General features: G+C 41.4%; 1 protein-coding gene, 1 non-coding gene and 1 pseudogene across 2 annotated transcripts; 1 reads left to right on the forward strand and 2 right to left on the reverse strand.

Moving 5' to 3' along the window:
* Nucleotides 1-63,442: 63,442 nt before the first annotated feature.
* On the reverse strand, nucleotides 63,443-119,138 carry HSD17B3 (hydroxysteroid 17-beta dehydrogenase 3). The gene is made up of 11 exons (XM_055580304.1): nucleotides 118,985-119,138; nucleotides 114,321-114,367; nucleotides 91,585-91,660; nucleotides 89,722-89,829; nucleotides 88,628-88,695; nucleotides 87,014-87,049; nucleotides 83,906-83,940; nucleotides 82,441-82,522; nucleotides 81,856-81,921; nucleotides 78,539-78,688; nucleotides 63,443-64,171 (listed from the first exon to the last, which is right to left on the reverse strand). The coding sequence occupies exons 1-11, from the start codon at nucleotides 119,136-119,138 to the stop codon at nucleotides 64,061-64,063; spliced, it is 933 nt and encodes a 310-aa protein (XP_055436279.1). The 3' UTR covers nucleotides 63,443-64,060.
* Nucleotides 93,449-93,554, reverse strand: LOC129651881 (U6 spliceosomal RNA). Its single transcript, XR_008714384.1, has one exon. It is a non-coding gene; the product is annotated as a U6 spliceosomal RNA (small nuclear RNA).
* Nucleotides 93,841-95,706, forward strand: LOC129648510 (CDK5 and ABL1 enzyme substrate 2-like; annotated as a pseudogene).
* Nucleotides 119,139-121,896: the final 2,758 nt, after the last annotated feature.

Consider the following 121,896-nt stretch of genomic DNA (forward strand, 5'->3'; position numbering starts at 1 on the left):
GCCTGGACTCAGGCATTAGGCACTGAGCAATTTGGTAATGCCTTTCTTGGTCCCACAGAAACAAGAAGCAAATGCAGTTCCAGGAAAAGTCTGAGCTTCCAATAGCACTGCAAGGTGAATATGCAGCATAAGCTAATAGAGAACCTGGCCCTCACAGAGAACCAGGCACCAAATTTGTCAGTAGGACCCTGTCGCCAAGAGGACCGGTTAAACTGCTCAACAGTAACAAGAGGCCGTAAAGCAGAGGTGACCTCAGTTCATACCTGCTCCTCAATCTTACTCCAACCAGTTACCAGTTTTTCAGTTTTCTCAGCTGTACATTAGTGTTGACAATAACAATATAATATGAGAATCAAAACACCTGTAAAAGTCTTTAGACCATTGCATCACACCTGGGGAGTGATCATTAAGTATTAACTGATTGTCAACCTGATTTTTAAAGCCTTTCACATCCCAGCCCCTATCATACACTGATAAAAATCTTCTCTCCTTCATTCAGTTTAGCTGATCCTCTGTCCAAGCTAGACTGGTCTTCTCACTGCCTGACAAAGCCCCATATGGGTTCCAACATCTATGCTTTAATCCCCTGCTGGGAATATGCCTCATGCATATCTAGGCTGACTTCTCTGCCCGGTCCATGTTTCCGAATCCCACCTTGTTTTTCTCCCTGAATCAGTTCAAACTCCAGCCCCTCAGAAATGGAAAAAGTTCTGTCCTTCCTGCAAAGCAAGTTATGTACAAGTCATTGATTGATTAATCATGTGGCACCCGTTGGTTTCAAATTATTTGAATCTTTTATCATCATTCCAATTTTCATATATTGAGGTCCTGTCTTCTTGGAGAGACTAAGTCTCCTCGAGAACATTGCTGCTGGGCCTTTTCACAGTGAACCCTTAGATCATCATCCTGAAATTGCTGTGACTATTACCTGGGATCAGCCCAGTAGGTTTTAGACACAACTGGACAAATAGCCTTAGTAAAATTTAAGGTGCATTAAAACTTTCAAGTCCAATCAGAAAAGACTGTCTTTAAATAACAGCTCTTTGTTGAGCTGTTATTTAAGCTCAACAAGGAGCTTAAATAGACCCTCAACATCTATCTTTAAATAGCCAGCCTCCCAGAACTGGTCTTCAGGGTACAGAAGTGGGAATGTATTATATTTACAATCAATTTCTTAACTTGAGGACTTGCACTCATCTGATTTAAAAATTAAATCTAAAAGGGTTCATCTGATTTGGTGAAGCAAAATGTTTATACCACCCAACAATCTGAGCCTTTAAAAAGAAATACTAATGATATCCAAGTGGAAGTTTCAACAACTGGACAGCCAGCTGCCAACTAAGAAAGAAGTGTCAATTGAGGAATCCCTGGAGGATCACAGTCCTGCAGAGTCTGCTCTGTTAGAGAGTATCCCTCTCTTGAGGACACAGAAGCTTAATAGGTATCAGGAGTATGGTTAGAATATTCTGAGGCAAAATATGACTGGTGGAATTGGACAGTTGCCTTAGCATATAATTGGTTTTGTTTGGGTTTTTTTTAAGTGTTTTTAAAATGTTAGAACTGCTGCTAAACTTAGCGCCCTCTCCCTTTGAGCATCACTTTCCCAGCAGCACAGCAACTTACTCCAAGACAGAAAACTTTTTGTAGGTTGTTTCTGTCTGTGCTCATTAGTATTTTTGGATTGGAGAAAAATGTGCAGGGTGTCTATACAACAGAGCCCCCAGCTTGTGATCCACACAGTTGGATTCTGACCATGGATTAATTTTGACAGGAGCAAGAACTGGAAGGTTCTTGGAGGTTTCCTTTTAGTCTTTTACAGAACTTTCAGACAACAATGGCTGTCCTCTATCCAACACCACAGAAAATACTGAGGCCCCATAAATCTCTGCTGGAAAAGGGTGAATAGCCTAGACTTTCATCCCCACCAACAAGATGCCCGAGATGCCCAACATTGTCACCAGGATGGTGTCAGAGAAGGCCAAGAGGCGAGCTCAAACTTTCAACCTACTGAGAGATTGAAAACCCTCCCCCTACATGCTCACACCATCTACCATGTCAGTGGGAAACCACGTAGGGAGCCTGGACTTCCACCTCTGGAACCCGCAGTAACCCTCCTCACTAGGGCAGTGTTTTGAGGCCCAATGGAGAGTCAGGGCCTTCACCACCACTCAGCAGTTAAAAGATCACAGTCCCCGGGGTCAGTGCAGGCAACAAGGGGAACAGTATCAAGGCAACACTCCCCATCCCAGCTAGGATGGTATCAGTGGAAGCCTAGCAGGGGGCCTACATTTTGAAATTCAAATATAGACTCCATGGCCTCTCCATGAGCAGATAGGCCTGATGATGGGAAAGGGTAGATGGTATCCTTACCACTAGGCTACTAGAACTATTTTCTCAGTATGAGCCTGTCCCGTTGTCTTACAAGATTTCATTCCTGTGGCCAGAACAGCCTTAAACTATACCCACAACTTCAAAAATAATTCCAGTTGTAACCCGGGTTTTACGACCTGTCTGCTTTGGGAAGATGATTATCAGGGTCTTGGCCCCCTCACTTCTCCTGCTAAGTTATCAGTTTACCAAATCCAAAATCAATGCCAATCAATGCCCGTGGAGTTGGGATTTTATTTTGTGTGATGGAACTGGAAAGTTTTAAGTGGAGGCTGATAAATATGATTATGATTTTTAAACTTTTCCTTTTTGAGAGCACTGTGGATAATGGATTTGGCGGAGTGGGGAGAGATAAGCAAGAGCAGTAATCAGGTGATAATTGAAGGAGGCTTGAACAAGGCTGACAGAAACAGTGGGAAAGGACTAGATGTGAGGCATGTTTTTATGATAGAAGCAGAAGGACTTGCTGTTAGATTGAATGAAGGGTGTGAGTGAGAGTAAGGAACCAAATGTTTCTCATCAAAGCAGCTGGGTGGATGGTGAAAAATTAACTAAGCTAGGAAAGGCTAAGGCAGGAAAGGCATTGGAGATGAGGAAAGAGTTGTATTTATTAGGGCTGAAATGTCTATTAAACATGCATCCTTTCACAGAAGTTAAACAACATGAGTCAGGAGTACCCTTGCCTTCCCACCATGTAATCTAGAATCTAGAAGCACCTGTGCACATCTCTCTGTTACTTCCCATGACCACGGAGAGAGCTCCAGATGTCAAAGACAAGTCCCTCCATTTCCTCTTTCCCTTACCTCTTTTCACCTACTTGGGACTTGCCTTGCAAAAGTCCTCCGCTCTCTCTCTTTGAAACACTACCCTCTCCTGGTTTTACTCAACCCCCATAGCCATCTTTCTCAATCCATTCTGTTGACCTCTACTGTATTTCTAAACCTTTGAGATCTTGATTTCCTTCTCTTCTCCATCCAAACCCTATTCAAACTGTGATATTATCTAGTTTTGTAATTTTAAATGTCACTTATACTTTGATGACTCTCAAATTTTTACCTCTATCCCCAGCCTTTCCCTGAAACTTCAGACTCACATATCCAGCTGCCCGTTTGACATCTCTTCTCTGATGATTTGAGGAAGGAGAAAGTGGAAGAGATTTGAGGCAAAAGGGAAGGTTTGAAACTGATGACTCTGGGAGTGACAAGCTCACTGAAGCTTGGGAGAATGGTCAGATATGGTGTCCCCTGGATGTTTAAAGTGAAACCAGTCATCCCTACTTTGTCATTTTCTCCAGTAGCTCAGGGATAGGAACACAGAAACCATATGATTGGGTTCAACCAAGCGTGGGATTTTAAGTAGAGTATTCCTATTTTGATTACTGGGTGAAAAATTGTCCAAAGTCCTAGTGGCTTAAAAGAACTGTGATTTTTTTTTTTTTTTTTTTTTATGTTTCACAGTCAGAAATTCAGGCAGGGCTCAGATGAATGATTCTTCCACTCCTGAGGACATGCCAAACATTACTCAGTGGTACCCAGTTGGCAAATAGACTAGTCTGAAGTATCCAAGACCACTTCACTTGCATGTCTGGCACCTTGGAGGCTGGGTTCACAAGGACTAATGATTCAAGACCCTATACATGGTCTTTTTAGCATGGAAGTTTCTGGGTGATTGGACTCCTTACTTGGTTGGCTGACTTCCTTAGAGTGATTATCCAAAAAGAACTAGGGGGCAGCTGGATGGCCATTTCTAAGCTACTTTTGGAATTTACTCATTGTTTCTACTGCAACCTTTTAATTACAATCAGATCATGAGCCAGTCTAGATTCAAGGGCAAGGAGTCTGACTTCATCTCTCAATTGACAGTGATAAGGTCACATTGCAGGAGAGCATGTGGAAGGGCTACATGGTTTGGAAAATACAATCTGCCTTTCAGAGCATTCAAAAAGAATGCTCTCACAAACAAGGGAATGACTACACATATAAACATGGAATCTAAGCAGGTAGTGAGTTAAATGCCTATGAGCAGATGTTAGGTAGAAAGTATAGGGTGTGACAGATTGCTGCTGCTGCTGCTAAGTCACTTCAGTCGTGTCCGACTTAGCGACCCCATGGACTGCAGCCTACCAGGCTCCTCCGTCCATGGGATTTTCCAGGCAAGAGTACTGGAGTGGGTGCCATCGCCTTCTCTGGTGACAGATTAGAACTCCCATAAAGAAGGCATTTTAGCAGTGAGAACACTAAAACAATAGGGAGTGCTTGTCAACAAGAGAATTGCATGTTTGAAAACGAGATTTGGATAAAACAACTTTTGCAAAAGATAAGATCCAGGGTGTGACCTTGGGAGCAGATGGTTACAGTGGAAGTAAAGAAAGGCTACTTAGTAAAGTGTCAAGGACAAGTAGCCAAGGGTTTTGATGTGCCATCTATGTGGATATTGAAGTCCCTGAGAAAGAGCATGAGCTAGGCTTGGGAGGAAGATTATAGGCCCCCAACTGTACCCAGGAGGAACCAGAAGACCAGCACCAGGAATCTCAGCATAACTGTAAGAAGGACTTAGAGGGGGCACAGATCCATGTCTTGATCTTCAAAGAATCAGGGAAACTGGCAGGAGGAGGAACAGATACATTGAGAGGCAGACAGACACGGGGAATAAGGAAGCCACAGACTCCACCTCTGTCCCTGAAGGCCCAGAGTATAGGAGAAAACCTGTAGCACAGCAAGCAGGACACCCTGCTCTCTATGGCAAGCCCCCTCACCCCCACCCCTGCAAAGGCCAGGTACCAGGACGACACTCAGAGGGGACTCGGGGTGCAGGGGCCCAGGTCATCTCAGACCAAGAGCCCCCGCAGAGTATGGGGAGAGAAGTCTTGGAGTCGTGAAAGTTGATGATGACTGAGGAGGTCGTGCTGCCCGAGGTAAACAGAATATGAGGCCTGTCCCGGGTCCCAGAGGAGGATGAGAAAATCAAACTTGTGACCCAGAATGTTTTCCTCTGAGGAAGTCTGCTTTGGGGAAGACTTTTACCCAAGGCCACAATGGAGCGGTGGGTGCAGTGGGTGTGATGGGGCTGGGGTCATCCCCTTAGGCTTCACTCCTTTCAGGAAGGCAGAACTCCTGAGCTGTTCACATTCTCTGCTCATTCTGTCTTCTTCCCTGAGAGCAGTCATCCCTCCCTTCAGGGGAGGAAGTCCCAGGCCTTGAAGCCTCTCAGAGATGGCTCTAGGTAGGGGAGCAAGCCCAGGGGAACAACCAGCAGCTTCCACTCAGCTGCAACTGGCTTGCTCTCAGAACATCCAAAAGCAAGCTTGTCATGCTTCACCAAGAATTGATGTCATTCCTAAGGTGCTCGTTTCTAATCTGTACTAAGAGATTCATGCTCCTTCAGTTAATATGATGTTGGCCATATTTCTTACAGAACCATAAGCCTGGCATAATTTTGCTAAGGAAACAACCATGCTCTCCCTGTCCTGGTTATATCACAAAGTGTCCTCATATTAACTGTCTGTTCATTCATTCAATGGGCTTCCTAGGTGTGTAAGTGGTAAAGAATCTGTTTGTCAATGTAGGAGATGCAGGAGATGCTGTTTTGATCCCTGGGTTGGGAAGATGCCTTGAAGAGGGAAATGGCAACACACTCCAATATTCTTGCCCATAAAATTCATTGAACAAAGGAACCTGGCAAGCCCCAGTCCATGGGGTCACAAAGAGTCAGACATGCCTACAAATAGTCGGACATGGGACATGCCTGAGCAACTGAACACACAAATACGCATTCATTCAACAAATGCTTAATGAGTGCCTGCTATGTGAGGCCATGTTCTGAGAACTGGGAATGCTGCAGTGAATAAAATGAGAATTAAAAAGAAAAGAAAAAAAAACAGACTAAAACAGTAACAACTTTGCCCTGTAGTTTATATTCTAATGAAGGAAGATGGGAAGTCCTATAAAATAAAACAGCAAGGAAAATATCATGTTAGCTACCTTCTTAGCTCTTTCTCCAAATGCTAAGGAGAAAAACAATGCTGAGTGGTCAGGAATATCGGTGTGGGAAGCAGAGTGGTTGGGGATGGCTTTAATGAGGGGACCTCGAGCAAAGCCTGAAGGAGGTGTCCAAACCACTTTTGTGGAACCCCTTTCTCTCCTGGCTACACCCAAGGGGAGAGCATCCACCCAGCACCTCTTGCCTTCTAGAGGGTCCTGGGCAGAGCAGCACAGGGAGTCCACTGACCTGCCTCGTCTGCTGGTCCACATCACTCTCTATCCCTGGGCCCATGACACAGCACTTGTAACTGATGTTTGAACGCAGGGTCGATACAAGGACAGAGAGGGGAAATCCTGCCTCCTCAAGACCTAAAGGTGTGGTGCGCTGAGTCATCTCCATTTGCAGTGACCTCCTCCGGCTTGCTGGACTTTCCGGCAGAGCTTCCTTCTACTACTAGCAGCCACTTTCTCATGGTTTTTCAGTGTCTCTCGTCTTCCCTTCTTTTTGTTCCTCTGCCTATTTGGTTTTCCCTTCTCCCTGTCTCTCACAGACAACTGCTTGTCGGCATAAGGGGGACAGAATGGTGACAAATACTGATCTCACTTAATCACTAACTTCCCTTCTGACATTCTGGGTAAGTCATTTCGACCTCCTTCCCTTCCACACAGCTGGAAAGCTGAAAGGATGAGCAATACTTCCCTACAGACCAGAAATAACATCAGTTCCAAGCAGAACCCTCTTGGACTAATACATTTTACCAAAAAGAAAGACCTCCAGTTGCCAAAAGAGAGCATCTTGTGTCAATCACTGACATGAAGGGACTGCCTCATGCAAAGCTGGACTAAATCTTTAGGAAGAAGGAAAATCACCAGAAAGAAATGAGAACATGTCAGAGGGAGCAAGAACAGCTCTTAGGGGAACAAGCTGAAATAAAGAGAGAATGTGCAAGAGACAAAAGAGGGAAAAGCAAAATAGCCATGAAAGCAAAAAGAAGGAAAAATGAGAGACATTAAACAACACAAGGAAATGGAAGGTAATAACAGAAGGAAGCTGAAGAAGAAAAGCTAAAAGAAAACTGGAAAATAGGTACATAACAGTTCTTTGCCTTCAGCAGCTGAAATATGTAAAAAGCAGAACAATCCACCCCCAACAGGCAGAGCAATCCACCCCCATTACTTGCTACTAGTAACATAGTTCACAGAAGAGAGTTTCCTAGTTGGGCTCATTTATTTACGGGTTTAATTTCAATCCCAAAGAATCCTGTTCAGGTAAACAATGAATGGTGCAGAACAGTGGTTATAACATGCCATCGGCTACATTCTTGAGCACATGTCTGAACATATGTATTCACATTCACACACATATGTCTCTACGTGGGGGTCGTCTCTGGAAAGAGATAAAAGTAACTGAGCAAAGGTTGGTTAGGGGACAGGGTTAGGAGGTGATTTACTGCTCATTGTATATACTTTTAAATAGTGCATATTTTTTATATATACATATTATCTATTAAATCACTTATAATTCAATTGAAAAAACAGACTTAAAAGAAAATGTGGGAAAAACAGTTTAAGCCCCTGAAAAACCTCATGGATATTTTCTGAGCTTCATACAAAGATTAAAATGTGTGTGTGTTGTGGGGGGCGGGTAGGGGGGAGCGCGGTGGTGGTGAAATCTACAAAGTCAGTCTCATTCAAAACCCTACATCCCCCTAGTTATCTCCAAATCTTAAAAGAATGAGCCACAAGATGAGAGAGTATGATACCACAAATGGATCAACCCCAGCCTCCTTCCTTTGATCTTCTTGAGGGCAAATCTTGGCTTGTATTATATAAAATAAAGTGATCTGCTCAATTGTGAATTTACTCAGGGTTTGGGCCCCGTCCTCTGGAATAATAAATCATTCACTGTCTACAAAAAAAAGGTATCTGTAGGAAGTACCATCGTGCCTATTTTTTTCAAAGTATCTAATTGTGGTTTTTTTCATGTCTTAAGCATCATAAAAGTTAAAATGCCCTAAACCCTCCATTTCTATAACCATTTAAGCACATTATGATCCCGACAGAGGCCAGAGACTCCTTATTCACCCCTATACTTCTGTTTTTTGTTAGAGGCTTCAGGTCTATCCCTCAAAACTAGCATTATCTTTTAATTCCACACTAAACATGGCTTTGCACATTTAAGAGTGAATGAAGAATTATAAATTAGTGAAACTAATTAGTAGATTGATTCAAGCTAAGGGAAAAAATAGGTAAGACTTCTGCCTCTGCACAAACCTGGAATAGCTTGTTACTCATCCAGATGCTAAACAAACCACGGCAAACCACGGACACGAAGGGCAGCTGATGCACTGAGTTGAGACAAGCCTTTACAATGAAGAAAATCACTAAAAGAAAAATTCGGTGTCAGTCAACAATGTGGAAACAGACTTTAAATACATGGTGTGCAAAAGCACATGAAGGAGAGCTGGTTCTTGCTTTAGGCTTTATTCCCACCATTACTATTTTTGGTAAGTAATGTTTCATATTATTTCCTGGAGATTTTTAGTTGGCTTGGTGTAAGACTACTGGTCCCAGGATGTTTCGCCAGGTTGCCCCTGGAGAATAGTCTCCCTGAATTGCCCCGGTGGGTGCCCCCCAAAAGATTCATGGGACTCTTACAGCTCTTCCTCTGGAGGAAGTTGGCAACTTTCCGCCCTTGAAGATTTATTCAAGTACACATGGCAAGACACTCGAGTTGCTTTAACCTAAGCAATGGTGGTGGTTGTTTAGTCGCTAAATCATGTCTGACTCTTGCAATCCCATGGACTGTAGGCGCCTCTGTCTGTGGGATTCCCAGGCAAGAATACTGGAGTAGGTAGCCATTTCCTTTTCAAGAGACTCTTCCCAACTCAGAGTTCGAATTTGTGTCTCCTGCATTGCAGACAGACTCCTGCGTTACAGGCAGATTCTTTACAGCTGAGCCACCAGGGAAGCAATGTAATTTACCCCAAATCCTAGGCAAGACAGGCTGGGCAGCCAACCAAAATCATAGATGCAAAATGATCCCATAGAATCATATAAATTGGAAATACCAGCCACTCCCCCCACCCTTCTTTGGTTGGGCCGGGGGCGATGGGAAGAAGGGGTAGGACTGAGTGAGGGATTCAGAAAATAAAAAAGCAACTAGTGCAAGAGTTTTCCTCTACTTCAGACACAGGTTCTCAGATAATTTTGTGTCAGCAATCACAGATGGACCAACACCCACAACCTATTCCCTAATAGTCCCCTGTCACCTCCCCAGTCAGGCCCTTTTAAAACTCTTACCTGGATTATTGCATCACCTTCTAACTGGTCCATTGGCCTGGACTATATCTGCATCCAACCATGCCCCGGCAGTACCTTATAGGGCTGATTTAGACTGCCACCCACAATATGCAACCTTCCTATAAATTCTTGCCTGACACTTAGCCTCCCATCACCCTTTCCAGAATCACCTCCATATTTCCTTCAAGCTGCAAACTTTTTTAAAAAGTAGCTTCTGTCTTCTTTGACCTCTGACCATTTATTGTATGTGCCATTGATCTGGTATCTATGGGCTTCCCAGTTGGCTCAGTGGGTAAAGAATCCACCTGCAATGCAGGAGATACAGATTCAATCCTGGGTTGGGAAGATCCCCCGGAGAAGGAAATGGCAACCCACTCCAGTATTCTTGCCTGGAGAATTCCATGGACAGAAGAGCCTGGTGGGCTACAGTCCATAGGATCACAAAGAATCAGACGTGACTAAAGTGACTGAGTATGCACTCAATCTAGTATTACCTTGTGCCAGCTTTTATATTTTTTATTAGCTATTTTTTAATTGAAGCATAGTTAATTTACAATGTGTTGGTTTTAGGTGTTTAACAAAGTGATTCAGTTATACACATGTATGTTTATATTCTTTTTCAAATTATTTTCTATTATAGGTTATGACAAGATACTGAATTTAGTTTCCTGCGCTATATCCTTGTTGGTTATCTGTTTTGTATATAGTAGTGTGTGTATGCTAATCCCAAATTCTTAACTTCTTATCCTCCCACGCCCAACTATAAATAACCATACAGTTTTTTTGGTAACTGTAAGTTTGTTTTCTATGTCTCAGAGTCTATTTCTGTTTTGTAAATAACTTCATTTCTTTCTTTTTTTTAGATTCCACATATAAATGGTATCATATGGTATTTGTTTTTCTCTGTTGTTGCAAATGGCAATATTCCATTCTTTTTATGGATTACTATTACTCTGCTGTAGATGTGTATACCATATCTTCTCTATCCATTTGTCTGTCAGTCGACACATAGGTTGCTTCCAGGTCTTGGTTACTGTAAATAACACTGCTATAAACATGGGGGTGCATGCATCTTTTTGAATTAGAGTTCTCTCCAGATATATGCCCCCAGGTTCTTTTTAAAGAACCCCCATACTGTTCTCCATGGTGGTTGTACCAATGTACACTCCCACAAACAGTGCTGGAGGGTTCCCTTTTCTCTACACCCTCTCCAAAGTCTTCTTTTTATAGACGTTTTACTGATGGCCATTCTGAAGGTGTTTGGTTTGCATTTCTCTAACAGTTAGCAATATTGATTATCTTTTCATGAGCCTGTGGGCCATTTGTATATCTTATTTGGAGAAATGTCTATTTAGGTCTTCTGCCCATTTTTTTATTGGGTCCCTTGTTTTGTTTTGTTTTAGTATTAAGCTGAAGAGTATATTTTGGAAATTAACCCCTTGTTGGTAGCATTATTTGCAAATATTTTTCCCCAGCCTGTACGTTATCTTTTTGTTTTATGGTTTTCTTTGCTGAAAAACAAAGTTTTTCAGTATAATTAGGCCCCATTTCTCTATTTAATTTATCTATTTTATATTAAATATTTATCTATTTTATTTCCATTAATCTAGGAGATGAATCCAAAAAAAGTATTGCTATATGTCAAAAAGTCTACTGCCTATGTTTTCCTCTAGGACTTTTATAGCATCCAGTCTTGCACTAAAGTCTTTAATCCATTTTGAGTTTATTTTTGTATATGCTGTTAGAGAATTTCTAATTTTATTCCTTTACATGTAGCTATCTACTTTTCCCAGCACCACTTATCGAAGAGACTTTTTTCCATTGTATATTCTTGCCTCCTTCATCATAGATGAATTGACCATAATTGCATGGATTTATTTCTTGGCTTTCTATCCTATTATATTGATCTATGTATCTGTTTTTGTGCCTGTACCATACTGCTTTAATTACTGTAGCTTGTAATAAAGTCTGAAGTTAGAGAGCATGATTTCTGTAGCTCCATTCTTCTTTCTCAAGACTGTTTTGGCTATTTGGGGTCTTTTGTATTTCCATACAAAATTTTAAATGTTTTGTCTAGTTCTGTGAAAAATGCCATTTTCATTGAATCTGTAGGTTGTCTTGCATAATATGGTCATTTAAAAGATATTCATTCTTCTGGAATCAATATTGTGAAAATGACTGTATTACCAGACACAATCTACAAATTCAATGCAATTCCTATCAAATTATCAATGGCATTTTTCACAGAACTAGAACAAAAAATTTCACAATCCATATGGAAACACAAAAGACCCCAAATAATCAAAGTGATCTTGAGAAAGAAGAATGGAGCTGGAGGAATCAACTTACCTGATTTCAGACTATACTATAAAGCTACAGTCATTAACACAGTATGGTACTGGCATAAAAACAGAAGTATAGACCAATGGAACAAGATAGAAAACCCAGAGATAAACCCTCACACCTGTGGGTACCTTATCTTTGACAAAGAAGGCAAGAATATACAATGGGAAAAGATAGTCTCTTCAATAAGTGGTGCTGGAAGAACTGGGCAATTACATGCAAAAGGATGAAATTAGAACACTTCCTGACACCATACAAAAAGATAAACTCAAAATGGATTAAAGAGCTAAACATAAGACCAGAAAATATAAAACTCTTAGAAGAAAATATAGTCAGAATGCTGTATGATGTAAATCATAGCAAGACCCTTTATGACCCACATCCTAAAATAATGGAAATAAAAACAAAAATAAATAAATGGGACCTAATTAAACTTTAAAACTTCTACACAGTTAAGGAAACTATAAACAAGGTGAAAAGACAACCCTCAGTATGGGAGAAAATAATAGCAAAGAAAACAATTGACAAAGATTAATTTCCAAAATACACAAGCAGCTCGTACAACTCAATACCAGAAAAACAAACAACCCAATCAAAAAGTGGGGCAAAGACTTAAACAGACATTTCTCCAAAGAAGATGTATGGATGGGTAATAAATACATGAAGAGATGCTCATCATCACTCATTATTAGAGAAATGCATATATATATCACCTCACACCAGTCGAATGGCCATAATTGAAATATCCACAAACAACAAGTGCTGGAAAGGGTGTGGAGGGAAGGGAACCCTCTTGCACTGCTGGCGGGAACATAAACTGATACAGCTACTATGGAAGACAGTATGGAGATTCCTTAAAAAACTAGGAATAAAACAACCATATGACCCACAATACCACTTCTAGGCATATACCCTGAAGAAGTCAAAACTGAAAAAGACACATATGCCATCAATGTTCATTGCAGCACTATTTACAATAGCTAGGAAAGGAAGCAACCTGGATGTCCATCAACAGATGAATGGATAAAGAAGCTGTGGTACATACATACAAGAGAATACTACTCAGCCACAAAAAGGAACACATTTGAGTCAGTTCTGAGGAGGTGGATGAGCCTAGAGCCTGTTATACAGAATGAAATAAGTCAGAAAGAGAAAAACAAGTATTGTATATTAACACATATATATGGAATCTAGAAAGATGGTACTGAGGAACCTATTCTCAGAGCAACAATGAAGATGCAGACATAGAGAACAGACTTATGGACAAGGGTTGGAGAAAAGAGAAAGAGGGTGAGATGAATGGAGAGGGTAGAATGGAATCATACACTAATATATATAAATAGATAACCAATGGAAATTTGCTGTAAGACTCAGGGAACTCAAACTGCGGCTCTGTAATAACCTAGAGGTGGGGGAAAGGGCAGGAGGTGGGAGAGAGATTCAAGAGGGAGGGGACATATGTACATCTATGGTTAATTCATGTTGATGTATGACAGAAATCAACCAATATTGTAAAGTAATCATCAATCAATTCAAAATAAATAAATATATTAAAAAATGGTAAGGGACTTCAGTCAATTAATGGAATGAAGAACGTGATGCCAGAAACACATTTTTCAGTACTGAGAATAAAGTAGAAATAGAGAAACTTCTTGGAGAAGGCAATGGCACCTCATTCCAGTACTCTTGCCTGGAAAATCCCATGGATGGAGGAGCCTGGTGGCCTGCAGTCCATAGGGTCGCCAAGAGTCGGACACGACTGAGCGACTTCACTTTCACTTTTCACTTTCCTGCATTGGAGAAGGAAATGGCAACCCACTCCAGTGTTCTTGCCTGGAGAATCCCAGGGACGGCGGAGCCTGGTGGGCTGCCGTCTATGGGGTCGCACAGAGTCGAACAAGACTGAAGTGACTTAGCAGCAGCAGTTTAGCAGAGAAACTTTTTAACACTGCTAGACCTACACTTCCGCTATTTATTCAACTTGAGAAAATTTAGTCATCTGTGACGTCACCTTGAATCCAATTGTAACAGTTAATTTATTAAAGTAAAAGTTTAGAAATCTAAAAATATTGATTCTTCTAATCCAAGAACACATGTATCTTTCCATCTGTTCTTGTCATCTTCAATTTCTTTCATCAACGTCTTATAGTTTTCAAAGGGTAGTACTTCTGCCTCCTGAGGTAGGTTTATTTCAAGATATTTTATTCCTTTTGATGCAATGATAATTGGGATTGTTTCCTTAATTTCTCTTTATAATATTGTGTTACTAGTGTATAGAAATGCAAGAGATTTCTGTGTGTTAATTTTGTAACCAGAAACTTTACTGAATTCATTGCTGAGACTTAGTAATTTTCTAGTAGTGTCTTTAGGATTTTCCGTGTATGGCATCATGTCATCTGCAAACTGACAGTTTTTTCTTTTTCAGTTTGGATTTGTTTTATTTCTTTTTTTCTCTGATTGCTGTGGCTAGGATTTTCAAGGTTATGTTGAATAAAAGTGGTGAGAGTAGGCATTCTTGTCTTATTCCTGATCTTAGAGAAAATGCTTTCATCGTTTCTCCATTCAAGTGTTGTTATATATGGGTTTGTCATATAAGGCCTTTATTATGTTATGTTCCCTCTATGCTCACTTTCTGAAGATTTTTTAAATCATAAATGAATGTTGAATTTTATCAAAAACATTTTCTTCATCTATTGAGATTATGATCATATAGTTTTTATTCTTCAATTTGTTAATGTGGTATATCCCATTGATGAATTTGCTGATATTTTTGTGACATCTTTGTCTGGTTTTGGTATCAGGATGATGGTGGGCCCATAGAATGAGTTACTCTGCAACTTTTTGGAATAGTTACAAAAGAATAGGCATTAACTCTTTTCTAAATGTTGGTAGAATTCACCTGTGAAGCCATCTGGTCCTAGATGTTTTAAAATCACTGATTCAACTTCAGTACTGGTAATTGATCTGTTTATATTTTCTATTTCTTCCTGCTTCAGTCTTGGGAGAGTATACCTTTCTAAGAAGTTGTCCATTTCTTCTAGGTTGCTCATTTTATTGGCATATAGCTGCTCATAGTAGTCCCTTATGATCCTTTTTATTTCTTTAATGTTGGTTATAACTTCTTTTCATTGTCAAAGATTATTGATTTGGGCCCTGTCTCTTTTTTCTTGATGAGTCTGGTTAAAGGTTTAAGAATTTCATCTTTTCAAAGAACAAGCTTTCAGGTTCATTGATCTTTTTGATTGCTTTCTTCATTTCTATTTCATTTAGTTCTGCTCCGATCTTTATTATTTCTTTCCTTCTACTAACTTTGAGTTTTATTAGATTTTCTTTTTGATTTCCTCTTTGATTTCTTTGTGATCCATTGATTGTTTAGTAGAATGTTGTTTAGTCTCCACACGTCTGTGGTTTTTGCAGTTTTTTTTCCCTTGTAGTTGATTTCTAGTCTCATAGCATTGTGGTCAATAAAGATGCTTGATATGGTTTCAGTTTCCTTAAATTTCCTGAGGGTTGGTTTGTAGCCCAGCATGTGATCTATACTGGAGAATGTTCCATGTGCACTTGAAAAGAATGTGTATTCTACTACTTTCAGATGGAATTCTCTATAAATATCAATTAAGTCCATCTGGTCTAATGTGCCATTCAAAGCCTATTTCCGTATTGATTTTCTGTCTGGGTGATCTGTCCATTAATGTAAACGGGGTGTTAAATTCTCCCAGTATTATTGTGTTACTGTCCATTTCCCCTTTATGTCTATTAACAAACATTTACTTGTATACTGAGGTGTACCTATGTTGGGCACATATACATTTACAATTTTTATATCTTCTTCTTGGATTGATCTTTTGATCATTATGTAGTGTCTTTATCTCTGTAACAGTCTTTATTTTAAAGTCTATTTTGTCTTCTGTAAGTATTGCTACTCTAGCTTTCTTTTGATTCCCATTTGCATGGGATACCTTTTTCCATCCCTTCATTTTCAGTCTGTATGTATCTCTAGATCTAAAGTGAGTCTCTTGCAGGCAGTATATATACAGATCCTCTTTTTGCAGCCATTCAGCGAGTCCATGTCTTTTGGTTGGAGCATTAATCTATTTACATTTAAGGTAATTTTCAAAATATGTGTTTCTATTGCCATTTTATTAATTGTTTTGTAGATCTTTTTTCCCCCTTTCTTCTTTTGTTCCCTTCTCTTCAGTGTTATGTTTGGATTCCTTTTTTTCTTTTATGTATATATCTATTATAGATTTTTGGTTTACAGTTACCATGAAGTTTTTGTATAACAGTCTCTCTCTCTCTCTTTGTATATATATGCTGATCTCTTAATTTCAAATGCATTTTAGATACCTTGTATTTGTACTCTCCTCCCCTCATGATTACTGTTTCTCATGTTATACTTTACATGTAATTGTAAAATTTTACATCTAACTGTTTTATATATCCTTTAACTGCTTATTGTGAATACAAATTATTTTACTACTTTTGTCTTTTAACCACCCTAGCTTAATGTGTGGTTGATTTCCTACCTTTATTATATATTTGCCTTTACCAGTGAGCTTTTCCATTTTGTAATTTCTTGTTTCTAGTAGTGACATTTTCTTTTCCACCTATAGAAATTCTTTTAGCATTTGTAGTAAAGCTGGTTTGGTGATGCTGAATTCTTTTAGCTTTTTTTTTTTTCTTGTCTGTAAAGCTTTTGATATCTCCTTAAAATCTGAATAAGAGCTGCACTGGGTAGAGAATTCTTGGTTGTATGTTTTTCTCTTTCATCACTTTAAATATATCTTTCCATTCCCTTCTGGCCTGCAGAGTTTCTATTGAAAAATTAGGTGATGACCTTACGGGAGTTCTGTTGTATGCTATTTGTTACTTTTCTCTTGCTGTTTTTAATATTCTCTATTTATCTCTAATTTTTTCATTTTGATTGCAATGTGTCTTGCTGTATTCCCTTTTGGGTTAAGCTAATATGTGACTCTCTGCACTTCCTGGACTTAGGTGACTATTTCCCTTGCCAGATTAGGGAAATTTTAAGCTATGATCTCTTCAAATATTTTCTCAGGCCATTTCTTCTCTCTCTTCTCCTTCTGGTCCCCCTACAAGATGAATATTAGTGTGTTTAATGTTGTCCCACAGGTCTCTTACACTGTCCTCATCTCTTCTCATTTTTTCTTTTTTCTGTTCAACAGCCATGATTTCCACTACTCTGTTTTCCAGCTCACTGGTTTATTTTTCTGCCTCATTGAGGGTACTATTGATTTTGCAGTATAGTTTTTATTTCAGTTATTATATTCTTCAATTCTGTTTATTCTTTATATTTTTTAATTCATTGTTAAAATTTTCTATTTTTCTCTGTCTGAGAATTCATTCTCCTGCTGAGTTCTTTGACCATCTTTATGATCATTACTCTGAATTCTTTCTCAGGTAGATTGCCTATCTCCACATCTCTTAGTTCTTCTTCTAGGGTTTTCTCTTTTTCCTTCATCTGAAACCTATTCCTCTGTTGCCTCATTTTGTCTCAATTACTATTTGCATTTTTATGTATCTGATAGTTTAGTTACATTTCTCGACCTTGGAGAAGTGACCTTTTGTAGGAGACATCCTATGTGTTCCAGCAGTGCAGTCCCCTCTCATTAGCCAAGAACCCAGGGCCAGTTGGTTCCAGGGTACTGTCTGGCCTGAGTTTGCAGACTCAGTCTTAAGACTGCAAGGCTTAAGTTCTTTTTCTTCTGGTGTCTGCCTCCTGGAGAGACTGGTCTAGAGGCTTGTGCAGGGCTCCTGGCAGCAGGGGGCCAGTGCCCGCCCCTCAGTGGGTGAAGCAGAGTCTTCTCCCTCTGGTGGGCAAGACCACGTCTAGGGGCATGTCTAGAGGTGGCTGTAGACTCAGGAAATCTTTAGGCAGCCTGTTGGCTGATGGGTAAGTCTATTTCCCTGCCCAATTTGTTGTTTGGCATCCCAGGACTGAAGCCTACAGGCTGTTGGATGGAGCAGGTCTTGATGTCAAGATGTCAGCCTCCAGGAGGGTTCACACAGATGAATACTTTCTGATATATAAATCACCAGTGGCTACATCTCTAGGGTGAGCCATAGCAACCTCCTACCTCTTCAGGAAACCCTCCAAAACCAGTAGGTACATCTGGCCCAGGCTTCTATAAATTATTGCTTTTGCCCTTGGTCCTGGTACATGTGAGATTTTGGTATACATCCTTTAAAAGTGGAGTCTTTATTTTCCCCAGTCCTATGGAGCTCCTGCAATCAACTCCACTGGCCCTCAAAGCCAAATGTTATGGAGGCTTAGACTCCTGACGTGGGTCTCAGAACTCTCACTCCTGTGGGTGAACCTCTAATATATTTATCCTCCAGTTTGTGGGTCACCCACTTGACTCACAAAGTATAAGATTTCATTATATTGTGAGTCTGCCTCTCCTACCAGTCTTGTTGTGGTTCTTTCTTTACGTCTTTAGGTGTAAAAGATCTTTCCTGGCACAATCTTTTTTAACAATGATCGTTCTGCAGATTGTCCTGAGTTTGGCATGCTCTTGAGAGGTGATGAGTTGAGGGTCCTTTTACTCTGCCATCTTGGCTGTCTCTCCCAAGCTACAAACTTTTAAGCTAAGATGTAAATGATCAAAAATGTTGATCAAGTGAAGAGCTGGCAAGAACATTCCAGGCACTAGAGAACGTATGTGAAAAGTACCTGAAGCTAGATAGAGTTTGGGTAAGAGCAACAAACTCCAAGAAGCCAGTATTGTTGGAAAGTTGTAAAAATAAAAAGGGGAGTGGCAGCACCTCAACATGCAGTGAAGATGAGAGCCAAGGACCAGCCTGTGTGTGCCACAGAGAAGGGTTGCCTCTTCAGTCATTCTAAGAGCTCCTAGCCCAATGCTGAAATGACCTGGTTCATGTTGGAAGATCCCAATGACTGCTGCATGGAAAACAGACCTAGACAGGGTGTGGGTGGGACAGGAGCAGAAGTAAGGGCTATTGTAATGGTCTGAGCTAAAGGAATGGAGGCTCACGTGACTGGCAACCATGAAGACAAAAAGAAGTGGACAGACTTAAGGTATATCTTGGAGGCAAACTGGAAAGGATTTGCTAGTGAAACAGGTGTGTGTAGGGCAAGGTAGGTTGAGGAGAGAGAACGAGGAAATCAAGATTGACTCCCAGGTTTCTGCCTTGAGCAGAGGAAGAGGGTGGCAAGTTCTACTGAGATGATGAAAACAGGTGGAGAAATGAGTTTCAAAATAAAAAATCGTGACTTTGGTTTTCAGTGTGGGAAGTTTGAGATGCTCATAAGACATCCACGTGGAGACACCCTGAAGGCAGTTGTCCATGCAGGAGTGGAGCTGGAGTTCTATGGAAGCATCTGATGTGGAGATATATACTTAGAAATTGTTGGTGCAGATGGGACTGAGTGGGAACAGCTTAGGGGTTCAGACACTAGTCTGATGCCCTGCCCACAACTGAGCTTGGCTCCTCTGCTGCCCTGCCAAACAGGCTCACAGAAATCCCCCTCTCCCACCCAGTCACTGAGAAATTTTATAAGCTGTCTTTTCCAACAGGCTCTAAGCTTCTTAAAGGGATGTGAAAAAAGATTGATTTTGAAATCCGAAGTACAAGAAAAGCCTAGTGATAATGGGAAGGGTTCGATCTTACAACCCCAAAATGGTTCCCAGTTGCTGGCATGATTTCCAGGCCCGTCTGCCCACACAGGAGCTGCTACAGTGGCCAACCAGCAGAGGACAAGCCAGATCCGGTCAGGGGAAAATCTGATTATCTATCTAACAGCATTTGATAGCAGCATCCAAACATCCTACCCCTCCTCCGAAAAATCTCTTCACACCCCCAAGCCCTCAGAAGAGACTCTACATTACTATTGCAAGCTAGCTAGAAAGAAGCTTTGGCTGAAAGGATGTGCTGAAAGCCAGCAGAGAGAGATTGATGTGTAGAGCTGGGCTGCCTGAGGCATGTGTTCGCCATCTGTCAGGCGGAGGGAGCCCTGCCAGCCCTACATGGTAATTCAGTATTAAAAGAGTATCTTTGAATTTGACTGACACCCTGGGCAGCCTCAGCCAAGACGGTTGGGCTCTGGGGTCCAGATGGGATGGAGGGGCTCTGCTGTCCTGAGGGAGATGCCTCCGGAGGGCTGGGCCACCCAGGGTATGCAGGCAGGCTCTCCAGGGCTGGGAGGAGAGTGTGGCTTGGCCCAGGCTGGGCAGGCCTAGGCTTGAGCTGGGAATTTTATGTGTGGCTCAGCTTCAAAGACAAGGGTGGAACTGAGAGAAAATGTTCTTCACACATTACCCCTGCTCCAAATGATCCTTGAGGGAACGGTAATGTCAGAGTTTCAGGGTGCCTCCTGCAATGGAATAATCAACTTTAGACTTTTCCTGAAAATGTATGTACATAGTTAAGTTTAGTCCAGTAATTTCAGGCCTGAGACCAAGAATGAACAGAAAGCCCCTTTTTAGTGCCAGCTCCTGATGGCTCCATGGAGTATTCTGGTCCCTTTCCCCCGCCCAACACAGAGTTCAGTTCAGTTCAGTCACTCAGTCATGTCTGACTCTTTGTGACCCCATGAACCAACTCTTTGCAACCCCGTGAACTGACTCTTTGCGACCCTATGAACCGCAGCACAGAGACTCTCCTCCAAAAAGAGTTAGATGTTCTCTTGGGTTCCCCTTATAGCTCAGTTGGTAAAGAATCTACCTGCAATGCAGGAGACCTGGGTTTGATCCCTGGGTTTGGAAGATTCCCTGGAGAAGGGAACAGCTGCCCACACCAGTATTCTGGCCTGGAAAATACCATGGACTGTATAGTCCATGGGGTAGCAAAGAGTCAGACACGACTAAGTGACTTTCACTCACTCACTCCCATAGAACACAGGAATGGTCGAGTGATCTGCCTTGGTCAATGAAATGCAAGCAGAAATGAAATGTGCCAGCTCCAGGCAGAAGCATTCAAAGCCAAATGTGGTCGACTGGATCTTTTCTCCCTCTGTCACACCAGTAAGCTCAAGACAGAAGAGTTCCTGAAGCCTGAATCCCAGAACACAGCCAACATGGAGCCGAGTGGCAGCCAACCCATAATAATATTATGATGTGGGTGAGAAATAAGTCTTTCTTTAACCACTGAGAATTGGGGTCTGATTGTGCAGCAAAACCCAGTCTATCCTGACTGATACACTCTCCAGCCTACCCCACCACCATGCCCTCACATACCTGAGAGGTATCATAAGCTTCACTTGGCAAGAGGCAAAACTCCTTTGCAGCAACAAAATTTAGAGGGAAAATTGAAGGAGGAGATTTAAAGAAAGCCTATCTCATATTGTTGTCCTAAGTCACGTCCAACTCTGTGACCCAACGGACTGCAGCATGCCAGGCTCCCTTGTCCTTCACCATCTCCCAGAGTTTGCTCAAACTCCTGTCCATTGAGTTGGTGATGCCATCCAATCATTGTCCCCTTCTCCTCCTGCCTTCAATCTTTCCCAGCATCAAGGGCTTTTCCAGTGAGTTGGCTCTTTGTACCAGGTGGCCAAAGTATTGGAGCTTCAGCTTTAGCATCAGTCCTTCCAATGGGCGTTCAGAGTTAATTTCCTTTAGGATGGACTGGTTTGATCTCCTCGCAGTCCAAGAGACTCTCAAGAGTCTTCTCCAGCACCACAGCTCAAAAGCATCAATTCATCAGCACTCAGCCTTCTTTATGGTTCAACTCTCGCATTCACACATGACTCCTGGAAAAACCATAGCTTTGACTATATGGATCTTTGTCAGCAAAGTGCTGTCTCTGCTTTTTAATATGCTGTCTAGATTTGTCATAGCTTTTTTTCAACACAACTTAGGAAAGCACCAGGCCTGAAACCACAAGAGGTTGTTTTAAAAGCATTACATTTGTGACAGAAATAACTAAAAGTAGGAGACCCAGACAGAAAGGTCTCAAGTCTCCTCACCAATGATACTGTGGTGTGAAGGGTACAAGATGGCAATTCAGGCAAAAAGACACAGATGGACAAAATGTACCTGTGGATTATTTATGCATCTTGCTTTATACATGCAGGGGCTCTTTTTTTTTTCAATCTGACTATAATACTTTCATCTTGGTGTGTGATCTAACCTTTCTCGTCTAGTAAAAATCAAACTTCAACAGTAGTGCCTATTTTGGTTAATGAAGAGAAAGAATTCTGCTCCTTTGAATCAATTCCAAGTTTATTAGTGAGTCTTTCTGGTGTGAGGATTACCTGCACACCTCAGAGCCCCGGCTGAGAATATTGACTCGCTGGCAGACAGGATGCTTCCCATTTGGTTACCAGGACATTTCCAGTTCAGCTGCTAAAAACCCAAACATCTTTCTTGTGAGCTGTTCCCCTGAGATGCCTGAGCTGGCTCTCAGAACTGAACTTCACATTTTCCATTGTGCTGTCAGTTACCAAAAGGGTGGGCTTACCCCCATCTAAAAGAGGCTCTGAAAAACCTGCATCTGATTTAGTGTTCAGCTCACAACTCTGCACTTCCAACAGGTTGCAGTCATATGAATTGGGGGCACTCGTGCTGTTTACATGAACACATATGGTTATATGTGTCAAATGGCAACACTCCCTCTGCTACAAGGACAGGGCTCTTCCAATGGGTTTCAGATGCAAGCCAGTGTGTTTCAGGATACCTGGGATGTCTCCACCCCCAATGAGCATTCAGCGGCAGAGGCAAGGATGGCCCCCATGAGTGGCAAGTGACTCTGGAACAGGGAGAGGTTTGCCTTGCCACAAAACTATCATCTGGCTGCACAATTTTTTTAATTTTGCCTTTCTGGTTTTTTTCTTTTCTCTCCTTCCCAGTACTGGCGTCTGAGACCATTGTGTGCCTTCCCACTCCCATCCTCACCCCAAACACAACCTCACACCCGCTCCAGCCTCCTCAACTTGGAACTGCCCTGTGGTCTTGTTATTTTACCCACGAATAAGCTTCAGTTTTATAGCAGAAAAAATTATGCACGTTATCAAAATCTAATGCTGTCTTTGAAACGAGTTAACAGGCATTTAAAAAGAAATATATTGTAGAGAGGAAGTGTGCGCTTTCACCACACTATGAAACACCTTAGACTGAAACACGGATAAATGAAGGAATTGAGAAGGAAAGAACTCCTGAAATACTCAGGGCAAGTACCAGAATAGAGGTAGATAGGTTTTAAAAAGTTGAAGCCTCCCACAAGTTTTGCTGTATCCCATGTTAAGATGCCACCGCTGGGACCTCCTTTGTCTCAGGCCTTAATTCTTTCCTCTGCACTCTTGGTGGTGAAAGCAGTGAAGCTTTGGGAGTTTAAAGCAAGAGTTACCATTTCTGCCCCTCCCTTGGGATCCCTACCCTCCCTCAGGACCCTCCATTGCAGGGACAGAACCATGAATGGGGGCCAGCAGAAGGCACCCCCAAGATGGGATCTGGTTTGAGGCGTCACTTGGATTACATGCAACATGTAGCTTGTCTTGAGGTGATGCTAGGGAAACCTTTCCTTAAATCATCTAGACTTGTAAGTCTGACATTTAACCATGAAAAAGGATCATTCTTTTGAGGCTTCTGCTTTTTTATTATGCTCTTAGCACCCTCACCATGAAAACCTGTGATGAGTTGAAGGTTAAATTAAAGACCACCCCCTACCCACCTCCACCCTAAGACATAGCGTAAAGGCAGCAGTAGAGTCCAATAGTTAGGGCAGAAGATCCTAAAAACAGAAGGCCTAGCTGTGTGACCTTGGGCAAGTCACTTAATTTTTCCCTCTCTTTTAAGGAAAATGAGCACAGAAGAACCAACCTCTTGGGCTTAGAATGACAGAAAAACAACCCAAGGTGTGCCACATGCTCATCAGCAGTGCCTGGCCTGTAGAGAGGGTTGGGTGAGCTCTGAGTTTTATCCTTAGATGAGCAGATGTAACTAACTAAGCCGGGGAAGGGAGCTTTCAACTTCCTTCCCCACGGCTGGTGTGGTCAGATGGGTTTACCAGCAACCAGGAGGGGCCTTCACCCTCAGAGGGCCTCATATATTATCTCTATCCCTGGAGCTAGAGGGAATTTCACAATAGAATATCACAGAGTAAGTGTTTTTTTCGTTCATTGTGCTGGGTGCCTAGGGGATGCTTTCAGTCTAGAGCAACTAATTTAATTAATTTCAATTAATTTAAATTTACTTAGCATTGGTGGTTAACAGCTACCATGTTGGACAATGTGGCTCTAGAGATTCATCCATAAATTCTAACAAAATGTCTTTTTATTTTCTATTTCCTCTTTTGCAACTTCCATCTTTTCCTTCTTCATTGTTAACACCCTTGATCAATCCTCTTAAGTTTCTTACATTTAATGTTCTTTTTTTCTACCTCTTATTTTTTTGTGCTTCCTTTTGGGACATTTATTTCCTAGTTTAACTTTTCTGATAATACCTTTGCTTTTCTGGTTAAGTTTCAGAAGTTATTATTTCTTAAGTTCTCATCTGATTGGCTTTTATAGTATTTCTTTTAAAAAGAATCCTATACTTGTTTATGATACATTGTATTACTTTTTTCTTAGATTCTTTTTGTGGTTTTTTTTTTCCTTAAGTTTTCTTGTGTTCTGTGCATTTTCTCCCTTTTTCCTATGTTCTTTTATTCTGCCTCTGTTATGTCAACAATATTCCTTAAATGTCTGAAGATCCAGGACTATTTCCTTATATTTAAACTGTCCTGTTCTCTGTCCTGGCTGGCACAGCAGCCATAACAGCAGACACACTATATTCTCTCCTCTCATGGCTGACCCAATGGACACAGCCATGATGCAGCAGTAAAGCATGGAGCCCCCACAGGCATACCACACAAAGTAACCCACGACCAAGTAAGTACCTTGTGACCAAGTGAGTACCTCATGACACACATGTGCAGTGTTATAAATGATCTCAGCTGTTATACAAACATTATTTGCAAAATGTGGGGCAAAAGAGCCTGAACACACCATCTTGGCTAATTTTCTCTCTCCCTACACAATTATTCTAACACTATTTATTTCTTTATTTGGGCAGTTATTCTTTAACTTGTTTCTAAAAAGTTTTCAGGTCATTTATTAAGGGGAATAAAATATAATTAACTATTATTATATAACTAGGGCTTCCCCGGTGGCTCAGATGGTAAAGAATCTGCCTGCAATGTGGGAGACGCAGGTTCAATTCCTAGATCGGGAAGATCCCCTGGAGAAGGGAATGGCTACCCACTCCAGTATTCTTGCCTGAAGAATCCCATGGACAGAGGAGTCTGCCGAGCTACACTCCATGGGGTCACAAAGAGTTGGACACGACTGAGTGACTAATACTCATACACAAATATTATAACTAACACACATTACACAAGTATAGGAAAGAAAAGGGAAAGACCAGAGTAGAGATATAAAGAGGAACCAATATAAAAGCATGTACTATTATATATTATGTTCTACACTCTTGATGGGCAGACCTTAAATTGGCTTGAGGTTTCTAGCAGGCGATACAAACAGGGAAACTATACCACTTACTCAAATATGCGCACCCATCATGACAGAATCCAGCTTGAGAAAGTTAGATTACCAGCCTCGGCCCACCACCAGCAGAATAATGACCCGTTGTGTATTCAGTTTTCATGAAGGAGACCCTGTGTCATGTAATGAACAGCACCTTCAACCATACCAACTAAGAAGACCCGAAGACAGACTCTGTGAGACTATGATGAAAGAGTCATTAAGCTTTCATGGCTAACACAGCAGAAGAAAACGATCACCTTCTTTCATGAAAGAATATTTGATACTCTTGTTGGAAACAACACTGGACCACCAGGAGAACATGTTCACTGAAGCACCAACAGTCTCCCCTGGGCAGTGCTTGCTCTCCCCTGGTTTCCTCTGAATTTCAGTTTCCTTCCTTGTTAAATGGAGATATACATCCTTGCCCATCACACAGGATTAATATGAAAATCAACTCAGTTAATATCCAATACCAATAACATTTTAAAATATCAAACAAATACAATATACTATTATCTTCTTGTTGTCCATGATTTCTCCGGATGTTTAAATTTACCATTGCAAGAAGCTGTACTATCAAAGCCTCAGGTAGTTTAAAGATGCTGTACTCATGACACAATATAAGGTCCTTACAGCACATTGGGCTGACCTGTGTTCTAAAATACAAAACCACCTCTCACTTAGCTCTGAATTCCCTGAAGCTAGAACAGAGAACCTAACACAGAAGATGCTCGGTACAGGCAGATAGTCAAAATGGCAACAGCATAGGGCAGAGAGTGTTAGAGTCCTTCCTCATACTCCATCTCGTTATGTCTACGACAACCCAGAGAGGTGTGCATTATTCCTCTGAATTTACAGAAAAATTAAATGAATCATTCAAAACTCAGTAAGTAGTAGGGCACTTCTGAGTTCTAAATTTTCTTGAGATCTACCACAATCTAAAATGTTTGTCCAGCCAGGGAGTATGGTGAGAAACAGGACGGACAGGGGAATTCTAAATCTTCCATTATCTATAACAGACCCATTTGTGCACACACACAGACACGCAAAACATAAAGGACCCATCATCACTCAATGGTTCCAGGAATAATTGTGACAGGCACAAAACAGTAATAACAAAATAAAACTCTCTTTCTGGAATGAGCTGAATAAGTTCTTGAAATCTGGCTTAAAGCAAGATGGAGGGAAAGATGCTTTATGGAATCTATGTTTAAAACCTTATAGTATAAATTCCTTTGTTTAGAATCTGTCTCATGCCCCAGGAAAAGAACATTTTCTTTCTTGACCTTCGTCTGAAATCCCCAGAGTGGAAGCCCCTTGGCTCTCAAACAAACCACTTACAACATCTCAGGATTGGAGGTGGAAGGAAAAGAAAGATGTCTCCCACAACTACCAGCCCTGACACATTGGTTGCCCCAAAGTACTAAGCTCTTAGGAATCACTCCATTCATAGGTCACCATGAAAGGCAGCAAGACTTGAGGATATATAGCAAAATCCGTTTGGGCAACATGATTTTGCTTCATAGCCACTTCCTGCACTGCTGATAAGAGTGCAAGACCCAGGGGTAAAAGGTGAATAGTGATAAGATCTCCAGGTGGAGTTGCTATGATTTCTGGTACTAAGCTGGCTAGTAGTTAAACCATCCCTTCCCCCACTCCAGTATTCTTGCCTGGAAAATCCCATGGACGGAGGAGCCTGGTGGGCTACAGTCCACAGGGTCACAAGGAGTAGGACACGACTGAGTGACTTCACTTTCACTTCCCCACAAGCACACTGAGAGCATCCAAAAATGCTGACGATTGTTCTATCTTTTGAAAGCATCAAAGAATTGATCATTATCAGGCCAAATCTAAATGAAACCAGAAACACAAAGAGAGCTGTGATTTGAAGCTCTTGGCCTCCGGGGCATTTGCTGAACCTGGCACATTTGAGCTCCAACTTTTACAGCTTCAGGAAGCGCTGGGGAAGATGACACCTAGAGACCACCCAACATGGGAAGTCTAGAGTAAAAGTGTGACCTGTGAGGTTGCCCCATTCCTCCCCCAGAGAACAACAAAGAAACGTTGCCTTGTGCTGAGCGGAGTCGAGGGGTAGGGTGGGTGGGGAGCAGTACAATTGTGGAGAAGTTGTACCAACAAGCCCACCCTCTGCAGCATTTGCAGCCAAATAGACAAAACATCAAGCTGTGAATTTAGTGGCTTCAGGTGGCAGAGAAAAGTACAGATCCTCTCTGAAGAAACTCCCTCATTCCAAACCTCAAAGAATTCTCACAAATAGCTTTCTTAGGGCAAGAAGTAACACAGTAAAAAAAAAAAATAATTAAAAAAGCAAGCACACCAGGACAAAGTGAAAAGTAGCAAAAACAAAGTTAGGTTCCAGGCATTCATTTAGAACCTCCAAGGCCTATTACAGAAGAACCTGATAGACCACATCTCACCATACCAAGACATTTTGCCTCAAAAAAGAACAGACCGTTAAAACAGGGAATTGTTTTCAACAACCAGATTCACATTGGTTGACCGGTAGCTTGGTTCCCTGAAATTTAAAATTGCTGGAAAATTAAAGGTGTGCTTTGGGTGGTTCTTCTGACCCATCCTTTGTTCCCCTGCTGTTTTTCACTCCTACCTAAACCATGAGCAAAACTGCCGCATATCTTATATTTCCAACTGCCAGGGTCCTCTGCTGCTCCTCAAACGATCAACCCACCTCCTAACTTTCAGGAACCTGCCAGAGAGCCTGCTCTTAGTGCCCCAAGACCTGAAGGACTGCCCACACTCAGGATACCCTCAACGTTAACCTGGCTGAAGTTCATCCCATGGAAACTAATGAGTTTTCTGGTAATCTGAACCAGTTTGGCTAATGGTGATCTAAAACCATTTTTATCTACCTCACGATCTCGACACTTTTTTCTGAATAACCATTCCTCTTCAGTAACACTGTCCAGGACCCCATGTGATCTGGTTTATAGTCCCTTCCTCTATTTTCTTGGCCCCGACAACTTTCACAAGCACTCGAGTCAACCACCCACAGCACTGCCATTCCTCTACCTCTCAGAACCAAGCATGGCTCCCTGGTGTCTTCCAGCCATCCACCTCAGCTCAGCGCCCTCTACCTCGCTGCAGCTGAAGCGACTGTGAACTCCATTATCCTGCCCCTTCATATCTCTTCATCTTTCTTCATATCCCTACCCAGCCTGAGCTCCTGACCTGGCACTGCAGCAATTCTCTGCTGGGGGAATCTGTGCTGGGTGTGTTAACCTCTCAGCTGAGACTGGAATACTAAAATCTAAGGCAGGAGGACTCGTGGCAGAACAGTAGGCAGGTACAAAGGCCCTGAGGTAGGGATAAGCTTAGCAGGTCCAAGAAACATCAAGAAGGCCAGTGCCCTGGATAGAAGTGAGTGAAGGAGGTGTGGCAGGAGAACAAGATGTAATACTAAATAGATGTAAACATGTGAATACACAGCTCGGGGATGGGCACCAGCATATGTTCAGCAAGCTTGTATTTCCTTTCTTTCTGTGTTCAGTGGTATCACGCACTTCCATGTTTCTAGTGTGGAAAGCACATTCAAATGTGGCCAGATCATGCAGGGACAAAAGACTGAGACAAAGCTTTGGACTTCACCCCAATCTCATGGAAAGCTGGTAGAGGGTTCTGAGCAAGGAAATAGCTAGTCTGAACCATATTTTTAAAAAATCATTTTGGGAGAATCCCCTGGTGGTTAGGATTCCCAGCTTTCACTGCCGGGAGCCTGTGTTTCATCTCTGGTCAGAAAACGAAGATCCTGCAAGCTGCATGGGATGGCCAAAAACCATTTTGGCTACTGTGTAAAGAAAGATCCATGGGAGTGAGACACGTTAAGATGCTACTGCAGGGACAGAGCCTCAGTCTAGAACAGTGGCCCCGGTGGCAGTTGAAATAGAGAAGAATGAGTGAATAGGGATATACTTTGGACACAGAGCTCACGGGACTTGCTGATAAACAATGTACATCTCGCTGTCCCAGTCACATTCCTAGGGTCTCCAGCTTCCCACTGACAGTGTCTGCATCTCTGGCCTGAGCCTTTACCCCAGAACCTCAGAAGTCTCTCTGCCAGGTACCCACAGCAGGCAGGAAAGCCGAGGGAGCTAATATACCCCTGCCACTCCCACTAAGACCCTAAGTCAAATACTCTTTTTTTTTTTTTTTTTCATTTTTATTTATTTATTTATTTTTGGCTGCACTTGGTCTTCATTGCTTCACGCAGGCTTTCTCTAGTTATGGAGAGCAGGGTCACTCTCTAGTTGCAGTGGCTTCTTACTGCGGTGGCTTCTCTTGTTGCAGAGCATGGGCCCTAGGGTGCACAGGCTTAAGTAGTTGCAGCATGTGGACTTAGCTGCCGCGGCATGTGGAATCCTCCCGGACCAGAGATTGAACCCATGTCTCCTGCATTGCTGGTGAATTCTTAACCACTGGATCACCAGAGAAGCCCATAAGTCAGTTATTCTTAAGTTTGACATGTCACTCCCCCAGCTTTCTTGTGCCTTGAGCTGGCTGATTCCAAGATGTGTTTCCTACATTTCCCCATGAGACTGTGCCCCGGTCTTCCACTGTGCTAGCTGGCCTTGTGCTCACCTACTATTAGTCATCTTTCCCTGGCATAAGGTAAACCCCACGCCCTTCTGCAGTCCTCAAGTGATGACAACCCAGGTTGTCTGAATGGCTGACTTCATTCTCCTCTCTTCTATCTGGACAGATATGCCTGTCCTGGAGGAATCAAAATGCTTCACCTACTTAAAACATCTCCACCTTCCAACACCAGATCTGAAACAACCACATCTCTATTTCAGGCAGTCTCCAAATGTCCCCAGAGGAATGAGACCAGGGTGCAGGGCCAGGGGATATGAACTCATCAGCCACAGGAATCCACCACTTCCGGCTGGATTAGAGGACTGGAGGCAGAGACACAATGAAAGCAAGAAGAGTAATTACTCAACATGAAAACAGTATTGATCTTTGGAGGGCTGTGAGGGACTTTTTCCCCCCTTCTCCTTGACTATACTTTTCAAATTATCTAAAACATACAATGTATATTAAAAATAGGGTATTCCTAAGATACTTGTGAATTATGAAGGGGAAAACTATAACTTTACAACGGAGAAAACGTGCAGACTTCTTCCATGGTAATGGCGCAAGCAGACCTTTCTGCCTCCTTGGGTAGAGAGCCCTGTGAGACCATGAGAGGATGTCAGGCAACCCAAATTCAGGGGCTTCCTACCAAATAACTGGTTTATATTCTTCCAAAATGTCTAGGTCATAAAAGACAAAGCAGATTGAAGAACTACTCCAGATTAGAGGAAACTAGAGGACCAATAGCTAACCCAAGATGTGATCCAGAAAAAGACATCTCTGGGGCAATGGGGGAAATATGAATAAGGTCTATAGATGAACTATTGCTGTGCCAGTGTTAACTGCTGGATTTGATCTTTAGACTGGTCATAATTTTAGGTAATACAGACTGAAGGCTTGAGAGGTAAAGGGGCATTGTATCTGCAACTCAGTCTCAAATGCTGTTACCGAGGCAATCTGGGTGAAGAGTATATGGGAATTCATTGTATAATTTTTCCACATTTTTATAAGCTCAAATTTATTTCAAAATAATAAATTAAAAAATAAAAATGTATTGAATGTTTTAAAAAAATTTAAAGAACTTTTCAGAAAGAAAATATCTCCACATTCAGAGCCTGTGCTGTGAACCCATGGGATACATTTTTGCTGTCAGCAAAGTTCCCAACAGCCGGGGAAGAACGAGGAACAAAGGCCCCGCCCTGCCCTCCCCAGCTGTCAGAGCGCCAGACACACACACAGCTGCCTCTGAGGGGCTTTACTGAGAGATAAGTGCTGATAAGCCCTGCAGGTCATCTTCGTCAGCCACTGGCCCCCCAGCTAGCTGAGAGGAGGCCAGCCCTTCCAGAGCTCCTTCCGACATAAGCCAGAGCACAGCGAATTTCTTTCAAGTCCAAAGCTGCAGCTGGCCTCCCCCCGGGTATGAGCAGCCCCGCAGTGGGGTGCCTGCCAGAGTAGGGGTACTGCCGGCGCCCCTTCCCAGAGAGGCCAGGAGGTCACAGTCGGAGTCTCCTTCTAATTTACAGGAATGCCGTTCTGTTTGGATCTGTTTGGGAAACTGAACAAAATCCCCACATCACGCTTAGTAAAAAGATAAGCTACAAAAACTACCTAAACGTGTATCACTCTCATCAAGTCCAGTGCAGAATGGACCTGGGAGAACATTTCCTTTGCCCTCCTTTGGGCAACGCCTGCCAGGCCTGGGTGGATGCGGCAGCTCGCTCAGCGGCTGCTGACCTCCGACGCTGCTTGTTATAGGACAAAGGACCGATCGCCTGGGGACCAAATCCTCCACAACAACCATGAATGGTTTTCCAGGCCAGCCTGACCACACTGCGCTTGTCTCAAGGAAATGTTACACCAAAGCACAGTCAAATCTGTGCTTTGTAGCCCAGTAAGCAGAGGCTGGAACTGGACGTCTGGGTAGGACCCTGGACAGATAGACCCCAACTAGGTCAGTAAGAGCAAACAGAGGCTGTGCTCACAACAGATGCAAAACGCTGCTCTCCCCCACTTTAATGGGGGGAGGGGAGCTCATTATCCAGTCCACAGGTTTGGGTTTGTTTTCTTTTTAACTTCTGGAAGATGTACCAATGAATCAAACCCAGTCCACCACCTTGCAGTCATCCTGAGAAAGGAGAATGGAAAGAATCCTGAGGCTGAAGAAGTCTCTAGTGCCAGAGAACTGCTTCTGAGAGGAAGCCACTGGAACGCTATCATGGAGGAACAGTGCCCTCGTGCGGCAACTCTGGGCACGACCTGCGGGGCCAGCATTCGCTCCCTTGCCCCTCACTCCTCGCCTCAGCCTTGTAAAGGTGTGGAAGATAAACTGTAACCGTAGCTTGCATGTATCACAATTAAGAATGGTGTATGGGCGATTGGTTAACCTGAAGCTGGGAAGAACAGTCCAAATCAGGAGTTAAAGCTGTAGGCTTAAGGTCTGGCTCTAGAACGGTGGGCAAAGTGCTGAAATTCTCTGTTCCCTGCAAAGGGAGGAAAATAGTTTAAAGCTGTGTTGTTTGCATCACAGGTTTGTTATAAATATTACATAAGATAATGTGTGTGATACAGGCTTTACCATTCCCTACAAACACATACAATTCACACACACAGCAAATAGTAACTGAATGGTTTCAAAGGGATTCTCAACAAAACTCTGTCCTTTGAACATCCTCCAACACAGTCCAGTCCAGCTCTCAGGCTCACCCAGAATCTCTTGGTTGTAAGGAATAGAGATCTCTCTCTGCCCACCTCAGTGAGGCCAAGGACAGAGTGGCACTGCAGCAGGGGCTGGTGGAATCCAAGGACAGAACCGGTCCTTCAGCTGTAGTGCAGGTCTAGCCTCTATGGGGTGTCTGCTGTACTGGGGTCTGTGCCACATCATGGTCTCTGCCAAGTGGCTACCACCTACAAACTGGCACTCTCCATCTACCTCTCCAAAGATTAAATTAAGAGCCTCTGCACTTTTTGAAAAGAGTTCAGGGTGGCACTCTGCTCTGGAAAAAACTGGCAGAACAGGTCTTCAAATAGATATTTTCAGGAGACAATTTTATGAGCCCAATTTTTGCATCTCCTCATATTTAGAAAGGTGCTAAAATCTGACATGATGACATCTGCTCCCGACAGTAAACTTCACAAGACTAGCAGAAACCTTCTGCAAAAAAAAAAAAAAAATATATATATATATATATATATGTGTGTGTGTGTGTGTGTGTGTGTGTGCGCGCTTGGGGACTTGCCTGGTGGTCTAGTGATTAAGAATCCACGTTGCTATGTAGGGGATGCAAGGTTGCTCGTCCCTGGTCAAGGAACTAGGATACCACATGAGCCCATGTGCTCTGGAGCCAATGCACAACAACAAAAGATACAACAAAGATCCGACATGCTGCAACTACCACCCGACGCAGCCAAATAAATAAATAAATACTTCTTAAAAATATGTGCTTGGTTGCATGTACTCCCCCTTCACCAAAATCACATGTATACTGACCTTCCTCTCTACCTCTCTGAAGCAGTTTCTCAGAGCTATCTGAGAGCAATCTGAAAGGCTATCTCCTGGATAGGACTCTGGATAGTGTCCCATTCACATTCACATCACACAATACTGCCACTAACCTAAGCCTCTCTGATTCCAATGCCCTTGATCGCGAAAGTAAAATGTGTTTAGCCCCACCTTCTTTTAGAGTGGGGTCACGGACCAGCCTACAGATGGACCACAGCTAGTACTAGAGAAATAGCGTGACTTTGGATAAATATGCTTGTGCATCTCCGCAGGGCCATGAGCCAAACGGTGGGTGATTTGGGCCAAATATTCAAGTAGAAGATGGGGAGGGTGAAGGCTGCATCCCTTTCTTGGATGCTAAAGTTGTAAGCTTTTTTCTTTGATTTTCACTGAGTCCCGGGGGCTACGAAGGCACCCTGAGAGCAAGGCTTTGTAACTATGGAAGACAAGGGTCCGCTGCACTTTGCGAAAGTTCCGTGAGCCTTGGGGAGACAAACACCTTCCTTGGAGCAGAAGCAGGAGGTCTGATAGGGGGAGTGGTGTGGGCCTGCTTTCTGGTACCCCCTAGGTGAGCAGCACCTCTGAGAACTTAGCCAGGTGCATTCTCAAAACTGTCAGGGAGGTGAGAGGACAGACCCAGTTTCTCAGTCCCCCAGAACTAGACCTGAACCCTCAGCCCCTTGCAGTTTGCATGTATTAACCCTGGAGAACTATTGATAACCTTGCTAAATCCCATTCTTTCTACATTTTGGCACATGTGCACGCGCGCGCACACACACACATGTAGAGACCAGCAAACTGTCTGTGCCCAAACAGTGGCTGATCTTTACTTCCAAACTAAATGTAAAAGAAGCACTGGAGTGGAGGCTGGCAAGGCCGTGACTGAGAATGGGGACGCTTTACACGCTGCGTCCTGGATGCCTCCCTTGCCTCACTCTATTCCCAGCCCTGCTTCTCGACCTCCTTGACTAGTGGAAATCTCCAGATGTTCACAGCACTGGGTTCTCTTCTCCAGATACTTGTCATAACTGCAATTCTACCTTCGTTTCTGGGGTGATTTGGCTGTCTCCCCTGTTGGACCATCAGCTCCAGGACAGCTTTGGTGCCTTCTTACTGCCAGGTATATATTAGATACAATAAATACTTGTTGATTAAATGAAAAAAAGAAAAACTTAGCAAGATGACAAGACCTCTGGAGTAGTCCAGAGTCACCACACTAGGAATCCCCAGAAGGCAGAGCTCCATTCAGTGATTCTAATGGCCCCCAAATGAATGTTACCCAAAATGTCCTCACCATTTTTATAGAGCAATACTGTGAGAACACAGTCTTGTGTATATAATAAAATTGAGTGGATATAATAAAATCTGCTCTTGAGAGGAAAAAAAGGCCAAACGCATAAATGTCTAGAGTAGAAAGACAAGAGGAAAGAGATGGCATTTGTTGGGTACCCGTGATGAGCCAGGTACTGGAGGCTTCACCTGCTGTATGCTTAATCACTCAGTCATGTCTGACTCTTTGTGACTCCATGGACTGTAGCCCACCAGGCTCCTCTGTCCATTGGGATTCTCCCAGCAAAAATACTGGAGTGGGTTGCCTTCCTCTCCTCCAGGGGATCTTCCCAACCCAGGGATTGAACCCAACTGTCCCAAATTGCAGGCGGATTCTTGTACCAGCTCGGAGGCTTCACCTGACTGCGTTATTTCACAACCACCCAACCGCCACATCCTCTTATCTTTATTTTTCCAGGCAGCTAAGTATGAGAAATTAAATAATATTTAAAATGTACATGTACCCACCTCTAAACCTTATATTCTTTCTGCAGCATCAATATAAAAGAGGTGTCAAGTGATAAGAAGGTTCTGAGTGAGAAGAGAGAATTTGAGATAGACTTTAATGTTAGAATTTTAACTGGCATAGACGATAAGAATGAGAAGAAAACAGCGAGGTCTTAGAATAGCTCACAGCTTGTGTGGGTGTGTTGTTTCATGTGTGTGTCTTAGCCTGAGGCACTTCATTTGCCCAACCCTCTGCACCTCCTCCCAGCTGCTAAGTTCCTCGAAGAATTGCCTGGATCTGCAGTGGCCAACGAACGTCTCAGATGGTGGAAGGCCTGCTGCTTCACGATCGCTGCAGGTGATACTGAGTCACTTAAAAACTCAGATCCTGTAATGCTGTGAAGTGGCTGGACCTTCACACATTGTTGGTGGGAATATAAGATGTGTAGTCACTTTGGAAAATAGTTTGACAGTTTCTTCAAAAATTAAGTATATACCCAGCATACAATCCAACTCTTTCATGGCCGCAGTCACCATCTGCAGTGATTTTGGAGCCCAAGAAAACAAAGTCTGTCACTGTTTCCACTCTTCCCCATCTATTTGCCATGAAGTGATGGGTCTGGATGCCATGATCTTTGTTTTTGGAATAATAAGATTGACTTACAATGATATATTTTTTCATTTACCTGTTGATGGGCATTTGGATTGTTTCCAGTTTGGGATTCTTACAGATGTAGCTGTTATGAACATTTATGTTCAAGTCTCTCTATGGATATATTTTCATTTCTCTTGGGTTAAAATCTAAAGAAGGATGAGCACTGAAGAATTGATGCTTTTGAACTGTGGTGCTCTAGAAGACTCTTGAGAGTTCCTTGGACTGCAAGGAGATCAAACTGGTCAATGTTAAAGGAAATCATTGCTGAATATTCATTCAAAGGACTGATGCTGAAGTTCCAATATTTTGGCCACCTGATATGAAGAGCTGACTTATTGGAAAGGACTTTGATTTTGGAAAGACTGAAGGCATAGGGAGAAGAGGGCAACAGAGGATGAGATGCTTGGATGGCTCAGCCTTCTTTATGGTCCAGCTCTCACATCTATACATGATTGCTGTCTAGATGATACATGATACTGTACTGTCTAGGTTTATCATAGCTTTTCTTCCAAGGAGCAAGTGTCTTTTAATTTCATGGCTGCAATCACTATCCACAGTGATTTTGGAGCCCAAGAAAATAAAGTCTGTCACTGTTTCCAATGTTTCCCCGTCTATTTACCATGAAGTGATGGGATCAGAAAAAAGATTTACTGAACATGGCCACACCCATCAGAACAAGACCCAGTTTCCCCCTCAATCAGTCTCTCCCATCAGGAAATTTCCATAAGCCTCTTATCCGTCTCCATCAGAGGGCAGACAGACTGAAAACCACAATCACAGAAAACTAACCAATCTGATCACATGGACCACAGCCTTGTCTACCTCAATGAAACTATGAGCCATGCCATGTAGAGCCACCCAAGATGGATGGGTCATGGTGGAGAGCTCTGGCAAAACTTGGTCCACTGGAGAAGGGAATGGCAAACCTCTTCAGTATTCTTGCCTTGAGAACCCCATGAACAGTACGAAAAGGCTAAAAGAGGACACTGAAAGATGAACTCCCCAGGTTGGTAGGTGCCTAATATGTTACTGGAGATCAGTGGAGAAAAAACTCCAGAGAGAATGAAGAGACAGAGCCAAAGCAAGAACAATACCCATTTGTGGATGGGACTGGTGATGGAAGCAAGGTCCAATGCTGTAAAGAGCAATAGTGCATAGAAACCTGGAATATTAGGTCCATGAATCAAGGCAAATTGGAAGTGGTCAAACAGGAGGTGGCAAGACTGAGCATCAACATTTTAGCAATCAGCGAACTAAAATGGACTGGAATGGGTGAATTTAACTCAGATGACCATTATATCTACAACTGTGGGCAAGAATCCCTTGAGAAATGGTGTAGCCATCATGGTCAACAAAAGAGTCCAAAATGCAGTATTTGGATGCAGTCTCAAAAAGGACAGAAGGATCTCTGTTCATTTCCAAGGCAAACCATTCAATATCACAAGTCTATGCCCCAAGTCTATGCCCCAACAAGTAATGCTGAAGAAGCCGAAGTTGAACGGTTCTATGAAGACCTACAAGATCTGCTAGAACTAACACCCCCCCAAAAAAAATGTCCTTTTCATTATAGGGGACTGGAATGCAAAAGTAGGAAGTCAAGAAATACCTGGAGTAACAGGCAAATTTTGCCTTGGAGTACAGAATGAAGCAGGGCAAAGGCTAATAGAGTTTTTCCAAGAGAATGCACTGGTCAGAGCAAACACCCTCTTCCAACCACACAAGAGACGACTCTACACAAGGACATCACCAGAATGGTCAATACCAAAATCAAATTGATTATATTCTTTGCAGCCAAAAATGGAAAGGCTTCATACAGTCAGCAAAAACAAGACTGGGAGCTGACTGTGGTCAGATCATGAACTTATTGCCAATTCAGGCTTAAATTGAAGAAAGTAGGGAAAAACACTAGACCATTCAGGTATGATCTAAATCAAATCCCTTTACAGTGGAAGTGAGAAATAGATTCAGGGGATTAGATCTGATAGAATGAATGCCTGAAGAACTACGGATGGAGGTTTGTGACATTGTACAGGAGGCAGGGATCAAGACCATCCCCAAGAAAAAGAAATGCAAAAAGGCAAATGGTTGTCTGAGGAGGCCTTACAAATAGCTGAGAAAAGAAGAGAAGTGAAAGGAAAAGGAGGAAAGGAAAGGTAAACCCATTCAAATGCAGAGTTCCAAAGAATAGCAAGGAGAGAGAAAAAAGACTTCCTACGTGATCAGCACAAAGAAAGAGGAAAACAATAGAATGGGAAAGACTAGAGATCTCTTCAAGAAAATTAGAGATACCAAAGGAACATTTCATGCAAAGATGGGCACAATAAAGGACAGAAATGGTAGGGACCTAACAGAAGCAGAAGATATTAGGAGGAGGTGGCAACAATACACAGAACAGTTCAGTTCAGTCGCTCAGTCGTGTCCGACTCTTTGTGACCCCATGAATTGCAACACGCCAGGCCTCCCTGTCCATCACCAACTCCCGGAGTTCACTCAGACTCACGTCCATCGAGTCAGTGATGCCATCCAGCCATCTCATCCTCTGTCGTCCCCTTCTCCTCCTGCCCCCAATCCCTCCCAGCATCAGAGTCTTTTCCAATGAGTCAACTCTTCGCATGAGGTGGCCAAAGTACTGGAGTTTCAGCTTCAGCATCATTCCTTCCAAAGAAATCCCAGGGCTGATGTTCTTAAGAATGGACTGGTTGGATCTCCTTGCAGTCCAAGGGACTCTCAAGAGTCTTCTCCAACACCACAGTTCAAAGGCATCAATTCTTCAGCGCTCAGCCTTCTTCACAGTCCAACAATACACAGAATAACTATACAAAAAAGATCTTCATGACCCAGATAACCATGTTGGTGTGATCACTCACCTAGAACCAGACATCCTGGAATCTGATGTCAAGTGGGCCTTAGAAAGCATCACTACGAACAAAGCTAGTGGAAGTGATGGAATTCCAGTAGAGCTATTTCAAATCCTAAAAGATGATGTTGTGAAAGTGCTGCATTCAATATGCCAGCAAATTTGGAAAACAGCAGTGGCCACAGGACTTGGAAAGGTCAGTTTTTATTCCAATCCCAAAGAAAGGTAATGCCAAACAATTCTCAAACTACCGCATGATTGCCGTCATCTTACACGTTAGCAAAGTAATGCTCAAAATTCTCCAAGCCAGGCTTCAGCAGAACATGATTTGTAAACTTCCAGATGTTCAAGCTGGATTTAGAAAAGCCAGGGGAACCAGGGATCAAATTGCCAACATCTGCTGGATCATCAAAAAAGCAAGAGAGTTCCAGAAAAACATCTACTTCTGCTTTACTAACTATGCCAAAGCCTTTCACTGTGTGGTCCACAGCAAACTGTGGAAAATTCTTCAAGAGATGAGAATACCAGACCACCTGAACTGCTTCTTGAGAAATCTGTATGCTAGTCAGGAAGTAACAGAACTGGACATGGAACAGCAGACTGGTTCCAAATAGGGAAAGGAGTACATCACCCTATATATTGTCACCCTGCTTATTTAACTTCTATGCAGAGTACATCATGAGAAACACTGGCTGGATGAAGCACAAGCTGGAATCAAGATTGCCGGGAGAAATATCAATAACCTCAGATATGCAGATGACACCATCCTTGTGACAGAAAGTGAAGAAGAACTAAAGAGCCTCTTGATGAAAGTAAAAGAGGAGAGTGAAAAAGTTGGCTTAAAACTCAACATTCAGAAAACTAAGATCATGGCATCCGGTCCCATCACTTCTGCAAATAGATGGGGAAACAGTGGAAACAGTGACAGACTTTATCTTTTTGGGCTCCAAAATTACTGCAGATGGTGATTGCAGCCATGAAATTAAAAGATGCTTGCTCCTTGGAAGAAAAGTTATAACCAACCTAGACAGCATACTAAAAAGCAGAGACATTACTTTGCCAACAAAGGTCCATCTAGTCAAGGCTATGGTTTTTCCAATAGTCATGTATGGATGTGAGAGTTGGACTATAAAGAAAGCTGAGCGCCGAAGAATTGATGCTTTAGAACTGTGGTGTTGGAGAAGACTCTTCAGAGTCCCTTGGACTGCAAGGAGACACAACCAGTCCATCCTAAAGGAAATCAGTCCTGAATATTCATTGGAAGGACTGATGCTGAAGCTGAAACTCTAATACTTTGGCCATCTGATGCAAAGAACTGACTCATTCGAAAAGACCCTGATGCTGGGAAAGATTGAAGGCGGGAGGAGAAGGGGATGACAGAGGATGAGATGGTTGGATGGCATCACCAACTCGATGGACAAGAGTTTGAGCAGGCTCCAAGAGTTGGTGATAGACAGGGAAGCCTGGCATACTGCAGTCCATGGGGTCACAGAGTCAGACATGACTGAGTGACTGAACTGAACTGATGGGATCAGATGCCATGATCTTAGTTTTTTTAACATTGAGTTTTAAGCCATCTTTTTCACTCTCCTCTTTCACCTTCATCAAGAGGCTCTTTAGTTCCTCTTTGCTTAATGCCATAAGGGTGACATCATCTGAATATCTAAGATTATTGATATTTCTCCCAACAATCTTTATTCCAGCTTGTGCTTCATCCAGCCCAACATTTTGCCTGATGTACTCTGCATATAAGTTAAATAAACAAGGTGAAAACATACAGCCTTAACATACTCTTTTCCCGATTTGGAAGTAGTCTGTTGTTCCATGTCTGGTTCTGACTGTTGCTTCTTGACCTGAATACAGGTTTCTCAGGAGGCAGGTAAGGTGGTCTGGTAGTCCCATCTCTTTAAGAATTTTCCACATTTGTTGTGATCCACACAGTCAAAGGCTTTAGCATAGTCAAAAAAGCACAAGTAGATGATTTTCTGGAATTCTCTTGCTTTTCCTATGATCCAACAGATGTTAGAAAATTTGATCTCCAGTTCCTCTGCCTTTTCCTAATCCGACTTGAACATCTAAAAATTCTCAGTTAATGTACTATTGAAGCCTAGCCTGGAGAATTTTGAGCATTTTGCTAGCATGTGAGATGAGTGCACTTGTGCAGTAGTTTGAACATTTTTGGGCATTGCCCTTCTTTGGGACTGGAATGAAAATTGACTTTTTCCAGTCCTGTGGCCACTGCTGTTTTCCAAATTTGCTGGCATATTGAGTGCAGCACTTTCACAGCATCATTTTTAGGATTTTAAATAGCTCAGCTGGAATTTTATCGCCTCCACCAACTTTATTCATAGTGATGCTTCCTAAAGCCCATTTGGCTTTACACTCTAGGATGTCTAGCTCTAGGTGAGTGATCACACCATTGTGGTTATCTGGGTCATAAAGATCTTTTTTGTAGAGTTATTCTGTGTATTATTGCCACCTCTTCCTAATATCTTCTGCTTCTGTTAGGTCCCTACCATTTCTGTCCTTTATTGTGCCCATCTTTGCATGAAATGTTCCTTTGGTATCTCTAATTTTCTTGAAGAGATCTCTAGTCTTTCCCATTCTATTGTTTTCCTCTATTTCTTTGCACTGATCACTTAAGAAGGCTCTCTTATCTCTCCTTGCTACTATTTGGATACATATTAGTCAAACTAACAAAAACTAAAGTAGGGGAAAAAATATTAAAAGTGAAAAAGAAAAAGCAACAAGTAACATCCAAGAGAATCTCCATAGGGTTAACAGAAGATCTTTCAGAAGAATCTCTGTAAGCCAGAGGAAGTAGCAAGATATATTTAAAGTGATGAAAGGGAAAACCTACAACCAAGATTACCCAGCAAGTATCTCATTCAGATTTGATGGAGAAATCAAAAGCTTTACAGACAAGCAAAGATTAAAAGAATTCAGCACCACCAAATCAGCTTTACAACAAATGCTAAAGGAACTTCTCTAGGCAGGAAACACAAAAGAAGGAAATGACTTACAAAAACAAGTCCAAAACAATTAAGAAAATGGTAATATACTGAGCACTGAAGAATTGATGCTTTTGAATTGTGGTGCTGGAGAAGACTCTTGAGAGTCCCTTGGACTGCAAGATCAAACCAGTTAACCCTAAAGGAATTCAGCCCTGAATATTCATTGGACGAACTAATGCTGAAGTTGAAGTTCCAATAATTGGCCACCTAATGTAAAGAGATGCAGAGAAGGCAATGGCACCCCACTCCAGTACTCTTGCCTGGAAAATCCCATGGACGGATCAGCCTGGTAGGGTTAGGGGTCACTAAGAGTCGGGCGCGACTGAGCGACTTCACTTTTAATTTTCACTTTCATGCATTGGAAAAGGAAATGGCAACCCACTCCAGTGTTCTTGCCTGGAGAATCCCAGGGACAGAGGAGCCTAGTGGGCTGCCGTCTATGGGGTCGCACAGAGTCGGACACAACTAAAGCGACTTAGCAGCAGCAGCAGCAGCAATGTAAAGAGATGACTCATTGGAAAAGACCCTGATGCTGGGAAAGATTGAAGGCAAAAGGAGAAGGGGGAGGCAGAGGATGAGATGGTTAGATAGCATCACTGACTCAGTGGACATGAATCTGAGCAAACTCTGGGAGACAGTGAAAGACAGGGGAGCCTGGCATACTGGAGTCCACGGGGTAGCAAAGTGTCAAATGACTTAGTGACTAAAGACAATAAATAGGACATTCCATCCAAAAGCTGCAGAATATTCTTTTTAAAACACTTTTTTCTCAAGTTCACATGGAACAATTCTCCAAGATAGATAAAATCTTGAGTCATAAAACAAGCCTCGATAAATTTAAGAAAATTGAAATCATACCAACCTTTTTTCAAACCACAACACTATAAGATTAGATATCAATTACAAGGGGAAAAACTGTAGAAAACACAAACAGATGGAGGCAAAACAATATGCTATTAAATAACCAAGAGATCATTGAAGAAATCAAAGAAGAAATTAAAAAATACCTAGAAACAAAGACAATGAAAACACAGTGACCCAAAACCTATGCAGTGCAGCAGAAGCAGTTCTTAGAGGGAAGTTTATAGCAATACAGTCCCACCTTAACAAACAAGAAAGTCTCAAATAAAAAACCTAACCTTAAACCTAGAACAATTAGAGAAAGAATAACAACAACAAACCAAAGTTAGTAGAAAGAAATCATAAAGATCAGAGCAGAAAAAAAATGAAAAAGAAATGAAGAAAACAATAACAAAGATCACTAAAACTGGCTGATTCTTCTAGAAGAAAAACAAAGTTGATAAACCATTAGCCAGATCCATCAAGAAAAAAAAGGGGGGAGGGAGGAATCAAATCAGTAAAATTAGAAATGAAAGAAGAGAAGTTACAATTCATACTGCAGAAATGCATAGAATCATAAGGGACCAGTACAAACCATATGCCAATAAAATGAACAACCTGGAAGAAATGGACAAATTCTTAGAACAGTACAACTTTCCTAGACTGAATTAGGAATAAATAGAAAATATGAAGAGGCCAACCACAAGCACTGAATTTGAAACTGTGATTAAAAATCTTCCAACAAATGAAAACTCAAGGCCAGATGGCTTCAGGTGAATTCTATCAAACATTTAGAGAAAAGCTAACACCTATCTTTCTCAACAGAGAAGGCAATGGCACCCCACTCCAGTACTCTTACCTGGAAAATCCCATGGACGGAGGAGCCTGGTAGGCTGCAGTCCATGGGGTCGCTAAGAGTTGGACACGACTGAGCAACTTCACTTTCACTTTTCACTTTCATGCATTGGAGAAGGAAATGGCAACCCACTCCAGTGTTCTTGCCTTGAGAATCCCAGGGACGGGGGAGCCTGGTGGGCTGCCGTCTATGGTGTCGCACAGAGTCGGACACGACTGAAGCGACTTGGCAGCGGCAGCAGCATCCTTCTCAAACTCTTCCCAAAAATTGCAGAGGGAGGAACACTCCTAAACTCATTTTCCAATGTCACCATCACTCTGTTACTAAACAGACAAAGATATCACACAGGCCAAATCACTGATAAATGTAGATGCAAAAATCCTCAACAAAATACAACAAACAGAATTAAAAGGATAGTATGTCATGATCAAGTGGGGTTTATCTCAGGGATGCAAGGTTTCTTCAATATATACAAATCAATTAGTGTGATATGTACCATACTAACAAATACCTACATTACCAATATCAAATTACCAACTGCATTTTTCACAGAACTAACACAAAAAAGTTTCACAATCTGTATGGAAAAAGAAAAGACCCCAAATAGCCAAAGCTATCTTGAAAAAGAAAAACAGGTCGAGGTACCAACATTTCTGACTTTAAACTATACTACAAAGCTACAGTAATCAAGACAGTATGGTGCTGACACAAAAACAGAAATATGGATATGGTATATTGTTATATACATAGTACCAACACAAAAACAGAAATACCATATGTTAGTATAATAGTGCCATACTAACAAATAGAAGGACAAATACCATATGATCATCTCAATAGATATATTTAATAGAAAAAGCTTTTGACAAAATTTAACACCCACTTATGAAAAATCTCTCCAATAAGTGGGCATAGAGGGGACATAACTCAACATAATAAAGACCATATCTAGCAAATCCACAGTAAACATTATTCTCAATGGTGAAAAACTGAATTTCCTCTAAAATCAGGAACAATACAAAAGTGTCCACTCTCACCATTATTATTCAGCATAGTCCTGGGAATTCTAGCCATAGCAATCAGAGAAGAAAATGAAATGAAAGAATCTGAAGAGGAAAAAAAGTAAAATTGTCACTGTTTGCAGATGACATGATACTATACATAGAAAACTCTAAAGATACCACCAGAAAACTAGTCGAGCTAATTAATGAATTAGTAAATTTGCAGGATACAAAATTAATACACAGAAATCTCTTGCATTCCTATATACTAACAATGAAATATCAGAAAGAGAAATCAAGAAAACAATTGCGTTTAGCACTGCAACAAAAAGAATAAAATACCTAGGAATAAACCTACTTAAGGAGACAGAAGTCCTGTATGCAGAAAACTATAAGACACTGATAAAAGAAATCAATGATGGCACAAACAGATTGAGAGATATACCATATTCTTGAATTGGAAGAATCAATACTGTGAAAGGGACTATACTAACTCAAAGCAGTCTACAGATCAAATGCAATCCCTATCAAATACCAATGACATTTTTCACAGAACTAGCACAAAAAATTTCACAATCTGTATGGGAAAGGAAAAGACCCCAAATAGCCAAAGCAATCTTGAGAAAGAAAAACAGCTCCAAGTATCAACATTTCTGACTTCAAAATATACTACAAAGCTACAGTACTCAAGACAGTATGGTACTTACACAAAAACAAAAATACAGATCAATGGAACAGGATAGAAAGCCCAGAAATAAACCCACGTAACTATGGTCACCTCATCTTTGATGAAGGAGGCAAGGATATACAATGGAGAAAAGATAGCCTCTTCAATAAGTGGTTCTGGGAAAACTAGACAGTTACATGTAAAAGAATGAAATTAGAACACTTTCTAACACCATACACACAAATAAATTCAAAATGGGTTAAAGACCTGAATGTAAGGCCATATACTACAAAATGTTGAGAGGAAAACATGGCTAGAGCACACTTGGACATATATTGCAGCAAGATCCTTTTTGACCCACCTTCTAGAGTAATGAAAATAAAAACTAAAATAAACAAATGGGACCTAATTAAACTTAGAAGCTTTTGCACAGCAAAGGAAACCACAAACAAAATGAAAAGACAACCCTCAGAATGGAAGAAAATATTTGCAAATGAAGCAAGTGACAAAGGATTAATTTCCAAAATATACAAGCAGCTCAATATTAAAAAAAACAAACAATCCAATCAAAAAATGGGGAAAGATCTTAATAAAGTGTTTTGCCAAAAAAGACACATACAAATGGCTAACACATGAAAGGATGCTCAACATCTCTCATTATTACAGAAATACATATCAAGACTACAATGAGATATCACTTCACATTAGTTAGAACGGCTATCTTCAAAAAATCTACAAACAATGAATGCTGGTGAGGACATGGAGAAAAGGGAACTCTCTTGCACTGTTGGTGGGAACATAAATGGATACAGACACTATGGAGAACAATATGGAGGTTCCTTAAAATACTAACAATAGAATTACCATATGCTAACCTCCTGGACATATGCCCTGAGAAAACCATAAGTCAAAAAGACACATTTACCCCAGTGTTCACTGCAGCACTATTTACAATAGCCAGGACATGGGAGCAACCTAGATATCCATCAACAGATGAATGGATAAAGAAGATATGGTACTTATACAATGGACCATTAATCAGACATGAAAAGGAACATAATTAGGTCATTTGTAGGGATGCAGATAAACCTAGAATCTGTTATACAAAGTGAAATGAGTCAAAATGAGAAAAGCAAATATTGTATAGTAATGCACACACACACACATATATATATACATATGGAATCTAGAAAAAATGGTACAGATGAACCTATTTGCAGGGCAGGAATAGGGACATAGACATAGAGAATGAACATGTGATTACAGGGGAAAGGGTGAGTGGTACGAATTGAGAGAGTAGTATTGACATGTATATACTTCCATGTATAAAATAGATAACTAGTTGGAAGCTGATGTATATCTCAGGGAGCTCAGCTTGGTGCTCTGTGATGACCTATAGGGGTAGGACAGGTGGTGGGTGGGAGGGAGATTCAAGAGGGAGGGGATATATGTATACACATAGCTAATTCACTTTGTCATACAGCAGAAACAAACACACATTGTAAAGCAATTATACTCCTATAAAGAAAAATTCCATGGGATGCATTTAAACAATAATAATGGGCAAAATTATGATGAGAAGTAACAGGCTATTTGCATAGTCTCAAAGTATTTTTCTACAAGATAATTATTAACTACAATGATAAAAATAGTGCCTTTATGATTACCATCTTAACCAGTGTTCAAACTTAACATCACCTATCATGAAATATTGTGAGTCTTCTGAATGCTGTCCCGAAAGCAAATATTTCTGTGGTTATTGATATTCAGTTGCTAGGTCATGTCCAAGTCTGCAACCCCATGGACTGCAGCACACCAGGCTTCCCTGTCCTTCACTATCTCCCAGGAGTTTGCTAAAATTCATGTCCGTTGAGTTGGTGATGTGATCCAACCATCTCATCCTCTGATGCCCTCTTTTCCTTTTGTCTTCAATCTTTCCCAACATCTGTACATGACTACTGGAAAAACCATAGCTTTGACTATACAGACCTCAGCTGGCAAAGTGATATCTTTGCTTTTTAACATGCTGTCTAGGTTTGTCATAGCTTTTCTTCCAAGAAGAAAGTGTCTTTTAATTTCAGGGCTGCAGTCATTTTGGAACCCAAGAAAAGAAAATCTGTCACTGCTTCCACTTTTTACCCTTCTATTTGCCATGAAATGATGGGACCAGATGACATGATCTTTGTTCTTTGAATGTTGAGTTTTAAGCCAGCTTTTTCACTCTCCTCTTTCACCCTCCTCAAGAGGCTTTCATCACTTTCTGCCATCAGAGTGATATCATCTGCATATCTGAGGTTATTAATATTTCTCCCAGCATCCTTGATTCCAGCTTGTGATTCATCCAGCCTGGGATTTCACTCGATGTACTCTTTATGTAAGTTAAATAAATAGGATGAAAATATACAGCCTTGTTGTACTCCTTTCCCAATTTTGAACCAGTCAGTTGTCGCAGATCCAGTTATAATTGTTCCTTCTTGACCTGCATACTGGTTTCTCAGGAGATAGGTAAGGTGGTCTGATATCCATATCTCTTTAAGAATTTTCCACAGTTTGCTGTGATCAACACAATCAAACACTTTAGTGTAGTCAAAGAAGCAGAAGTAGATGCTTTTTTCTGGAGTTCCCTTGCTTTCTCTATGATCCAACAAATGTTGGTGACTTGACCTCTGGTCCTCTGCCTTTTCTAAACCCAGCTTGGACATCTGGAAGTTCTCACTTCACATACTGCTGAACCCTAGCTTGAATGGTTTTGAGCATAACCTTACTAGCATGAGAAATGTGCACAATAGTCTGGTAGTTTGAACATTCTTTGGCACTTCTTCTCTTTGAGATTGGAATGAAAACTGACCTTTACAGTCCAAGATCTGCTGCTGAGTTTTCCAAATTTGCTGATATATTGAGTGCAGCATTTTAATATAGCAAGGAGAGATAAGAAAGCCTTCTTCAATGGACAATGCAAAGAAGTAGAGGAAAACAGTAGAATGGGGAAGACTAGAAATCTTGTTAAGAAAACTGGAGATATCAAGGGAACATTTCATCTAAGGATCAGCATGATAAAGGCCAGAAACTGTAAGGACCTAACAGAAGCAGAAGAGATTAAGAAAAAGTGGCAAGAATACACAGAAGAACTATCTTAAAATGTCTTAATGACCAGGATAACAAAGATGGTGTGGCCACTCATCTAGAGCCAGACATCCTGGAGTTTGAAGTCAAGTGGGCCTTAGGAAGCATTACGACAAACAAAGCTAGTGGAGGTGATGGAATTCCAGTTAAGCTTTTTAAAATTCTAGTAGACGATAAACCACTAGCTAATCCCACAAAAAGGATGGCCAAAAAAGTCCATAAAAATATATTCACTATCAGCTACTTGTAAAAAACACAGTAACTCTTAACTAGGTCAAAAAACGGTGCATTTTCTACTAATTCACTAGAACACTCTTTTGAAACCCTAAGTTACCAAGCAAGATCTCTGTGCTGTGAGGAGGCTCAAGCCACATGGATAGGCTTCAACTGACAGCCCTAGCTAAGGTCCCAGCCAATAGCTCACATCAATTGTCAGATACTGTCACTTCCATCCATCACACCTTCCAGGTGAAGATGAGGCTTCATGCGTCTTGAAGCAGATACAAGTCTTTCCCATTATTTTGTTATTGTTCAGTCACCAAGTCATGTCCAACTCTTTGTGACCCCATGGATTGCAGCATGCCAGACCTCCCTGTCCCCCCACACCATCTCCCAGAGTTTGCCAAAGTTCATGTCCATTGCATCAGTAATGCCATCCAACCATCTCATCCTTTGTCTTTCCCACTATATCCTATCTGAATTCAAAACCTGCAAAAGCCACAAGCATAATAAAATAATTTCTTTAAGCTGTTAAATTTGGGTGTTCATTACACAACAACAGTAACCAGAGCAAACAGGTACTCTTAGTTCTCTCTGAAAAACATTGACTACAAATCAGGGACTATGCTAACTAAACATTTATTACCAAGTATATATGCTCCTCTCTGTTATCTACCCTTTCATTTCTTCTCACCAAAAGAATTTAGTGCTTATGAAGAGAATTGTGTTATTCCTGTTTTTATCTGTTGCATTTATCATTATAATTATTCAATGAATTAAAAATTATATAAACCAACAAAATCTTGTTATGAAAAAAAAGATGATTCAGTTCAGTTCAGTTCAGTTCAGTCACTCAGTCATGTCCGACTCTTTGCGACCCCATGAATTGCAGCACGCCAGGCCTCGCTGTCCATCACCATCTCCCGGAGTTCACTCAAACTCACGTCTATCGAGTCAGTGATGCCATCCAGCCATCTCATCCTCTGTCTTCCCCTTTTCCTCCTGCCACCAATGCCTCCCAGCATCAGAGTCTTTTCCAATGAGTCAACTCTTCGCATGAGGTGGCCAAAGTTCTGGAGTTTCAGTTATAGCATCATTCCCTCCAAAGAACACCCAGGGCTGATCTCCTTTAGAATGGACTGGTTGGATCTCCTTGCAGTCCAAGGGACTCTCAAGAGTCTTCTTCAACACCATAGTTCAAAAGCATCAATTCTTCGGTGCTCAGCTTTCTTCAGAGTCTAACTCTCACATCCATACATGACCACTGGAAAAAAAAAGCCTTGACTAGACGGACCTTTGTTGGCAAAGTAGTGTCTCTGCTTTTGAATATGCTATCTAGGTTGGTCATAACTTTCCTTCCAAGGAGTAAACGTCTTTTAATTTCATGGCTGCAGTCACCATCTGCAGTGATTTTGGAGCCCCCTCAAAATAAACTCAGCCACTGTTTCCACTCTTTCCCCATCTATTTCCCATGAAGTGATGAGACCAGATGCCATGATCTTTGTTTTCTGAATGTTGAGCTTTAAGCCAACTTTTTCACTCTCCACTTTCACTTTCATCAAGAGGCTTTTGAGTTCCTCTTCACTTTCTGCCATAAGGGTGGTGTCCTCTGCATATCTGAGGTTATTGATATTTCTCCCAGCAATCTTGACTCCAGCTTGTGCTTCTTCCAGCCCAGTGTTTCTCATGATGTACTCTACATAGAAGTTAAATAAGCAGGGTGACAATATACAGCCTTGACGTACTCCTTTTCCTATTTGGAACCAGTCTGTTGTTCCATGTCCAGTTCTAAGGCCTAACAGAAGCAGAAGATATTAAGAAGAGGTGGCAAGAATACACAGAAGAACTGTACAAAAAAGATCTTCACTACCAAGATAATCACGATGGTATGATCACTCACCTAGAGCCAGACATCCTGGAATGTGAAGTCAAGTGGGCCTTAGGAAGCATCACTAAGAACAAAGCTAGTGGAGGTGATAGAATTCCAGTGGAGCTATTTCAAATCCTGAAAGATAATGCTGTGAAAATGCTGCACTCAATATGCCAGAAAATTTGGAAAACTCAGCAGTGGCCACAGGACTGGAAAAGGTCAGTTTTCATTCCAATCCCAAAGAAAGGCAATGCCAAAGAATGCTCAAACTACCACACAATTGCACTCATCTCACATGCTAGTAAAGTAATGCTCAAAATTCTCCAACCCAGGCTTCAGCAATACATGAACCGTGAACTTCCAGATGTTCAAGCTGGTTTTAGAAAAGGCAGAGGAACCAGAGATCAAATTGCCAACATCTGCTGGATCATCGAAAAAGGAAGAGAGTTCCAGAAAAACATCTATTTGTGCTTTATTGACTATGCCAAAGCCTTTGACTGTGTGGATCACAATAAACTGTGGAAAATTCTGAAAGAGATGGGAATACCAGACCACCTGACCTGCCTCTTGAGAAACCTGTATGCAGGTCAGGAAGCAACAGTTAGAACTGGACATGGAACAACAGACTGCTTCCAAATAGGAAAAGGAGTACATCAAGATGATTATTATTATTAATATTAGGAAAACTAAAGTTAGTGCTTTGGCAAGACTCAATAATGGGAAATCAATAAAAAATTATCACAGTAGAATTAGATGTGGACAAAACAACTGTGAAATATTGTTGGGGGCATTTTGAAACTTCAAAATGATTCTGCATTCAGATTGCTTCTAAATGTCAAGTTCTCATTCCCCTTTAAAGAAATAAAATCTATATGCTGTAACTGATGCATTATATGAGTGTGATTTATGTAAGAAAGACAAGTTGCAATTCCAATCAGTGGGACCATATTTAAAAGAAAGGACTTGACCCTATGTCAAAAGATTGCCAAAGAAATACACTTTTTCAAGTGTATTGGAAAACCAAATGTCCATCAGGAAAAGAATGGATAAACAAAATGTGATATGTTCCTACATGAAATAATATCCAAATTGGAAAGGAATGATTGAAAAAACATAGGTGAAACTCACAGACATGATACTGAGTAATCAGCTGCAGAAGAACCAAGACTATATGACTCATTTATATAAAATTCTAGCACAGGCAAAACTAATCTATACTGATGGAATTCAGAAAATTTTCTGGGGTAATGAAAATGTTTGATAACTTGATAAGATCATGGATCACACCTGTCATTTTCAAAATTGTATAGTTAAGATTTGTATATTTTAATGTATGTAAATTTAACCTAAAGAAAATGGAATTTAAAAATTCAAGTGGAGGCTTGGAAGAAGATGAAGTTATAGATGAAGCAAGAAGAGCAAAATGTTGATCATTGTTGAAAAGTATAATGAGGGTGGCTTAAACTGCTGTGATTCCTTTGTTTGTGTTTGGAATTTTCCATAATAATTTTTTAAGTTAAAATGTTTAGCATATGTGTTAGCCTTCTTGATTCCCAGGTTTAGCCAATGTTTCTGATGAGCTTCCCAACTCACTGTCCCACTTGGCGGTCTTTGTCACAGATTCCTGTGAGCTCTCTTCAAAGGGTGAGTCACAGCTCTGGCATGAAGTTGGCACATGAGAGCTTATAAGACCACAGCTAGAACGGGGGGCCCACTGCTCCCTGACACATATTCAAACACTTTAAAAATACCTGCCTTGTTTTATAATTGATTCATGTCTCGGTATCTCATTAAACCTTTAAACGAAATGTGATGTGATATAATAGAAATAACATGAATTTTATTATCAGAGAGAGCTAGGGTCAAATCTCAGGTCTGGCGTGTCCCTGAGGTTCCATGTCCATCTCTAAAAGGAGAGCAAAAACTAGCACAGACTGCTGTTCTCTCCCCATTTCTGTTATCCTTTTTTTCACATAATAGAAGTCTTGAGATTTGCATGTGTTGTCACAGAATGTCATTCTCTTGCAGCTAGTTTCTACCCATGGGAAATCAAAGAATATAGCTTTTACTATGTAATAGGAATACAACTTCTATTATATAAAAGGAATATTTCTTAAAATAAAACTGGCATACACTCTTTGTTCCATTTTTGTCATCCCTTTCTTCCATTTTGCTACCAAAATGCAGATGGCATTTAAATGTGTGAGATTCAGCCACCAACTTGATACCTTAGGAACAGAGTAGTAATAAGCTGGCAGGAACCTGGGTACATTGAGATAGACACTGTGGGGAAATTAACAAGACGGAGCCAGTTAGGCTCTCTTGCCCTATGTTCTGTAAACAATGACTTTGCGTGGCTATGTAACAGCTGAGATCACTTACAGCATTGCGCATGCCCATCGTGAGGTACTCTATTGGTCATGAGCTACCCTGTGCATCATGCCTGTATGAGCTCCACCATGAAAGCCCTGGCTGCTGCTGCATTGGAGCTACACCATGGTTATGTTGTGTGAGGTTATGTTGTGGCGGCTACCACAGCTGCTGCGTCAGCCAAGAAAGAAGCTGTGTTACGGCTGCCATGCCAGCCAGGAAAGAATAAACATATGTGCAGTTCCTATGGCTTCTCGCGTCTTCTTCCAGACTCTTAGCTCCAGTCTTGCCTAACCTGGATTCAGTGAACAGTGCAGACAGTATGAACAGCAAGACAGTTGGCTATAACTGTGCACTGTAGGATGCTTAGAAGCACACTTGGCTTCTATTCATAAGAAATGCCAGTGGTATCCTCCTTCCCTGAGTTCAGGTAACCAAAAATATCTCCAAACATTGAAAAATGTCCCTCGGGAGAGAAAATCACAACCATGATTGAGGACCACTGCTAAAGATGGAGGTATAAATTTATGCAACTTTTCTGGAAACAATTGGTAATAAGCATTAGGAGTTTGTTTTTTGTTGTTGTTGTTGTTTTAATGTTTAGACCTTTCCCTCCAGAAATCCTACTTCAAAAAAAATAACCAGTAATGTAAATTCATACACACATGAGATGCAAAGAGCTGACTCACTGGAAAAGACTCTGATGCTGGGAAAGATAGAAGGCAGAAGGAGAAGGGGATGACAGAGGATGAGATGCTTGGATGGCATCACTGACTCAATGGATATGAGTTTGAGCAAGCTCTGAGAGATAGTGAAGGACAGAGAAGCTTGGCGTGCTACAGTCCATGAGGTCGCAAAGAGTCGGACATGACTGAGCGACTGAATAACAACAACATTTAAAAATGAGCAAAATATCTGAGTAAACATTTCTCCAAAGAAAATAAAGAAATGGCCAATAAACACTTAAAAACTGCTTGACATGATTAGCCACCAAGGAAATGGAAATCAAAACCACAGTGAGATATCATTTTAAATCCACTAGATGGTTATAGTTACAAAGATAGATAATAACAAGCACTGCTGAGGATGTGCTTCTGCTTCTGCTAAGTCGCTTCAGTCGTGTCCAACTCTGTGCGACCCCATGGACTGCAGCCCACCAGGCTTCTCCATCCATGGGATTCTCCAGGCAAGAACACTGGAGTGGGTTGCCGTTTCCTTCTCCAATGCATGAAAGTGGAAAGTGAAAGTGAAGTCGCTCAGTCATGTCTGACTCTTAGCGACCCCATGGACTGCAGCCCACCAGGCTCCTCTGTCCATGGGATTTTCCAGGCAAGAGTACTGGAGTGGGGTGCCATTGCCTTCTCCTGGTGAGGATGTGGAGGGCCCTTAATACTTAAACCCTTAAACACTGCTGGTGGTAATGTAAAAATGGTATCATCACTTTGGAAAACAGTCTGGCAGTTCTTCAAAAGGTCAAATGTAGAGTTAACATATCACCCAGCAATTCCACTCCCAGGTATATACCTAAGAGAAATGAAAACACAGAAATTTGTACAAAATGATCATACTACCATTATTTATAACAGCTAAAAAGTAGAAATAACCTAAATGTCCATCAAATGAGCTGACAAATAAAAGGTGATATTATTCACAAAATAGAATATTATTCAGCAATAAAAAGGAATGAGATACTGATATCTGCCACAAGATGGATAAACTTTGAAAACATTATGCTAAGTGAAAGAAGCCAATGAAAAACCTACGTTTTATATGACTCCAGTTACACCAAAGTCTAAAGTAGGTAAATCCATAGAGACAAAAAGTAGATTAGTGGTTGCCTAGGGCTGGGGAGGGGGCATGTGGATTAGAGAGCTAATGGGTATGGAATTCCTATGTGGGGTGATGAAATGTTCTAAAATTATTCTAAAATTAATTGTCAGTCGCTGCTCAGCTGTGTGAACAATTTACAGTCTAATAAATACCATCTTATGGAAAATCCCAGATGAACCTTTTGGCCAATCTAATATATTGTTATAAGTTATTTATAAAATTTTAAAAATCAGAAAATATCTAAATGCAACGCAAAAAAAATTATACAATAAATATGTTTAGTCATATTAAGTAACCATTGTAAATCATCTTTTGAATACTGATTAACACAAGGAAATTCCATGCTATAATCTTAAAGGGAGATGCAGAATGTAAAGCCTGTGTCTCAAACACACACAGAGAGAAAATGTAGAAAAGAAAATCCTTAATCAGTAAAGAGTGGTTAATACTGGGTGATGGGATAAACGGTGGCCTTTATTTTCTTCTCTTTCTTCTATAGTTTCTATATTTCCTACACTGCATGTATTTTACAGTAAGGAAAATTATCTCTTAAAGATTGAGAAAAAAGTTTATTTTCAAAAATTACTTGAGATGTATAGACTATAAGGGCTGAATAGGAAATTACTGATCATATAATAAGATCTTTCTAATTTTACTATTGAAGTAATTTTACTGAAAAGGCTAAGTGCCTTAGCCCAGCCGTCTCCAGACCCTGGGCGGGTGGACTGCTACCAGTCCTAGGCCTCTTAGGAACCTGGGTCCACAGGAGATGAGCAGTCCTAGGCCTCTTAGGAACCTGGGCCCAGCAGGAGATGAGCAGCGGGCAAGCGAGTGAAGCTTCATCTACCACTCGCATTACCTCTCGCAATGCATCACTCGCATTACAGCCTGAACCACCCCCTTAACCCTCCTTCTCTCCCCTCTGCCCTCTCTTTCCCTCTTGATGACACCCTACACAGATACACAAGCACATGCACTCACAAAAGCAGCTCAAAAAATGAATTGAGGGCTAGACCTTGAGGGCATTATGCTAAGACAAACGTCAGATAGAAAAGACAAATACAATATGATCTCATCTATATGTGGAATCTTTTTTCAAAAACCCACTTTCATAGATGCAGAGAGCAGATTGATGATTGGCAGAGGCAGGGTGCTGTGGGGGAATGGGTGGGGGAGGGTGGTCAAAAGGTGAAAACATCCAGTTATGGCGTTATCATATCCCCAGATAAGCAAGTCCTGGGGATGTAATGTGAAGCATGGCAACTGAAGCTAACAGTGTGCACGCAGGCTTCAGTCGTGTCCAACTCTATGCGACCGTACGGACTGCAGCCCCCAAGGCTCCTCTGTCCATGGGATTCTCCAGGCAAGAATGCTGGAGTGGGTTGCCATGCCCTCAGGTTTGAAGGATCGAACCTGCCACCCTTACATCTCCTGCATTGACAGGCAGGTTCTTTACCACCTGAGGAGCCCAAAGGTGACAATACTATGTTGTATATTTGAAAGGGGCTAAGAGACTAGATCTAAAAAGTTCCCATTGCTAGAAAAAAAATGTTTGTGACCATGTGTGATGATGAATGTTAATGAAACTTATTGTGGTGAGGATTTTGCAATATATACATGTATTGAATTATGTTGTACACTTGAAATATAATGTTATTTCAAATATTTTTTCATAATATTTCAAATATTTTTTCATAATATAATGTGATATGTCAGTTATGTGTGTGCATGCTAAGTTGTGTCTGACTCTTCACGACGCTATGGACTGTAGCCTGCTGGGCTCTGTCCATGGGGATTCTTCAGGCAAGAATACTGACGTGTGTTGCCATGCCCTCCTCCAGGGGATCTTCCCCACCCCATCTCTTATGTCTCCTGCACTGGCAGGCAGGTTCTTTACCACTAGCACCACCTTGGAAGTCCCATAGGTCAATTATACCTCAATTTTTTAAAAAAAGAACTAAAAATAATCTGAGAGATTCCTTTCCCCAAATTGGATTCTGTTCTGAAACTCCTATAGGATTATGGAGAAAAACCCAACAGTGCCTGTCCTAGACCATTAGAGGGCAGTCACAAGTTAAAACAGACTGAGTCCTAAGTGCAGTGGATAAGCTACAATGAGAATAATCATCATTTTTTTGGCATCGGAAGCAGACAAACATGATTAAAATCATGACCTTGGGATGACCGTCTTCAGCTTTCTTTGGCAAGCACCGGCTAAAAAATCTTTTTGAAGTAGGGCATTCTGGTTCCCATCCCACAAGAACAAGGAATGGATGATGCCTGAGGGAACTGCCCCAGCGACAGCTCCCATCTTTTTCAGAGCAGCAGCCCATAATCACCTCATTTTCCTGCTCCAAGTGTTGTCAGGGAGATTCTTCCGCCTTTGGCATCTAGGGAGGTAATACAGATGGAAGGCTGGAGGGACGACCAGCTGCTAATGCTGTTCCTTGGGGTCCTAAGCCCTCCAAACAAAAAGAAACAAGAGTCCAGTTCTACTCAGCGGAAACAAAAGTTCCATGAAATTTGGCAAGCCTCCCTGTTCCCAAATGATTCCCAGATGATGGTAAATTTGGAAAATGGTCAGTGTTGAAATCAAGACACGTGGGCCTGGTTGCAAAGCCTGATTCTGCCTCTCTGTCTATGACATGTGAAAGTGAAAAATACAGAGTTGGGGGCAATAGTGTTCACTCCTTGCTATTAATTCTAGTTAAAGAATCTTATCCAGGCAGGTAGGGCTGTACTGTAGTGCTTTAGCCTACAGACACTGGATGAGGACCCATTTCAAATCCCAGCTTTGTTACTCACTGGTCAGGTGAACCTATACAGCTTACCCAACTTTTCTGTGGCTCACTTCACTGTGGCTCACAATTAACTTTCCTCATCTGTACAATGAAGGTAATGATAATGTGATTTCTTACCTATTTCCTAAGTTATTACATAAGAAGAATTTACATAGTCCTGACACATTATGGCATCTGGTCCCATCACTTCATGGCAAATAGATGGGGAAACAATGGAAACAGTGACAGACTATATCTTTTTGGGCCCCAAAATCACTGCAGATGGTGACTGCAGCCATGAAATTAAAACATGCTTGCTCATTGGAAGGAAAGTTATGACCAAGCTAGACAGCATATTAAAAAGCACAGACATTACTTTGCCAAAAAAGGTCCATCTAGTCAAGGCTATCGTTTTTCCAGTAGTCATGTATGGATGTGAGAGTTGGACCATAAAGAAAGCTGAGTGCCGGAGAATTGATGCTTTTGAACTGTGGTGTTGGAGAAGATTTTTCAGAGTCCCTTGGACTGCAAGGAGGTCTAACCAGTCCATCCTAAAGGAGATCAGTCCTGAATGTTCATTGGAAGGACTGATGCTGAAGCTGAAACTCCAATACTTTGGCCACCTGATGCAAAGAACTGACTCATCCGAAAAAACCCTGATGCTGGGAAAGATTGAAGGCTGGAGAAAAAGGGGACAACAGAGGATGAGATGGTTGGATGGCATCATCGACTCATTGGACATGTGTTTGAGTATACTCTGGGAGTTGGTGATAGACAGGGAGGCCTGGCATACTGCAGTCCATGGGTCACAAAGAGTCAGACATGACTGAGCGACTGAGTGACTAATCATGACACATGATTAGTACTCAACAAGTTATTATCTAGTGCTAGTGGTGATGGGAATAAAGATCTTAAAATATAGAATTTTTCTACCCTCATTTCATCCAGTCCAACATCTTAAGACTTTCCTATGAGGAAAATTCTCTCTTAAAAACCCTCAAAAATCTCATTAGATAATCAGTCCTTCAAATCAACCCAGGATTAACACACCAGAAAAACCCCTATTTCACACAGGTAAAAATTACATCTAAAATCTGGCTCTGGTTTTATCAGCTGAACTGCATTCCTTTTATCACCTAAGATACTGGTTGTATAAGTTCTTCTCCAAAGGCAAATTTACCAGGGATTGAAATAAAGGTTTAGAAACACAATGTCTACACTTTTAAAAGTTGTTCCATTGATAGTTGAAATGCAGTTATTTTCCATAATTGACACAGGCCAGGACAAACTTACAGTAAGATTAATTAGTGTGGCTCATTTTCCAAAGATGTTCACAACAATATTTCCTATTACATGTGATACTTCTCTGATCAAGAGATGGAGTTTGTGTTTCCTCCCATTGAATCTGAGATGGCTTTCAAATAATGCTGTGTGACTTCCAAGGTTAAGTCCTATAAGACACTGTGGCTCCCTCCTAGTTTTCTTTGGGATGCGCATTCATAGGACCCAGCCACCATGCTGTGAGGAAGACCAAGTAGCATTTAGAGAAGCCATGTAGGCATTTCCATCCCACAGCCCCATCCGGGGTCCCAGGTAACAACTTCCATCAATTGTCAGACATGTAACCAAGCAACCCTTCCAATGATGCCATCTCCAGATGGCATTTCCAGTCATTGAGTCTTTCCAGCTGAGCTCCCAGACATCATGGAACAAAATGAACCTTCTCATTGTGCCTTTTCTGACCCCCAAAATCCATAAGCACAAGAAGATGGTTGTCAGTTTATGCCACTAAGTTGGGAAGTCAGTTATTACATAGCAGTAATAACTAGTACAGCTAGCAAGAGAGATTGTCTCACATTTAAGCAGATGAGCATTTAATGTCTATAAAATACCTCCCACTTTGTTGATATCATAAATTTCACTTCATGAGATACATAGTCTTTTGGCTTAAAGTTTTACCCCCTGTGAAACACAGAGTGAAGCAAAGTAAGAAAGAAGTTTAATGTCCCAGTCTAGGTGCTAGGAACTATTAATGGTATGACTTTGGGAAATCTCTTAATATGTGGGACATATATTGCAACCCTTTCCTCCAGATCCAGTCTCTACCCTTCCCCCTCCCCACCCACACCTTGGTATCTAAGGAGATTGATCTTAGATACCAAGGTGTGGGTATCTAATACATCAATGAGTTTCCAGTTGGATATGTCCAGTGGTAGGCACCAGCTGGAGATTCAGAAGAGAATAATGTTTGGATATCATTCCAGTAAAGGAAAAACATCCCTGTTTTTCCATTCATTCTTCTCACTACGCTCAAGTAATTTTGGTCATCAGCTGTGTGGGGAGATTTTCCCACACCAGGCAATTCTTGGACACCTGCTGGATGTCCTACAATTCAACTCAATTAGATCTCACAGGTTCAGGGCTCAGTCCCTCAAGACTGTTCCCACTTCATATGGAAATTGAACTTCTGACTGTTACCTGGGCTTCTGACCAACTGGTTATAAATCAGGAGTTCCTACAACCCCCTCCTCAGGTGTGATCATTTTCTAGAATAGGTCACAGTTAAAAGGAAAATAGATCACTTACTAAATTACCAGTTTATATACAAAGGAACACAACTCAGGATCAGCCAGATGAAAGAGATGCATAAGTCAAAGTATGTGGGAAGGCATGTGGAGCTTCCATGCCCACTGTGGGCACGATACCCTCCCAGTACCTGCACGTGTTCACCAACCTGGAAGTTCTCAAAACCCCATAATTGTAGTTCATATTTTGTGGAGGCTTCATTGCATAGTCATGATTGATTAAATCTTTGGTCATTGGTGATTGAACTCAATCTCCACCACTCATCTCTCCCCAAAATTTAGGGAGTGGGGCTAAAAGTTCCAACTCTAGTCGCATGGTTGGTCCCTTGGCAACCAACTATTATCTTTAGGGGCTTTCTAAAAGCAACCTCATTAACTTAAACTCAAGTGCAGCTGAAAGGGGCTAACTATGAATAACAGTTTACATATTTATAGATCTTAACATTTAGGAAATTCCAAAGAATGGGAATGAAAATGAAATATATGTTTCTTACTGTAAACCACAATGTTGCAATCCGCCTCTCCCTCTCTATGGTGTGGCCACAGCCTAGTAGCATCTTTCAGTCGAAGGTCACAGCTCCTCTGAGGCAGTGCTTCTTATACAATGCCCCTCTCTCTCTGCCTCCCTCCTTCCCAATCTTCCTAATATTTCCTCCTTTCCTAGCCCTTTCAGACCTTGGGGTAGTAAAAGCACCCCTCAATAACTAGCTCGGGTGACTTATCTAACACTCTCCCCACACATTTGCAATTAATCCCTCACATTTCTCAATCATGCCTTCTGTTTCCTCTTGGGATACTGGCTGATAAGATTTTATTCTTCATCATAAAAAAGAGATTCCACACAACCAGCCTGCCTCATAGATAGAGCAAGATAATCAATGTGACAAATTAGGTCAGGTCCAGTCACAGGCTTCCCTGATAGCTCAGTTGGTAAAGAATCCACCTGCAATGCAGGAGACCCCAGTTCGATTCCTGGGTCAGGAAGATCTGCTGGAGAAGGGTTAGGTTACCCACTCTAGTATTCTTGGGCTTCCCTCTTGGCTCAACTGGTAAAGATCTGCCTGCAGTGTGGGAGACCTGGGTTCAATCCCTGGATTGGGAAGATCCCTTGGAGAAGGGAACAGAGCTACCCACTCCAGTATTCTGGCCTGGAGAATTCCATGGAATGTATAGTTCATGGAGTGGCAAACAGTCGGACAGGACTGAGAGACATTCATTTTCAGTCACAGTTATGTCTAGTCACAAAACGCAAAAACACTGTTTCAAACAGAGAATTTAAGAGAGGGAATTGGTAACACCAAAGCTGAAAGAGCCAAAAGAGGATACAAAGTAACTCAAATATCAGTAATTGCAAAGCTGGTGGGACCAAAAGGAAGAGGTGATGTTTCTGAGAACTGGATGCTCAGAGGGGGACCCTTGCAGGGGCTCAGATTCCTAAAGGGCTTTGTGGGGCTAGTGCTCACATCCTTACAGGCTGCCCCTTGGTTGATGCTGAATCTGGCTAAAGCTGTTTTCTCTACAAAGTGATGGAAACAGAAGTGCAAACAGGAAGAAGTTTCCTTAGCCCCTTCTATCTTTTTCACTCTTCCAAATTTGCTTCCCCTAGGCAGAATCTAACACAAAGCCAGCTGGTGTGAGCATCTTAAGACTCAAGTTTGAAGCTTTCCCAGAGCATCATCATTGATTAGAGTATAAAAGGTGGAGCTTAGGATTGAAAGACCCCAGGTTAATAATCAGTACATTAAAATGTTCTGTTTATAATTATTACTGTTACCCATAACTGAGAAAATACAGGTGGATATCTGCCAGGAGCAGGAGCTCCACCCGTGGCAAAGGTCATGAGGAAGGAGGCTCAGCATATGCAAAGGCGGGATCCAGCCTCAAGAGTCCCCCTGGAAATTCTCAAACATCTACCCCCAAAACCAGAGTCTGCCTACTTTCTGCTTTGTGCTCTCACCTACACCTCTGACTTTATGGGGTGCTGTCCCCCACTACCTCTCTCTGAAAAAAAGAGTTAACTTACAGCTCCAGTTAATAATTCCTGGGTGTGACAGTGTTTCAACCTACAAACTCCTTTGGAAGTCCTCTAGCCTGCCTGAATAGGTTTTTCCGGCCACATGTGATTGTTCAGAGCCTCCCAACTGTGAGAGGCATGAGATGTTCTAAACTGTCTGAATACAGATTCCTTTGAGCAGTTAAAAGATTGATTAGAAATTGTATTGGTGAAGGGTTTTTTACTTGTTAAGCCAATGTTTGCTGCTAAGTCTCCATATCCCTTACCTACTGTGTTCCTGGCAGTGTATTGATTAATATAATTGGTGTAAGTAGTAGCTTTAATGTTTGTAACCTGGACCCTTGAGTTATAATTCTTTTTCTTGTTACAGCCCACCACACCTTTGCCCTGTAGGAATGCAACTTTATCTAATGCTTGGAGGGTGGCACTTGACTAATCACCTTTAGAGAAAAATAAGTTTTCTGAAGAAAGGGTCTTAAAATGTTAACAGGCCTTTGGGCCAGAAGATGATGCAAATCACCTAAACTTTTGCATATGATAAGTTTGCAGGAAGAAAGCCTGGCTTACTGCATGACTCTACCCCTTCCCCCATTATCCCCTATGCATAACTTAAGGTATAAAAACTACTTTGGAAAATAAAGTGCAGGCCTTGTTCACCGAAACTTGGTCTCCCCATGTCGTTCTTTCTCTCACCTTCTGGCTGAATTATTCAGCCTCTTTCCTCCACTAAATTTTCTCACTGAGCTATCCTTATTTAACCACTCTTTATATCTTTAATTAACATTTAAGTAAGCTGTTGTTTCCTGATCGCCGAAGCCGTCTCCCCTTCGAATTCCCTGGATCCACCGGGGCTGGTCCCCGGCAGATATCTATACTTTCAAATGAATAAACTTTCCCAGTCTTTTCCTCAGAGCAGATTTATAGTTCACTTTCTAAGTTTACCAAGGTGTTAAATGTTCTATCCTCTGCTTTTCTCCAAAACACCTAAATGTGCCATAAATTCCAACCAAATCTCCAAGACTCCTTTTATAACCAGAGAAGCAGCACATAATCTTTGCTCACACCACAAATGCAAATGATAGTCTCAGAAGAGATAGATGCCACCAAGCACTGCCAGTTCTTGGAGCATGATGATGTCTAAGGGGGGCACCCTTCATTAAAGCCAGACAATACCAGCTCATCAGCTGGCATGCTCCTCCCTCAACTCCCTCAAGACTTGAATGAGTAATTCCCCAACATGCCACCCTATATATGTTGACAGTTGAAACCCTCAGTCCCGCACCCCAAGAACTGGAGACCTGTAAAAATCTCATTTCTGTAGATATCAACTCATGCACTAGAACAATGGTTGTTTAAACTACTTTTATTTAGCAATGTATCATTTTTTGTTTTTATTTTTATAAACAGTCTTACATATAAAATTGAAATAGATAAATCTGGTGCAGCATTAGTTGAAACAAGGGGTTCCCAGCAACTGTCCTGAAGTAGCCATTGTCCCACCTATTCTCCTAGACAGTTTCCTGGGTCTCTAAGGAAGCCAGCTTGAGAACCAGTGACTACTCAAGAACTACTGCAATCTTGATAATGTTTAGTGACTTCAGACAGTCTATAATATAGCTATAAAAGTAGATTACTAGGTATAATTGTTTTCAATATTCAAAGAATCAGAAGCTTTCTTCTCACATTATATAATCCCATACAGAAAATTTCCAGTATGACATACAGACACTCTTACCTTCTCTAACTATTAAAACCCCATTGCACAACACATGTTTTTTACATCACAGCTCTCCCAAAGATCCCCAGACTTGAGTAAAATTGCAAAAAAAAAGTTGAGTTTTATGTGCTGTATCTGTGACATGGGCCCTCCAATTTCAGGGAGGTGGGAGGTGAAAGGTACTGGTCTGTTCCTGGGTCCTCTGTGGCCAATGCAGAATCTGGTGAAGAAAGCAATGCTGGATGGCACACGAGTTCACCAGCACTATCTGATGTTGGCATTCTTCTTGAGGTAGTCCGTGTAACGAGTCAGGAGCATCTTCTGAAACACACTGCTGTAGAAGGCCCACATTGGGATCAGGCTCAGAATGACAGCCTTAAATAGACAAAAACATGAGTGTTTGGGAGAGAAGAGGAACAAGGAGGATGCACTATAACATCCGTTTATATTCATCATCCTTAAAAATGCATATCTGATGAATGAGGTTAAGTACCAAACCTTTTAAGTAGGTGTTAAAGTTTCAATGTCTTGTGACACTTTCTTGGCAAATGAGGTTTTCTCAGGAACCAAAGTGGTCACTTGTCAGATCAGTTGTGATATATTTCTAAATTAAGAGAACTCTGTCCATAGTAACACCCTCCCTATCTTCCTTCTCTTGGTGAGCACCTTTCTCTTGGCCCTTGATCTCCCAGTATCTTCATATTTATTCTACCAAGGTTCTACTAAAATGAGATTCCAGGAAAGAATCAGAAATGCTTTCCATCACCTGACACAGTGCTGAGGCACACTGGTGTACTTGAATGCATGAGAGTTAATGAACAGGAGATTGGCCAAGATGGTAGAGTAGGAAGATGCTGAGCCCCTCTCCTCTCACAGGCACACCACAATTACAGCCATTTACAGAACAACGATTAATGACAGAGACCTGAAATCTAGCAGAAAAAATCTCCTACAACTAAAGACAGAAAGAGGAAACCACAAAGAGATGAGTAAAAGTGGTGGAATGTGGTATAGTCGAGGCCCTTTCCCTTGGGTAGGAGACCCACAAATGGGAAGATAATTACAAGTGTGAAGGTTTTTCCTAAGGAGTAGGTGTCTGAGCCCCACACTGGGCTCCCTAGCCCAAGGGTCCTTTGTCAGGAAGACGAGGCCACAGAATGTTTAGTTTTGAAGGTCAGCAGGCTTACTTTCAGTAAAGCCAGAGGGTGTTAGGGAATAGAGATTCCACTTTTAAAGTGCTGTGTGCTTAATCGCTCAGTCATGTCTGACTCTTTGTGACGCCACGGACTATAGCCTGCCAGTCTCCTCTATCCATGGGGTTTCTCCAGGCAAGAATACGGGAATGGGTTGCCATGCCTTTCTCCAGGGGATCGTCCCAACCCAGGGATTGAACCCAGGTCTCCCACATTGCAGGCGGATTCTTTACTGACTGAACCACCAGGAAACCCCTACTTTTAAAGGGTGCACACCAAATCTCACACACTCTGGGAACCAGGGCAGAAGCAGTAATTTGAAAAGAGCCTGGGTCAGACCCACTTGTTGATCTTAGAGAGCCTCCCCAAAAGGCAGGAGACAACTAGAGCTCACTCTGGAGACATAGACCCTTGGGCAGCCACTTGGAGAGCTCATTCTACCACAAGGACACTGATGCTGGTAAGCACCATTTTGGAATCCTCCAACCAGCTTTTTAGTGTCAGAACATGGTCCCACCCACCAGCCTGTCAGCACCAGTACTGGGACTCCTCAGGCCAAGCAACTAGCCAGTCAGGGACACAGTTTCACCCACCAGTAGGCTGGCTGTCTTAGGACACCTTCCTGAACACCTAGCTTCCCCAGGATCCAGCCCCAACCTCCAGTGTATTGGCACTGGCCCCAAGACCCTCAGGCCCCATGGTCAGCTGTCAGGACCAAACCTGTCCATTAGCAAGCCAATACCAACTCCAGGACTCCCAGGGCCTGCAGCCAGAGACCCTGGGATCCAGTTCCGCTCACTACTGGGCTGTCACTAGCTCCAGGACACTCTGGGTCCTAGTCTTGAACACCAGCAGGCAAACACCAGTTCCAAGACCCATAGGCCCTTCAGCCAGAGAACCCAAGACCTGGTTCTGCCCACCAATGGGCTGTCACTTGCCCCTGAACCCAGTCTCACCTACCAGCAGATGGACACTATTTTCAAGAATGCAACATTCCCACAACCTAACATGTCAAGACCCAGTCCATCCACCAGTAGGCTAACATCAGTAGCCTTCTGAGACACCTTGGGACTCACAGCTGCCCTGGAATCAGACCCCGCTTACAGCTTTGGAACACCACAGACTCAGCAGCCAGCCATGTGAAGAACCAGCCCCACCCACTAGTAGACCTACACTAGATCCAGGATGCCAAGCTCTGCAACCAGCCACCCTGAAGTCTGACTGCACACACCAGTGATCCAGCATTAGCCCTAGGACCCCCCTGGAGTTCCCTCCTGGCTCCTAACAACCCAGACCCACCTGCCAGCAACCTCTGCAAAAGACAGAACTGGAAGCCAGCCAAGCTTATCAGACCACCCACAGTAATCAGCCCACCAGAAAAGAAGAGCTTGCACAGTCCACATGGGGGCACTCCTAGAATATATAGCTCTGTTGAGCAGAAGAGAGCGTACTTCTAGGATATACAGGACCTTTCCTACAAAAGGCCACTTCTTCAAGATAGGGAAATTTAACCAACCCACCAGATACATAGAAATGAAAACAGTAAATAGGCAAAATAAGGCAACAGAGGAATATGTTCCAAATGAAAGAACCAGATAAAACACCAGAAAAAAGAATTAAGTGAAGTGGAGTTAAGCAATCTATCTGATAAAGTTCAAGGTAACGATCAGAAAGATGCTCAAAGAATTCAGGAGCAGAATGGCGAAAGATGAACAGAGTGAGAAGTTAAAAAAAATTTTTTTTTAAAAGAGAAAACATAAAGAGAAGATATTTGAAGACATAACAGCTAAAAACTTCCCTAATCTGGGAAAGGAAACAGATATCCAGGTCCAGAAAGCACAAGAATCCCAACCATGATCAACACAAAGAGGACCACATCAAGACACATAGTATTAAAAACAGTAAAAATTAAAGACAAAGAGAGAATATTAAAAGCAGAAAAAGAAGAGCAACAAGTTACATAGAGGGGAATTCCCAAATGGCTATCAGCTAGCTTTTCATCAGAGGAAAAGCTGCAGGCCAGAGGAGAGTGGCGTGTGTATTGAAAAGGATGAAAGTGAAAAGCCTACAATGAAAAATGCTCTACCTGGCAAGATTTTCTTTCAGATTTGAAGGTGAGAACAAGGGTTTTACAAACAAACAAAAGTTTGAAGAGTTCAGCGCCATGAAATCAGCTTTACAAGAAATATTAAAGGAACTTGTTCCCTAGGCAGAAAAGAAAAGACCACAAGTAGAAATACAAAAAGTACTAAATAAAAAATCTCATCAGTATAGCCAAAGATTCAGTAAAGGTAGTAAATTAACCACATATAAAGCTAGGAGGAAAGTTAAAAGAAAAAAGTAATAGTAAAAGCATCTATTTCCACAATAAGTAGTCAAGGTATAAACAAAACAAAAAGATACAAATTATAGTGTCAAAAAAGGAAATATGGAGGGGCAGGGGGTAAAAATGCAGAGTTGTTAAAATGTGTTTAAACTTGAGCAATCATTAACTTAAAGCAATCATGTATATATATTGTTCAGTCGCCCAGTTGTATCCAGCTCTTTGTGACATGATGGACTGCTGCACACCAGGCCTTGATAGCTATATATAAACCTCACAGTAACCACAAACCAAAAACCTATAATAGATATATGCACACACAAAAGAAAAAGGAACCTAAATATAACATTAACAATTGTCACCAAATTTAAAGAAAGCAAGGAAAAAACTTAGAAAGGAACTACAAAAACAACCCAATTCAAATGGCAGAACATACATATCAATAATTACTTTAAATGTAAATGAATTAAATGCTACAATCAAAAGACACAGAGTGGTGGAATGGATATAAAAACAAGACCAGTATATATGCTGCCTACAAGAGGCTCACTCCATATCTCAAGACACACACAGGGAATGCTCTGGTGGTCCAGTTGTGAGGACTTAGCACTTTTACTGCCGTGATCCCAGGTTTGATTCCTGGTCAGAGAACTAAGGTCCCACAAGCTGTGGCACAGTGACCAAATTAAGTAATTAATTTGGACACATACAGATTGAAAATGAGGGGATGGAAAAAGGTATTCCATGCAAATGGAAATAAAAAGAAAGTCAGGTTACAGTATGTATATCAGAAAAATACACTTTAAAACAAAGACTGTAATAAGAGAAAAAGTAGGACATTATATAATAATTAAGGGATCAATTCAAGAGGATATAACTCTTGTAAATAGATGTGCAACCTACATAAGAGCACACAAACACATAAAGCAAATATTAAAGGGGGACACTGACAGGAGCACAGTAATGGGGGGGAACTTAAACAACTCACTTGTCCATCAGCGGACAGGCCACCCAGACAGAAAATCAATAAGGAAACACAGGCCTTAAATTACACGTTAGGACAGATGAACTTAATACATATATATATATAGAACATTCCTTCCCAAAGCAGCAAAACACACATTCTTTTCAAGTGCACATGGAACATTCTTCACAACAGATTATATGATAGGCCACAAAAGAAGTCTCAGGAAATTTAAGAAGATTGAAGTCACATCAAGCATATTTTCCAACCATAACACTATGAGACTAGAAATCAAACAACAACAACAACAAAAAAAAAATCTGAAAAAAACACAAACATGTGGACTGCTTAGCGGCATAAACGATATGCCACTAAACAGCTAGTGCATCACTGAAGAAATTAAAAACTGCCTGGAGACAAATGAAAGCAAAAATAATGATGTAAAATCCATGGGACACAACAAAAGCAGTTCTAAGAGGGAAGTCTCTAATAATACAAGCCTATCTCAGGAAACATGAAAAATCTCAGATAAACTATCTAACCATACACCTAAAGGAACTAAAAAAAAAAACAACACCCAAAATCCAAACTTAGTGTAAGTAAAGAAATAATAAAGATCAAATCAGAAATAAATGAAATAGAGACTAAAACACAATAGAAAAATCAATGAAAATAATATCTGCTTTTTCAAAAGATAAACAAAATTGATAAACTTTTAGCCAGACTCATCAAGAAAAGAAGAAAGAGAATCCAAATCAGTAAAATCAGAAATGGAGTTACAACCAAAATCTCGGAAATAAAAAGGATCATAAAATATTACTATGAACAATTATGTGCCTATAAAGTGGACAGCTAAGAAGAATTGGAAAAATCACTAGAAATGTACAATCTTTCAAGATTAAACCAAGAAGAAACAGAAAATATGAACAGACCAATTACCAATAATGAAGCTGAATCAGTAATTAAAAAGACTCCCAATATCTCCCAAGGCAATAAAAATAAAAGCAAAAATAAACAAATGGGACCTAATCAAATTTATAAGCTTTTGCACAGCAAATGAAACTATAAACAAAATGACAACCTATGAACTGGCGAAAAATATTTGCAGACAATGCAACCAATAAGGGCTTAATTTCCAAAATATACAAACTGCTCCTATAACTCAGAAAACTCCAAACAACCCAACTGAAAAATGGGCAGAAGACATAAGTAGACATTTCTCCAAAGAAGACATTGTTGCTGTTCAGTCATTAAGTCATGTCTGACTCTTTGTGACCACATGAACTGCAGCATTCCAGGCTTCCCTGTCTTTCACTATCTTCCTAAGTTTGCTCAGATTCATGTCCATTGAGTCAGTGATGCTATCCAACCATCTCATCCTCTGCCACCCCCTTCTCCTTTTGCCTTCAACCTTTTCCAGAATCAGAGTCTTTTCCAAAGAGTCAGCTCTTTGCATCAGGTGGCCAAAGTATTGGAGCTTCAGCTTCAGCATCAGTTCTTCCAGTGAATATTCAAGGTTCAGATGGCCAATGGGTACATGAAAAGATGCTCAACATCTTATTTATTACAGAAATGCAAATCAAAACTATAATGCATTATCACCTCACATGAGTCAGAATGGCCATCATTAGAAAGTCTACAAATAATAAATGCTGGAGATGGTCTGGAGAAAAGGAAACCCTCCTACACTACTGATAGGAATGTAAACTAGAGCAGCCACTATGGAAAACAGTATGGATGGTCTTTAAAAAACTAAAAATAGAGTTGCCATATGATTCAGCAATTCCACTCATGGGCATCTGGAGAAACTTGAATTTGAAAAAATATATGCACCCTAATGTTCATACCATCACTATTTATAATAACTAAGACATGGAAGCCACCTAAATATTCACTGACAGATGAATGAATAAGGAGGATGTATATATATATATATATATATACATATATATATATATATATGAAATGATTTCATTTGAAGCAACATGGATGGACCTAGAGATTATCATAATAAGTGAAGTAAGTCAGACAAAGATAAATATCATATGATATCACTTACATGTGGAATCTTAAAAAACAATAAACAAATGGACTTATTAAAAAATAAAAATAGACACACAGATATAGAAAACAAATTTATAGCTACCAAAATGGATAGCAGGGGGGAGGGAGGTAAATTAGGAGTTTGGGATTAGCAGATACAAACTACTATATATAAAGTAGATAAATAATAAGATCCTATATCTTGTGATAAACCATAATAGAAAAGACTGAAAAAGAATATATATATGTAAATGTGTATATATATATACACACACATATATATGTATGTATATATATACATATATATGTACGTATATGTGTATATATATAAACTCATTCTATGATACCAAAACCAGACAAAGATATCACACACCAAAAAAGAAAATTACAGGCTAATACAACTGATGAATATAGATACAAAAAGTCTCAACAAAATGTTAGTAAATTCAACAATAATTAGAAAGATTATACACCATAATCAAGTGAGATTTATGTCAGGGATGCTAGGGTTGTTCAATATTCCCAAATCAATGTGATACACCATATTAACAAATTCAAGAATAAAAATCATATAATTATCTCAATAGATGTAGAAAAGGCTTTTGACAAAATCTAACATCCATTTATGATCAAAACTCTCAACAAAGTGGGTATGGAGGGAATTTCCTCAACATAAAAAAGACCAAATATGGCAAGCCCACCACTAACATACTAAATGAGAAAAAGCATTCCTTCTAGGGTCAGAACATTCTCATCACGCTTATTCAACATATTAGGGGAAGTCCTAGCAAAGCAATCAGACAAGAGGAATCCAAGTTGAAAAGGGCAAAGTAAAACTATCAGTTTGTAGATGACATAACACTATACATAGCAAATTTTAAAGAGACCCAAGAAAACCATTAGAACTCATCAATGAATTCAGTAAAGTTTCAGGATACAAAATTAACACACAGAAACTTGCTGTGTTTCTATACAATAGCAACAAACTATCAGAAAGATAAATTAGGAAAACAATCTCATTTACCATTACATAAAAAAAAAAGACCTTTTTACCTAAGGAGTTAAAAGACTTGTACTCAGAAAACTATAGGTCACTGATGAAAGAAACTGAAGATGACACAAAGGTGGAAAGATACAACATGTTCATGAATTGGAAGAATTAATATTGTTAAAATGACCACACTACCCAAGGTAATCTACAGATTTAACTCAATCCCTATAAAAATGCCAACAACATTTTTTCAAAGAAGTAGAACAAATAATTCTAAAATTTTCATAGAAACACAAAAGATGCAAAGGAATAGGCAAAACAACTTCGAAAAAGAACAAAGTTATGTATCATGCTACCTAATTTCAAGCTATACTATACAAACTATACTACTGTAATCAAAACGGTATGGTACTGTCACAGAAACAGACAGATCAGTGGAACAGAATAGAGAACTGAGAATCGAACTGACATTTACATGGGCAATAAATCTATAACAAAGGAGACAATAATATACAAGAGTAGAAAGACACCCTCTTCAATAAAAGGGATTGGGAAAACTGGACAGCTACATGCAAAAGAATCATACTGGACTATTTTCTCCCACCATGCACAAAATTAAATTCAATGTGGATTAAAGACTTAAATATAAGACCTGAAACTATAAAATTTTAGGAGAAAATATAGGCAATATGCTCTTTGACATCAGTCTTAATAATATCTTTGCATATATCTCCTCAGGTAAGGAAACAAAAACAAAAAGAAACAAAAGAAACTATATCAAACTAAAAAGCTTTTGCACAGCTAAGGAAACTATCAACAAAACAAAAAGGTCACCTACTGAATGGGAGAAAACATTTGCAAAAGATTTGTCCAAAGTACACAAAGATCACATAAAACTCAGCATCAAAAAAAACAACCAACTTGTGTGAGGGAGATTCAAGAGGGAGGGGACATATGTACACCTATGGTTAATTCATGTTGATGTATGACAGAAATCAAACCAATATTGTAAACCAATCAATCAACTACAGATAGATAAATATTATTTTTAAAAAATGGGCAGAAGCCAGAACATGGAAGCAACCTAAACATTCATCAACAGAGGAATGGATAAAGATGTGGTGCATATATACAATGGGGTGTTACTTGGCCATAAAAAAAGAATGAAATAATGTCATTTGCAGTGATATGGATGGACCTAGAGATTATCATACTGAGTGAAGTTAGAAAAAGATAAATACTATATAATATCACTTGTATGTGGACTCCAAAGAAATGGTACAGATGAACCTATTTACAGAATAGAAGTTGAGTCACAGATGATGTAGAAAACAAATTTGTGGTTACCAGTGGAGAAAGCAGGGGCAGGGGTAAGGATAAATTGGGACATTGAGATTGACATATATACACTACTATGTATAGAATATATGACTAATAAGAACCTACTGAGTAGCACGGGGAATCCTATTCAATACTCTGTAATGACCTATATGGGAAAAGAATCTAAAAAAGAGTGGATATATGTATCTATAACTGACTTACTTTGTTGTACAGAAGAAACTAACACAACATTGCAAATCAACTATACTCCAATTTAAAATTAATTTAAAAAGAAAAGATGGGCAGAGGATTTGAATAGACATTTTCCCAAAGAAGACATATAGATACCCAGCAAGCACATGAAAAGATGCTCAACATCACCAATTATCAGAGAAATGCAAATCAAAATCACAATAAGATACAACTTCACACCTGTCTGAATGACTATTGTCAAAAAGACAACAAGTACTGACGAAGATATGAGAAATGGGAACCCTCAGATATGATAGAAAACAGTATGAAGCGTTCTTAAAATATTAACAATAGACTACTGGAGAAGGCAATGGCAACCCACTCCAGTACTCTTGCCTGGAAGATCCCATGGACAGAGGAGCCTGGTGGGCTGCAGTCCTTGGGGTTGCTAAGAGTCAGACACGACTGAGCGACTTCACTTTCACCTTTCACATTCATGCATTGGAGAAGGAAATGGCAACCCACTCCAGTGTTCTTGCCTGGAGAATACCAGGGACAGCGGAGCCTGGTGGGCTGCCCTCTATGGGATCGCACAGAGTCGAACATGACTGAAGCGACTTAGCAGCAGCAGCAGAGCATCCAGCCATTTCATTCTTGGATATTTATCCGAAGAAAATGAAAACACTAATTTGAAAAATATATGCACCTTTATGTTCATTGCAGTATCATTTATAGTAGCCAAAATATGGTAGCAACCTAAGTGCCCATTAGTAGATGTATAGATAAAGAAGATGTGATATATAGATATATAGATATGATGCAATAATTTATATATTAATAATTAGTGTGTGTAATAATTTATATGTTATATATAATTTACCCAGCCATAAAAGTAATAAAATTTTACCATTTGTGACAACATAGGTGTACCTAAAGGGTATTATGCTAAGTAAAATAAGGCAGATAGGAAGACGCATACTCTATGATTTCTTTCATATGTGGAATCTAAAAAATGAAATGAATATACAAACATAACAAAACAGAAACATAGACCCAAAGAACAAACACGTGGTTGCCAGAAGGGAGGTTGGTGGGAGTAGAGAAATAGATGAGGGAGATTAAGAGGCACAGACTTATAGTTGCAAAACAAATGTGTTACAGGCACGAAATGGACAGTGTGGGAAATACGGTCAATAATTATATAATATCTTTCTGTAGTGAGAGACTTACAGGGATAACTTTAAAATTTATAGAAGTATCTAATCACTATGTTGTGTAACAAGAACTAATATAAAATTGTAAGTCAATTATTCTTCAAAAACAAACACACACACAGAAAAAGAGATCAGATTTGCAGTTTACCAGCGATGAGGATATGGTATGTGAATGAAGGTAGTCGAAAGGTACATACTTCCACTTAAAAGACAAGAAAGTACCAGGGATATAATGTACAACATGATAAATGTTGTATTATATACATGAAAGTTGTTAAGAGAGTAAATCCTAAGAGTTCTCATTAAACAAAAAATTTATTTAATTTTGTATCTGTATGAGATAATGAATGGTCACTAAACTTATTGTGCTAAAGTTTTCATGTGAGTCAAATCATTATGATGTACACTGTAAATCTATAGAATGCTGTAGGTCAATTAAATCCCAATAAAACTGGAAGAAAAAAATCATTTACAGAGTTAATGAATCAGTCATGCTGCTAAGTCACTTCATCGTGTCCGACTCTGTGCGAACCCACAGACGGCAGCCCACAGGCTCCTCTGTCCCCCAGATTCTCAAGACAAGAATACTCGAATGGGTTGCCATTTCCTTCTCCAATGCATGCATGCACGCTAAGTCGCTTCAGTCGTGTCTAACTCTAAGGGACCCTATGCACAGCAGCCCACCAGGCTCCTCCGTCCACAGGATTCTCTAGGCAAGAATACTGGAGTGGGTTGCCATTTCCTTCTCCAGAATCAGTCATGCTGCTGCTGCTGCTAAGTCGCTTCAGTCGTGTCCGACTCTGTGCGACCCCAGAGACGGCAGCCCACCAGGCTCCCCCGTCCATGGGATTTTCCAGGCAAGAGTACTGGAGTGGGGTGCATTGCCTTCTCCAAGAATCAGGCATAGCAAGGCGTAAGTTATTATCGTGGAGTGTTTACTTTGAAAAAGGGGGGAAGCCGCAAGTTGAGACACAGATGCCTATTTACATACATATGAGGCAAGAGGCGCAGGCCTTGGAAGACTCTTGACCTCAAATTACATTTGTGTCCTATAAATGTAAAGGTCTAGGTAAAAGCAATTATTTCATCCACAGAGTCATCCTGTTAATCCAACATTCCTCAATTGACCTACGAAACATCCCAGAAACCATTTTTAGTTTCCTGCTTTGGGATACCTCAGAGGAGTGCAAAAATCACAAGGCTCAAGCTGCCTGAAGAAATCACGATACTCCCCACAAGGTTCAAGTTTTCCTCTAGTTGAACTTCTGTTGTTGAACCAAAGTAGAACTCTTCTTTCACTGGCCAATTCTATGAATCAACGCAACTTCTTCAAAAAACTTCATTTTTATCCCAGCCAGAACTTTTTAATTTCACAACAAAACCATTAACTTGGCTTTTTAAAATTAATTTATTTATTTTTAATCAGAGGATAACTGATTTACGACATTGTGTTGGTTTCTGTCATACATGAATCATCCATAGATATACATCGTTAGCCTTGTCTTGAACTAAATGTTCTGGATTGCTGAAGTCAGCCATAGATAAAATAAGTGGAAATCTCAGGCTCCAAGAAAATGTTCTAAAAAGTCCCCTCTCCCATCCCCATCTTTATCTACCTTCTCCCAACCTGGAGGCACCATGTAGAAGGGACAGGAAATGTTTGGCATCAGGGAAAAGTGGGCTTAAAACCTTGCTTTACCATTACAAGCCAGGTGCTCTTAGGCCATTGGATCCATCTGAGCTTCATTTGATCTGATCCAGCTCTGAGCTTTGGTTTCCTCAGCTGTAAAAGGGGAGCCAATGTCCTGTCTCACAAGATGTTTAGGAGAATTAAATGAGGTAACTCTGAAGCCCCAAGTTCCACATGGATTCTTAGGCAGAGGCTCCAGTCCCACCTCAGTTGTTGCCCCAACACTCCTTGGGGGTAGAACAGCATCCTGTGTTGACCTCACCTCTCTGAAGTGGAAGACTTGCTTGTCTACTGGTTGATTTTATTTGATTACCCATAATTTTAGATTCAATGATCTTTCTACACCCTGGCATATTCAAAATTGGTTTTAAGGGTTTTAATGATTTACGTGTTTTCCTTGTTTTCTCTTTTGCTTCACCAAGCACAGACTTTTTTCTTGTTTTTGGCATCTGTTTGCCAGTAGAGATCAGAATTTGTTACATAAGAAATCAAAGAGAAATTTTTTTAAAAATTCAACTTTTGACATCTAGAATTGTATTACAGTATGTAGCAAGACAATAGTCTTGCAAGCCATGCTATTGTCTCAAGAAAACATTTTCTAAATGCTAATGAATTCCATTTAAAATATCAATATCCTGGATGACTGCAAGTACAGAGTTCTCCTAGGGGACGGAGAGGATGTCTTACCCACTGGAGCTAGCTAAATCCCTCTGAGATGGACAGGATGTGACAGTGGGAAAGCATGCAAAAAGCCCTGGAGATGGTGGGAAGTAGAAGACAGAAAGAGCCAGACATAGCCAGATGTGTGTTCTCTGATATGTTTGTCCTCTGGGCTTAGGCTGGAGGGCTGGGGGCCTGGGGTGAATGATAGGGAAGTGTGATAAGTAAGTAAGGGTGGCCAAGGAGGGTTTATTGTCTCCACTCTTCTGGAGTGCAGCCACAGACCATTATCTCAGCTTGGCAAGGTAGGTGCTGAGATTTGATTTTCCAGCACCTCTCAGTTCACATTGGTGCTGATGCAGAGTAGAGAGCCAGAGAGCCTCTGTTAACCAAAGCTGCAGATGGACAGCTGGCCTCTGACGGGATGAAGGAGGTAGCAGAGATTCAGGGATCTGCAGCCATCAGTAGCTAGCCCAAAGGACAGAAAGAGTCACCCCCTCACCCCCACAGACATAAACCAGCAAGGTGAGCGATCATCAGGTAGATGAGGGGACACCGGCCACATACACTTAAGGACCAGTAGGAGCTCATAAGTACTCTTTCCCCACTGTTACCTTAGAGAGGCAGGAAGAAGGGACACTCCAGCAAGACTGAACATTTTTCTCTAAATAATGGGCGGCATATTTCCTAAATGCACAGTTTAGATTATCAGATCAAACTAAGTTAAAATTCATTAGACATTCCACTAATTTGCTTTCGTGCCATGCAGAAAGCAGTGGTCTGAAGAAAAACCAGATCAGCAATTGGCAATAAAGATCTTATATTCTTTCTGGTTGTCTACTTTGCAATGTGAGTTCAAACGGTGATTCTACACGTTGTTGACATTCTACAGTAAAAGTAGCAAGTAATCAGCTAAGACATTTAATACCTCTTGCCACAGCCTCAGTACTGAGGCTCAGGAGATAGCCGAATGCTTTGGGAGGATTCAGTGCACTGCTCTATGAATCCCTCTAGCATCAGAGACAGAAAGAAAGAGATAATTCCCACAGCAGGAGGAGAAGGAACGACAGAAGATGACGTGCTTGGATGGCATCACCGACTTGATGGACATGAGTCTGAGCAGGCTCCAGGAGTTGGTGATGGACAGGGAGGCCTGGAGTGCTGCAGTCCATGGAGTCACAAAGAGTCGGACACAACTGAGCGACTGAACTGAACTGAATTCCCACAGTAGAAAAGCATATGAGGTAGAGGAGAAAGTCGATATATGAAGGAAAAGTAAATATCTGGCTAAAATTCTTTGGTGATGCTGGAAACAGAACTATCCTGGCACTGTCTGTTTGTTTTCAGTATTAGTATGCAACTCCTCTACCTTTGTTTCATGTTTGTTTGTTTGTTTGTTTTTCTAAAAACAGCCCAGGGATGGCCAGAACTCCTCATGCCACATACTTCAGACTTTATTTCCACATTTGATAGAGTCCATAGCATACAGGAACCGTCTTGTACTTGCTCATGAGAGCCAATTGTGAGCTTCCTCCTGAGTTCATGTGCAGTGACAACACAGTGGTAGCTTCACATCAATCATGGTAATCAATCAGTAAATGCTACCAAATGGCAATCCACTCCAGCACTCTTGCCTGGAAAATCCCATGAATGGAGGAGCCTGATAGGCTACAGTCCACGGGGTTGCAAAGAGTTGGACACGACTGAGCGACTTCACTTTCACTTTCTTTCACTTTCAAGGTGTTTTTGGGTTTTTTTTCCCCTGGAAAGTTAAACATTTACTGGCACAGAAGGCCAAGAACATAGTCAGCCCCTACAGTGGAGAAGCACCTTGTGTTTTGGTCTGACCCTCACAAAGCTCTGGGAATCACTTTACTTTCTGAGGGGAGACGTGAGGCACCCAAGGATGAGATATGCCAACTTCGGAGTCATCTATAGCTGGACATCCAGCCCTCCAGCTTCTCCTTGCCCTTGCTAAATATGCCTTTTCATGGGCTAGATTACCCTCAGCAGCATACCTCTGGCATCACTACCCTTGTGTGACAGAGAACTACTGAAAGCTCCGACAGCAAGGAAAGGCTGACCAATCCCTGCTGGGGCCACCTGCATGCCTGTCCTCCCCTGCTTCAAGAAAGGAGAAGTTATCAATTACCAAGATTTCATGGGTGAGGCAGCCACAGGTTTCATCTCCAATCGTGACATAATTCAGTGATTCTTTAACAAACTCGTCAGCAGTCTTGGTTATCATGTTGGTACTTAGATACTTTGTCATCGGAGTTGAAATAGCATATGGGGTCAACACCTACAATGGGAAATGAAAACCATGACACAGGAGCAGTCCGCCCAGCCCTGAGAAATTAACACCCATGTTACCATCCCTTCATGTTCGAACTCTGTTCTTCCCTTAAAAAGTCTCAGGACAATATATGATCATAGAATAGTTAAAGGTGTAGAACCAGCACAGAGCTGGGATCAGAAAGGTTGATTTCTGGCTTAATTTAGCAACCAACTCCGGATGAGGCCTTAGTCACACTACCTCAGGTGGTTCAAGTACACACAGTTTGAGTGAGAACATGAGCTCTTAGAAACCAGTTTCCCCACTTGGAAAGTGAAAATGCAGGACATCCAGTTATACTTGAAGTTTAGACAAACAATGGGAAAATGTTTAGTTTAATTATATATCAAGTATTGATGGGATATACTTATTCTCAAAATATTATCTGTTATCTGAAATTCAAATTTAACTGGATGTTCTATGTTTCATCTGGCAGAGATATCACAGAAGTTTATTTCTAACACACATGACCAAAGTTAGAGCACTTTCAAATACTTTAGATTCCCACTTTCACACTTTGGTTAGGAGCCAGGAACGGCACATAACTCATAATCTTTCCTATTCTGGTAAGAAAAAAAAAAAAAACAACTGCACACTGGACTCTGAAAACCTCACCATGCTTCCACCGGTGGTCTCACCACATGTGGCCTGGCGTGAGGTTTCATGATGGGGTTTCTTACTTTATTCCCTGACATAGAGACCTTGGCATCTTTAGGTAAAAAAATCTTGTTTTCTTTTTCTTCACATTACTTTTGAAATTTTTGTCCCATCACTTTTTTTTCTAATCACACTTGAAATTACATTGTTTCGCAGTTGAATCCAGTGTGTGTCAGTCAATTCAATTCAATTTGTTCTCACGGAAATTGACACAGTTATTCATTTGTATAATACTTTTCTTCCAAAGATCTCTAAGTGTACTGTTAGAGAAATATAAGAAGTATGCATTTTCAAACTCAGTTTTCAGATAGGGAAATAATAAAAGTGTTTCTATTCCCACAGTGAGTTTTGGTTGACAAAACACCTTTCTGTACAAAACAAGGGCTCAATAAACATTGGTAAAAATTTGCATAATTACTTATTCACTACATCTTCACAGTAACCCAGAGAAGTAAACAGCTTAACCCCTTTTTACAGATGGGGAGACAAACCCAGAGAGTTTAAGCAGGCTGTTCAAAATCACTCAGAGGTTAAACGGCAGCACTGGGATTTGAAAATCAAACCCAAGTGTACAGTGCACACTTCCTCAGGAATTTTACAAATATTCATTGAGTACCAATTACTTGTGTGTTTGGAGAGACCAGTTAGTTTTCAAAACATCACAGAGTCTTTTCCAGGACTTGTAGCAGCTCCAAGGCTTCTGCATGAGAGAAGGAGCTCCCTTCCTCTACCCCACCTCCCCCATATCTTCTGCTCCACAAAACCCACTGACTCAACAGCTACAGTATCTCTGGCCCACAGCTATCAAGCTCAAGATGATGCTGAGACTGTCACATGGCTAGGAAGCCAGTGGCTCTGGTAATCATTAGCACTGCTCACCAAGTATTTCTAGTTCTTCTTTCTTCCAAACACATGATAGACTTGCACTTCCTGGGTCCCTATAGTTGGGTGGGACTGTGTAATCAGATCCAACCAATGGGTATGAGTAAAAGTGACAGGTGGCCTGTCCGACCCAGAGCCCTTAATTATCAAAGGAAGTTCTTTTGAACTTGTACCACTTTTTATTTGACATGCCAACTGACAATATTCAAGATGGAGGCTGCTCCATCCGCCTAGGCACCCGTGTCAGTACAAGGAACTAATCCCCTCTCACGGTTCACGGTGAATATGTAGCATGAATCAGAAATATATCTTTGTGGTTTTAAATTAATGAAATTTTAGGAATTATTTTTTACTGCAGCAAAATTAGCTTACACAGAATAACAATGTTGCAAAAGGAATCTGTCCTCAGCTAGGAGCTGGAGAATGGATAGAAGGGAAAACTCTTTGATAAGTAAGACTTCAGTTCAGCAAGGCTAAGAATGGGATTGTACTCACTATAACTGGGAAGATGCTTTTATTTACACAGTTCCTACTATTAACTCACACCTGCCTATTAAATAAGCTTCATCCTATAGCTGGTTAATTCATAGGAATGGCCACCTGAGTGTTTTAATTGAAAATCGGTATGTAGAGCACTAATTTTAAAAATAAAACTATGAGTGTGACTTTTTCATATATAATGGTGGTGGATTAGTTGCTAAGTGGTATCTGACTCTTGTGACCCCATGGACTGTAGCCCGCCAGGCTCCTCTGTCCATGGGATTCCCCAGGCAAGAATATGGAGTGGGTTGCCATTTCCTTCTCCAGGGGATCTTCCCGACCCAGGAATTGAACTCAGGTCTCCTGCATCGCAGGCAGATTCTTTACTGACTGAGCTGCATGGGAAGCCCTATTCATATATAATAGTATGTCATCAAACTTCTCCACAAACAATTAACAAAAAAAAAAAAAAAAACCTCTCTAAACTGTTTATTCCAGGTTCCAGAAACCACTTGAGAGTTAACTGTGTTGCCAAAGAAAGCACATGGCATATTGTTCAGTCTAAAGACCGCAGTGATGATACAACTCTGTTTACAGTTCAAACAAGGAGAAAGAGAAAGCAGAGCACCTCTTCCCCAACTGCTCAAGAACCAGAGTGTGGGAATCTCTGTGGCCCATCACAGATGAACAGCAACCAAACACAGCACTCTCTCCCCTCTTCCAACATAGACCAAGTACCTGGTTTTCTTTTGCTTGTTCCCCACACATAGTTCCTCCCACATGAGCCTATCTTCTAGATCTAGGTCAGACAGTAAAGGATGGTTAGACAAGATCCTAATTTCTGTCCTGATGGCAGCATCAGGCAGCAAGCGTTTCTGAGCACTCACTCACCCCACCCCATTTCCTTCTCCGGCACTCAGGGCACAGATGAGGGCAGCAACAGACAGAACCATGGTGGCCCCACTGCCACCTCAAGGATCACAGGAACCCATGTGGTGTCATACAGACCCTCTCTTCCAGTCACACATGCTCAGCCCATCCTGCTGGAAGGAGTGGCCCTGGCTCCATGGGGTCCAGAGTTTCCATTCCCAAGGACTCAGAACTGTTGACCTCACCTGGATGATGATTCCCTTCTCCTTATATTCTGCTTGTAGTGCCTTGGAAAATGTGCACACAAAAGCCTGGAACAAGAAGGAGAAACACCTAAGGACTTGATTCTCTGTCAGAGCCAACTTGCTCAGATTTCAAAGGATACCAAGGGAGCTCGCCTTGATGGGAGTTAGTTAGAACTTCATTTCCTGGTCTGGGAAGCGTTTCCTCAAAAAGCAGAAACATACATTTTGTAATAAATACCTACTTAGGGCCACTGCACCTAGATGCCATAACCCATGGAGGTCTCTGGGATGGAAAGAAACTGTCAATACAATGTTACTTGCTGGCAGGAAGAGTGCACCGGCTCCCAGGCTAGGAAGTGAAAGGGGGCTGCACGGCCTGGCTGTGCTACCGCAAGGCTTCATCAGCCCAGGGGCACATCTTTTTCAAATTTGCACCCAGACACTGGTGGACTAGCTCCCTGTACCTAGAAGAGTGCCTCTAGGCAAATCTGCCTATCAGCTTGCCAGATGATCTGAAGGAAAGTGCTAAATGGGAAAAGCAAGGGGAAGAAGGAGAAGGAGACGTGGACTACATCTGTCACTCACCTTGGAAGCTGAATACGTGGAGTACAGAGGCCAGGGAAAGAGGGCCACCCCAGAAGATATGTTCAAGATGAGACCTTTCTGCCTAACAGGCAATGAAACAAAGTTTCAGTTACTTTGATACTTGATTACACCTTGAGAAGGGAGAAAACAAAGGGACTCATGTGAACACTAGGAAACTTCCATCCTCTCTAGGTTTCTGTGTGTGTGCTAAGCATTTTGCTTCCAAGAACGGAGTCCAACTTCACCTCCATCATGAACAATACTACCACACAGTGATGTCAGTTGGTAGCCAGTTGACCTCAAGGGCTGGTGACAGGAAACAGGGGCTCAGCTCCAGCAAAGATCCCCCATGAAAATGCAGAGAACTCAGCTCAGACAAGACTCAAGGGGGAAGAGAGGCTTCTCTCTCAAGTGTGACCACATGAGCTCAAAGTCCCTTCTGACTCATAAAAATGACCCACAACAGGAAAGATGTCATATGTAGAATCCTGTCCCTGGGTGGAATTTGACAGTCCATCATCAGCTTACACAGGCATTCCTACACAAGTCTCTGAGGTTCTTACCCTTTGGAAGTTCAGTATCTTTAACCCTTCCCTAATAGATGGATTCAATCCAGAAAAACCAAGAAGCTTCACATTTGAATACCAGGGCCAAGCCCCTTCTTTCTCTAGGGAAGATAAAACTATCAACCATTTGCTTTAATGAATACCACCTGAGCAAAACCAGTTCCCAAATGGGCGTTGTACTGCCGCTGCTGCTGCTAAGTCGCTTCAGTCGTGTCCGACTCTGTGTGACCCCATAGACGGCAGCCCACCAGGCTCCCCCGTCCCTGGGATTCTCCAGGCAAGAACACTGGAGTGGGTTGCCATTTCCTTCTCCAATGCATGAAAGTGAAAAGTGAAAGTGAAGTCGCTCAGTCGTGTCTGACTCTTAGCAACCCCATGGACTGCAGCCTACCAGGCTCCTCCATCCGTGGGATTTTCCAGGCAAGAGTACTGGAGTAGGGTGCCATTGCCTTCTCCCGGGCATTGTACTAGGGTGATTTAAAATGTGGAATAAATAGAGACACTGATGGGATAGTGATTTTTACCCCTATGTTGGAGTATTCATTCTGACAAGAGTTGAAATACATAATAACAAAGAAATGGTCTCAGGCCAACTTCTGAAGTTTCTTTTAAGCTCATTGTGAGTTAGTTTTTTTTTAATACAAGGTCTGCTGGAATTGCTGTTTTCTTCCTCCCTCCAGTATATGCTACATTTGACCTTCAAATATGCTTATCTGTTGGCAAAGCTGGCCTGGTCCAGAATGTTAGGCTTTCAACCACAATCTGCATGAACTTTCACCACAGTTTTATCATTTGTTAAAGCAGCAGCAGATGAACCTTGTCCCCCTGATCCCCAGCTCAGCTGACTGCCAGGCCAGGCAGCACAGGCTGCTCCAAGCCTTTTCAAGGAAAGAACTTACCTTGACTCCATGTGTTTCAGAATCAGCTGTGTCATCTGTAAGAGAAGGCCAAAGCCCTGACATTAAAGAAACCAAGTAGCAATGGGCAGTGGGAATTTGGGAAATAGGTGCTGGAAGAAACTGGAGAAAGAACTTCAGCTTCTCAAATGGCCTTGAAAATCTGCTGACACTCGTTGGAGGTAATTTTGGCAACATTAGAGTCTGCTGGAACCTACCGAAGGCATCTTAAACAAATGACAAACAGTTCAGAGGCCTCTAGTTTTTTCTTCCTAAAACTGAAGTCTTTGTGGAAAATGGAGTGAAAAGCTATGGAACTGACGTATGGCTATGAGACCAACACTGAGGCTCCCAGACTCCCTTCATTCTGGCAGAGAGGTAAAAGTAGGTTGGCCATTATAAAACTCCCACAGGAGTTAGAATTAGGGAACCATCAGGAAACCTAACAAGTGTCCATCTCACATAAAAGGTACAAGATAAAGAAGGACATCTCTTCAATTCAACAGCAGCCTTGTTAGCCTGCATGCGGTCTATGAAATAGCTCCCTAGATACATGTCTGCTGGTCTGCTGGAGTTACAACAGGATTGAAAAATCCCTTCCCCGCTCCAATTTATTGCCCCTGGAAGACGTCTTCCCTGCCAGTTCAGGAGCAACACCCTTGCCTTGATTCTCCCAACTTCATTAAGGTGGAGCACTGTTGGACAGCATTTCTCAAAGTCTCCCAAAAGCCTGATTGGGTGAATGATCCCAATTAGACAGACAACACTGGACTTTGTGGGTCCCTGTCTCAAATGTTCCAGTATTTAGTCTCTTATCCTACCTTCCCTTTGCCCTCAAACTCATTCTCCAATTTTGCCCTTGAGAGAACTCTAGTGTTTCCAGATGGTTCCTTTGGAATAACTAAATGATACTAGTCAACATTCAGAAAACTAAGATCATGGATCTGGTCTCATCACTCCATGGCAGATAGATGGGGAAACAATGGAAACAGTGACAGACTTTATCTTTTTGGGCTCCAAAATCACTGCACATGGTGACTGCAGCCATGAAATTAAAAGACGCTTACTCCTTGGAAGGAAGGTTATAACCAACCCAGACAGCATATTAAAAAGCAGAGACATTACTTTGCCAACAAAGGTCCGTCTAGTCAAAGCTATGGTTTTTCCAGTTGTCATGTATGGATGTGAGAGTTGGATTATAAAGAAAGCTGAGCACTGAAGAATTGATGCTTTTGAACTGTGGTGTTGAAGAAGACTCTTGAGAGTCCCTTGGACTGCAAGGAGACCCAACTAGTCCATCCTAAAGGAGATCAGTCCTGAATATTCATTGGAAGGACTGATGTTGAAGCTGAAACTCCAATACTTTGGCCACCTAATGCAAAGAACTGACTCACTGGAAAAGACCCTGATGCTGGGAAAGATTAAAAGCTGGAGGAGAAGGGGACAACAGAGAATGATATGGTTGGATGGCATCACCAACTCAATGGACATGAGTTTGAACAAGCTCTAGAAGTTGGTGATGGATAGGGAGGCCTGGCATGCTGCAGTCCATGGGGTCACGAAGAGTTGGACGCAACTGAACTGAACTGAACTGAGTCATGTTTCCAACCAGCATGGCCATCTTGGGCATGACATACTTAGAAGCTAACCTTCAATTTGTTTTCTTTGTTACTTAAGGAAGTTAGTGTCTACCAGTGTATAAAAAATATATATATTTTTTAGAAAATCAAAGCATTTTTCTGCTAAAAGAGTCAGAAGGTTGTCAAATACATTTGGGAAACCCTGTGATCAAATAGACCAAGACTAAAAGAGCAATGTATACATTAATGGAAAGGTTTTAGTGGTAAGGCTGCAGACAACAGCAGGACATATAAAACTTTCAGTTATATGGCCTGGGGATTTTAAAAAGCCATTAATTGCTCAACATAAAAAGAATGTATATTTACCAAAACAAACAAAAAAACCAATGGTATATATATATATATATATATATATATATAGTTTTGGTCTGCTCAGCATCTACCCCCCTTTCCTCTGGAAAGCAGTCTTCTGCTGCCAGTGCATGTTGTGAAGATGAGTCTGCACTTCCCACTGCTCTACAACAAGGGTCCCAGTTTAATAAAATCAGCCATGCCTGATTCATTGCTGATGTTTCACTGAACCATCCAGAGCAGTTATGAGGGCTTCCATGCACAGTTGGGAATTTCGTATACCAAACAAGATGCCCAGCTGTGGGAGTGAGTGTGGGCTAAAAGTCCAGGGTTCACTCAAGCTATTTAAATGGCTTTCATCATTCAGAGGTAAAGACCCTGATGCTGGGAAAGATTAAAGGCTTTTTTTGTTTCCACACAAAAGCATCATCTACTCATCAAGCATAGATAGGGCTATGTCCACTCTCAGGCAGCACCTTTCTCCAAACTGTCTGCCCAGACAATCTGTCTACCTTTTTTTTATTCACACAAAGGTACAGCATAGGATAGCTTTGTGGTAGTCAAGCCTATAAATGCTTATGCAGTAAATTCTAATAAAAGGACCTGAGTGCTGAATGGCACTTGACATACCATTTAGTTCAACCCTCAATACATTAATAGCAGATGAAGAATATGAAGTTCAAGGGAGCTAAATAGCATGCCCAATGCTGTCTACTTAACTAGTAACTGATCTGGAATCAGAATACACATGCACTTGAACTTCAATTCAACAAAAAAAAATTTTTTTAACAAGTCTATAAAATTTAAACCACAGTCTCTGTCCTTTTTCCAAACAGAGTGAGCTTTCCTCTATTTACAAAGACTAAATTCAGAGGAGGGTACTAATTTTTATAAGTTGCTTTGGAATCCCGAATTCATCATCATCAAGCCTCATATGTTCTGACATATGACAAAACTGACTGCAGAAATAAGATTCAGATGCTAGGGAGAGTGAATCCACTGTATTTTCTTAATGAAAAAAGAATAAGACAATTAAAAGGCTACTACATAGTCTTTCAATCAAGTACAGTTCAATTTTAAAGAATTCTACATTTACAGGGAAGGGGCCAGTTCTCCTGAGTGGCCAACTTCCAACAGCTACTACATTTTAATGCGCTGAGCACATACAGTGATCACATACCTTCACAACGGAGGTGATGTTACAGTGGATGAGGCTCTGTAATAAATAATCACAATCATGATTTAGCTTGATCATTTGAGAAATTCTCTTGAGAAATATTCAATGCTAAAGAACCACAAAGTGGACAAAAGTGTGTGCCTAAATGGTTGTATCACTTAGTCTGCAAACTACGCTCCAAGTTGATATTCAGCAACAATGCACTAGAACTGGGAAAAATCTGACAACTACTCTATGCGTCTCCAAGAACATGACCTTGAATAGGAGTCAATTAAGAGTTTCCTTGAAAATTTAGGGAGGAATATGGACACTGTTTCTCAAAGGGAGATGGTCAATTTGCAGCTAAAGAAAGGGAGGTTAGTAAATGTGGGTCTAGAAGACACTAACATAAAGATTTGGAGAAGGCAATGGCACCCCACTCCAGTACTCTTGCCTGGAAAATCCCATGGACAGAGAAGCCTGGTAGGCTGCGGTCCATGGAGTTGCAAAGAGTCAGACACGACTGAGCGACTTCACTTTCACTGTTCACTTTCACGCATTGGAGAAGGAAATGGCAACCCACTCCAGTGTTCTTGCCTGGAGAATCCCAGGGACGGAGGGGCCTGGTGGGCTGCCGTCTATGGGGTCACACAGAGTCGGACATGACTGAAGCGACTTAGCAGTAGCAACATAAAGATTATAAAGATGAATGGTTGTATAATATAAGGTAGAGGTTCTGGGCTCCAGAAGCCAGATAAAGAAACTACCAGAATCACCCAAGACACACAAAGAAGGAAAGAGGGACAGACACATAGACAAGTACAAATGTAGACATAAATAAAGAAAAGCAGGAATGGAGTGAACTTAATGAAAAGACACACAGACTTATGCCAGAAACAGGGAACATGGACTTAGACATGTGGCCAGAAGAGGTTTGGTGAGGAGGTTCAGCAGTGTCCAAGCAATCTGGCATTATTCGTCCATGCAGTACACTTGGGGCTTACATGGAACCTTTAGGAATACTTGCAAGATTGGGAAATAGAAGCATCATAGCCTGTTCAAAATTAGTATAACCCTTTGATTTCAAAGGGCAAAGCCTGGAGAAGAGTCAAAATACAGTGCCTTCAAAGACTGTTAATGCATAATAAATTTACTCAAGACCAAACAATGACAGTCATGGGTCTGAGTTAAGCTTGTTGAACTTACAACACCTTCAGCCACAAAGTCTGTATTATGGACTTCCCTCACACCGAAAGTTGAGTGAATCTTATGACCTTGAAAGGCAAAAAAAGCCAAAGAGCTGGCTTTCTCCCAATGAATCCAGAGCTATGAATTTGTTAGGCAGCATTACTTCCCTTATAAAGCACAGTGTAGAGCCCCCAAAAAACTGGGACAAGTGAATTTTGATGTGTGGAGAAGAGGGAAGATGTTCTTTTCCTAGAGATAGTCCAGAACAGTGATACCCTTCACTATGTATCAAGTACTCAGGTGAGTACTTGAAGGGGACACCTCCAGTCATCCACCTGCATTGCAGAATTTTGACCACACTCCCATCACCCCTTCCCAGCCCTGGTATTACCCAGTTGGGGGCTCAGGACTGGAGGAGAGGAAAATATCCACAGAACAGTGCAAGCCTACCTGGATGTCAGCTGGCGTGTTAAGGAAATGGCTTGGGAGAAGGTTTGGAAGCATTCCAACATTGTTGACTGACCGAGAAAGGCAAAACGACAAGATATCAGAAGAGTCCATGGCAAATGTCTATTGAAAGCCTTAAAAATTGTCATATTCAACCCAGAAATTCTCTTGAGAAGTTTTCCAAGAAAGCATGTACAAAAAGATTATATAAAAGGCTGTTCACTGCAACATAATTCAATAACAGTGAGGAAATTGGAAGGGAAAAAATTGTGATCCAATAATACAATGCAGATAAAATAAACCATGGTACAGCCATATGGTGGGATGCAATGCAGTCATTCAAAACTATGACTGCTCAGAGTTTTAAAAACCTGGGAGAACATTTGTAATGTATAATTTCTTTAAATGTTGCAAAACAGTATGTAAGTTTAATCCTCATTTTGAAAATATGCATGTATGTATCTGGAAAGATATGTACCAAGATGCCATCTCAGGCTGTTAAAGATTTTAAGGAACTCATAATTCTTTTATGTGTTCATCTGCTCCTTCTAGTTTTCCTAGAGTACATTTTACATTATTATTAGTAAACGTAATTATTTTGAAAATCAAAATCCTCCTTCTCTCTACAATACACTGTACTGTGTATGTGATCACAAAACAGATCATCTATAAATTATCACAGAAAAAAGAAATTGGATCTTATTTCCCAAAAGAGAAACTCTATCCTCAAATAACCATACTGACTCACTACTTCATGAATCAATCACAGCAATGTTTGTTTACTAAATTAATTCCATTAGACCAAAGTTTCCCTCTTCGTGTCAAATGTCAACCTTCAGTGAAAGAAAAATATTTTAAGACTAGGAAATATGGTTGGGAAGATTGAAATTATGTAAAGGTTTGCTACATTCCAAAACCATATACAAATTTGTTAATCCAGTAATGCCTTTTGTAGAACTGAACCTTAATATTTGGTTTAATGCTACAGCTTACAGTCATGGGTTAAATTTAAGCTACTACTGAATAATCAAGTCTCACTAAGATCATTATTTCACTGACTTATTTCGACAAGCTTTGCATTATTGCAATTTACTTACCTAAAATTCCAATTTCTAAGCCTTTAAGTTTTTCTTTAATATAGTCATAGATGTCATCTTTGGCAAAATCTGCTTGTATTATCTTCACGGTACTTCCTATCGTCAGCTCTGCATGAGAGACAATAGTTATTTTTCAATGAACAGGTGTCCAAATCTGCCTCTTGTCCTTATTCCCCTAATACTCCCTGAGTATTACCTGAACAGAACAGACACTTAAGAACACAAGCCCATCGTCTTAATTAGAAACAAGAAATAGCCCCAGATAAATGCTGGAATGTGTTAAAAGATTTGTGAATGGTGGTTTCTGTGTGATTCTAAGAGTCACTGCAGTGACAAGTAAAGGCATTATAACAGATTTAATACAACAGTTCTCAAAGCAAGGCCCGCAGACCACAGCATCAGCATCACTGGTAACTTGTTAGAAATAAAATCTCAGGCTCCACCCAGGCCTGCTGAACCAGGAAGCCCTGGGAGTGGGCCTGGTGGTCTGTTTTCACACGCACTGGGGGCGACTGTGGTGCCTGCTCACGTTTCAGACCCGTGGGCTGAGGGCTGTTAGAGCAAAGTGTGAGCCTTGTGCTCGGTGAGTATCCGGTCCTCTCCACGTACACTCAGAAACCCTTTGCATTTGTCCAACACTTTAGCATTTACAAAAACATTTACACGCACACTATATTTTTTTTAATATTCTCAAGAATGAAGTAGGCATTGTCTCCACTTTCTGGAGGAGAAAATTAAGGCTCTAAGAAGCTTACTAGCTTGACCAAGGGCACCCACTCCCTGCTCCCTCCAAGTTCAATCTTCTTTCCACTGGTCTATGTGAACTTGCCTTCTGCTGGAGCTTTTTCTTAGATATAAAAACTGCAGGCAGATTTCACTAGCTGCTGCCCACTCAGCTTTGGAGTTAGACCCAATATTTCTGGGGCAAGTGATCTTAAGGCATAGCCTGGGGACACTTCAAAGACACTACTTGTTTTTCAAAAAGACAATAAAAAGTGCACAGTCAGGAAAATACTGAAGAACGTCCTAGTCCTGGTCAAAGTTATTTCAGATATCCAATTAGAGAACAAAAGCAGAATTCACTGGTTCAAGGACACTGAGCCTCCTCATTGTGAGTGTTCAGACACATATTCCCCCACGGTCTTCTCTTATCCAAATTTGTCCCAGGGAAATAAGACTGTCCGCAGACAGCCTGCTATGGTCTTCGTGAGTCTTCATAGTTAAAGACTCATTCCTTTGCATTGAGTTTATTAATCACTAAGTTAATAGTTAATTATTCAAATTCAAATGCTCAGAAGGGGATATGATGATCATTATTGACTAAAAACACTTCAGAGTGGATCATCAAAATAAAATATTATAATATAAATCCTACCTCTTAGGGTTGTATAGTGACAACCCTCACACCATACATAGCAGCCCTGAATCAAATCTTTTTTTTTTAATCTAACAACTAGCAGTGAGCATTGTCTCTCATCCCTCTGCAAGGAGCACAGCACAGACATAAGGAAGGAAGTCCCTGCTTTTCAAGGAAGTAACTGAAGCATTCAGACAGCTGAGGCCTCTGAATGAGGGAATCTGATTCTAGAGACAGACCCTAGACACAAGAAAGAGTGGACCTATTTGTGGGGTGAATGTCTTTCTGCTTCATGAAGCCCAAAGAATCACTGATGAACTAAAGTGAGCTCAAGCCACTTATGTCCTGCACTTAACTTTGTAAACTGGGCTCCCCAAAGGAGGCTTGTACCCCAGGCACCAGAGAGCAAATGTAGGGATGCTGACAGACGCCTCTGCAGGCAGGATGTGAGCAGACCTGGCTAGTGGGCTCCACAAACATCTCCCTTATTTCTTGGAGTCACTCACCAATCTCCGCAGCAATGGCCTGTAGTTTTTCCAGTGTCCGGCTGATAAGCACGACATTGAATCCCTGTCTTGCTAACTGAAGGTAAGGATGGGAAAACCAAAACAGAGATGATAAGCAGACAAGGAAGGCTTGTTATATTAAAGTGAGTTGGGGCATCACCCATTTGGTCATAGGGTGATATGCTTGATCTTCCTAAGTTTAAATGTGCACAATGTAACAATGGTTTCTAGGCTAAGTAAAACAGACAAGCTGGGCCAGGCTAAACGTGACGTAATACCAGTAGTTTCTTTGTGTATGTTTATTATACACCAGGGCTTCCCTCGTGGTCAGCAGTAAGAATCCACCTACAATGCAGGAGACGCAGGTTCAGTCCCTGAGTTGGGAAGATGCCCTGGAGCAGGGCATGGCAACCTACTCGAGTATTCTTGCCTGGAGAATCCCACGGACAGAGGAGCCTGGAAGGCTCCAGACCACAGGGTCTCAAAGAGTCGGACAAGACAGAAGCAACTGAGCACGCATTACGTGCCAGGAACTATTATTCTAAGTGCTTTTCTGTACAGATCCACAATCTGAATGCCCTCTACCTGAAGCATTTATGGTCAGATGTGTGTTGGAATTCAGAATTTGGAGGATTTTATACTATAATTTATGTAACAAGGTCTAGGGCTGGAGGATTTCATACTATAATTTATGTAACAAGGTCTAGGGCAGCAACCTATAATTTAAAAAAAATTCTGCAGCAACTTTTGAGCTGGCTTCTATTCACAAGGACGTTCTCTTGTGGTTCTCCTCACTCAGGCACAGTCATGGACCTGAGCCCTCTCTTTCTGTTCTCTGGCTCCCAACAGGATAGAAAATGAAATAGGGAACTGGAGAGTAAATGGATGTTTTCCTGAGATCAGGAACTCTCTTCAGAATGGACAGTGCCTCGACTCACAGGGGCAGAGCAACAATGTGCAGAAGCGACATGCATTAATATGGCCCAGAGGACACGTGTGCTGGGTGACCACAGACAGGCCCAGACTCCTCACACGTAAAAATGCTACAGGTGAGAAAAGACAGAGTTTTGCCTGAAGAAAAATGGGAAAACCAACGTTCATCTGGAGAGAAACAGACAACATTTGAGTTAGTGACAGAGGACTTACAGAGCCCTATCGCAAGCCCACAGCTGCAAGGCTGCACACCAAGGCCACAGAGGCAGAGCCCAGAACCAAGGTCATTTCCAGAAATGACTGAGCCCCTTTTTAACCGCTGCCAAAAGCCCCCGATCCTTATTGGCCAGTTCCTGACCCCGTATTAGGCAAAAATGCCCACCCCGCTGCTCACCCTACAGTGCCCTAATCAATCACTTAATGCTACCCTTCCAGCAAGAATTTTCTTTGTCTTGAGGCTCCAAAAATTGGCTACTAACCCATGAAGAGTCATCTTTCCCTGGTCTGTCAGGAAGTCGGCCTGGTGTATTCGCAGCCTCCCTCACTATCTATTCAGAAGTATCTATTCACTCAGAACTATCTATTCAGAGGTATCAATTCATTCAGAACTATCTGTTCAGAAGTATCTATTACTTCTGTGGGCTCTCCCTTGAGCCAATCCACTGGTCTAATAGCTTCCTGTGGACTCTCCCCTGGTCTGCTAGGAGGTCAGCCCTCTGTGCTTGCAGCACCTTCATTATCTCTGCTCTTTGTTCTTAATAAACTCACTCCTTTCTGAAATACTGTCTGGAAATTCTTTTCCAACCCAAGCTCAGACTATGGAGACATGGCTCAATGAACTGAAATCCTTCTTAATGTTTTTAATTAAACAAAACTGTTACAATTTTAAACCTTGGTAAAATACACACGACATAAAATTTGCCGTCCTAACAACTATATGGAATGTTTCACAAATTTGCGTGTCATCCTTGCACAGGGCCCATGCTAATCTTCTCTGCATTGCTCAGTGTTAGCCTGTGTGCTGCCAAAGCAAACACTATGCCAAATTTTAACAAGTTATACTATAAAAACACTTAAGCTGAATTGAGGATTTTACCATATAGTCTCCAATAGCCAATACTCAAGCCTGTGGTCTCAGAATCACCTAGGAAGACATCGAACAAACAAACAAACAAACAAAACAATTCCCACCAAAACCATCCAGTTAACAATCTCTGAGGGCAGTGGCCAAAGCATGTGCATCACCCTGCTCATTCCCAGGCCCATACCCAGCCATGCTGCCAGGGCCACCCAGCAGGTGCTGAAGAAGCAAGGGGATTGGAGATGCAACCAGGCTGCAATCTTCTCCCCTCAACAGGCAGCCCCAGAGTCTGGGCCTGCACAGCAAGAAGCACCTGCTGCCCCTGCCGCAGCCATCTGTTGCTGGAACCTCCTGGCAGGGCCTTGACGCCCCAGGGCCTGCTCAGCCCTCAGACTGGGCCAGAGCCTGGACAGGCAGTGCCACAGGCGGCTTGTGGCCTGCCCTTGAAAGACGCAGTGGGATGTGCCTCTTTCAAAGAACCAAACATATCTGGATCCCCAGACCCAAAGGCATGGAGGAGACTCATCAAGGACATAAGGCAGTATGACTCCAAGAACCGCAGGACTGCGCTGATCTGCGCTAAGCGGTCCCAGTGTGCAGCCTTCTCAGGCCCACCCTACAGAGAAGGCTGCGGGTCAGTGACCTGAGGGTGGGCAGCCAGAAGCAGACACATCCCTCCAGCGGCTCTTCTGAGGCAGTCTTCCAGTTGGGGGCAAATGGAAAGGTTGTGCCTTACGTCAAGTTCCTATACTCCACCAACACCCTGGTCACACTCAAGACAGAAGGCCCTGGTCCAGCGTCCCCGCACTCTGTCGGCTCAGAACTAGGGGACAACTCGGGGATGCCCTGGAGTACAACCCCAACCTCCTGGATGACTCTTGGGGGCCCTGTGGAAAGCACGAGTGCGGTCTTCATGTTCATCTGCTACATCACCACAGTGATAGGGTACGTGAAGGCCCCCAACCTCAAGAAGGACATGAGCAAAACTTTCCCAGAGAAGTCCCTGCACATCGAGCTAACGCTAAGCAAAATTAGAACTTTAAAACCAGAAATGCAGAACCTGTCCAGGAAGTGTGGTTTGGAGCCATGACGGTGTCCATGTCTACCTGTACTTGGAGAAGTTGGTCTTGCAGGGTGAGCTCAACAAGCAGAACTGCAGGCTCTGCAGCAAGACCAGCAGCGACCTCCTCAAGTGTGACATGGAGCAGCTCATCGACAAGTTAAAAGAAAGGTTTCAATTCAATAAATGCGATCTAACTGGGTTTGAGTTTATGGTGCTCGTGGTCTAGGAACTTGTTCTCCACCTTCCCAAGAACCAAGTGTTACCTCATTACAGATGCTTCATTGGACCTTCCCTGGAAGCTCAGCTGGTAAAGAATCCACCTGCAATGCAGGAGACCCCAGTTCGATTCCTGGATTGGGAAGATCCACTGGAGAAAGGATAGGCTACTCACTCCAGTATTCTTGGGCTTTCCTGGTGGCTCAGTTGGTAAAGAATCTGCCTGCAATGTGAGAGACCTGGGTTCAATCCCTGGGTTGGGAAGATCCCCTGGAGAATGGAACAGCTACCCACTCCAGTCTCTGGCCTGGAGAATGCCATGGACTGTATACTCCATGAGGTCACAAAGAGTCAGACACTACTGAACGCCTTTCACTTTCACTTTCTTTCATGCAGCAGTTCTAGCGCTGCTGGCCTCCGTGGCACTCCTGGCACTTCATGAGTCCAAAGGTGGGCTTCCAGCACTGGAGTGTGGATGGCGGCCTTCCCTGGCTGGTACCGCTGCTTTGCCACACACCCTTGCTTCCTTGGAGAGACATTGCTTCCATTCCAAAGCACAGCACACTGCCACAGTATTTCTAGCACCCCCCTCCTATGTTCTTCTGTGAACAAGATGTGGAATTTTGTTATGGTTTCTTTTTTTCCTGTGCCTGGGACTGGTCTGGCATCAGGACTTTGATTTACAATGTGAAGTGCTGAATCCTGACTTCACAGCATTTCTCATCTCTGCATCACCCAGCCTTCTGCTACCATCATTGCCACTGCGCTATCATCTGGTGGAGACCTTGCTCTCCAGATCTCGCTGCAAATGATGGATTTCTGGAGTTGACCTGTTAGAGCATTAATCTAGGCTACTTAGGGTTTTCTGACATGGAAACAGCACTATGGACTCCTCCACCCCTCTGCCAGTTTCCCTCCAAGCCCAGGACAGCCCCTCAGGGGTGTCTGCTCACCTCCCCGAATCTATTAGCAGAGCTCTGGCATCAGCCTAAAGCCAATAAGAGCAGGCCCCTGGCTGGTTTGGGTCTCATTTTTTACTCTGGGATCTCTGTTCTTCCGAGGATCGCATCTCCTGGGTGTCATGTAACCCAACAGGCCTCTTAGCACAGAATCAGCCCACCCCAGGCAGGGATCTGCCTCACCAGGAAAACCCCATTTGCCCGTGACTCTTAGGACCTTCAGGATGAATGGATTGCTGGCTCTTGATTTTCCTAAGCAATATTGTGGAGAAAAAAAGGTATTTATTGTCATTTAGAATTTGGTTCTCTGCATTTTTTTTTTTTTTTGGCAAGGGAACAAAAACTGGCTAAACGAGGTCTGTTGAAGTTGTGATTTCAACCACATTTCACTCTCCAGCAGGGAGGAGAGAGACCACTTCAAGCCCTGCCTCCCCATGTGGGTGGGGGCCCAGGGCTTCTTCCTCCCTTGCAGGAAAGTGGAAGCCACCTTGTCTGGAGCAGACACCCACACCAAGCAGACCCCAAGCACTGGTCGTTGCCCTCATAGGCAGTTCTGTGCCCAGCACGCCAGCTTCTCCACACTACATGTAGCCCAGGTTTTCCACTTGCTGCTCCACCGGAAACACTGAAGACGAAGGACTAGAGCTTCTCCTTCACAGGTCAGCAGCTCTCGGAAAGAACGGTGTTAGCCAGACCATTAAGCTGCTTCCTGACCACTGTCTCATGAACCTGTCACCGGAGAGGCTCTAGGACAGTCGCACCTGCATCCTACCTGTGTGGACTGGTGCTTTTGCAGAAAGGAGATACCAGCCTTCATCAGAGCACTGAGCCACCAGCCACTAAACTGAGACCCCAGCAGGAGTGCAGGATGACCGCTCAGACCCTGCTGACTGCTATTCCTTCTTCCTAAGTCGCTTACATGGGCTAAGGGGGACTGCAGGGTGAGTGTGAAGCCCAAGTCTGTATTCTCACCTAATTTACTGAGTGCATCTTCCCTGTCCACCCCAAGAAGTGAAGTGAAGTGAAGTCGCTCAGTCGTGTCCGACTCTTCGCAACCCCATGAACTGTAGCCTATCAGGTTCCTCCGTCCATGGGATTTTCCAGGCAAGAGTATGTCCCCCAAACTGGACGTGCACCAAGGAGGGCATGAAGGATGAAGCTTCTGGGCCCCAGGCAACTCTTCTAGAAAGTGACCTGTCCTGCCACCACAGCATCTCAAGGACACTCCTGTTACAGACACTGCAAGGGACCAACTTCCAAAATGTATGTCCTGGTCTACAACTAGCCTTGAAGGAGGCTAACGTCTTCCTGGGTATTTCTGTATAGATTTTAGAATGGCTGATACAGTAACTTAAGTTTGCATGTTAATGTGGTGAGAATTAGTCATTTACCAAACCTCTCTGTAACCTTCCCTTTAGTGCGCTGCTCCCTTTTTAATAATATCAAGAGCTGCCACTGTGTGGTACTCACATGAAAGTGAAAGTGAAGTCGCTCAGTCATGTCTGACTCTTTGCAACTCCATGGACTGGAGCCTACCAGGCTCCTTCGTCCATGGGATTTTCCAGCCAAGAGTACTAGAGTGGGTTGCCATTGCCTTCTCCAGGGGATCTTCCCAACCCAGGGATCAAACCCAGGTCTCCTGCATTGCAGGCAGACGCTTTACCATTTGAGCCACCAGGGAAGCTGGCGGTACTCACGTGAAGCCAATATTTAAGGCATTAAACTTTAGCCTGAACTGTCACCGCCTACCGCCAGCCCAGACATCTGTGTCCAAGGGCATGGGGCCACTCTCTCAGCACCTGAGAGGTGCTGTAGACTTAAATGAGCGCTAAGTGGCTATTTAACCTATCTAGATATGTGTCATGGATTTGTTTGCAAAAAGTAACGTATTTGTGTTTTAAGTAAAATTTGGTTTTGCAAAAAAAAAAAGGAATCTCTGGACGTAAAGCCTCAGCATTTATGTCTTTTTCTATTCTGATTTGTTAAATTACAGTATTAAATACACAAGTATATTCTCATTGTAAAAGATGTCCCCACTGCCCTCACAGTCCCACTTCCCCTCCGCTGCTAGGCTCCTGCTATCTTTAGTTTGCTGTTGATCCTCCTTTCTAACTTTCTTCATCTACATGCTCCCATACGTACATGCAGAAATCAAAGTTTGTTTTGTGGGGTTTCTTTTTTTCACACTTTATAAGTGGCATTCTATGTGTGTGCGCTAAGTCACTTCAGTCGTGTCTGACTCTTTGCGACCTTATGGACTGTTGCCCACCAGGCTTCTCTGTCCATGGGATTTCCCAGGCAAGAATATTGGAGTGGGTTGCCATGTCCTTCTCCAGGAAATTTCTCCTGTACAATGAAGTTATTCAGTTATACATATATATACATTCCTTTTTAAATATTATTTTCCATTATGGTTTATCACAGAATATTTTATTTGTTTTTCTCTTTTTGTGACTGGTTTATTTTACTAAGCATGTCATCAAGATTCATCCACATTGTAGAGTATGTCAGAATTTCCTTCCTTTTCAAGGCTCAAAAGTACTGTGTTATATGCCTATATCACATTTTGTTTATTCGCCCATCATCAATGAACCTTTCAGTGCACCTTTTTTGAAAACTTTTCCCACTGTGTTTCTATTTTTAATTTGTATTGGGGTATAGTTGATTTACAATGTTGTTTTAGGTTCTGCTGTACAGCAGAGTGAATGAGTTATCCATTCCTTTTTTAGATTCTTTTCCCATATAGGTCATGACAGAGTGTTAAGTAGAGTTCCCTGTGCAATATAGCAGGTTCTTATTAGTTATCTATTTTATATATATTATTGTGTATATGTCGATCCCAATCTCCCCTTGTAACCATAAGTTTGTTTTCTACAACAGTGACACTATTTCTGTTTTGTAAATAAGTTCATTTGTACCATTTTTTCTAGATTCCACATATAAGCGATATCATATGGTACTTGTCTTTCTGTCTGACTTCACTCAGTATGACAATTTCTAGGTCCATCCATGTTGCTGCAAATGGCATTATTTCATTCTTTTTTATGGTTGAGTAATATTCTGTTGCATATGTCCCCATCAACAGAGGAATGGATAAGGAAGATGTGGTACACATCAGAGAACACTGAATATAGCTCTCTGTACTATACGGTAGGGCCTTCTTGTTTATCCATCTCTATATAAAAGCTAATATCTGCTAACCCCAACCTCCTAGTACATGCCTTTCCTAATCCTCTCCCCCTTGGCAAAGTCCAGCCTGTTGTGTTTCATAGATAGTTTCATTTATGTCATATTGACTTACTTCACTTAGTATGATAATCTCTAGTTTCATCTATGTTGCTGCAAATGGCATTATTTAGTTCTTTTTCTGGCCGAGTAGTATTCCACTGTGTGTATGCACCACATCTTCTGTATCCGTTCATCTGTCAATGGACATTTAGGTTGCTTCCGTGCATTGGGTATTGTGAATAGCACCGCTATGAACATAGGCGTACATTTATCTTTTTGAATTACAGGTTTGTCTAGATATAACCAGAACACACCTTTTGCCAATTCTACTCTTTCCGTTTTCATTTTCTTATCAATTTGTAGGAGTTTTATTTTTATATATTCTTGGTATTAATTATTTGCCTAATCTCAAGGATGTAAATACATTTTCTTATAACCCTTTGTAGTTTGTAGTTTGATTTTTGTTGCTGTTGTTTATTTTTTGAGAATAGTGTGAGGTTGAAATCATCCAGTATTATTTTTTTTCAAAATGGGTGGCTAATTGTCTTGGCAACATTTTTCTATTTATCCGTTTTTTTCCTGATTTGAAATACTTAGTCATATGCCCAGTTCTCATATGTATGTGGGTCTGTCTTTGACCTGTTTGTTCTGTCGCACTGGACTGTTTCTTACTTCCTATGTCAGTGTCACTTCTGATCATCTTATAATAGGCTTTGATATCTGGTGTCTGATATCAAGGAAGTGGATTGCCATTTCCTTCTCCAATGTATGAAAGTGAAAACTGAAAGTGAAGTCGCTCAGTTGTGCCCGACTCTTAGGGACCCCATGGACTGCAGCCCACCAGGCTCCTCCTTCCATGGGATTTTCTAGGCAAGAGTGCTGGAGTGGGTTGCCATTGCCTTCTCCAGAGGAAGTCTCTACTATTTGTTATTTTCTTTCAAAATGTTTTTGTGTTTTCTTCTTTGTTTAATTTCCCAAGTAAATGATAACATTGTATTTTTAATGCATTATATTGAAATTAGATGGTGATTGCGGCCATGAAATTAAAAGACGCTTACTCCTTGGAAGGAAAGTTATGACCAACCTAGATAGCATATTCAAAAGCAGAGACATTACTTTGCCAACAAAGGTCCGTCTAGTCAAGGCTATGGTTTTTCCAGTGGTCATGTATGGATGTGAGAGTTGGACTGTGAAGAAAGCTGAGTGCCGAAGAATTGATGCTTTTGAACTGTGGTGTTGGAGAAGACTCTTGAGAGTCCCTTGGACCACAAGGAGATCCAGCCAGTCCATTCTGAAGGAGATCAGCCCTGGGATTTCTTTGGAAGGAATGATGCTGAAGCTGAAACTCCAGAACTTTGGCCACCTCACGCGAAGAGTTGACTCACTGGAAAAGACCCTGATACTGGGAGGGATTGGGGGCAGGAGGAGAAGGGGACGACAGAGGATGAGATGGCTGGATGGCATCACTGACTCGATGGACATGAGTTTGGGTGAACTCTGGGAGTTGGTGATGGACAGGGAGGCCTGGCGTGCTGCAATTCATGGGGTCGCAAAGAGTCGGACATGACTGAGCGACGGAACTGAACTGAACTGAAGGAGAACGTTATATCTTTGTAGAAATCAGTTATCTCGTCCATAACATGCTATTTATTCAGATCTTCTGCATTCTTCTAAAACTTTTAGAAGTTTCTTCATTAAAATCTTGGGCATTTCTTATTAGTTTGCATTAGTTAGGATAACTTAAGCTTCTATAACAAATAACTCCAAAATTTCAGTGGCTTCACACAATGAAGTTTGGTTTTTATCTTATATAACAGATTCTATTACACATAATTCTTTAGGACCCACAACTGAGAAAGGCATTGCCACCTTTAACTTTAGGTTTCCAAGGTTGCCCTGGCTGTTGACATCCAGCCAGTGAGAGGATTGAAAGAGGGTGGAAAAGAGACAACCCTTCTTCCCTTAACCTCCTTGACCAAGTGACACACATCGTTTCTACTTGACTTCACTGGGCAAATGTCACAAAACTCCAGCTAGATGTAAGGCAGTCTGGGAAATTCCCTGGCTGGATAGCTGCCTACCAGCTACACCTTTATACAATGGAAGAATAAGGAATTGGGGGACACTTAGCTGTTCCAGCCACCAGTATCTTATGTTTATCTGTGGCCATTGTGAATTAAATTATTATAAATAACTAAATTGGGTCAATTTATATAATGGAATACCATACAATACTGAAAATGAATGAACCAAGTTCTACACACACCAGCATGAATGAATTTCAAAAAGCACAGTATTGATCAGAAGCAGAAACAGATTCTGAAAGACATATGAATCAATTTACATTAAGTTCAAATTAAGTAATGCAACCAAATGTACTGGGAGACACACACATGCTACAGAACTTTTTTAGAGTAAGGAAATTATTAACACAATGTTCATGATAGTGTTACGTCTCCGGGGGTGAGGGAGGGGAAACACAAAGGCATGACACATGTGCCTGTATGACACGCTTCAAGGTAACTGGTGAGGCTGCATTTCTTAAGCTCGGTGATAAGGGATACTGCACTCATTTTAATTTTTATTTTTGTAATCACATTCAGATTATATGAAGAAGGAAATGGCAACCCACCCCAGTATTCTTGCCTGGAGAATTCCATGGACTGAGGAGCCTGGCAAGCTACAGTCCATGGGGTCACAAAGAGTCAGACACCACTGAGCGATTTTCGCTTATTCATTATATACATTCTTGTCTGGTACACTTCCCTCCACACACATACACATGCACACAGCCACAACATAATTGCACACAATTCAACATACAGTGAATTTAGGATATTCAAAGCCAGAATCAGAAATTATAGGGTTGAAGTCAAGCCACACAGGAACAAAGAAATGAAGCCAAGAAAATATAAAGATAATTAAAAGCTGCTGCTTTCATTTAAGGCAAGATGAAAGCAAATATGCTTACAGTGCAGCTGGAGTAATTTAGACTAGAATAATTTAGACATTAGGAAGAAGAAATTCCTTGCTGAAACAGCATAAGACACCATCATATATTGCCAGTACATGTAGGATAATATTCAAGAATAGAGAAAAGCAGTTGTTTTTCTTGGGTTGGGCTGAGCCAAGGGATTTTAATTGAAGAGGCAACTCTGTGCCATTACCTGTATCTGCCAGGATCACTGTCCTGAGAAGAATTCTAACAGCTTGTCTGACACACTGGAGCTTGTAGCATTTTTGCCATCCCAGATGTTGGGGGGTGGCACTAGAACTGCCCAGGTATGAAGAAATTAACCAGACAATCTTTAGTCATATATTTTGCTTCTAGCACTCTGTGCACATTAATAGCCAAGAATGCATGTTTACATATATTAGAGTGATGAAAAGTAAACCTTATAATGTTTAAATATATATAAAATATATTATATGTATATAAATATTAAAATTTATAGTAGTAGAGGGTCAGTTAAAATTGGTTCAATAGTATAGAGGACAATCTGGCACTCATATCCAGTACTTGAGTGCACACACCCATTGATCCAGCAATCTTTCTGATAGGGATGTATTCTTGGATATATGTAGGTTTATTTTCAAAGATGTGTCTTGAAACATTATTGTAAATACAAAAATTAAAGGCAAGCCCATCCCAATAAAAGAAACATAGTACATTGCTGGGATAGGATAACCTGAAATGATTAAAAGGAATGAAGGCCATCTGTTTGCCTTTGCTATGGCAAGATCTCCCTGTTACATTATTAAATGAACAAGCAAAGTTTAAACAAGGGTTTATGGTTGTGGGACGCAGGATCCCATTTGTGCTCATGTGGGCAAAAGGTAGACACATAGGTGTAATTTCTGCTAAGAGACTGCTAGCAGGCCAGTAAAATTTGTCCCCCTCTTCTTCCCAGGCATGTGACCAGATGACACTCCTGGTCTTTCTTCTGGTTACAGGACTGAGTACTGTCAATGGGCTCCAGGACACAGACATGCTTATGACCCAGCTCCAATCTTGAAGAGTAGCACAGAGGCTTACAGGATAGATGAAGAAGCAAGACAGAAGGAACTAGACAGAGCCACTCACCACGAAAGAAAGTCTCTGGATTGTTATGCTGAAACTACTCTGTACTATCAACCTCCATATCAACATGTAAGTATGGATATAGCCATGGTTTTCCTTTACCTTTTCTGAAAGGAACCTCAAGACATTGTGAACACTGGTGACCTTTACAGAGAAGGGCCAGGTAAGGGCAGGAGTGAGGAGAGTCCTTTATTTCTCATTCTATGCCTTTCTGAGCTGCTTGAGTTTTCTAATTTTATACCTGTATTATTTTATCTTTAATATGAATTATCTGGGCAAAGAGATAACGACCTTTTTTCTCTTTTCTTCCTTACACTTCTTTGAATTAAAAACAAAAATATTCTATGAAGACCTACAAGACCTTCTAGAACTAACACCCAAAAAAGATGCCCTTTTCATTATAGGGGACTGGAATGCAAAAGTAGGAAGTCAAGAAATACCTGGAGTAGCAGGCAAATTTGGCCTTGGAGTATAGAATGAAGCAGGGAAAAGGCTAATAGAGTTTTGCCAAGAGAATGCACTGGTCAGAGCAAACACCCTCTTCCAACAACACAAGAGAAGGCTCTACACATGGACATCAACAGATGGACAACACCAAAATCAGATTGATTATATTCTTTGCAGCCAAAGATGGAAACGCTTCATACACTCAGCAAAAACAAGACTGGGAGATGACTGTGGCACAGATCATGAACTCCTTATTGCTAAATTCAGGCTTAAATTGAATAAAGTAGGGAAAACCACTAGACCATTCAGGTATGACCTAAATCAATCCCTTATGATTATACAGTGGAGGTGACAAATAGATTGGAGGGATTAGATCTGATAGAAAGAGAGCCTGAAGGACTATGGATAGAGGTTTGTGACATTGTACAGGAGGCAGGGATCAAGACCATCCCCAGGGAAAAGAAATGCAAAAAGGCAAAATGGTTGTCTGAGGAGGCCTTACAAATAGCTGTGAATAGAAGAGAAGCAAAAGGCAAAGGAGAAAAGGAAAGATATACCCATGTGAATGCAGAGTTCCAAAGAACAGCAAGGAGAGATAAGAAAGCCTTCCTCAATGATCAATGCAAAAAAATAGAGGAAAATGATAGAATGGGAAAGACTAGAGATCTCTTCAAGAAAATTAGAGCTACCAAGGGAACATTTCATGCAAAGATGGGCTCAATAAAGGACAGAAACAGTATGGACCTAAAACAGAAGCAGAAGATATTAAGAAGAGGTGGAAACAATACACAGAAGAACTATACAAAAAAGAAGATCTTCATGACCCAGATAATCACAATGGTGTGATCACCAACCTAGAGCCAGACATCCTGGAATGTGAAGTCAAGTGGGCCTTAGGAAGCATCACTATGAACAAAGCTAGTGAAAGAGATGGAATTCCAGTTGTTCTATTTTAAATGCTAAAAGATGATGCTGTGAAAGTGCTGCACTCAATATGCCAGCAAATTTGGAAAACTGAGCAGTGGCCACAAGATTCGAAAAGGTCAGTTTTCATTCCAATTCCAAAGAAAGGCAATGCCAGAAAATGCTCAAACTACCACATAATTGCCCTCATCTCACATGCTAGTAAAGTAATGCTCAAAATTCTCCAAGCCAGGTTTCAACAGTATATGAACCATGAACCCTCAGATGTTCAAGCTGGATTTAGAAAAGGCAGAGGAACCAGAGATCGAATTGCCAACATCCATTGGAACATCGAAAAAGCAAGAGAGTTCCAGAAAATCATCTACTTCTGCCTATTGACTATGCCAAAGCCTTTGACTGTGTGGATCACCACAACTGTGGAAAATTCTTCAAGAGATGGGAATACCAGAGCACCTGATCTGCCTCTCGAGAAATCTGTATGTAGGTCAGGAAGCAAGAGTGAGAACTGGACATGTAACAACAGACTGGTTCCAAATAGGGAAAGGAGTACATCAAGGCTGTATTTTGTCGCCCTGCTTATTTAACTTATATGCAGAGTACATCATGAGAAATGCTGGGCTGGATGAAGAACTAGTTGGAATCAAGATTGCCAGGAGAAACATCAGTAACCTCAGATATGCAGATGACACCACCCTTATGGCAGAAAGTGAAGATGAATTAAAGAGCCTCTTGATGAAAGTGAAAGAGGAGACTGAAAAAGTTGGCTTAACGCTCAACATTCAGAAGACTAAGATCATAGCATCTGGTCCTATCACTTCATGGCAAATAGATGGGGAAACAGTGGAAACAGTGACAGACTTTATTTTGGGGGGGCTCCAAAATCACTGCAGGTGGTGACTGCAGCCATGAAATTAAAAGATGCTTGCTCCTTGGAAAGAAAGTTATGACCAACCTAGACAGCATATTAAAAAGCAGAGACATAACTTTGCCAACAAAGGTCCATCTAGTCAAGGCTATGGTTTTTCCAGTAGTCATGTACGGATGTGAGAGTTGGACTATAAAGAAAGCTGAGCACCAAATAATTGATGCTTTTGAACTGTGGTGTTGGAGAAGACTCTTGAGAGTCTCTTGGACAGCATGGAGATCCAACCAGTCCATTCTAAAGGAAATCAGTCCTGAATATTCATTGAAAGGGCTGATGTTGAAGCTGAAGCTCCAATACTTTGGCCACCTGATGTGAAGAACTGACTCATTTGAAAAGACCCTGATATTGAGAAAGATTGAAGGCAGGAGGAGAAATGTATGACAGAGGATGAGATGACTGGATGGCATCACTGACTCAATGGCCATGAATTTGAGTAAACTCCAGTTATTAGCGATAGACAGGGAAGCCTGGCATGCTGCAGTCCATGGGGTTGCAAAGAGTCAGAAACGACTGAATGAACTGAACTGACATAAACATGATCGGCTATCAGGGAAGTGCAAATCTAAAGCACAATGATATGTTACTGCGCAGCTCTCAGAATGGCTAAAATAAAGAAAAAAAAATAGCAACACCAAATACTGGTGAGAATGTTGAGAAAATGGACCACTCACATAGTGCTGTTGAGAATGGTACAATCAATCTAGGAAATAGTTTGGCGATTTCTTAAAAAACTAAACATGCAGCTATCATGCTGTGCTGTCCTTAATCACTCGGTAGTATCCCACTCTTTATGACCCCATAGACTGTAGCCTGCCAGGCTCCTCTGTCCATGGGGATTCTACCATACCAGCTGGCAATTGCACTCCTGAGTATTTATTTCAGAAAAAAAACAGTCTTATGTTCACACAAAACTTACATATAAATGTTTATAGAAGCTTTATTTGTGTTGCCAAAATACTGAAACAACTTAAATGTCCATCAGTGGATGAATGGTTAAACAGACTGTGTAACCTCCATACCGTGGAATTCTACTTAGTACTGAAAAGGAACAGAATATTGGGACACCCTGGATGAATCTGCAGAAAATTATGCTGGGCAGAAAAAAACCCATTCAAAAAGGCTACAAAGCATATGATTCCATTTATATAGCATTCTTTAAAAGACCATGTTATAGAACTGGAGACCAGATAAGCATTTGCCACAGGTTAAGAAGGAAGTAAGAGACACAGAGAACATATTCATGATTGCCAGTGGGCTGGAGAGGTGGGGGAGGAAAGGATTTGGAGTTTGGGATTAGCAAATACAAACTATTTTGTATCAGCTGGATAAACAACAAGGTCCTATTGTAGCACAGGAAACTATATTCAATATCCTGTAATAAGCCATAATGAAAAGAATATGAAAAAGAATATATATAACTGATCATTTTGCTGTGCAGCAGAAATTAACACAACATTATAAATCAACTATACTTCAAGAAAGAAATAATGAAAGAAAGAAGGAAGGAAGGAGAAAGAAAGAAAGAAAGAAAAAGAGGGGAGGAAGGATATGAGCAGAGGTGGGGGGATTTATAAAACAACCATGCAAGGGCTCCTTATGATGAGGGAAATATTCTGTATCTTGACTGTATTGATGTTGATACCCTGACTTATATGATAACTTTGTAAGATTGGGTAAAGGGTACATGGGATCTCTTTGTATTCTTTCTTACTTATGAATCTATAAATATGTCAAAATTAAAAGGTTAGTTTAAAAAAAAAAGTTAAAGGAGAACTAAATAAATACAGGAAAATTAGATAACAGTGCATATGCTCCCTAAGGACTGGGCAGAGCTGACTAGAACTCTGAATGACTGGAACGCTGGGAGGCATTAAATATGCCTACTGACCTAAACTACTTGATTGTTCACAATCACTGGGTTTTCTTGTAGTCTCCAGAGATTAGAGGTAGATTTTGGCTACGGATCTCCCCGCCACCCAACAAATAGCCAGCGGATGGTGTGTTGCAAAATGCAAACAAGTCTCAGACCAAATCCTACCAACAACAACATCTGTCAGTAAGCAGGCATCAAAGCAATTATGAACCTGTTCTCATAGCTTAGTGGAGTCCCAGCCGTCTGTTCCTTAGGCACTCTGTGAAGGCTCATCCCAGGTAGATACAATCATGTTCTGGGGGCACGGTGCAGTCAAACTTCTGGCAGGGTTAGGTGACAGAATCCTCCACTCTCAGCAGGACACGGGGCCAAATCCATTCAAGGTCAAGAACACCACTCTGCTGTGCTCACAGACACCACATCCTTGTTCACAGGAGGGCGAAAGTGCCTCTGCAACACTTCTAGCAAATCCACACATCTTGGAAGATACTTCCTCAGGAAAACTATCGATAACCTTTCTTAGGCTAAGGGGCAAACTCTCTAATGAAAGTCAGGTTAGCTGAAGCACAGATGTTGATGAATTCTGATTTAGCATCTTTAAAAATTAGCTGAAACCTGGATTTAGCCAAAGTCTTGGCAAAAACAGCACATTCTCTGGGTAACTTGCAGAGAGTTTAATAAAAGACTGATTTACAAAGTATGAGTAGTGTGTGGAAAACCCAGGATATTCTGGAGCTATTAACAACAGCAGCTGTGAACCTGAAAGGGTTGGGGGATGAACAGATACCAGAACCAGAGGGTGGAGAGGGCTGCTCAACAGAGCTACAGCCTTCAGCAGAGGGACACAGCCTTCCCTGACCCACAGAAAGAGAGCAGAAAGAAACCCAGCTTCATGTTCCTGACTCCCTCTTACCTGTTGCCAGTGTCTCCCAACCCCCACGAACCCTGCTGAAACCAGAGACCAACTGAGGTGCTTGGTGCAGGTCAGCCTCCTGGAGCACAGAGGAGGGTGAAGAAGAGCAGAGAGTGAATCCTGAGGGGGCAGGTAGAAGAAACTCAACACACACCACCTTGGACATTATCTTCAACTGTTAACCCACGGCAGAAATGTGCACTCACTAATCTTATATACAAATTTACCGTACAACCCAGTGATTCCATTCCTAGGTAATCTACCCAAGAGAAATGGAAATATATGTCCATGCAAAACAGCACATAAGAGTATTCACAGCAGCATATTATATACCTCCCAAGAGGGAACAACCCACATATTCATCAGTTAATAAATGAATAAACAAAGTGTGGTATATCCATATGATAGAATATTATTCTGCAATAAAAACTAAAGAACCACTGACACGTGCTACAACATGGGTGAACCTCAAAAATACTCTGAAGGAAATCAGACACAAACGACTGCATAGTGTGTGGTGGCATTTGCATGAAATGTTCAGAAACGATGAGCGGCAGCCTAGGACTAGGGGTAGGAATGGGGGATTAACCGTGGCCAGTTGTCAGTGATCTCACTAGGGTCATTAGGATGATGGACATGTGCTAAAGCTGGATAGTGATGATGGCGAACTCTTTGGTCAATTTACTAAAAGTTATTGTACTGTACATGTAGCTGAATTTTATGGTATGTGAATTATACCTCAAGAAACTGTTTAAACTTATGGACTCACATATATATCATATTATGCATGCTGAAGTATTTTAAAGCAAATTATACTCAGTCTAACGCTGATCTTCAGTCATAAAGTATTATTACAAGTCCCACCCCTGGCCTGGAATCTGTATAGTGAGGTTTCACTTTGTAAAAAGACATATATATATATATATATATATATAAAATTAGGGGTGATATTCTGGGTTCAATCCCTGGGCCAGGAAGAACCCCTGGAGAAGGGAAAGGCTATCGCTCCAGTATTCTTGCCAGGATAATTCCATGGACAGAGGAGACTGGCAGGCTATAGTCCATGGGGTCGAAAAGAGTCAGACACGACTGAGTGACTAACACCTTCCCTTTTTTTTCATTCTGCATCTGTCGTTTCTTTAAATAGTTGATTTCCTAGTATATTTTTGAATGGCATGCAAAGAAATTTACTCACAGATAGTTTGGCTGGAACACAGCTATGGAAAGGAAATAAGCCACAGAAAATCTCTCAAAGACTTTTGTATCAATTTTGACCTACCTGAGATAGAGAAAGCTTCATTCAGATCAGACTGAACAGAGGAGAGGGTAGGAAGAGGGTCCCTAAGAGAAACACATTTTCAGCTGTGCCCATACCACAATTCCCTCTGAAAAACAACCACCATGGAAAAACTAAACCAAGAAGAGTGAACCCCAAGGTAAACTATGGACTCTGGGTGATAATGATGCATCAGTGTATGTTCACTGATTGTAGCAAACTTGCCACTCTGGAGTGTATATGGGGACAGGGGGTATATGTGAACTCGCTGCACCTTCTGCAAGATTCTGTGGTCAGTCTAGAACTGCTCGAAAAAGTTGTCTACTTTAAAACTTTCAAAATAAATAGAAAATTAAAAGATAAAAAAATTAAAAGTAAGAACTGTCCAATTTTAAAGCTAGTGATATCGTGAAGTCTTCTCTTTCTCTCCTGGAAAATCCCCCACCTCCCACCCACCACCAGCCCTCATTTTCAGTCTGGAAATCTAGCAAAGCATGGCTAAAAATTAAGCACCTTCGTCTCCCAATTCACTTCATCAGCCTCCTGCAAAGGAAACTGTTCATTAAATGAAAAACAATTTGCATTTTCAGCACAAAGGACTCTCTGCCTTGTGGGCTTCCAGCCTCTCCTGAATTGTGCCATTTCTCTTACGAGCCATAGACTTTGTAAAGGTTCCGTGTGAAGTGGTCACAGTCAGGAGGGGGGCCATGGAAAACACTTGATTGTCTGGGCCAGCATTGTTCCCTTTGTCCATTTGAGCAGGGCTCAATCTTATTCTAGAATGTCCAGGCTGGCAGGCTCCATATATGGGTTTTACTGCTCCCCTGCTTCAGAGAGTTAAGCCCCTGAAGCACTCACTTTCCCAGAAGTCCCCGCTGGGCACTGTACTAAAGAAGAATGGCTGCTGCTGTGATGAATGGGCTGTTTTCCTTCTGCTGTGTGTTAGGGCCTGGGTCAAGGAAGGTGCTTGTCACCGCTAATCTGTAACAGGTGGTGGGAACACCAGGGAAGACAGGGCTTCTTCTGTGAGGCAGTAAATAGAAAACCTTGAATTCAGGTGCCAAAGGAACAGAAATGGTGTGAAATACAGAGTGAAGCAGAGGCTTCAGAGGTGTGAAGAGCGGGCTCATTCTTGTCCTCCTTCCTCCATGCCATCCCTCTCAATAACTTTTTTCACCTTCTTCCAGTAATGGTTGACATTCCTTTAAAAGGAGACAAAGTCTCTCTTGCTTCTCCAATTATAAATACAGACTAGGTTAGAATGCTTCCAGCAAGATGGAGTGAAAATACTTTTCCCTATCTCTACTATGAAATGCAACTAAAACAGGCAACGTGGACATAATACATAAAATAAATATAAGAAGACTCCAAAAGAGAGTGAGAAGAGTAGCTATGGGCCTTGAGACCTGAGGAAACCAGCCATGAGTTTCCTGGGTTTTATTTTTGCCTCATATATCCCAGACTTATTGCTGGAGAAGCTGGATATTCAGAAACACCAACAGATATGGACATAAAAAGTCCCAATAAGAGTCTGCTGTCTCTAACAAAAAGACTAGAAAATGGGCATGCTAGCAAGGCTGAAAACTTAAGAAAATAACTGCTTTACTGCAGGCAAACAACTCAAATATATATATATATATATATATATATATATATATATACACACACACACATACATATATGCATATAAGCTTCTACTGCCACCCTCGCCTCCAAAGTTGAGGGGGGAGCTGACACTTCTAACCTGGGAGGGCTGCCCTAACAAGGATTCCAACCCTTGCCATGTTGGCACCAGATAAGGCTGAGCAGGATGCCAGGACTTTCATCCCAGCCATCCTTCCCCTCATGTCAGCTGAGACTTGAGCTTGCACTTCTACCTCATGGTGCCAGAGCACCCCCTCAGCTCTCTGCCCTCTTCCTTCCCCTGGAATGATGACAGAGGAAGCCTAGTGGATATTCAGGACTTACACCATCACCGCAGTAACAGTGAGACCACTGCCTCCAAGTACCACTTGTGGAGAGCAGTAAGGACGCACTCTTTCCCCCCAAAATCGAGTGGCCTTTGAGGAGCCAGAACTCCTACCCATATCCAGCAACCGCCAGTGGAGGCCAAGTGGAAAACCTGGGCTCCTACCTCACCTGATAGAAAAATGTCAGCACCCTCTCCTCCCCCTTCTGAAGCAATGTCCATACACATCTAAATAGGAAAATTTAAATATGAACCAGAGTCTCACAACTTAAAACCAAAAATATCCAAGATTCAATTAAAAAAAACAAAACAAAACAAAACAAAACTCAACACGCCAAGAACCAAGAAGATCTCGGTTTGAGTAAGATAAAAGCAATCAACAAATACCAACATTGAGATGACATAGATACTGGGATTATCTCGTTAGAATTTTTAAAAAGCTGCCATAAAAACACTTCAGAGAGCAATCACAAACCCAAGTAAAACAAAAGAAAAATAGAATGTTTCAGCAAATAAAGATAAAAAAAAAAAACAAATGGAAATTTTAGAACTGAAAAGTACAGAAAGTGAAATTAAAAACTCAACTGATGGGCTCAATAGCAGAATGGAGAGACCAAGGAAAGAATCCATGAACTTTAAGATAAAACAATAGGAATTATCCAATCTAAACAGTGGAGAAGGAAATGGCAACCCACTCCAGTATTCTTGCCTGGAGAATCCCATGGACAGAGGAGCCTGGCGGGCTATAGTACATGGGGTCGGTCACAAGACTCAGACATGACTGAGCAACTAAACTGCAATCTAAACAGAGAAAAAATACACTGAAAGAAATGCACAGCATCTCAGAGACCTACAAGGAAGGACTATAAGAAAAATCACATTGTGTCACCAGAGTCCCAGAAGAAAAGAAGGCAGAAGGAATATTTGCAGAAAGTATGAATGAAAAATTCTCAAATCTGTGAAAATGTATAAACTTACAGATTCAAGAGGCTAAGTGAATCTCAAAGAAGATAAACTCAAATAAACCCGCACCAAGAAACATAACTAAACTCCTAAAAACTGAACACAAAGAAAAATGTCTTGAAGACAATGAAAGAGAAACAACACTTGACCTATGAGAAAAATTATTTGAATGACATGAAACTCACCAGAAACCATACAGGCCAGAAGAAAGAGGCACAACATTTTCCAAGTGCTGAAAGGAAAGGATTGTCAACTATAAATCCTATATTCAGCGAAATTATCCTTCTGGAATGAAGGGGAAATTGAGACATTCTCTGATGAAGAAAAACAATGAGAATGTGCCACCAACAGAACTACTATAAAAGAACAGCTACAGGAACTTCTCTAAACAGATAGGAAATTAGAAAAGAAAAAATCTTGGAACATCAGGGAAGAAGAAACAATAAAAAGAATAAAAATATGGGTAAGTACCATACATTTTCTTTCTAAAAAAAAAAAAAAAGCAATATATGGGAGAGAAAAGGCAGCTTATACATTCAATAATAACAGTGGCTAAACTTGGAAAGCTTACTCTCTGCAAAGCATTTTTCCCACCTCATCCATTTAACTTTTACAAAAGCCCAGATGTAATTAGCATCTCCTCCAGTTTATTGATGTGGAAATTCTGCAGTAAGCATATTGGAGGCAGAGTTTGAACAGACAGTGATCTAATTAATTTTCAACCTCAAATTCTTAGCTATTACAATCCATAGTATTCCAGACTCTGAACTGCTTTCCTTGAAGCAGGATTTAGCAGGGAGACAAGAACAGGTTCTCTGGAAGAGAGAAAATCTTGCATGAAAGAAAGATCACAGAAAATTGTTTAACACAGCCTTAGAAAAGAATGAAAGGAAACAAAGAATAAGATTCTACAAGAGCAAGGCAAGAATTAGTCTAGAACAGAAACAGAATTTGAAAGTTCTTAGGTGGTATCTTTTGTGCTAGTAAAGACCTGGAAGCCCAGAAAGGATATATAATTCGTCCAAAATCTGCAGACCGTGTCTGAGTGAGGACTAGAGCACATAGCTCCTGACCCTTAGATCACTGCCTAGTCGCTAAGTCGTATCCGACTTTTTGTGATCCCCATTGACTGTAGCCTGTCAGACTCCTCTACCCAAGGAATTTTCCAGGCAAGAATACTGGAGTGGGTTGCTATTTCCTACTCCAGAGTATCTTCCCAGGGATCAAACCCACGTCTGCTGTGTCTCCTGAATTGGTAGGCAGATTCTTTACCACTGCACCACGTGGGAAGCCCAATAATAGCTTACCAAACTACATATCCTGTAAATGCATTTTTAGAAAAGCGTTACTACCTGCTATCTATCTGTCTACAGAGAAACAAAAAGCCTAGAAGAAAACACTCAAAGACATCATACACCAGTGACCCTCAACCCTATCAGATTCTCTTTATTTTTTTCATGTTCATTAATCTTCTTGAAATGAAAGTTTTATATATATATGCTACCTATACAAATGATTTTTAAATTAACATATGCCCTGGCTATGATGTTAAGGATAAACACAAGGAAAGTAGTTTATGATTTTTTATTGTTTTAAGTATAATAAATGCTTATGGTACAATTACCCTAGAAAATAACAGTGCCCCCATAAATTCCTAAAACAATTCCTAAGGAGAGATACTGCCACCTTTGAATATCATTGTATTTTTTTAAGGTAGCGAGGGGGTGAGATTGAGATTTTTAAATTTCCTTTTCAATAGAAAATAGTTTTCTTCGTAAAGGAATGTCTATTGCTTTTCTAATCAGAAAAGTAGTGTTTGTTGTGACACATGACCATGGTATGTCTAATGCAAGGAGAGGAGAAAGTCCCCAAGAACACAACCTACCTCGAATGAGTAAGCTTTCCCAATCCCATCTCCTGCTCCAGTGATCACTGAAAAAAGCAGAAATGGTTTTAAAGGATAGAATTAATTAATCTTTAAGATCTTCTTTCTTGCTGGCTACATTTGACTGCAGGCCTACTCTCTAAGATACAATATAATATTCCAAAGCAATGCCCTCCTACTCTCTAACCGAACTCTGCTCAACTGTGACCAACTTTGCTTAACTGGGAATGTTCCAGCCTTGACTTCCTTCACTAAACTTCAAAATGAAACTTTTTTTTTGGATGGGGTTGGGGGGAAGAGTTGGTGAGGCTATGGAAAACATGGTCCAAAATGAAACAAAGTGCCTCAGCCAGAGAACACTTTATCCAGACCCCATAAGGGTTTACAGTTCTAAGCCTTAATTCATCAAGGACAAGCAGTGTACTCTATTCTCTCTCTATCCACACACCCAGTTGTCACTATAAGGATGTTTCAAGGTTCCTAGTGAAAGTCAAGTTCTCCCCATTTCCTATCCTCACCCTCATAGGACAGCAGAAATCAAAACCCATGGAAGATAGAGAACTTTTAACAAGGAGGAAAACACAGAAATGCAAAAAGAGGATGGAGTGACATGAAGGAATCTAAAGAATTTGTGCTCACTAGACCAACTGATTAATAGATGACAGTGAAATGTGCCATCTAGTCCTTTTATAATCCATAGCATATACATTAAAAAATTTTTTTAATTGGAAGAATATTGCTTTACAGTGGTGTGTTGGTTTCTGCTATATAACAATGGAAATTGGACATAATTATATATTCCCTGCGCCCATCCCACCCCTCTAGGTCATCACAGAGCACCAGGCTCGGCTCCCTGTGTTATATAGCAGCTCCCCACTAGCTATCTATTTTACACATAAGAGTGTATATATGTGAATTCTACTTTTTGCAACTCTTGCCACCCTCTCCTTCCTTCGCTGAGTCCACAAGTCCATTCTCTACCTCAGCATCGCCATTCCTTCCCTGCAAATAGGTTCATCAGTACCATTTTTCTAGATACCATATATATATGTGTTAATATATGATATTTTTCTCTTTCTGACTCACTTCACTCTGTGTTAACAGGCTCTAGGTTCATCTACCTCACAGCAACTGACTCAGTTTTTTTCCTTGTAGAACTGAGTAATTTTCCACTGTATAACAGCACATACATATTTAATGACTGAGCTCTAGAGTAAAACTCAATTGTGTGGATGTCATAGTTTCAAAATAAACTATAATTCAGTATATACCTAGCTGCAATTTACCTTTGCAGCAACAATCAAAGGATATGCTTTCCAAAAGTGTGTACGAAAGCTGTGTGCAATTTACTTGAGAGGGAGAGCAGACCAAGCTAAACAAACTTCAAGCAGCACACTGGCAGAAGCACCCTCATTTTAATAATTACCAATTATTTTATGTGTTTATTTGGATACTTTTAAGTGACTCCATGCATATGACCTATTTCACTTGGAAGAGGTACTATGCTCAGGGATCTGTTGTCTTCTGCTCCATCTTCCCCTTCCTTACAGGCATCCTCCAAATCACCAAGTACCAGGCCTGAACTACATAGGCAAGATCCTGTCGCTAAGTGGCTGGCATCTACTGAGTGCTTACTTTCTGCCATGCACTTTATTTGAGGGGTTTGTTTGTCATTCACTTAGACCTAATTATTTACCAACTAAATTACACAGCAGCTTTACACAGCATGAGATGGACGGGAGACAGAAGAGAGGAGGCGGCTGGCTGCTGAGGTTCCTGGCCACCTCCCCTCCCACTCCTGTGTGTAGTGGTGAAGTCCTCAGTGCCGCCTCCGTCCCAGTTCCCGGACCGGCCCTGGGACACAGGTTAAATTAGGTCCAGGCTCTGTCACTCCACAGCCACCTGGGCTCCCACTAGCAGCTTCTTCACCGGAGTTGGGGGTGAGGGAGACAGATGAGGCTGTCTGGATTTAGGGAGAAGGTGGAACGGGCATCGTAGGTCCAATAAAGCTCTTCCTTGTCAGGCTTACAGACACACAGAAAGCGCATGTGGCTGGGCAGCCTCACAGCCACCATCTCATCTAATATTCAACAGAAGCCTGCAATGCGGGGACCATCATTTCCCTTATAAACGAGGAAGCTAAGGGAAAGTTCTTAACCCAGTCAAGGCCGCAGTGCTAAAGATGATGGCAGCCGGATCTGAACCCAGGCTCTGATCTCGGCCCCACACCTCTATAGAGGATACCAGTGACAAAATTGGGAAATCGGCCACATATGGCTGCATATGAATTTCTTTTGGAATGCTTGTTCCTAGAAGGGCCAAGTTCTAACCCCTCAGAGCATGGCATTTAAATCTGTGTGGAGCCGGGCTTAAAGGATCCACAACACTCAAGTTCAGACTGCTCAGCAAGTACTTTGGGAACTTCCTACTGACCTGAGAGGAAGGAGTTCTCACACATACATATTCTCTCTCTCTTTCTCCAGATATAACAAGCAACAGTTAAAAACACATTTTTTTCATGCCAAACAATTTTCATATAATAATTTTTTAATTTCCAATGCTGAGGGTACAAGGTTGCCAGCTTTTGCAAATAAGGACACAGGATGCCCAGTTAAATTTTAATTTCAGGTAAACAACAAATAATTTTTTAGTATAAGAATGTCCCATGTAATAACTGGAGTGTCATATATTAAAAATTATTTTTTATTTATCACTAAATAAGAAATTTAAATATAACTTGAGTATCCTGTATTTTATCTGCCATTCCTATAAGGTTGTTTACAATCTCTCCTATTTAGCCTGGGATTGTATTCCTAAAGCCACTTAAATTCTTTTTTATTTTTTTTAAGTCACTGGATTTCTTACAACCCTATTGTAGCATAAAACCTGACAGTTGGGTTTTGGTTTTTGTTTTTTTTCTTTTTCATAATGCAAGTGCTTGGCTTATGCTTTGATTGCCAGTTAGGCATCAATTTCAAAGAGGCATCTACTTTAAAGACGGTGATTGCTAATATAAGTTATGTTGGCCACAGGATAATGTAAAGAGCCAGACAATCTCCCCCAAACGAGGTCTCTTCTTTAAAAATTTTGTTCTTCAGTTGCTAAATCGTGTCCAATTCCTTGCAACCCCACAAAACTGAAGCACATCAGGCTTCATTGTTCTTCACTATCTCCCAGAGTTTGCTCAAACTCATGTCCATTGAGTCAGTGATGCTATCTCACCCTCTGCCACCCTCTTCTCCTCTTGCCCTCAGTCTTTACTAGCATCAGGGTCTTTTCTGATGAGTCAGCTTTTCTCATCAGGTGCCCAAAGTATTGGAGCTTCAGCATCAGTCCTTCCAATGAAAATTCAGGGTTTATTTCTTTAGGATGGACTGGTTTGATCTCCTTGCTGTCCAGGGGACTCTCAAGAGTCTTCTCCAGCACCACAATTCAAAAGTATCAATTCTTCGGCACTCAGCCTTCTTTATAGTCCAACACTCACATCTGTACATGACTAGAAAAACCATAGCTTTGACTATACGGACCTTTGTAAAAAAAAAAACAAAACTGACGTCTCTGCTTTTTAATACGCTGTCTAGGTTTGCCATAGCTTTTCTTCCAAGGAGCAAGCATCTTTTAAAAATCTTGGTTGGTTTCAATAACTGACCATTTTGACCACTTGTTTTTTCTCTTCCTGTGCTTTAATTTCCCTCTCTTATGTCTTAAATTCACTATTAAAGAAAGAGTTCTTGAAACCCTAGGCCCCTAGTCCAGAATAAAATAAACGCAGAACCCCAGGCCCGTTCACTCTCTCTTTCTACACACGACCTTGTTGTGGCACCAGATGTGCTGTATAATTTACAGGTCCTGTAGGTAATAAACCTTTATTTTTTCTTAAGTTTCCTGATGGTGCTGAAAGGCATTTTGCAATCATAGTAAGACCCACAAGGGCCGGCCAGGTCACAGCATTTGTTATTGATAGACTGACACCAACACATAATACCAACTTTGAAATGCAAACCTAGCACTTCATTCAAGGAGATGCTGAAACCACAGCTTCATGTTCTTCACCTTAAACTCAGTATAGGGCTGAAATTCTGCATGACAGTTTCAGGAGCTAAATCCTATTGAGAGGCAGTGATTAATCAATCTACTTGGGACATAAACCAGACCCAGATTCTGAATATAACCATTTAAAAACATGTCTCCACAGAGATCTTTATTGCCTTGATTTTGCATTACCCTCACTTCGTGACAAGTCTCTGAGAAATTAGTATAATAAAACGGATTCAAATTATTGTTGGATTTCAGAATTTTGAAGCTCCGTTTAAGAAAATGAAAGCATTCTGGGTTTTTGAAAATCTGGGGAAGAAGATACATAATTTTCTGCCTCATCCATGATTTGTATCATCAGAAACTCCAAAAATAAGAAAACCCAACTAGTGAGGATGAGAGGAAAAGCACACAGTAAAGAACTGAGTCACATTCTTCCTGAATGATTCTCCTGATGCCTCACATCACATTTTTCAGTCAATTTCATTTGTACTTTACAACCCTGTATATTAACCCAAAGGAATTACATCTTTGCTCTCAAAAGGAAAAGATGCAATATATCATTGAGACCTAAGTAATAATAATAAAAACAACAACAACAACAACAAAAGATGGAAAGCTTTCTTTACCTGCCCACTCTCCCATTGACTTCAGGAAAGATCTTGGCAAAACTTTCCAGAAATGCAGGAAAATACATTTAGAGAATCTCACGCATTTCATCAGGTAGACCAGGCAAACCAGCAACCCTACAAAAATAAAGAACTGCTCCAGAACCTCCCCCATGATGGCACCACAGCAGATGCTGTTTCAGACCTGGTCCAGTCCCTCACAGCCTTCGAAGTGAGCGTGGCTGCTCTGCAGGAGCATCGGTCCCCTTCTGGAGTCACTGGAAACATTCCAATGAGTCACTGTGTCGAGGCATTCAGATTAGAGTAACTTCTTTACACAATCCTCTGATTCACAAGCTTTGGAATAAAATATTCTTTCTAATATCTTTATAGCACAGTTGGGCTTTTGTGAGGCAGGGGAGTGTTGAAGAAGTCAAAGGTGAACATAAAGATAAAGACTGGACAAAGAAAAATGGCAGCCCAGCATTTCCTCCCTAAATCTAGAAGCTAAAAAAGATACTAAAAACTATGCAAAATTCTAGAAGTCATTCATTCACTTAGTCAACAACTATCTATTGACTGCCTACCAGGTGGCAATCACTGTTTGAAGCCTTGGGAATAGAGAATAGTAAACACAGGCAGTCACTGCCAGGGGGAGCTGAGATTCAGAGTCAATATGCAAATAAAAAGATAATGTCACATATCAGTCCCATAAAAAAGTGCTGTGGAGTGACAGGAAAAAATTCTGTGAAGAGGTGGTATTTTGAGCTGAAATTTGAGTGGAAAGGAGATAGTCCTACAAAGATAAGTTTCTTCCTCCAGGCTGAGGGAACAGCTAGTACAAGTGACCTGAAATGAGAAAGATGCATGTATTTGAGGAGTAAATAGCACTACACAGAGGATCTGGTGTGTACAGAACAAAACAAAAGAATAAAGTAAGATGGAGGCATGCAGAGAAGCCAGATACTCCTGGTGAGGAGTTTGGGCTTTACTTAAGTGAGAAGAAGCCACCAAAGACACTCAGATAATTGTTGTTGTTGTCGTTGTTCAGTCACTCAGTCGTGTCCAACTCTGTGACCCCATGGACTGCAGCTTGCCAGGCTTCCCTGTCCTTCACTATCTCCTGGAGTTTGCTCAGACTCATGTCCATTGAGTCAGTGATGCCATCCAACCATCTCGTTCTCTGTCATCCCCTTCTCCTCCTGCCCTGTCTTTCCCAGCATTAGAGACTTTTCCAATGAGTCAGCTCTTCTCATCAGGTGACCAAAGTATTGGAGCTTCAGCTTCAGCATCAGTCCTTCCAGTGAATATTCAGGGTTGATTTCTTTTAGAATTGACTGGTTTGATCTCCTTGCAGTCCAAGAGATTCTCAAGAGTCTTCTCCAACCCCACCATTCAAAAGCATCAGTTCTTTGGTTCTCAGCCTTCTTTATCCAGCTCTCACATCCATACATGACTACTGAAAAAACCATAGTTTTGACAATATGGACCTTTGTTGGCAAAGTAATGTCTCTGCCTTTTAATATGCTGTCTAGGTTTGTCATAGCTTTTCTTCCAAGACAATAGCATTACATAATCTGAGTCACTTGATGCTGAGAAAAGATGACCTTTTGGAGGTAGGGATGGAGAATGGTCATGACATAGAAACAGGGGAATGAAGAGACTCTGACATCATCCAAGAAGAGTGTCCTCATGTTCAGCTCTTGGCCCTCTTCTCTTTGGTGTCCACACTTAGTCATTTGATGGCATTACCTAATCTCTTGACTTTAAGGACTTTGTGCACTGAGAACCCCTAAATGTATAATAACTTCAGCGGTAACCAGGCTGCTCATCCATACTTGCATTTCCATTTGAATGCAAGTAACATTAACACCTCCATTTGAATGCTTAATAGTCATCTCAAGCTTAAGTCTAATAATGGCTTCTGATATTACCTTCAAATGTCAAAACTTATTTCCCCTGCCAATTTCCCTATACCAGAACATGGCAGCTCTTATGTTCCAGTTGTTCAGATTAAAAACCTTGGAGACAGGTTTGCCTGTATGTCAGGTGATGAGCAAAATCCTTTCAGTGAGGAGAAGACCCAGGAAGGAAAGTGAGAGGTACAAGTTACTGCCAAGTTCAGCCTGCATCGCTCTCTAAACCATGGCATGTATTTACCCTGGCACTTTCAACTAAGGTCCTTATCTGGAGCAGCTTCTCAGTTCCAATTGTCACTTGTTCATGAAGCTATGGGCTACCTGAAAAAAGTACAAGTAATATGGAGATTAAACTCTAATTAGAGCAAATGAGATGGCCTTTGCCAACAGTGGCTCCCCACTCCTTCCCATTTTGTCCGACTGCCCCTTATTTACTATGTCTTGTGTACCCAACTCTGTACTAAGCACATTACAAGGATTACCTGTCTTGGTTAATTATTACTCTTTCCACTGATGGTTAGTTGGCAGAAACAGATAGTATAGATCAACCATCTCAGCTCATCCACAAATGTTCCCAAAGGAGTGAGAGGCTGAGGTGTTTGATAAACATGAAGACAACAATTATTGTTTTTACTAAGGTCTGGGAAAGGCCTGGCCAATGCCCAGCAGTCTGTCCTGTGACTCTGGTTTAGTTTTCTTCTGAGCATATTTTTTATTGGCTTATCTTATTTATTGCTTGTGGTTGGGTCTCCTGCCATGACAAGTAAATTCCTTTGGATTGGGACTTTGCTTTGTAGAGCAAAAGTACTCTGACCCACAGCTCCTTAACATAACAAATGGAGACAAGTAGAAGAATATTTAAAAGAGGGAAAACTGGGAACTATCCCAATGAGTTTATTCTCACAGTGGAATATTATACAGTAGTGCAAATGAATGAATGATAGCCAAACAGAACAATATGTGACATTCAGAAACATAATGTTGAGTCAAAAAAAAGCAAATGCCAGAATATTA

The sequence above is a fragment of the Bubalus kerabau genome, chromosome 4 (genome assembly GCF_029407905.1).
Source record: "Bubalus kerabau isolate K-KA32 ecotype Philippines breed swamp buffalo chromosome 4, PCC_UOA_SB_1v2, whole genome shotgun sequence".
Taxonomy (NCBI): domain Eukaryota; kingdom Metazoa; phylum Chordata; class Mammalia; order Artiodactyla; family Bovidae; genus Bubalus; species Bubalus kerabau.

Coding starts and splice junctions, on each gene's coding strand:
- HSD17B3 (XM_055580304.1), bottom strand. CDS start 119,138: ATGGGGGAGGTTCTGGAGCAGTTCTTTATTTTTGTAGGGTTGCTGGTT. Junction 87,050..88,627: donor ACACGCCAGCTGACATCCAG/GTAGGCTTGCAC, acceptor TATTTATTACAG/AGCCTCATCCACTGTAACAT. Junction 82,523..83,905: donor CTGAAACACATGGAGTCAAG/GTAAGTTCTTTC, acceptor ATTGCCTGTTAG/GCAGAAAGGTCTCATCTTGA.